The sequence below is a fragment of the Vulpes vulpes genome, unplaced genomic scaffold (genome assembly GCF_048418805.1).
Source record: "Vulpes vulpes isolate BD-2025 unplaced genomic scaffold, VulVul3 Bu000000756, whole genome shotgun sequence".
Taxonomy (NCBI): Eukaryota; Metazoa; Chordata; class Mammalia; order Carnivora; family Canidae; genus Vulpes; species Vulpes vulpes.
In genome coordinates this window covers 117,814-254,107 of record NW_027325687.1, presented here as the reverse complement: position 1 = coordinate 254,107, position 136,294 = coordinate 117,814, and the positions used below count along the sequence as shown (strand labels likewise).

The following is a 136,294-nucleotide window of genomic DNA, read 5'->3' as shown; positions in this document are numbered from 1 at the left end:
CCCTTTTTTTTCACCTTTCTTTCTTTTTCTTTCTCTTTTTCTTCTCTTTTTTCCTTTTTTTTCTTTTCTCTTTTTTCTTTTTCTCTTTTCTTTCCTTCTCTCTATTTTTCTCCTTTTGCCAATACAACTTGTTTTTGGCCACTCTGCACTGAGCAAAATGACTAGAAGGAAAACCTCACCTCAAAAGAAAGAATCAAAAAGAGTCCTCTCTCCCACAGAGTTACAAAATCTGGATTACAATTCAATGTCAGAAGGCCAATTCAGAAGCACTATTATACAGCTACTGGTGGCTCTAGAAAAAAGCATAAAGGACTCAAGAGACTTCATGACTGCAGAATTTAGATCCAATCAGGCAGAAATTAAAAATCAATTGAATGAGATGCAATCCAAACTAGAAGTCCTAATGACCAGGGTTAACGAGGTGGAAGAACGAGTGAGTGACATAGAAGACAAGTTGATGGCAAAGAGGGAAACTGAGGAAAAGAGAGAGAGAATTAAGAGACCATGAAGACAGATTAAGGGAAATAAACAACAGCCTGAGGAAGAAAAACCTACATTTAATTGGGGTTCCCGAGGGCACCGAAAGGGACAGAGGGCCAGAATATGTATTTGAACAAATCCTAGCAGAAAACTTTCCTAATCTGGGAAGGGAAACAGGCATTCAGAAACAGGAAATAGATAGATCCCCCCCCCCCCGCCGCGAAATCAATAAAAACCGTTCAACACCTCGACATCTAATAGTTAAGCTTGCAAATTCCAAAGATAAAGGGAAGATCCTTAAAGCAGCAAGAGACAAGAAATCCCTGGCCTTTATGGGGAGGAGGATTAGGGTAACAGCAGACCTCTCCACAGAGACCTGGCAGGCCAGAAAGGGCTGGCAGGATATCTTCAGGGTCCTAAATGAGAAGAACATGCAACCAAGAATACTTTATCCAGCAAGGCTCTCATTCAGAATGGAAGGAGAGATAAAGACCTTCCAAGGCAGGCAGGAACTTAAAGAATATGTGACCTCCAAACGAGCTCTGCAAGAAATTTTAAGGGGGACTCTTAAAATTCCCCTTTAAGAAGAAGTTCAGTGGAACAATCCACAAAAACAAGGACTGAATAGATATCATGATGACACTAAACTCATATCTGTCAATAGTAACTCTGAACATGAACGGGCTTAATGACCCCATCAAAAGGCGCAGGGTTTCAGACTGGATAAAAAAGCAGGACCCATCTATTTGCTGTCTACAAGAGACTCATTTTAGACAGAAGGACACCTACAACCTGAGAATAAAAGGTTGGAGAACCATTTACCATTTAAATGGTCCTCAAAAGAAAGCAGGGGTAGCCATCCTCATATCAGATAAATTAAAATTTACCCCGAAGACTATAGTGAGAGATGAAGAGGGACACTATCTCATACTCAAAGGATCTATCCAACAAGAGGACTTAACAATCCTCAATATATATGCCCCGAATTGGGGAGCTGCCAAATATTTAAACCAATTAATAACCAAACCGAAGAAATACTTTGATAATAATACACATATACTTGGTGACTTCAATCTAGCTCTCTCTATACTAGATAGGTCTTCTAAGCACAACATATCCAAAGAAACGAGAGCTTTAAATGACACACTGGACCAGATGGATTTCACAGATATCTACAGAACTTTACATCCAAACTCAACTGAATACACATTCTTCTCAAGTTGCACGTGGAACTTTCTCCAGAATAGACCACATACTGGGTCACAAATCAGGTCTGAACCGATACCAAAAGATCGAGATAGTCCCCTGTATATTCTCAGACCATAATGCCTTGAAATTAGAACTTAATCACAACAAGAAGTTTGGAAGGACCACAAACACGTGGAGGTTAAGGACCATCCTGCTAAAAGATGAAAAGGTCAACCAGGAAATTAAGGAAGAATTAAAAAGATTCATGGAAACTAATGAGAATGAAGATACAACCATTCAAAATCTTTGGGATGCAGCAAAAGCAGTCCTGAGGGGGAAATACATCGCAATACAAGCATCTATTCAAAAACTGGAAAGAACTCAAATGCAAAAGCTAACCTTACACATAAAGGAGCTTGAGAAAAAAACAGGAAATGGACCCTACGCCCAGCAGAAGAAGAGAGTCAATTAAAATTTGAGCAGGACTCAACGAAATCAAGACCAGAAGAACTGTGGAACAGATCAACAGACCCAGGAAATGGTTCTTTGAAAGAATTAATTGGATAGATAAACCATTAGCCAACCTTATTAAAAACAAGAGAGAGAAGACTCAAATTAATAAAATCATGAATGAGAAAGGAGAGATCACTATCAACACCAAGGAAATACAAACGATTTTAAAAACATACTATAAACAGCTCTACGCCAATAAATTAGGCAATCTAGAAGAAATGGACGTATTCTTGGAAAGCCACAAACTACCAAAACTGGAGCAGGAAGAAATCCAAAACCTGAACAGGCCAATAACCAGGGAGGAAATTGAAGCAGTCATCAAAAACCTCCCAAGACACAAGATTCCAGGGCCAGATGGCTTTCCAGGGGAATTCTACCAAATATTTAAAGAAGAAAACATACCTATTCTACTAAAGCTGTTTGGAAAGATAGAAAGAGATGGAGTACTTTCAAATTCGTTCTATGAGGCCAGCATCACCTTAATTCCAAAACCAGACAAAGACCCCACCAAAAAGGAGAATTACAGACCACTATCCCTGATGAACATGGATGCAAAAATTCTCAACAAGATACTAGCCAATAGGATCCAACAACACATTAAGAAAATTATTGACCATGACCAAGTAGGATTTATCCCCGGACACAAGGCTGGTTCAACACCCGTAGAACAATCAATGTGGTTCATAATATCAGCAAGAGAAAAACCAAGAACCATATGACCCTCTCATTAGATGCAGAGAAAGCATTTGACAAAATATAGCATCCATTCCTGATCAAAACCCTTCAGAGTGTTGGGAAAGAGGGAACTTTCCTCGACATCTTAAAAGCCATCTACAAAAAGCCCACAGCAAATATCATTCTCCATGGGGAAGCACTGGGAGCCTTTCCCCTAAGATCAGGAACAAGACAGGGATGTCCACTCTCACCACTGCTATTCAACAGAGTACTGGAAGTCCTTGCCTCAGCAATCAGACAACAAAAAGACATTAAAGGCATTCAAATTGGCAAAGAAGAAGTCAAACTCTCCCTCTTCGCTGATGACATGATACTCTACATAGAAAACCCAAAAGCCTCCACCCCAAGATTGCTAGAACTCATAGAGCAATTTGGTAGCTAGCGTGGCAGGATTCAAAATCAGTGCCCAGAAATCAATGGCATTTCTACACACGAACAATGAGACTGAAGAAAGAGAAATTAAGGAGTGAATCCCATTTACAATTGCACCCAAAAGCATAAGATACCTAGGAATAAACCTAACCAAAGACGTAAAGGATCTATACCCTAAAAACTACAGAACGCTTCTGAAAGGAATTGAGGAAGACACAAAGAGATGGAAAAATATTCCATGCTCATGGATTGGAAGAATTAATATTGTGAAAATGTCAATGTTACCCAGGGTAATTTACACGTTTAATGCAATACTTATCAAAATACCATGGACTTTCTTCAGAGAGTTAGAACAAATTATTTTAAGAATGTGTGGAATCAGAAAAGACCCCGAATAGCCAGGGGAATTTTAAAAAAGAAAACCATAGCTGGGGGCATCACAATGCCAGATTTCAGGTTGTAATACAAAGCTGTGGTCATCAAGACAGTGTGGGACTGGCACAAAAACAGACACATAGATCAATGGAACAGAATAGAGAACCCAGAAGTGGACCCTGAACTTTATGGTCAACTAATATTCGATAAAGGAGGAAAGACTATCCATTGGAAGAAAGACAGTTTCTTCATTAAATGGTGCTGGGAAAATTGGACATCCACATGCAGAAGAATGAAACTGAACCACTCCCTTGCACCATACACAAAGATCAACTCAAAATGGATGAGAGATTTAAATGTGAGACAAGATTCCATCAAAATCCTAGAGGAGAACACAGGCCACACCCTTTTTCAACTCGGCCACAGTAACTTCTTGCAAGATACATCCACGAAGGCAAAAGAAACAAAAGCAAAAATGAACTATTGGGACTTCATCAAGATAAGAAGCTTTTGCACAGCAAAGGATACAGTCAACAAAACTAAAAGACAACCTACAGAATGGGAGAAGATATTTGCAAATGTCGTATCAGATAAAGGGCTATTTTCCAAAATCTATAAAGAACTTATTAAACTCAACACCAAAGAAACAAACAATCCAATCACGAAATGGGCAAAAGACATGAAGAGATATCTCACAGACGAAGACATAGACATGGCCAACACGCACATGATAAAATGCTCTGCATCGCTTGCTATCAGGGAAATACAAATCAAAACCACAATGAGATACCACCTCACACCAGTGAGAATGGGGAAAATTAACATGGCAGAAAATCATAAATGTTGGAGAGGATGCGGAGTAAAGGGAATCCTCTTACACTGTTGGTGGGAATGTGAACAGGTGCAGCCACTCTGGAAAACTGTGTGGAGGTTCCTCAAAGAGTTAAAAATAGACCTGCCCTACGACCCAGCAATTGCACTATTGGGGATTTACCCCAAAGATTCAGACGCAATGAAAAGCCAGGACACCTGCACCCCGATGTTTCTAGCTGCAGTGTCCACAATAGCCAAACTGTGGAAGCAGCCTCGGTGTCCATCGAAAGATGAATGGATAAAGAAGATGTGGTTTATGTATCCAATGGAATATTACTCAGCCATTAGAAATGACAAGTACCCACTATTTGCTTCAACGTGGAAGGAACTGTAGGGTATTAGGCTGAGTGAAGTAAGTCAAACGTAGAAGGACAAACAGTGTATGTCCTCATTCATTTGGGGAATATAAATAATAGTGAAAGGGAATATAAAGGAAGGGAGAAGAAACGTGTGGGAAATATCAGAAAGGGAGACAGAACATAAAGACTCCTAACTCTGGGAAATGAACTAGGGGTGGTGGAAGGGGAGGAGGGCCGGGGGTGGGGGTGAATGGGTGACGGGCACTGAGGGAGACACTTGATGGGATGAGCACTGGGTGTTATTCTGTATGTTGTTAAATTGAACACCAATAAAAATTAATTTATTAAAAAAAAGAAAAAAAAGAAAAACATACAAACATGAGGTGAAAATGAGCTAAATTGCTCTATAGGCAGATTCAGAGTAAATTATTATATGAATTCTGCAATTTCCAAGATAATACACTTTTAAAATATGAAAAAAATCAGAATTTTAATCTCTGTACATTTATTCCATGTATCGGTTTGTTTGTTTGTTTATTTATTTCTTTGGAATGATGCATCTGTAGCAGTGGTGGGGACATTGGTAAACTCTCTAAAGCCTTTTTAAAATGTAGTCTGAACTCAGCAGCACCGAAAATTGCAAGTTTATTAGAAATGAAGAATTTCAGACCCACTCCAGACCCACTCCCATTATCATTTTCCCAGTATCTGCAGATCACTTAAATGAACAGTTAACTATAAGAAGCATTACTCTGAGGGTCTTAGTCTGGCCATAGTTGATGTTACTCTGAAATAGGGTAGAAACAAATAAATTAGCAAGTAGAGTTGAATTGATAGATCTTGGAGACAATTTTATTTAGAAATGAAGTAGAGGCAATTGTCATGATTTTATTTTTTTCAATGGGAACAATTGATAAAAGTGACAGTGTATTTTTGAAAATAATAATAATCCCAAAGAACAAAAATAGATAAACTTCGAGGGACAAAATACTCCTGTGAAGATATAATCCAGATATTTTAAAGCTGTTTCTGTAATGATAGCTGGACTCAAGATGTAAATTCCATGTAAAGATGAAGCTTCAGATTGTTGCCATTGTGACGCCCACTGATAATTTCCTGTTTTCTACCTGTCCTGAAGTATCTTACCAAATCCTTCCATTTGTGAGAACATCTTATTATTTTTGGGGAAAATGGAGTCAATATCTTCTGATTAAACATTCTCCAAACAGATGACACACTCTGTGCTGAAATTATCAGTGTTAAAGTAATCTTATTTTTCCTGAAACACCAGCTGTCCCTCAGGCCTACTTCAAAGTTGGCATCCCATCAATGAAGAGGCTGGGTCTTCTCAACTCTAAATGATCTAGGTATCATATTCCTCTTACCAGAGAAGATAACTTTAATGGTTTTAAAACAAAGAGCTACATATACTATTTTTAATTTCTTTTTTTAACACATACAAATGTTTCTATGTGTTTCCATTTTATAAGAGTTTATTTCCTTATTGGCTCACATTAACTAAACACCAATTTATCAAATCTTTACAGATCCCATCATTTAGCAGACAAGGTTGGCATTAGAGATACAGAGAGAAGAAATCAATAGTATGTGTCTCTGTCAGACTTATGACAGATAAAAAGTCATTGATTTTATTTAAATATGATGGCTCTGAGAAAGGTTCACAAGCTACTATTTGTGTATATCTAACATCTCTGGGGAAACAGAAATAGTTTTAAAGTATTTTAATATACATCATAGTCCATGGCTTGTGTTTTCTTATTTTCCTCAGTATTTTTCTGCCTCACGTTACCTTTTTTATTTTATTTTTTTTTTCCTGGCATAGAAATATAGTAGAGACTCTATAAACACTTCCTGAGTAACTGAAAACCAAATCATGTCCATATGCTCTATTAAGAATAGAAAAATAAAATTAATAAGATTATCTATTTGAGAATCATTATTTGTAAAATTAAAAGCATGTTGTTAAAAATGATCTTTATTTGCTGTATTACGTATTTAATAACAAACAGTGACTCAAGAAGGATCATTTACTATCTTAAATTTAGAATCTTGAAATAACCAATAAACAGTTGCATGAAAATGTGCTGTTTTATTTCAAGTAGACAACTCACCTCAATCTTACACCTGGTAGCGATTTCTTTTGTACCTAGTTTTTTAGCACTGTATTTTCTTTTTTTAAATTAAATCTTCCTTACTTTAAATTCATCAAACTGAGTCTCAAGTGGTTTTGAATAAAGAGAGGTTGATCACAGACATCTGAACAAAAACACAACCTTCTCTAAAAGCTACTCAGAGAGGAGAATTGAACACAAACACTACCTTTGCGAAAAGCTACACTCTGCCTTTAGGTAGAGAAAGTTTAAAGTAGCCTAAGTGTCCTGATTCAGGAATTACTCTCTGTACAGATTAATTCAAACTGAGTATCCTTTACTTCCATGGTATTCCTGGGAATCCTCATCTTCCTTCTTCCTCCACTCTACAGCACATCCTACTTGCCACCTCAAATATTCTCACCAAATCGATGCCGCATCAAAATCTGGACTACCAGTAGCTATAACTAAAGGAGTAAGATCCTCCATGGTTGAAATGAGGTGATGGAGAATAACCAAAGGCACGACGGACCTGATCCTTTTTCACCTCATCCATGTGAGACCTTCCATTCATGGCCTAGTTTGGGGCTTCCTCTTTTGCCACTCTGAGTTTGTCAGTGACACTGAATGGGCAGTGTGGATTAAAAAGAAGCACACTGTTGAAGCCATTGCTCAACCAAATGAACCAGAAACCTCTGTTTCTCAAACCAGAAAATGTAGGAAATTGAGTAGAAAGGTTGATGCGGAGCCCAGTTTAAAAATCTAATTGTGAATGCCAAATACTTAGCTTAATTTTAATTTATTACTGTTTGGCTTGGAGCCCACGCCACTCAGGGATATTTTAGGTGAATGGGTATTCTGACAATGGGGAATTAAGCAAAGTAATAGCTCTGACAGTTACAGTGAAGCATACTACTCCCCCCCCCCCAATTTACATTTTGTAACTTCCCTTAAAGGGATACCTTACTGAAATTTAGTAGGATCCCCAAGGATAACTGAAATTTGAGCTTCAGTACAGATAAAGGCCATGAAATGTTTCAATTGGTGTATGTGAGCTGATGTTAAAATTAATTCAGTACCTGTGTTGTAAAGGCATAAAATTTAATTAGCACTCTTTTATCTGTTTGTTGTAGAAATTCTTTCAGTAAATTTTGAATTTCCAGTGAAGTTTGGATCTCCAATTTAGTAAACTGCGGACCTTTGGTTTGGTTTTTGGGTTTATGTTTTGTTTTGTAGTTTCTGGATATACTTTGAGGGAATCCAGAATCTATACCCTGCTCACATAAGTTTCTTCCTCCAGAAAGTAACAAATCAGTGTCATAGAGTTAGAGGCTTTTCCATGGCAATATAACTTTATTGGGTTTAAGAACCCTCGCCTGAGATTGGTTTGGAATAGCCCCTTAGCTGTGTCATGAGGGCACTATGGATATTATTCCCTATATTCCAGACTATATGGATTTTTTTTGCAACACAGACAAAGGCACTTTTAAAAGTTACCGTGTGTTATTTGTTTTAGGAGTGTGGTCTTCTGTATGCTACACAGTGACTACTCTTGCTCCCCATCAGCAACCACTGATGGGTCCACATTCATTTACAGTCTTTCCTTTAAGTGCATCCTATAATGGCAACCAGTGCCAGGTTGAGACGCACAATCCATGGTCACAGGATGAAAGTCATTCCTTTGAGTTAGAGGCAGTTACGGCTTATGTTAGAATTAAGACAGAGGATTGTGCCTGAGACACCAGGATAGTTCCCAGACAACACACGTGAGCTACAGCCGTGTTAAGGAGGCCCCTAATTGCATACTCCTGTCCTTAATTGTCAATTAACAGAACCTGCCCGTGTTGGTCAGCTGAATCTGTCAGGGAGATGCTGCAGTGCTCGGCAGATGCAGCCTGGTGCAACACAGTTCACGGCACAAACCGTCCTTCAGCAGCTCACGTGAAAGCCTGCCAGTAGGCAGCAGAACCAAGTTACCAAAAAAGGCATTAGAAGAAGGAACCGGCCGCCGCCAGAGCCTGTGGTAGTGGTCCCTCGCCAGCCTCCGTGCAGAGCCAGTTGTTTCACTCGCCCATGGAAGTGGGATGTACCCGCACACTGGTGCCACCTCAACTTTGGGTAGGATATTAAGCCCGATTATGCCACATTCAATTCAAGTGGTTTTTAATTTTTTTATTTTCCTCACAGTCTTCAGCACATCCAACTTATTATTCCCATGGTACTACGATAGCTGGGGGTGCTTATGGGACCCCACAGAGGAGTTTGTACCTTCTAATCTCTGTTCAAAGAACATGTGTACCTGCTTCATCCTCTTCCCGTATGAGAAATGCATATGAGCTGTTCACACAGATAAACCTCTTGGTGCATTTAAAAAAGAAAAGGTGGAAAAAAGAAAAGAAAAGAAAAGAGAAGAAAAGAAAAGAAAAGAAAAGAAAAGGAAAGAAAAGAAAGGGTGTTTGAGTTTCCCTCTGAAGAAACGAAAAAGAAAAAAAGAAAAAGAAGCAGCAGGGTGTGGTGCGCCGTCCCCTCCCCCACGGGCCCAATCAGTACCTGCTGTGAAGGCGTTTGTGGCCTCTGACGTCCTGGAATCAGGATCCAGGGCAGGACGTCGAGCTTGAGCGCTGCACAGCGGCTGGCACGGACCCGGCCCACACCCGACAGGGGCAGCGCCACGTGGTTGAGGGCGTGGAGGGTCCGCGGCCGCCGTGCGCCAGGCCCCGGGGCCACCGCAGCTCCGCCCGGGCCGACTTCCCCTTCCCGAGGCCGCCTGCAGCTGGTCCAGGACGTTCCCCAGAGCTGGACGCCGTCCTGCAGCCTTTGTCCCCGGCTGCGGCGAGGCCTGTCCACGGGGTCTCCGGGCAGGGCCTGCAGGGCTCCCACGTGCTCGCGGCAGAGGCCTCGCCGCCTGGACGGAGGCCTGGGCCTCGCTGAAGAGCGGGTCGGCTTCCGTCACACACACGGGGACGCGCTCCTGGGCCTCGTCCGCGACGCGGCCCCGCTCCAGCTGGGGCCCACAGACGCCCCCACCACTCGGCTGGGTTCTCAGCCCTCCGCAGAGGACACAGGGGCGACACCCCGGCCGCACCCTCAGCGCTCCGCGGGGGGCATCCGCGTGACCTCATTGCGCACGGCGTACCGGACGTCAGGCGCACGTCACGCACGCACGTCACGCACGCTGGCCGCACGCAGCGCCCCTCCTCGGCGGTGTCCTAGACGTGAGCCGCCGCCTGTCCTGGGTCTCGTCGACACACGAGACGCTCCTGGCGGTCCGGGGGAGAGCGCCCGGGTCTGGGCCGTGGGCCGAAGACGCCAGATCTGGCGGGTCCTCGCGGCGTGTGTGTTCTCCTCAGGGAGGCCGCGCTGCTTGCGTGGGGAGGCCTGGGCAGGCAGAGCACATGCACCTGCCGGCCGGCTCCATGGCACAGGATGACGGGGCGGGTCCTGGATGTGGGGAGCCTCCTCCAGGGCTTCCAGCCAGATCTCCAGGGGCACCTCCCTGCCGTGACAGGACCGGCTCCCTCCATTGTCCAGGGATGTGCTGCACTGTGGGGTGACTGGGCCCCTAGTCAGACCCTCGACCAGTTGGGGCTGCCTGCCCAGATGCTTGGCCTCCACGACACGTTGGACAACTGACGCCCCGTCGAGCTTCCTCAGCTGGGGATGGGAGTGCTCCAAGGCGGCCGTCTTCACCGGGAACTAGTCAGCTCCCTCCAGGCCTACTACGTTTCTGCAAGGTACGTTCTCAAAGGATCATCATAAGGATGATTCCCGGGCTTGCTTCAGGGGCAGGTTCTCTTCCTTGGCAGGAGTGTGGTCAGGAGTCTGCATCATGATCATTTCATGATATATACAAATATTGAATCATTATGTGTGCACCTGAAAGCAACATGACGTTACATGTCATGGATACCTAAACAAAAAGTGATTTTTTACAAACAAACAAAAAAACCCCCACAAAACAGAGAGAGAGGATACAGTAAGGTTTATTACTCACATAATGAAGCCTTCTTAAAAAAAAAACAAAACAAAACAAAACAAAAAAACGGTTATCTCACGAGCAGGTCCAAAAGCAGAGCCTGGAGATAACAGATAAAAGAGACCAGTTAGGCTTTTCTTGAAATTAGGGGATCTGCTTGAGTGAATGTTCCCATGAATGGGCCTGGGATTTGCATGGTTGGAACTTCCTACTCGTGCCAAAGGAGGGAGCACCCAGCCTTTCTTATCAGCTTAGCCAGTTGTGGGGCAGATGACACAGGGCTTGAAAACTTTCAGCAGTTAAATGTCAAAGATGAAGTCAGAGTTTGTTAAGATGCCAGAAGACAATGGCCCTTAAGGGCCTTTGCAACCACTGCTTTCTCTCCCATGAATCATCTTTGATCCAGTGTAACAAAATGTGGGTGGTTTCTTGTATTCTGGACTTATGGTGTAAGCTGACGGCACCTTGTTTTAAGTACTTAACATTCTAAATTCAGAGACCCACCGGAAATTGGAATTGTTGAGAGGTGCCGGTTAGAGAAAGGACACACGTTAACCCTGCTCATTCATCCCTACCAATTACTATAGAATGAACATTGGAAAATAATACTATGGTTGACATGTTGCAGAGATTGCTGTTCATGGAAAGCCTTCCCACTTTGGGGACATGGAAGGGGGCTCTATGAATTTTATTTTGAAAGTTTGGTAAAGGCTTCAAGAAGAGGAAACAGTTTTCATTCTTTGTTTATACATGTGCTTGGAACAAGGATTGCTGAAATTCTCCTGTGCTAAATGAACAGAAGGAAGGAGAATTGGAAAGAGAAAAGAAAGAGAGGGGGGAGAGAATGTGTGTATCTGTGCGTATGGGTAAGCTGCAGACATGAGAAGGAGCAGAAACACCTTCTCCAAGGATACAGGGGGAGCATTCTGCAGGGTCCCACGGGACCTCGAAGGGCAAATACAATTGGGGGATATAGCCTTGCCATGACACCTACAGATTTGAGGAGTGAAGGGGCAAAAGGGACATTAAACATTAAAGGAATTCATCAGCTAAGGGTCAGCTGAGAGATGGGGCCAAACCCACAAATGTAAAAATGCCTAGGGGATTCATTTGAACAATGGGCTGAAGCCACAGCCTTCTCCATCACTTGCGTTGAGCTGAAGCAGTGATTTCCCAAGGAGGATGGTTTTGCTCCTCAGAAGATATTTGGCAAAGCCTGAAAACATTTTTGGTTGTCACAGTTCAAGAGTATTGTCTGGTATCCAATAGGTAGAGGACAAGAATGTGGTGAAACATCTTACAATGCACGAGAAATTATTCAGACCAAAATGTCAATAGTGCCAAGAATGAGAAATACTGAGATAGGAGAGAGGTTGGGAGACTAGAGCCCAAATCCCTGGGTCTAAAATCATTTTTAAAGTACCTTCTCTTTATCTTCTAATTCTAAAAATTCTAAGCAACGATAGGAGAAGGGGATCTTATCTTCTTTCTTCTCAACTTTACTTTTCTGTTTTTTTCTGTTGACAGTTTGAAAGTGGATGGATAGCACAAAAAGTTCAGGCAATTCTTTCTTTCTTTCTTTCTTTCTTTCTTTCTTTCTTTCTTTTTTCTTTCTTTTCTTCTTTCTTTCTTTCTTTCTTTCTTTTTTCTTTCTTTCTTTCTTTCTCTTTCTTTCTTCTTTCTTTCTTTCTTTCTTTCTTTCTTTCTTTTTTCTTTCTTTTCTTCTTTCTTTCTTTCTTTCTTTCTTTTTTCTTTCTTTCTTTCTTTTTCTTTCTTTCTTTCTTTTTCTTTCTTCTTTCTTTTTCTTTCTTCTTTCTTTCTTTCTTTCTTTCTTTCTTTCCTTCCTTCCTTCCTTCCTTCCTTCCTTCCTTCCTTCCTTCCTTCGTTTTTGCATATTTAACCCTTTCATATGTTTCCAAAGCAATTGTATTATTATGTTAAATAACAACTACAGTTTAAAGAAAGAAATCTGTCAAACCAATGGACCATGATAGAGACAGCTGAATCCATCCTGTACAATCGATCACCTGACCCATCTATCTTTATGTTGTGTAGGTGGCCAAAGAAAGATTAAACTTTCATAGGAAGGCCCATTTTGACATTGTGATAAAAAATCACCTAAATATGAAAAGTGTATTAATGTGCTTTTATTATTTTTGTTTTTTAAAGATTTTATTTATTTATTTATGAAAGATACAGAGAGAGAGCAAGAGAGAGGCAGAGACACAGGCAGAGAGAGAAGCAGGCCCCGTGCAGGGAGCCGGAGGTGAGACTCGATCCCGGGACTCCAGGATCAGGCCGTAGGCTGAAGGTGGTGCTAAACTGCTGAGCCACCAGGGCTGCCCCTAATGTGCATTTATTTATGTAATAAACTTGTCAGAAACAGAGAAATGATAAGCTGCCATTGTGAGGCAGCTTGAGGTGGGGGGGTGGCAGAGGCTGGTTTAGAGATAAAGTATTGGAGCTTGAAAGAGAGGATGGGGTTAGAGATAGAAGCATCGCTTACTTGGTGGGAAAGAATTATGCTTTCCCAATGTCTCCAATGAAGATGGTATAAGGAAGGACAGGAAGGTTGAGAATGTAGCTGTGGTAAGGGAACAATTTGCATGTTAAAAAACTGAATGTGGGCAGCCCGGGTGGCTCAGCAGTTTAGCGCCTGCCTTTGGCCCGGGGCGTGATCCTGGAGACCTGGGATCGAGTCCCATGTCAGGCTTCTGCATGGAGCCTGCTTCTCCCTCTGCCTGCGTCTCTGCCTCTCTCTCTCTCTCTCTCTCTGTGTGTCTCTCATGAATAAATAAATAAAATGTTAAAAAAAATAAAAAACTGAACGTTAGGTCTACATGCAAAAGGCAAAATGCAGAGCAAAAGTTTTACAACAATAGGAGTATATTTTTTCCATCATCAGAGTTTTTTTGTTGTTGTTTTTGTTTTTGTTTTTGGCAGGGAAGATAAGGGTAGCTTAAATTCGTACTATTATTTTATCCCTATTATATGATAGTTACATTTCTAAAACCTGAGTTTTTTTCTTCTTCAGGAGGAGTGGTTGCACAACTAGGTGTGGATTTGGTGTGTCAGCGGAGGAGGGGAGTTCAGGATCTTTCCATGTCGTCATCTGGAACCAGAGCTCTCTAAAGCCTCTGTGTTCCTTTGTTTAAACTAATAGGACTCCAACTTCCTTTAATAAAGGGAAATATAGATGTGACATCCACATTTTTAATTGGAAACTCTAGGTAATTCAGGATTCCAGAAATATTATCAGGGCAGGTAGTTGGACAGGGATTAAGTAAAGTCCAGGACTGGCACAGGTATTTACAGACATTCAGCTATCAGTAGGCTGACATGTCATTGGGGAAAAATTTTTAATTGGTCTGAGTTGCTCATATACTTGGGCTCTGCTTTTTCTTAAATATCTTTGTCTCTGCATAATAACTGTTCAATTCTCATGACTATGCTTTTGCCCTCGTGTTCTGGTTCCAACTCTTTCCTGAAGCTGGAGACCTGTCCTGATCGCCAACCCCCGAATAGCCCTTGCCAGTCCCTTACTCCAATACCACATTTCTGATCCTTAAAACTACCAGCCGAGTAGAGCTAGGTACATGTAGTGATTGGTAATAATGAATTCAAGCTTTCCAAGTGAGTAAGTGAGTGAGTGAGAGAGTGAGTGAGTGAGTGAGTGAGTGAGTGAGTAAGGGAAAACAAAACATGAAAGAAAACATTTGGTAAAGTTGTCAGTGATTCTTGACCCAAAACTAAGTCTTTTCTAGATCATAAGAGAACAAGTCAGCTTTCATCATTTTGATCCTGCATGCAAAAAACAGAAATGAAATATTTGCAGTGATGTGAGCTGGCTTTGAAATCAGCAAACCTTGGCTCACACCATTCACCAAATTGGCACATTCATTGGAAATGATGTTCAAAGCAGCTTACAGTAGGAATGGGAAAAGCAGCTTTTGCTTCTCTGCAAAAAAAAATATACAACAGAATTTCCTTTGGAATTCACATTCAAGCTTGACATCCTAAGCATGTAAATGTGCAGAAAGATGAAGGTATCCTATATTCGAATTTAATTAAATTAATTTATTTTTAGGCAACTAAGCTGCCTGAAACAGCAGGTGCTGATTATCTAATGAGAAGTGTACTTACCTCACATTTTACAATAGCCCATGGAGTGCCCAATTTCACTATGAAGTACTTCTGTGTAGAGATTCAAAAACAATTAAATCCATGTATTTCACGGTTTGGGGGTGGTTTACTAATAAGATGCCAATAGAGTACATATAGATCCACCTGCAAAAATGCGGCTGGTTTTTGGTGCAGGGGCTTCCCCCTACAGCCTTTTCCTCTCTCCAATTGTCATTAGTCTAGATCTTGCATAGACTCTTATAGTGCTGACCAGTCAAAAAAACAGGGCCTCAAGCTCTTTTCCATCCTCAAGCAAGACAGTTGGTGAAAAAACTGAGATAGTAGATTTTAATGAGAAGAAACCTAAAGACAGGAAAGCTGATGCTGGTAGCAGGGTCTCGAAGGGTAACCTAAAGGCTAAAATGCAGACAGAAGATGAAGCCCCATGGCAGCCAAAACCCTGTCCCAGTCAGAGGAGGGAGGCAGATTTTCTGGATCGGCTCTGTATTCCAGGAAGGCCATGTACAAGGGGAAATATTCAGCAGCCAAATCCAGAGTTGAAAAGCCAAAGGAGAAGTTTCTTGCTCCTGTCAGGGAACTAGTTGTTGGTTACAAGAATGGTGGTACCCAAGTGGTTAAACTTTGCAAAACGCCTGGGTATATTATTCTACTGAAGATGTGCCTGGAAAGCTGTTGAGCCACAGCAAGAAATCTCAGTCAGCATGTGTGCAAACTCTGAGCCAGCATCACTCCCGGCACCATTTTGGTCATCCTCACCCGAAGAGTCAAGAGGGTGGTTTTCCTCAAGCCACTGAGGAGTGACTTGCTGCTTGTAACCTGACCTCTGGCCCTCAATTGAGTTCTGTAGAGAACACACCAGAAATTTGTGAATGCCACTTCCAGCAAAATTGGTGTCAGCAGTGTGAAAATCCCAGGGCATCTCACTGATGCTTGCTTCAAGAAGCTGCACAAGCCCAGATGCCAGGAAGGTGAGGTCTCTGACACAGGGAAAGAGAAATAGGAGATTACAGAACAGCGCAAAGTTAATCAAATTCTGCTACAAATTAAAACTGTTCCTCAGCTTCAAGACTACCTCTGCTCTTCTGTTTTCTCTTACAAATGGAGTTTATCCTCACAACTTGATGTTCTAAATAACTCATCCATTTAAAAAGAATCATGATCTCAAAAAAAAAAAAAAAAGAAAGAAAAACATATGGGCAGTAGAACAGTAAAATTCTGGGATGCTCCTTCTATATCCATTCTCAAAAAAATATATACATTTAAAGATGAGAATTTTAAGTTAATACTATGGGGACAAACCTCAAGGGAAAAAATAGAGGCAGTTCACTACAGGACCATATTCCGCGTGTACCTAGTGTTCAGTGTCGGAAAGGGAATGTCATATCAATAACTTTATTTTAGTCTTTAACCTGCAATTAACAGAACAATGAAGTAGCACAGAAACTCCGCTTGCAGAACACATTCGTCGTGTTTAAAACTGTTATATAATTTCATAATTTGATGCATTTCTCTTGGGATCCTAACATTTGACAAAAAATGTCATTTAACAGATCATCTCTTACATAATATTTATTGTCCCTAAATTTGTTGGTGAATAATTGAGTTATATTTAAATAACTATTTGACCTCACATTTCTGTGGGTAACCCCTAAGAGTTATAATGCTAGTCTAACATTTCTACCCGAATATATGTTAGAGACAGTAACAAGTACAAATAGGGTTAAGCTCAGAAGAAAAATGCACAGAGAAAAATCACATGGAAGAAAATTAAAGACCACAAATACCAGGTGGGATGAATTCACCTTAGTGCAAATATTTTAGGACAAATTTAGAAATGGTCATACTTGACCAAAGGGTAAGTAAGGGTGAATCAGCACAGTGGGCCAGAGCGAATAAAAACAAATGTGATACAATGGCATGCGAATGGGGAAAAAACTGACCTGCTACCATTTTTGATCAGCCCACTCTTCACCAAAAGTAATAAATTCCATTGATCTGGAGAAGGAAGCTTAATATAATCAGTACATTTAAATACCAGGTCAATTTCTGCTTTCTACAACTAAGAAATAACGAAATAAATGAATGACCATAAAAATTATACTAAAATCATCCTTCATATTTATTAACTTAGGCTTACTAATTGCATAATCCTTTATTCCTATTTTAACTACATTAATGGTTTTTGGCATTCTCTTTTTTTCTTATATCAACTTTAAATTTTACATTCTTTTTAAAATTTAGATATTTATATTTTTTCAACTGTATAACTCATCAATTTCATATATTATTTTTGCTTTAATGTCTGCTGTGTTTTGGGAATTATATATGTATACATACTTATGAAAATATATTTGACATATATCGTTTTTTAAATTTTTTATTTATTTATTTGCGCAAGAGAGAGAGGAAGGCTGAAGCAGGCTGAGCAGGGGGCCCAACACCAGACTCAATACTAGGACCCCAGCTGGGACACTGAGATCATGACCTGAGCCAAAGGAGATGCTTAACTAAGCCACCCAGGCACCCCTAACATGCATATTTCTACATGCATATTTCTAATACATATTAGAGAAAGAAGCAAATAGAAACAAGATTAAGTTCATATTATAATTATAAGTAATTTATTTTTCCTTCTTACCCTATTTCTTGTCAATGTCAGGTTTTTAACCTGTAGGATAGTTTTTCTATTTTTAATTTATTTATGCATTTTCAATGCACTTATTCACTTATGTCTATCTTTATTTTTAAAAAATTTCTTCTATTTTATTCCAATAAGATCACTCAATTGTTAGTCACTTGCATTTATTTTAATACATGTATTTATAGTTATAAATTTCCTTGTAAATACTTTTTGTTGTATCTGTTAAATTTTGACGTGTAATAGGTTTTCTTCACTCAAGTCTAATGTGTTTCACAAATTTCTCTTTACACAAATTATGTTTGATAGATTTTTATTGTACAGACCATAAGCCATCTTTATAGCTATCCTCTGTGATTAACTGTTAAATATTTTTCTTAACTTTTACTCACTCTATCAATCTATCATTATATGAAAAAAATATTTTTTAAAAGATTTTATTTATTTATTCATAGACACAGAGAGAGGGGGGCAGAGATACAGGCAGAGGGAGAAGCAGGCTCCATGCAGGGAGCCTGATGTGGGACTCGATCCCAAGTCCTCAGGATCACACCCCAGGCTGCAGGTGGCGCCAAACTGCTGCACCACCAGGGCTGCCCTGAAAAAAAAAATTTTGATGGCATAGATGACTTTCTTCACCCAAATTCTATAAAGTTTTGCTTAATAATTGTGAGATAGCATTGCAAGATTAATATTTTTCATGTTATGAAAAATAATGAAAATGTTTTTCATTTTTTCATCATTATATCTTCTGGATCTTTTTTTTTTTTTTGGATTTTGTTTTTGTTTTCTGACCTGTCAGTCAGGTTTTAGTCAAGAAAAGACATTGCATTTGATATATTTAAAGATAGAAGAGTGTTGGAAACCACACAACTGGCATATCTTACATAGCCATTTATCTTGAAGAATTCTGGACTTATTTTTCTTATTCGACTACCTCATCCAAGATTATTTTCCAAGAGAGTCTTTATATGAGTTTAAAATTCCTGAGACTCTGTATGCTTAAATTCTTTTTTTTGTCTTCACTTTTAAACAGTAGTTGCATGGGATAAAAAATATATATATATCTTGACTAGAGTTTCTTTTCCTGCAGCACTGTGAAAATATTCTCCTGCTTACCCAACTATTGCTAATGAGAAAATTGATATAAATCTGTATCTTATTTCTTCATGGATGATTGGCTTTTTCTTTCAGGAAGATTTTATCTTTTAAATCTTTAGTTTTAATATAATGTGTCTATATGAAGAAAATTTAAAATCTATTTTGCATGGCAGCTTCGGAAACCTTTTGATCTGAATTCACTTTTCTTTAACTAGGAAAAACTCTGAGTCGAAGTTCCATGAGTCCATTTCCTTAAATATTTTCTTTCCTGCCATTCTTTTTTTTTTTTTTTTAAGTTTTTAAATATATTTATTTGAGAAAGAGAGGGAGAGAGCCCAGGAGCAGGGTGGAGATGCGGAGGCAGAAGGAGAAGTACACTCCCCACTGAGCAGGAAGCCACATGTGGGACTTAATCCTGAGACCACGACCTGAGCAGAACTCAGGCACTTCTCTTTCCTGCCACTTTTGCTTTTGTGTGGAGTCTCTTAATTTAGGTATCACAGCACTTCTGTTTTATCTTATCACCCATACTTTTTTTTAATGTTCTTTTAATATTTCTATTTTTTGTTGCTTCCCAGTGGTCTCTGAAAGATTTTAATCCAATATTCTAATGCTTACATTTATTTTGGGCCCATGCAGAGTATTCAATCCATCCACTAAATTTCTATTTCAGCCTCACTATTTCTCATAGACTTTATTTACAGTTGGCTTTTCTTTATGATTCCTTCTTTCTTAGCTTTACACATATGGTCCTTCATCTCTTTGACAATATTTTTTAGTCTAATTCCAAATTTTTTCTCTCTCTGTTTATTAACTTTGTTTCATCTGTTATAGTCTACTCAGTTTTTCCTTCTCTAAAACTGTGTAGTGCTCAAAGTTTGATTATTACACTTTGTGAGCAAATATTGTCTCAAATATTCCATCAGGTACCTTGGCTCTTAATTTAGACCCTGCTGGAGGAAGTGATGACTAAGAATATTGTGATTATATAATGTATCATCCAAGTCAAGATATTTTTGATGAGAAAGTGTGTTAAAATAATTTAAATCATACATTTTATTGAATAGTTATTTATTGGTGATATGTTTTATTTTACCATGGATCTTCAAAAGTTATTTTCAAAACTATTTTCAAAGATAAGGTTCTTTCTTATTTTTATTTTAAAAATAAAATATAACTGCCTACATTAAATTTTGAAAAATGGGTCATTTTTATTGTTTATTTGAACATTAATTTAAAAGTACCATAAGCAGAATTGCAGAATCATTATTCTTGAAGTGTGTATATTATATATATACTATATCTAATATATATATTTATACATCTATATATAAACTATGTATATATAAATATATATAAATGTCCTTAATACAATGGACTTGTTATTTATTTGGAATTTTATTTTAAAAATATGCTCTATTTTTGTAATTTATAAAACTCATATAATCTTCTTCAAACTTTTATTTTATGTTTAAAAAATTAAAAATAATTGTCTTCAATTGATTTTTCTCCTTCAGGTCATAATAGATTTTATTACAATATAATTGATTATTTTCCCTATGCTGCACTTTTCATATGACTGCCTATTCAGCTCATAATATTTTAAATTGAGTAAAGTCTTCCAACAGATGTTGAAATATCCAATAAGCTCAGAGGAAATAATACTAAGTGGAGAAGATTCTCAATTATAATTATTTTTACATTATAAAACGTGTAAATACTTTGTCCCATCATTTTTTGGTCTCCATTCTCAATAAAACTCTTCAAGAAATATTTTTATGAGTTAAAATTTATTAAATAAGTTTTTTTTTTATTTTTTAAGGAATTTTATTTATTTATTTAACAGAGAGAGAACAAGTAGGTAGAGCGGCAGGCAGAAAAAGAGAGAGAAGCAGGCTCTTCACTGAGGAGAGAGCCAGATGCAGGGCTCCATCTCAGGACCCTGGGATCATGACCTGAACCAAAGGCAGACACTTACCAACTGAGCTCCCAGGTAACCCTATAAAATAAGTTTTTAAAGTTTATTATTGTTTTGAATGTTTGGGCAAATATAGATGCTGGAAATTAGAATCCCATTCAAATGCATTCTTTTCCAGTACAGAATGCAAACATAACCAATAAATATAGGAGATACATAAAGAAATTATCCCACAACATGAAGTATTCCAAACCCCAATAATAAAATTTCAAGCTTATATTTGTAAACAGATCAACCTCTCATGGTACATATTTTTTTCTTATTTTTTAAAGGAATACATTTTAATATCTTTCATTTTGAAAGCTTTTCAATAATTACAATGCAAAACCACTTCCGAAATTTAATTGATAATAAGTAGCAAATAGAAATGACATTTACTGCCATGGCACAGACATTTTTGTAATAATAACAGCTTCATCACTTAATTTTTATTGTTTATTTGCTATAGCTGTGTATACATAGAAATGTTTGTAAATTTTAACAACAAGCTTATATTTAAATTGATAGAGTATTACAATTTGTATGACAAAATTATGAGCTTTGTGTGCATCACCACCAATTCCAAGCACAATTTTATTCCAACGCTTTTGTAATTCAGCAAGAATAATGTTTGTGACATGATGCTGTGCTCTCAGGAAATTAGTATTCTTACAACTGCGAGTAAAAATTTAATATTTAATGTTAAATCCCTAACTCAATATACCATTCAAATTTAATAACTTGGATTAAGACATCAAATAATCATTGTAATTAACTATTTTTCTCTATTTGAAACATCATATGATAGTATAAAATTGGTATCTTTTAAGTGTTTAAAATTCTTCTTTTACTAATGAAGCCAACTCATTGCCTACTATCCCTTCACTTTTTATAAATGCATAAAAAACTTGCAATAAAATATGAGCAGTTTAGAACAGCCGATTTGTTTTAAGTGTATCCATGTTTTACAGAATGATAGCTAAATTCAGATGTCTCACCTTCCATCATCGTATTAATGTAACTACTAAAGCTTGAAGTAAGTGCTAATGTTTTTTCAGCAGTTTTTTTGTTTGTTTTTGGTTTTGCATGTGGCTAATGACATAATCCTGATGACAGATATTAAATATCAACAAATACTTTTGCAAGTTACATGTTCACCCTCAACTTCCTTGAAAACTGCAAATGTAGTACAAAAATTGTTCTTATGCTTGCAACTTTGCTCTTTGAGCTCATTGCTGTGAAAGTGCTGCTTCTACTAGAATTGATCTGTTGGACTCAGGGACTGAACACAAGATAACTATACATGGGGGATCAAAGAAGACATTCTAAACAAATTATGACTTCTAGAGGAAATCCACTCCTTTTGTGATCATAATTTTTATTTTCAACATGTAAGAGAGAGGAAGTTGATTAACCAATCCAGTATTCTCATATATTGTTTTGTTGCTGCCCCTAACATTTTAAACATGTCTTCAAAAAGCAAGAAAGAAAGAAGAAAGAAAGAAAAGAAAAGAAAGTGAAAATCTCTTCCAAGAAATACATTCAGGAACTACTGCCAAGTCTCAAAGTGAATGGAAGAGAGAAAGTACTCTTTATTAGTTCTCTGGGATCTCAAAAGATGTGTCAAAATGCCTTAGTTCTGAAAACTGGATATTTGTGTTTTCTTATTCAACTTGATACTGCCCACTTTGAACTGCCCAGTAAGTGCTGGCACCACAGCCCTGTGTAATTCTTATTCCTTTCACTATAACCAACCATTTTTTTAAAGATTTTATTTATTTATTCATGAAAGACACAGAGAGAGAGCGAGGAAGAGACATAGGCAGAGGGAGAAGCAGGCTCCATGCAGGGAGCCCGATGGGGGACTCAATCCCCGGTCTCCAGGATCACGCCCTGGGCCAAAGGCAACACTTAACTGCTGAGCCACCAGGGTGTCCCTATAACCAACCATGTTTTAAAAATGATAGTTGAGGGGCACTTGGTGGTTCAGCTGGTTAAGCATCCAATTCTTGATTTCAGCTCAGGTCATAATCTCAGGGTCAGGAGATCAAGCCCTGGGAGACCAAGCTCTGTCACAGGCTGGTGTGGAGCCTGCTTAGGGTTTTCTCTCTCTCTCCTCCTTGGTCCCAAACCCCCACCAATCTCTTAAAAATATAATAATTGAAATCATAGAAATAATTGAATTATCCTTTAATTACCATAACATCATATCTTCTTTCTGAATTTTGCATACAGGGGCTTTGCACTATAAAAACCTCCCTATTGCATCCCCAATAAAATGAATTTCCCCTGATGATCAAAAGAAACATAAAAAATGTAGAAAGCAGCAATGCTTACAAACTTGTATCCTATGTATAGCTCACACCAGCATTCTCTTTATTATAATTAAATTATATTCGCCACTATATTTTCTTTTAAAATTATGTAATTATGTTAGGAGTAAGATATTTTTATTTATTTATTTATTTATTTATTTATTTATTTATTTAATATTTTATTTATTTTTTCATGAGAGACACAGAGAGGCAGAGACACAGGCAGAGGGAGAAGCAGGCTCCATGCAGGGAGCCCGATGTGGGACTCGATCCCAGATCTCCAGGATTAGGCTCTGGGTCCAAGGCGGCACTAAACTGCTAAACTACCCAGGCTGCCCAAGATATTTATTTTTTGATGAAAGTGCATTTAGAAAGAAATCATTAAAAATAGTCTAGTCCATGTAAAGCAGTTCTGAATCACTTTTCATCAATCTGAGTACTAATTCCTTAGTCAACCTTAATAAATCTTTCAAAGATGAATTTTTATTGACCAGAACTATATATAAAGAAAGCCCTAATAAACTACTCATGATTAATAAAAAAATTATAGCCCCCCCCATTAATTATCAAAATACATCTGGTACAGAAATTAATGAATGCGGAAGTAAACCATTTTTTCAGGCTTCAGAAAATTAAAAAAAACAAAAAACAAAAAACAAAAAACAAAAAACAAAACTAGCGTAGTATCTCAAAACCCTGGGAATGATTTTAACTTTAAAATAATATTTTATTTTAACCTAAGTTATTTGGCTAAGTACCTGTTTTCAGCTCCCCATAAGTTACAGAACTCATAAATGTCCAAAATAAGTTTTTTAAGCAATAACATACTGATTTTATCCTACTATTATTAAAGACCCATACAATTTCCTCAGGCAAGATATGCAAGAATATAGAGAGTTTAGGAGAATGGCTAGCACATATGCAATAAAAAATCATTTGACAGAGATAGAAATTTCAAGACAACTAGCTTTCAACCTTTGGAGTATTTTTTGTGCTCCAATTCACATATTCATTTATTGATTTATTGTATAAAAATGAACAAAACTGCAGAATGCTTTACTTTAAGGAGGGTTCATCTAAAACAATTTTTGACATTGACAAAAAAATTTTTTAAAGATTGAAACTGGGTGCCTGGTTAATCCTCCAACCCTTGATTTTGGTCAGGTCATGATCTCAGCGTTATGAAATTGAGACCCACATCAGTCTCTGCGCTGGATGTGGGGCCTGCTTGAGTCTCTTTCTCCTTCCCTCTCTGCCTCTACCTCTCTTCCCACACTCCCCCAACATCTCTAAAAAAATAATAAAAAAATATAAAAAAGATTGAAACTGAAGCAAACCAAGTATGACTAAGTTTCATAAACAAAAATCATCTAAACAGTGAGGTATAGCTAAATTAAATTATATGTAACTAATTGTTTTAGTCCCCTTGTTGAAGTATATGTCTCAAATTATCTTCTACTTTTTAGTGTCCTACTGGCATATAGATGAGATGGATAGATGTACAGAGTTTAAGTATCTTTTGATGCTTATAAATAATGTTATAGCATACCTGAAGGCACTGTTTACACTCTGTCAAGCATTCTACATAAAGAGGGTTTGTTCATTTTTGATAATGGCTATACTATTAGAAGTCAACGTGTGTTGCTGAGTGAAGATGACTGACTTCCCCCTAAAAGAGTGCATGTTTCATTTTTCCAATTGAGTTGATAAATTTGGAAATGTACGTCTATACTCTCTATCTTGTTTGTCCATATGACCAGTGACCTATGTGTCAGACTTCCTTATGGAAGTTAGAAAGGAGATACATGGCAATGGCAAAGAGCCAAACTAACCAGCCCATGAGGAGATCAAACCTGGGGTCTGGGCCTCATTAGCACCATGCTCAAAGCAAGCAAGTTAATCATTCACAGACTAATTGGGCCCAGATCATGTTAGTTCTCTTGTTTTTAAGTTTCTCCTAGCTTAGTATCATATACAAATAAGCAATTAATAAATGTTTTCCTATTACAAAGTGTTTAAATGCAATATTTAATATTAAATGTTTATAATTGTTGCTCTCAAACGTGTGTTTTTAACTTTGTACATGTTAGTAGACTAAAAATTATTTTAAATATTTAAATATAGACGTTTTTATTGTTTGCAAACTCCTGGACATGAAGGGTTTAAAGAAATTTACTATTAGTTTCATCAACAGATGTAGGGATAAATGACCATTACTATGAAGAATTGACAAAACATCATTCCCTACCCCATGGTATACCATTTCCCACTGGAAGTATTTTCAGGGCACACACAGGCCCCAAATCCTACACTAGCACTAGGAAGTTAGGAAACCTACACTATCACTAAGTATCTCACTTTATGATGGGAAAACTAACACGATTTAACAAAGAAGAAAGTTCATTTGGGGGAAGAAAAAGACTTTATGTGTTTAAATATATATGTAAGTATCTATTTTCAGGAAAATAATGAGAAAATCCATGAGGTGAGAAATGAAGAGTCTTAAAGGAAAGAATTAGAATAAGGCTCAAAATTTGTTATAAGTGTACAAGAGTTCTGGGTAAGGAAAGGTGATCTAGCAGGTTGGGAAGAGTATAGAGTAAGGATGGAAAAATTGTGTGAGGACTTTTTAACAGCAGGATAGTATAATATTAAATTTTAAACCAATGGTTTTCTGGTGTAATAATGCAAGTTCCAGTGAACCGAAGTTCAGAAAAAAAAAAATAATAAAAAGCTTCAGCCCAGCACCTTGGAACCTCAGCAGGTAATACATAGACACAGGCACTGCTCAAAACTTCTTCATGGTTGCATGGCAGCAGGGCCATCCATTAACCAGCAGCTCTGATTTGTTACTTTACTTCTTTTCTTGGCTCTTGATACTTGGTTCTCAAGACTACCCATAGATCCAGATATTCTGTACACTAATAGCCACCTAACAAATTCATTTTCTCCTTTGGTTATTTGACTAATACAGATTTGTCAAAAATATATGAAAAGCCACAAAAGAGCATAGGAAGCAGTAATTGTGCAACATTAGAAATTTGGAGCTGACTATCAAAATGTGAGCCCTTGGGAACTCAAAGATACTTCAAGACGACCAATGCTGACAAACCACCTGGTGTGGTATAACTCTGGTATGGTCCTGCCGGTCATTTGGGCCAGGACCATTGTGATTGGCTGTACCACACTGTGGTTTTTCAGTGCCTAGGCCATATCACTTGTTGGATACTTTACATATAACTGCTGAATAAGACATTAGATTTTTTTTTTAGCATGTGGGACAGAACTATCCTAAATGACAGAGTGTCTTGAACTACTTTATAGATTACCTGCATAAGGTAAGAAATTGGACTTATTTCATTCCATTCATCTAAGAAGAACATTTAATAGCATTTATATTTAAAACGAAATGATGCAATAGTACAGATGAACATGGCCTCACGTCAGTGACTATTAATAATTACAATTCAAATCTTCATATCTTCAATTATATATGGGTTTGTTTACATCAACTTGATGACCTCTTAAGAGCATTATATACCTTCATTACTGTCTCTTGTATATTTGCTCTGAGTCAGACTGAAGAAACAGAAAGCTTTAGGAATAGTAGCTATCCTCAATCACTCTACCCAACTGTCCTTATATTACTAAAAACAGTCATATTTGATTATTGATAGCAACAAGGAGAATGCCAGGCTGGCAGTGTCTGGGAAGAGGCTTCACAAATGTGAAACTAAGAATTCCTCACATATGTGAAACTAAGAATTCCTCTATTTTTTCTCCCCAAAGGTGTGCTTCCAGGGCAGAAAACTGCATCTAAAACTGGAATCAGCTGTGCTTGTCTTCACTTAGTTACTGGTTCATGAGTTCCTTGAGGCACTCCTTCTCCTTGGTACAATTGTTTGACAACTACAGAAAATAGTATGCTTTTGCCATACGTTTGCCTGCAAACATCGCATTCTCATAATTTCAAAAAATTCTGTAAAGTGAAAACATTTTCTTTCATTCAGAGCAGTTTTGTTTGGAGAGATCTATTAATATCCCTTTCAAAACTTTTCTCCTCAGTTTGAGAACATTATTTGGTAGTGAAGACCTTTTTTGCTTCTTCACTTTGAACTGGAAGTTTTGTTCTCTGATGATACTTGTTGGCTCGCAAAACCTGAAGAAAATCACAGGGAATCAAATAAAGCCCTCTTCCTTTGATGTCTACCCAAGAGCATGGAAAAACTATCACTTCTTTCACCTAAAATTCCTTTAATTTAGTCGCTCAACTGCTGAGAGATGACAAAGCATTCAGGCTCTAGAATAGAACCAAAAGTATAATAAAAAACCAAAAGAAGCATTTAGAGAAATAGTTTTTAAGATTTCACCACATTTATGAAATTAAAATTAAGTTTGTGTCTCAAAAACATAGTGCAATAAAGAACAGATATATATAGATGATGATAGATGATAGATAGATAGATAGATGATAGATAGATAGATAGATAGATAGATGATAGATAGATGATAGATGATAGATAGATAGATAGATAGATAGATAGATAGATAGATAATTCAGGCCAAAATACTTGGTATATTTTAACTTCTCCTGATAATTTCTGATTATAGTTTTACTTTTGTGTCATAAAATTAGAAATACAGTAATTTCCAACTTGTTTCAGTATATACATTCCATTTCTCCCGTAAGGACAAACATTCTTAATTCTTCCAAGTTTAAAGTATCTTAATTTAAATAATGATCAGGCCACTGGGTGGCTCAGTTGGTTGAGCATCCAACTCTTGGTTTTGGCTCAGGTTATGAGATCAAGTCCCAAATTGGGCTCCTTGCTCAGTGTGAAGTTGGCTTGCAATTCTCGCTCCCTCTCCTTCTGCCCCTCCCCTGCTTGAACTCTTTCTCTCTCTCTCTCTCCTTCTCTCTCTGTCTCTCTCTCAAATAAATATATAAATAATCAAAATGGTACTATAATAATTCATGTTTGTCTAGGTGGAGAGAGATTATATAATTTGTAATGCCAGAAATAAAGTGTACCAAATGATAACATCACCTCCTATGAATCCCATTTCTCATTTTCCTTTTGCAATAAGCCATTTTGCTTATGAATAAAAATAGTATTCACAAAATATTGTTTATGGTTATATGTGGCTCCCTTATTAATAATCAGGGCACTTAAATACAATGTTTTTTGAAACATCCTAGAGGAATCATGTTAAATTTGTAAAATATAGAGAAATATATTAATTTGTTGGGCTCTATGGTAGACACACCACTACTGTGTTCTACTATTATGCTTTTGCACCTGAGATTCTAGAATTTTTGAATAGGAAATCATTTTTTTCCTTCTAAATGGTTATTGAAAAGGACAAATAAACCAATGGTTGTAAAATTTTTGGCTAAGACATATTTCTTTATATAGTGTTATATTTAGTTAATTATTGTCCTTTCCATTACTAAAATGTAGATTTTATTGAAAGCAAATGAATTTTAAGGTTACATTAAATAACATATGTATGTTTGTGGACATTTTCCTTGCCATCATTGTAGAATGTTTTGGGTAGCACCATAACTAGCATGTACCTCAATGTTTCTCAAATTGTGATCCTTCCAACATGCCCATCTGACATACACAGACTTCCTTATACGTCAACAGTGTGGTATACATAGGATGTATATTTTTAGAAAGCGTTTTCAGACCTTGGAAAATGAAGAGTTTGTGAGCATTTGTCCTTAAATCCTCCTGCACTTAACAAATCTTTCTCAAAATACTGTTTACTTAATAACAACCAGAAATGGAATGGTAAAACTGTCTTTAAAGGCAATGTCTAATGTGGACCTTTTATATAGTCCAACAAAATTTTTATTTGGTTACACATACATATGTATGCACATTTTTGTTAATAACCAAATCAAAGCATTTATATGAACTAAAATTATTTTGATATTAAACATTGATTATATGTTATAAAATATGTATTATAAGGAAAAAATATTCTTTCAGTATAATTACACTTAATGCATAAACATATTTATAATAATCTTGGTTATTTTGGGCTTTGAAAAATAAAAAATAAGGTTTTTGTTGTTGTTATGAGTCAATGATGAATAGATTGAGTCTGTTATATAATGTTCCTGCTTTGACTGAATAAAGCACATACTGTAGAGTTTCCAGGTTCACTTCAGACAGAGTGATCATATACCAGCATATCCTTCCTACTGATTTCAACTAAAAACACTGGACAACAGAATATATAAAGCAACTATCACCAGACACTGAAAAGTAATTACAACAGAACCTCTCATAGGAAAATCAAAACTCAGAGAATGAGAATGAGATCTTCTGTAAATCTGCTATTTAACATAAACAATCAAAAGGCCAGGGGATCCCTGGGTGGCTCAGTGGTTTAGTGCCTGCCTTTGGTCCAGGGCATGATCCTGGAGTCCCGGGATTGAGTCCCACATCAGGCTCCCTGCATGGAGCCTGCTTCTCCCTCTGCCTCTCTCTCTCTCTCTCTCATAAATAAATAAAATCTTAAAAAACAACAACAACAACAACAAAAAAAAAAACTCAAAATGCTGACCATATTTCAAAATTTACTTTTTCAAAACTCTGGGTATTGAATGAATTTGGGGGGAAAAAAAAGAACAACAGAGGATCATTTACTCAAGAAAAGCTGCTTAACTTCAGGGCAAACAGCAGATTGCAGCCTTTTTTTAAAAGGTTTATTTATTTTAAAAAGAGAGAGAGCACCTGTGTGTGAGTGAGAGTGGGGACAGGGGAGGGGCAGAGAGAGAAGGAGAGAATCCTCAAGTGGACTCCTCCTCACTGAGTATGGAGCCTGATGCAGAGCTTGACATGGGACTTGACTTGGAGCTCCATCTCAAGACCCTGAGATCATGACCTGAGCCGAAATCAAGAGTCAGCTACTTAAACAACTAGGCCACCCAGGTTCCCAGAATTTGGGGCTTTTTAACTTTGCTTGTTCTCATCCTTCTTTCCCCAGCTTCATAGACTCTTCAGAGCCAGCAGTCTCATCACCATGGTAGCTGTTAATACAGCCTGGCCACCACCAAAAGAGAGAGTAAGAGACTGGAGATCTTAAAAATTCCCATCCTCAGAACTGTGTCACTGGTCAATAGGTCTTGCAGATCTCTGGAAAGGTGATCTTGCTGAATAGGAAAAACCATATCCCAAGAATTTGCTCCCCCCCAAATCACTTGTTTAATGCAGCCTCTTCTTGAGGTTTAGACTAGTTGGGGTAAACAAGAGTCTGACCAAAACTGTAGAAAGAAGATCTCTGGAATGAGATATCCATAAAGTACTTTGAAAGCTCCTATGTACACCTGGAAGACAAGACAGTTACAGGCATATGCAGGACTGTGGATAAGCCCACAAAAGAAGAAGACTCTAGTCTCTCATCCCTGGGTGACCTTGTAGCCCTGCCCAAATAAGAAGTTAAGAGTATGACAGAGTTGTAAACTTCCTGAACCCTGAGCTTTATATTCAACACACACACACACACACACACACACACAAACACACACACACACACACACACACACACACACACCACAGACTCTCAGGAAAGTTTGGAAGACTTACAGTTTCAAGGAATTTAAGGAAATCTCTGTACATGTATTAACTGACCAGAGTAAACTATGTAGATACTTCAGTGGATGCTGAATCATTCTTTTTGTTTACCCTATGGGCAGTTGTCTCTACAATTGAGATCATCCAATGGGTGGGTAAGTAAAAAATTTTGCCTCACTTTCTCTGCACTGATCTGTGATACTATCTTGGCCCCCAAAGGCCTTAGATCTATATTAACTCACTGACTAGGGTTTCTTATGAGAAAAATGTCCTAGTCTTCCTCCTTATGGTTCCAGGCAGAAGCTGTATGTTCTTCTATACCTGAAATAATGTCTCAGACCAAGTGAAAGTCCATACAGAAACTTCTGAAAAAAGGCCTGACCCTTTGCTTAACTGGTTAGATCCAGGATGTTAGAGGGTATAGTTGAGGTTATTAGTGTGGATAAGCTCCATTGTGCTCTTTGGATTCCTGTTGATATAAAACTTAACTAAAAAAAAAAACAAAAACAAAAACAAAAAAACTTAACTAAATACTATACAAGGAAAATTGAACAAATTTGGTCCTGGACCCTGTGAGTAAAATTAATCAGAGTGGCTGACAGGGGTGCACTCATGGGAAAATGCTTCTGGAGCCAAGAAAATATGGGAACCATGGATGAATATTGTTGCTAGATGATTCATCATAGGTCTCTCTTGTTCTGTATATCACACAAGAAGAAACACTAATAATCTTTATTCCAGATTATCTTTTCAATGATGTTTCGTAACAAATGGTCTTACAAGGTGGAGCTAGTAACTTCTGCTGGAGCAAAGAGAAAGTTTATATGCTGCTCAGCATAATAAGGATAATTCATCCATCTGGGTTGAAGGAGAGTCAGGTTCACCCCATACCATAAAAGATTTGGGTTCTGTAGCTGAGATTCAGTGTGTCATCTGCCTAGGCCCTCTCCATCACGTGTTTAGGAGAAAGGGAACCAACACAATACAATTCTCATGGGCCTTGCTGGACCATAGTGATAAAATCCTTTGTTTCTGACTCAGAAATCTATCCTCTATCAGCATCCATGAAATATATGAAGTAATTTTTTAGCTTGTAAATAAAGTAAAATATGACTTTCAAAGGTTCTTGGCAAAGAGATGAAACCTAGGAAATTAGTAAATTATTTTGATAAAATATTTAGCACATTTTCAAGAAAGATATACATTCATAATAAATTCAAACTAAAATCATCTAATTGAAACACAACAGAAAACTAGAAAGATGGCAGGCACCACTTACCCACTTAATCAATATTAACACAACCAATAATAAGTTCTGTTGATATTTTATTCCTCTTGATATGATTCAATGAAAAACACTCACCTCTTGGGTATTATTCCCCCAAAACCATAATCCCCAGTCTAATCCTCAGAAAACAGTCAAGTTGAGGGCCTTTCTACAAAACACATATCCATTCCTCCTCAAAATTTCCCATCATGATTGGAAAGACCAAGAAACTTTCACAGATTGGAGGAGACTAATGCATGGCTGCTAAATGCAACATGACATTCTGGATTGAATCCTGGAACAGAAAAAGGATGTGAGAGCTAAAACTGGTGAACTCTGAGTAAAGTCTACAATTTATTTATTTATTTTTAAAGGTTTTATTTATTTATTTATGAGAGACACAGAGGAAGAAGCAGAGATATATGCAGAGGGAGAAGCAGGCTCCCTGCGGGGAGTTTGATGTGAGACTCTATCCCAGGAACCCACGATCGCGAACTCAGCCAAAAGCAGACGCTCAACCACTGAGCTACCCAGGCGTCCCATCACCATAGCTTTGTCATAAGATGTTCCCAGTAGGGAAAAAACCGAGCAATTTCTGGAGATACTTTGAGTTGTTATAACTGAGGGTTGCTACTGTTGGAGGCCAAAGACACTGCTAAAATCCTACAATGCACAGAAGCAGCCAACAAGAAAGAATTATCTGAACTGAATTGGTGATATTGCTAAGTTTGGTAAATTCTCATGCAATGATGTTTTATTTATTCTGTACCTCTTAATGAAGACCATTGGAAATGGCTCTCTTTATGCTGACAAGGCCAGTGATATACCTTCACTCTCTTACCCAGAATTTCCAAAATTCTACATTCCTTTGTCATTATCTATCAAGAATAGTTCCACTCTATCCCATAGGACAACACATTGGATTATTGCATTAGTGATAATTTGATCATTGAACTAGGTGATGAGAAAGTAGCAAATGCTTTTGACATGTTATTAAGACAGGTGCAAATCAAAGGGTTGGTAGGAAACAAATTCCACAAGACCTCAGGAAGCTGTTATTTTAGTGAACCATTAGGAGTTCAGTGATCTAGGGCAAGTTGAGATATCCTTTGAAAATGAAGGATTACATCTTTCCTACTATGAACAGAGAAAAACAATGGCTAGTAGGCTTGTTTGGATTTTGAAGGAGACATATACCTTATTTGAACATTCAGTCCAATCCTCTTACTAAGTAACCCCCAAACCTACTGGTTTTGAGTGGTGTCTTGAATAAGAGAAAGATATGCAGCATATCCAGGCTGCCATGTGGTTTGCTCAGATATCTGGGTCATGTGAATCACAGCTCTCATGATGCTTCAGGTATATATGGGAGGTGGTGGCGTGTGGAGTCATTAGCAGACCTCCATGGGAATCATAGCAAAGAAGCTGAGGATTTCTGAATAATGCTCTGCCATCTTTTATAAATAACTCTTCTAATTTTGAAAAGTAGCTCAGATGCTACTAGGCCTTATTAAAGACTGAACACTTAACCGTGAGCCACCAGGTTCCCATGTGATCTGAGTTTCTCATAAGGAACTGAGTGATACCTGATTATAGAGCTTAACCACTTCTACCTTGAAAGGGATTGCATTTTGTTCTCACTGGAATAAGTATTTATTCTGTGTATGGAATTGCCTTCTCTGCCCACAATGAGTGGGCAATTGACTTACAAATGCTTTATACGCCATCATGTTTTTCCACACAGCATTGCTCGTGAATAAAGAACTTACCAAATAACAAATGAAGTGAGGCTTTTTAAAAATTCTGTAAATAATTTTGTAGTTCTGTAATACATTTTGTAATATAAATTGCAATCAGCCCTATATTTATGCAATTACTAAAACTTTTAAAAATATAAGCTAAAATGTACCTATTGTAAGCCCTCAAATGAGCTTTAACTTGATAATATACAAGGCTATTTGGCTATATATTTCTAACTTATACCAGGACCCAGAAATATAGATAAATCATAACCCCTGCTGCAAAGAAACTAATAGAAAAATGTATAGAAATTCCAGGAATTAAAAAAAAATATATGCAAAGTACTGAAAATAATAGCTTTCACAAAACATTTTACAGTTAATACTCTTCTATTATATGATTATGCCTTAAATGTCAAATACTATTTTAGGCACTTTAATGTATATTAGCTAGAAGAAAGAGCCTTCTGTCAATAAAACAACTTCAGACTGTCACATGAAACTAACTGCTTGGTCTCCAGAGCTAATATTATTGATCTCTGGATCTAATTTTATTATGTGATTTATAAACACTTACATATGGCTTATTATTTGCCAAGCACTGACTTCAGCTCCTTACAAATATTTACATTGATTTAATATAATTGTTAATTTGAATTATATCAAATTATCCTGATGATTCAGCTCATTAAATAACATAGGGACAACAACACTGTAGGATGGTGGGAAAAATGTGTACTAATTTAGCCTTTGGGGAGGGTCTCTGGTACATCATCAAATCATCCATCTTAGAGGTTGCCTCATACCTGTGTCCTATTAACTTCATTCACATCTTCCATTCCTTCTCCATTTCTTTGAAACACAAACATCAGGGACATATATATGGTGGTCTTTCCATTTTGAAAATTGGCACCTGAGATTTCTGAAGACAATTTTATATATCAAACTCTACTTTATTGATTCCCACCAGCATGATTCAATATAGGAGAAATACATAATTTGGAAATTCCTATTAAATACACATTTCAAAGATTATTTATTTGAGAAAGACAGAGCAGAGTGAATGAGAGGACACAAGTGGAGGGGAGGTATAGAGGGATAGGGAGAGGCAGGCTCCCCACTGAGTAAGGGAGCCCGATGGGAGGCTGGATCCAGGACCTTGGGGTCATGACCTGAGCCAAAGGCAGATGCTTAACTGACTGAGCTACCCAGGAGCCCCAGTGTCCTGATTTTGAAATGGGAATAATGAATTTCCTGCATGTTCATGGGGTCTTTCAAACTCCTATCCCCAAAAGGAGTTTTGATGTAAAAGTAGAAAAGATTTTAAAAGGCTTAGCGAAAGCTTCCATACATTATACCAGAAAAGAATGCAGAGTACACAGGAAGTAAATTTGTACACAGGTGCACATGCACACATACTTCCAAATTGTATTTTGATGGATAAGCCACTAAGAAATTGAACAATTATAAATATAAGCATAATTCTTGATGTATTTTATCTTTGCAATGTTTTCTCACTGTACTGTGTATTCTTACCATCCAGGAAAATCTTATTAATCAAGTAAAACTGTGTATATTGAGGGGCTCAGATCATGATCCCGAGGTCCTGGGATCAAGTCTCCTGCTGGTCTCCTTGCTCAGCGGGCAGTCGGCTCCTCCCTCTCCCTCTGCCCCTCTCCTTCACTCATGTGTCCTCTCTCTTTCTCGAAATAAATAAAATCTTAAAAAATAAAAATAAATAAAAATCAAGACACTTAGTTGACTTCAAAAAGAAATTAAAACTCATGGTGGAGGAATGGTATCAATCTTGAATGAATTAGTGTGACTGAGGGGACCATGAGACAGACTGGAAATGTTTCTCTTCTCTGTTCACAGAGAATGTTCACAGAATCATTTGTTCTATGGCCAGCACTGAACTTGCAGAAACAAAACAAAACAAAACAAAAAGAAAGTAAAATTGCAAAGTTCAGAGAATCTCAAGAACACCAAATTAAAATTCAAATGAGCGGATCCTAAAAGTTTGCTTTTTTTCCTCTGTATTTTTAAGATGAAACAAAACCCATATTTCTATCTAGTTCCCTTCCCTAGGGTGGCTTCTCCCTTTTCTTCAGAGGGTATTCATATCTATTACTGCCAGGTGCTGATAAAGTTTTGATTTTTCAAAAATTGAGATCTTTCATTCAGCAAATGGCATTGAACCTTACGAAGACCCTAGCAATAACCACTGTTGCTGCATGTTTTTTTTTTTTTAAGTTCTTAGGTTTTTATACCTTACTCATGAGCACAACACATGATATACTTCCTCCAGGTAAATCTGGATAAAAGAATAAATGTTTGATGTAAGAATTGAATTCAGTGTAAGCAGACACCAAGCAATTATATTACAGAAGAAGATAAGTATGGAAAAGTAAAAGCAGTATACACATAAAGCTAAAGTGATTTTACAAGGTAAATTAAATATATATTTGCATCACATTGACCTACATTACCCTTCCCTACAATCTGAAAGTCTAGTTTTTTAGTCAGGTGATATGGAAAAAATGACAAATGTTTTCCTGTTTTCAAAACCATCTAAATATTACACTAAAATTCCCTAATCACTATTCATTTTTCAAAAATACTAACAGTAAGAAGGTAAAAAAAAACTGTTCCATAAAAATGACAGGAAAATTGAGTTGATTTCATGTAATTGAGTAATTAGAAGATACAATTTTCTGAACAAGAAATTCACAATCATTATAGTAATCTGCTGATGGTTCTTCCTCTTTTCTCATTCTTAAATTTTGGGTGATTAGAAAATCTAAAGTAAGACAAAGGAAAATGATATTTTGAATACTCCAAACCAGATTTAAAGTTTGCATTCCAGGTACTAAATTTCTTGGATTTTGTCCTGCATTGAATTGCTTATTTCTGTCAAATTCAACATTAGAAGACAGAAATCCTGAAATCAGGGATCCCTGGGTGGCCCAGCGGTTTGGCGCCTGCCTTTAGCCCAGGGCGCGATCCTGAAGACCCGGGATCGAGTCCCACGTCGGGCTCCCGGTGCATGGAGCCTGCTTCTCCCTCTGCCTGTGTCACTGCTTCTCTCTCTCTCTCTCTCTCTCTCTCTGTGACTATCATAAATTTAAAAAAAAAAAAAAAAGAAAGAAATCCTGAAATCACCACTCCTACCAATTCTCTCCAACTGTTTCTAAGATTGCAAGAAAAAAATTTAGAATCCTTGGGGATGGAGAAAATGACAGGATTTGCTGATAGTAAAAGCACATAGCATGCAGCACACTTACACAAGAGTCTTGTTATAGTTTGAAATAGTCACAAATCTAAAATCTAAATATTAATTGAAGATAAAATGACATCATATACTTTAGGATATTTGTGCAGGGAAATATTGTAGATCAGTGAAGTTTTATAAATTTACCAGCTACATGAATTTATGACTAAACTCCAAAATGTGATGCTAGAAAAATAAGAGTTGGGGCACCTGGGTGACTCATTTGGTTAAGCATCTGCTTTGGGCTCAAATCACGATCCTGGAATCCAGGGATCAAGCCCAACATTGGGCTCCCTGCTCCTCTTTTCCCTCACCCTCTTGGTTGTACTCTATCTCTCTCTCTCACTCTTTCTCTTAAATAAATAAGTAAATAAAATCTTTATTTTACTTAATTTTTTTTTAAAAATATTTATTTATCTGAGAGAGAGAGCATGAGCAGGGAGGAGGGGCAGAGGGAACAGCAGACTCCTCACTGAGCAGGGATCCTGATGAGGGGCTCCATCCAGGACCCTGGATCATGACATGAGTCCAAGGCATACACTTAACTGACTGAGCCACTCAAGTGCCCATTAAATAAATAAACAAAAATATTTTTTAAAAGAGAAAGAAAACTAAAAGTTGCAGAAGTATACATACAGCATCAGAGTATTTTTATGAAATTCAAAGCCATGCAAATCAAAACTACATGCCTATTAATAATAATACATATAGAATAAAGTTAGCTTATGTAAATAGCCCAGATTCACAATAGTGATTACTAGAAAGATATGCAAAGGAATTGGGGAGAGGTATATGAAATGTTTCAGTTGCATTTGCGATTATTCTTTCTTTGGTTAGATTGGAGATATTATCATTTGTTATATATTTTTCATACAATAAAATAATGATTTTTTAAAAAATAGAAAATACAACAAAATTAGGTAAATTAAACATCTAAGAATGGGCAAACATATGCTAGGATGTGTCATGCCACTAACTTCTGGATCTTGACTAATGATGGACATGGACAAATGAAGGGTTCTTTTATATGGTAATTGAATATGAGAATCATGACAGCCAGCCAATATGACATTTTATACTTGTTACCATTCTTTAAACTACATTTTGTCTTTTATATTGTCTTACTTTAATTACCCACTGAATTGATTAGTCTCAGCCTCATTTATCAAAAAATATAAAGTAATATACAATATTCTTCCCTCATGGAAAATAAATTCACTAGCTTCTTGAAATCACAAAGTTTCACTATCCTTACAGCACTAAACTCTAATACCTTGAGGGGAGAGTCGTCCTCTTCATGGTCCAAGATGGTGGTTGTAATACAAATAATCACAACATATACTAGTACAAAGAGGGAAGAAGGGGAGTTGTTTTAAGGATATTTTCTAGAGTGTGCAAGCAGTGTTTCTACTTGTATAAGAAACTTGTCACTTGACGACTAGATCTTCAATGGAGCCTGGGAATTATCGTCCTTAAACCAGGCATATGGCACAGCACATTTGGGATCCATATATTAAAGGTAAGGTGAGAATGGGATATATAGTTGCATTCTCAGACATGAAAAAACATACATCCATATCTTCTGGTTATTTATTGCTCTATAATAATCTATTTCAAAATTACTGGATTAAAGCAACAATTCTTTATATTCAAGATCTATGAGGCAAGAGATTGAGTAGGGCTCATCTGAGTGATTTTTCTACTCCAGGAATCAACTGGAGTCACTCGGTGTACTCAGCTGGCCCCTAGGCTAGTCTGAAGAGTTCACAAAGGCTTTATTCATTTCTGAGCCTTGGGGAGCATGATCTGAAGATTGGGCTGAGTTGGTCCACTTCCCTTCTTCATGAAGCCTCATGATTTCTTTACATTATCTCTCCAGTGGGTAGGTGCTCTCTTACATGGTAGCTTAGACTACAAGAGTGAGTATTCTATGAGAAAGGAAGTAGAAGCTGCCAGACTCTTAATAATTAGGCCTTGAAGCTGGCACAACATCCCATCAGATGCAAGAGGGGAGATATGGGGTATTGATGCTATCTTAAATTAGAGGGATTATCAAAGAATGGGTGACCATCTAAAATCTGCAACTTCATCTAACAAAATTTTCAGTTTTCAGGGTTGTTTTATTTACCCGTAAAATCTGTATCATTTTTGGTTGAATTGGAAAAAAATCAGGTTTAAGAAATACCCTGGGAAGGCTTTTCTAGATACAGGTTACTGATAAAGAACCAAGTTATGGTTGTAACTACACTGTAGATTTTTCTTTTTTACAATTTAAATTGAAGTTCTGGAAGAAATTACCAACTTTTAATACTATATTTACAGTGTTAAAGTGGTTTTTTAAGTAATAATAATTTAGTCTCTTCCTTTGAGTTTGAGTGAAACATTCTAGCTTCATACCTTTCACAATATTTTCTGAACACTGCACAACTGCATGTTTGGGGTATATGTGTGTGTTTTCTATTTTAGGAAGAGATTAGGGTAAAGGAACAGGTAAGTGAGCCCACATTTGCTTGTTATTAATTAGAAAGAATTTGATATTTTCTTTTCTTCTAGAATGAAAATAAAATTTTAGACTTCTAATTTGGTGTCATACAAAAAAAAAATAGAGAAGACTTACCAGTGTCAACCAAAACCATTATAGCTCCATGGATACTTCATAAAGTATATATACTTATTACTTTATAAGTAATAAAATAAGAAAGAGGCCTTTTCTGGAAATTTTATTTGGATATCTTGAATTTATCTTTAAACTTTCAAATTTTTATTGGAGATCATATGTGCTTATAAAGGCTATTAGTCCCTTTTTCAAAAAACTTCATTTTGAAGTAATTTCAAACTTACCAAAAGGTTAAAAATATTACAAATAACTTCCATATCCTTTACCCAGTTTCTCCAAATACTAATGTCTTTATAAAACCATATTACAGTTATCAAGACCCAGGCAATTAACAATAATAAGATATTAACTAATCTATATGCCCTATTCAGATTTATTTTTTGTCCTATTTATGTCCTTTCTGTGGTCCAGGAGTCCATCAGGATCATATATTTTATTTAGTTGTCACCTCTCCTGAAAGTCCTCCAAATCTGTGGACAGTTTCTAGCCTTCTTGTCTTTCATGATTTCATGTCTTTCATGACTTTGATGCTTTGGAAGAATATTCACCAGTCATTTCGTGTATTGTCCCTCATTTGGGTTTGTCTGATATCTTCTCATGTTTATATTTAAGTTGCATTGTTTTGCGAAAGTGCCAAGTAGTTCTGTGCCTCTCCATTGCATGACATTAAGAGGTACATGGTATTTATAAGTCTCGTTATAAGGGGCACCTGGGTGGCTCAGTGATTTAGCATCTGCCTTTTGCTCAGATTGTGATCCCAGGGTCCTGGGATCAAGTCCCATATCCAGCTCCCTGCATGGAGCCTGCTTCTCCCTCTGCCTATGTCTCTGCCTCTCTGTGTTTCTCATGAATAAACAAAAATAGGATCTTTAAAAAAATGTATCTTGATATCATATACTAGTACAATAATTACTATTAGTTTATTATAATTATTTTCTCTTTATAATTAAAAAGCATTTTGTAGGGAAGCACTTCGATAGTGAAGCAGAAGAGTGAAGTTCTTGTCTCACTGAGGTAAAGACTGAATCTCGCAAAGGAGATGAGCAAAGAGACAGAGATTTACTAAGCGAGAATACAGAAAAAGCTCTCAGGAATGAGAGGGTTTCAACTAGGTTGCCGATGAGGGCTCTTCGCTCTTCATCTCTGGCCGTTTATTAGGACTTTACCAGGAAACTTGTTGGTGGAACTGGACATGGTGCTTATACATTGTGTGAGAGTTTTCATTTCTGTGACATCTATGATCTATAGATATGGGTTGCTAGGTCTGGTTAATCTTTATAGTGAAATTTCCTTTGAGGCTTGATTAGTTTTTGTGGTTATTTTTATTTTCTGTGGCTACAATGTAATTATCAGGAAAAACATTTTAACCCTACTAACTGGGATAGGTGGTCTAAATTTTCCTTATCTCTGTTTTTGTCCGATCTTCCTACCTGAAATTCCCTCAGAGTCTGGTTGAGGCCTCTATTCTTTCCCTGCCTAAAGTTTCATCCTTTCTCTATTCAATAGTATGCAGATACCCTGTTTCTCATTATACTTTTGCTCACAAATGTTGGCATTCATCAATAATTCTGCAAAAGTTATCCTATGGTAATGCCAAAATATGATTTTTATTTCCATTATTCTTTATATATGTATTAATTGGAAATACTACCAGTTAATCCTGGATTTTATTTTCCACTCTACTGTGGCTTTGTGAAAGCAGTTATTAACATTATTTAGAAAATAATCCTAAAGTTTCCATTTTTTCCCCACTCTGCTTTGGTTAGCTATTGTTAGCATTATTCTTATCTATGTGTTATTAAGGCCATTTTGTAGAGGAGTTTGTTTGTTTTTTTTGTTTGTTTGTTTTTGTTTTTTGTTTTGTTTTGTTTTACTTTCTTCTTTTTTTTTATAAGTTTGGTTTTTGTTGTTTTTTTTTTGTAGGGAAGTATTGAGAATATCCCCTCCCCCTTCTCCCTATCTGCCTATTCTTCTTCTCTAAAACTTTTTATTTTTCATAAACATCCTTTTTATTTTTCTACCTATTGCCCATTACTGTATCACCTCCGTTATGGTGAAGATATTAACTATAATATAAGGGCTTGGATATGAAACTATTTGAAGAAAAATAAACTAATTAACAGAACAGAAGAAAATAATATTTTACTTTGGTTTTATTTCCTGAGCTAGAAAATTGACACATTAAGGAAATGAGAGAAAGCTGCTTGAGCCAACAGAAACTATTAACAAACGCTGTTCTCTTTTGGTTCTATGGCCCCCAGAAAAACAGGTTGGAAGCAAAATTCAAACCAACGAGGAGACTAGTAGGAAAGGAATTAAGTAAACAAGTTCCACAGAGTAACTGTTCCCTAAAGGGTTTTTAAAACAGAAGAATTTTAACTGGATCTTGAAATAAATGTTCCTGACATTGTTTGAACAAAAGGAGAAGTGGCCCTCTGGCCACAGATCCAGTGATCTGAGGAGACTGGGATGTGTCACTTAGGAATTCCACAAACAAAAGCAAAGTGAGGCTGGGAAGGTTGTAAAGAGGAATGGCTGGGGTGATTGCTGAGGATCAAAGGATGGGGTAGTTGAAAAATGATTTCAATTTGAAAATTTAAAAAGACTTGTAAATTAAGTTTATTTTCATCTGAAGGATGGTCATGAAGTATATTACATGAGAGAATTGCCAGAGTCAAGCTCATCTCAAGAGAGAAAACAAATTTTTTTTTTTTGAAAACAAAATATTTTTAGAACTAATCCTTCTGGGTCTCCTGTTACCATAGATAGATGATAGGAACAATTTATTTTGTAATCTCTCTGATAAAGTTAAGTAGCTCAATAAACTGAGTCACAACTAAACCTTGGCCCTGTCCTTAACCTTTACATACCTCTAGTCCTTCATCTGCACAATCTAAATAACAAATGATTTGCACATTAACTAGTCCACGTCTGCAAAGTGCTCCAGACTCCAAAATAAAGCTGCCGTCTAATCCCAGAGATGGTGGCATGTGGGAAGTAACAACTGATGTCATCTATGGCTCAAGTGCCTTTGATCCTGTACAACTTGGTGGACCAGCTTGATCCCAACCTATGCAGGAGACCAAGGAGGAATAAAAGGAGGCTTTCTTGCTTTTAAACCATTGTGCACTCTAAATCAATTTTTCAGAACACTATATCCCACTCCTTAAGTATTTCATCATGCACTCCTTTAAAGTAATTCTCAAATTGTTCCTCCCTGAACATGTTGAGACGTCTTATCCAAAGAAAACAGTTTTGTGATTAAGAGTATTAGTAAGCCCTGAGCAAACTAATTTACATTTCTAAAAAGACTCAGATTTGTGACTTTGGTCATCAAACCTAACAAAAGCTATCTCACATACTCTTTTTTTTGTTTTTGTTTTTAATCTTGCATTTGGTAGGTATAATAGTGATTCCATTTTCATGGAAAATAAAAGTGAGGCACAGAAGCTAAGCAATTTGCCCCAGGTCATGCATGTAGAGAGTATAAAGGCCAGGATATGGATCCACAGGTATAATATAATCTAATTAATCCAATTAAGTTACAGCAGTTTTCTTTCGATATTTTTCATTTATACGTTAGATATTTTCTCTGCCATTTATGAAAGAAAAACACGTTTGTTTAACTCATTTCCCTTAAATATTTATCACTTGATCAAATGTGAATTCATAGTAAATTAACTTTGTAAAATCCAGGCTAAAATTGTTTCTCAATGGAAAAAGTAAAATGCTGCTTAATAAGTGGTTAAGCCTGAGCAATCTGGGAGGAGGGCCAGGACTGAGTGAGGAGAGAGGACAAAGGGGACAGGCATGCCATACCTGCTACCCAGAGAGAGCATAGCAGTAGTGTGAAAAGATATGGTTTGGGAGGGGATAGCTACAACGGCAATGAGCTGGAGTGATAAATGCCTGTACTTGCGATGTGATGTTTTCTTCACTTTTGACTCATGAATTATTCTATGCAGGATATTATTCTAAAATGCTTTTTCTGTAATTCTATTGAAACTGTATGTTCCATGGAAATCATGTGAAATCACACATTCACACACAAGCAAGGTATGTCAACCATCATCTCATCATGTAGAGGTAACCTCTATTAATGGTTTTGCCAACAAGCAATAAGAAAGGTTAATATACTGATTGGTGTCTACAACTTAGGAAATTCTCTAGGGCACGTGATAATATTCGCAAATATCATGGCAAATGTTAGTGGTAAAGTACAGAAAGACAAAGCAACAAGACCAATACTGACACAGGAACTTGAGAACTTAAAGTTTGGATCACCTAATAGTCTCTTATCAATGATACATTTACTAATTTTGATAATTGTGCCAAGAGAATGTCCTTGTTCATAGAAAGTGTCTGCTAAAATACTTAGTGGTAAAGGGGCATAAAGCCTCTAGCTTAATTCTTGAATAGTTCAGGAAAATGTATTATGTATATATACAAATATAGAGAGATGGTGAAAAAATAAGTGAGATAAAAATGTCAATAATTAGTGAACCTGGATAAAAGATATATGGGAGTTTTTGTACTATTCTTGTAACTTCTCTGTAAATTTGCATTATATCAAAATAAAAGATCAAAAAAAAATTTTTGGACCACCTGACCAGGTAATGAGATTTAGATCACTTCACTAAATAAGACACTGACTGACCCTAAAGTATGCGCAAGATGGCTGATGGAAAACGGATGTTGTAAATACCAACAACAACTATGTGACCAGCTACAGAAATGAGAACAAAGGAAGATGCATGCCCCTCTTTTACTTTGACAAGTATTTATTTGTATCTCTTTACCAATTTGTTCTCTCTCCTTGCCATTCCTATACTCTCTAATATAAGATGTGTGATTAGTGTTAAATTCGGTAATTCAGTATGACAGTTACACAGTACCAAATGGGGATTGGAACTAAAAAATAAGTAAAGCACCATCACTCAGAGTAAGAAAAATAATACATGGAACTACCGACAAACTGAAAAACTTAATAAACCTATAATCAAGTCATACTTTGTAAAGAATTGTGAGGTTACTGACTGAAATCAAATAGATTAAGATCCAATTCAGGTTTTGAGATGGTACCACCATCAAAAGAACCACTTGGCTGAACCAAGAGACTAACCTTCCTCCATCCTGTCCAAGACTTAAGACAGCTTTTGAGATGCCCCTACTTCGAAACTTCTGTTAACAGGAGGCAGGTTAAAAGATCTCTGCATTCTTCCAAAATAGCATATTTTCCAATGTCTTCTCATCTATGATTAAAAGAAATAATATCTTTCAGATGATGGAGTCAAAAGCCATAGAGAACCATGGATTTGGGAGTTAGTCCCAGGGAGCAGAACTGGAGTTTAACCAAGGAACGTTGCCCATCCTTAGGGTAGGGCTCTCATATTTTCAAAATGGGACTCTACAGAATTACTGTGTACTAGGGATGGCCCTGTGCCTCTGCTGTTCTTTCTGTAAAGGAGTCTTTATTGTGGTTTTCTGTATTTGTTCAACCCTTGTTTTTATGAGTGTGTGTGAAGGGAAATAGAAAAATTGTCTTTATACTTAATGAGTCTACAGATAAAGAGGATCCACATAGAGAGAATGTTATGATTATCACTATATCCTAAAACTGGGACCTTTGAGTTGGGTTAACCTTTGGGAAGGGGTTGAGTATATTTTATGTGTGTGGGAAGTAAAGCAAATATGTTTAATTAAGAGGGCAGCTGTAATAGATCGTATTAGTGTCAAAGTATCACCTCTCCTACTGAGCCTATCCTTACAGGATGTCAGGCTTAGCCAAGTAGCAGTTTGGGGCCAAGAAATACTAGTAAAAATGATGTGTATTATTTCTGGGAAGTTTTATAAAATGTCAAGTGGATCTGTCATTGCTCTTTCCATTGTGCCAAGACTATCCTAGATAGTGGCTATTCATCTAGCCTGGGTCCTTAAGTGGAGAGAAGTAGAGTAGAATGACAGGCAGTTGTTAGCCAATATGTAACAGCCATGAGAAGCAAACCTATATTGGTGTCTGCCACTGAGATTCTCGTAGAGTTTATTACTACTATGTAACTTAGCAAAATCTAACCACCACACTGAAAAATTACTGAGAGATAATCAATTTCTATTATAACAGGGAGTAAAGCTAGTACTCATGGTGATAATCATTGAGCTTGAAAGCAGATATGCTATTTGTCCACTAATTTAACAAACATTTATTGGAAATACAACCATGTTCTGGAAACTGTGTTATTAGCACTGTTTTTGGTGCCCAGGAATGCATGTGATCAAGCTTTACTTATTGTGAAATGTTGAAAATTAAAGATCTGGGACAAAAAGAAAAATAGTTTTGGAGGAATTATATACAAAAAATTATTGCTTACTTTTGGTCACCATATGCCTGTGTGAACCAAGTATGAAAGTATGTAAAGTATTCAAGAACAGAATTAAAAATCTGTCATTAAATCTGGTAGTTATTGGGGAGAAACATTCAAGATAAGGAGTTTACAGAACATCTGACGGAGAATACAAGAGTTTTTTTCTTCTAGTCTTTGAAATTCCATGGATCACATGAATATACTTGAGTTTAGTAAGTCCCAAGGAAACAGAGCCATGAATTTCCATCATCTAGCAAGCATTTTGGCTGCAGGTAAACCCAATGGCATCTCTAATTCTTGCACTAACAACCCTTTGAAAGAGGCAATAAGCAGAGAGGGCCCAAATGTGATGTAAGACACCTCACATGTGTAGAAATAATGACGGCAAATGCCTTAAGGAATGTGAGATAAGTGGACATCACAGCACAGATACCAGTTATTTTATTAAATTTAGTGAATCCTGAAGAGGAATATGTATATGGCCCAAATTCCATGTACTTGTATTAGTTCATTTACCTAGGAAAGTGATTTAAATGGCTAAAATATAAACTTACATAAGGCAACAAACCAAAATCTTTTGATTTTGGAAAAAGAATTGTTAAGAAAATAGGATTTTATAATAGGGATGATACTAAGGAAATTGTAGACAAAGCTACTAGGTAAGTTGCTGGGACTTCAATATAAACTGCAGAGACAAATTTTCTGTGTGGATTGAGATAGAGAACTGAGGGATTCTAGAAGAGAGGAGCCAATCTAATTGACTTAGAAAAACACTCATGTTTTTCAGAACAAAGAACTCTCTGAGAGGAATTTTACAAATTCCATTACTGTAAACAAAGTAGCATCAAGAAAAGAAATTCTCAAATTTAAAAAAAAAAATTGATAATTTATTCAATAATGTAGTTTGAGGAGTGTTTTTGAAGTTTTTTTCTATTTCAACTTTTCATTTTAAACTAATTTTAGACTTAAAGAAAAGTTACAGAAATTGGGAGTTGTCATATACCTCTTCCCCAGTTTCTCCTCAAGTGAACATCTTGCATTGTCATAGTCTAATTATGAAAACCAGGAAATTAGGGTCACCTGGATGGCTCAGTGGTTGAGCATCTGCCTTCAACTCAGGTCATGATTCCAAGTTCCCTGGATGGAGTCCTGCCTCGGGCTCCCTGAATGGAGCCTGCTTCTCCCTCTGTCTGTGTCCTGGCCTCTCTCTGTGTATCTCTCATGAATAAATAAGTAAAATCTTCAAAAAAAAAAAAAAACAACCATGTAATTAATACTGATATATTACCATCAACTAAAGTATGGAGTTTATTTTATGTTTATTTATTGTGAACCTATTTCCCCACTGATGTACTTCTTCTGCTCTAGAATTATGCTCTAGAATCATCTGCAGGATCTGATATTTTGTTTTGCTGCTATTTGCCCTTCATGTCCCCCAGTCTGCAAAGTTACACACTTTTCCCTTTGTTTAAGGACCTTCACATTTTAAAGAATGAGGTGAATTATTTTGTAGAATTTCCCTCCGTTTGGGTTTTTCTGATGCTTCCTCATGACAGAAGTTAATGTATGTATTATTTGGTAAAACTAGAATAAACATGATACTATGTGCCTCTCAGGCCATCATGTAATAGAAGTCATAATGTTACTGTTTCTCAGTACTGGTGATATTAATTTTGCTGATTTGGCTAAAGTGTTGACTGCAGGGTTTCTCCTCTAAAAAGCTACTATTTCTTTTTCCATGTAAACACTTTCTGGTGGCACCAGGGTGGCTCAGTGGTTGAGCAGCTGCCTTCGGCCCAGGGCATGATTCCAGGGTCTTGGGATCAAGTCCCACGTCGGGCACCCCATGGGGAACCTGCTTTCCCTCTGCCTTTGTCTCTGCCTCTCTCTCTCTGTGTCTCTCAAGAAATAATAAATAAATAAATAAATAAATAAATAAATAAATAAAATCTTAAAAAAAAAAAAACCTTCTGGAGAGATGTCCTTGGCACTATGTAAGGATACTGCTTCTCTTCAAATTTTTACCCTACACTTTTAGCATCAATAGACTGGTTTGCCACAGTCGTTGTGGTGTTTGTCTAATGGTGATTTTCTATTTTCTTCTCACCTCCTGCATTTATTAATTGAAATTCTTCTGTAAGGAAAAAATATTTCTTGTCCTCTATCTAATTATTCAATTAGTTGCTCATGTCAAAATAAACTCTTGGATATTTATTTTATTATGTGGGTTAAAAACCAATATAATTATCTTTTTTTTCTTCTCAAATTATTTCAGTTTTGGCCCTTCAAACTCCTTCCAGATGGCTCCTACATTTGTTTTAAACAAGCTCACATCTTTCATTAAGTACTTCCAAGATCTGGGTTGTAGGTGTGTTCACTGCTTGTGGGTGTCATTAATTATAGTGCTTTTGGCCACAACCAATAGAGGTAGGAATATATGTGTACACTGACATCTGTATTTCTAGATCTATCTATTTGTATAACTGTTAAAACAATGAGTTTATACTGATATCTGATTCCAGTCGAACATCTCAGTGTTTATTTAGCTTTTCCCCTTTCCTTATATTTAATATCTTTTTCCAAAGATGAGAATTCCAGCTCTCATTGCATGCAATCAATATATTTCCTTTTCATTTTTTTCTTTTAGTTCTAGTACACATGTTATATCATTACATAGTTTTGAAATTGTTAACCTATAACCTATAAAAAACACATTTACTAATTAGATAGGATCATTTGTGTAGTGCTCTTTTTTGCCTTTTTTGCCTTATGGTAAGCAATCAAAGTTACAATTATAAGTTATCAGGTTAGCTGTTTTTTCTGTACTATTTCAATATGATTATTTTATTCATTTGTAATTCAGTTTGGTTCACTTGTACATGTTTCCATGTGACATAAGTTTTCCTCACATAGTTTTTTGGGCTAAGTTTTGAGGAGATGAGATATCTATGAAGCATTACTGTACATCTAAGAATCAGAAATATACAAAAAGATATATTCAGGGTAGAGTTACTCTGTCCTTATCCCTGCTCACACTCCCTTCTCCTTTACAACCACTTCTCATCCACTTTCTAGAAATAAACCATGTCTTTACTTTTTGGTAAAAAAAGTATCATTTTTTATGTTTATTTCACACAAATGAGCAAGTATGTGTATATTTTCTCATATCCCCACATTTCTTATATGAAAGATAGTACACTATAGTTTCTTTTCTAATTTGGTTTTCTCATTTAAGAATATATCCTACAAATCACTCCATATTAATTCATACAAATCTTCCTTATTCTTTTGTGCATAGTCCTCCATTGTTTAGACCATATTTTATCTAATCTCTTTCCTGTATATGAGTATTAGTTATTTCCAATAGCTTGAAATTACAAATAATGCTGTAACGAATAACATTGTACACAAATGTATTCTTACTACTGGGGGTGTATCTTTAGTGTATGTTTTTAAATGTTTCTGGATTGAAGAGTAAGTGTGTAGGTAGTTTTGTTAAGTATTACCAGATTTTATCAAAAATGTATTTTACTAATTTTCTTTCCCATTAGCAAAATATGAGAGTTTGTTTCCCCACAGCCTCACTGAAAATTTCAATATTACGTAGTTAATTTTTGTACATTAGATACATGATAAGTAGGATCTCGGCATTTTTAAACTATTATTTCTCTAATTATGATAGAATATTTTAAGAACATTTTTTTCTATTTTTTTGTGATTCTTTTAGTTATTTCTTTTTTTTTTTCTCAGTTTCTATCAGGGTTTTGATCCTTTGTCTCTTTATTTTAAAAAGGACACTTTCCTTTGGTCGGTTTTAAATGTTGCAATTTTTCTCTACAAGTTAAGTCAGTTATATTTTTAAATACTGTTTTTTTTCAACCATTTTTATTTTATGTTGTCAAATGCAACAGTCTTTTCAATTAATGCCTTTGAATTTTATATCACACTCACTATGCCTTCCCTATGCAGAAACTAAAGAGAAATTCATGAATGTTTCTTTGTAGTAGATCCATGGCTTCATTCTTTACATTTAGATACCTAATCCATCCGTAGTAATCTCTTATATGATATGAGACAAATTTAATTTTAGCTTTTTCCATATGGCTACCTAGTTGTCTTATCACTATTTATTAACGAGTCAATCTTTACCCTGGTAAACTGATTTGCCAGTTTATCATATATTAAATTTCTATATGTATTTGCATCTAGTTTTGGACTTTCTATTTTATCTATTCTATCTATTCATCTCTATTTAGTTTTAAATTTTTTTCCTCATGCTGATCTTACACATTTCTTGTGAAATTTATGTCTTTATATTTAGTCTTCTTTGTTGCAATCTTAAATGTATATATGAAGACTGTTGACTTTATATGATAATTTTATATCCTGGTCAACTTACTCAATTCATTAATAGTTGAATTAGTTTTAGTATCGATTCTCTGGCGTTTCTATGTATTTTATCATATTAACTGAACATAGAGATCATTTTACTCCTTAAATTGCCCGTTTTTACAACTCTAACTGATTTCTCTTATTTAATTGTCCTGGCTAAGAATATTTCTACTACATTGCCAAATCATAGAGATATATATGAGATATTTAGTAGAGAAATATAATCATATTAAAAGAATATCTCTCCAGTCCCATTTTCTTTATCATTTTCATCATGAATGTATATTGAATCTGTCTAGAACTTTCTCAGTATTTAAGGAGATAATCATGTGATATTGAATTGAGCTAAGATGAAGGAAGCAATGAATGTAGATTAGTGAAAAGATAGGTTATAGAGGAAAATGGAGGGAAGATTGACAAATAGAAAGTCTGATAGAAACCAGTAAACCTGTGCATTATGTAAGTATGAAATGGTTTGTATCAGCACAAAGGACCCATTCTTAATACAGATAAATCTATAAGTTTTTTTTAAATGAGGATTATTTTTCTTCTGTGAATTTCTGTAAGCATAATGAAACAATATTTTATGATGAACTAAGAACCAGTGAAGCAGAGACATTTTTATTCCTCCTGTTGCCATAGAAACAATGAATACTTAGGAATACTTAGGAACAATTACACATGATAACCAACCTGTCATATAGTTTGTGTGACATTTTAGAAGACTCACAGATGCTATAGATTCTTTACTTTCTAAAATAATATCCTACATATTGTATTATTACAAAAAGAGATGATAAATATGTTGATGTTCAGGTAATTCAAGATCTATCTAGTTTTATCTACCAAAATCTATTAATCTAATTAAATGTTAGAATAAAATGGAATTTGGTTTTAAGTACTACCTTAGGTTTTAGGAAGTTTTTTTTTTTCATTTTTGTTTAACATGTTTGATAGTCTCATTTCTTATTAATCAAAAACTTCATAATCAAGGAGAAGCATTTTAGTCTACTTTTGAGCATGTTCCTTCTAGCTGCAGGATTTAATTTTAATTTCTGCTAAATTTGTCCAATAAACCCCTTTCAAAACAGAAATATATATACTTTCAAGAATTCTAATCTAGATATGACTTTTAATAATCCAAAATAAATTAAGATGTAAAATAGCTAAGAACTAGCTCTCATTAAACTAAAATGTCTATGTTTATCTAATATTTAGTCTTGGGAGTTAAATAGTATCTTATGATAAAATCATTATTCCAGTTTAATAGATTCTGTGAAATGTCATGTATGCCTTTGGATTATAAAAAATATAAGTTCTGAAAAGTTTCTAATAGAATGCCTCAATATAGGAAACTAGAATACAAATACGAAGTAAATTTTTCAAATGGGCTGGTTTAGACCTTCAGTAATAAATCAGTTAATAGTAGTGAAGTCATGAAATATTTAAAATACACACAGGTATTGGTTAATAAGCAGGTAGACTGTAAAATGTGGAATCAAAAATGTGAAATTAAAGTTCCCTTAAAAGGCTAGCCTTCAGATACTGTAATTTTGTTTCTCCAAGAATCATAAATATTAACAACCTTGGAAATAGTATTCAGGACTATTAAAAATAATACAATAACAACCAAAAGAATAAAATGTTACTTTCCTTACCAAATAAGAGTGGTATAAATTAGCTAAAAATTTTTAATCAGCTAAAATTTTGATTAAAATATAAAAAAAATTATAAGATCAATGACAAATCACAGACTTCAAATACTTTTCTCTTTTTTTCTTAAAGATTGTATTTATTTGAGAGAGAGAGAGAGAGAGACAGAGCACAAGCAGAGGGAGCAGGAGACAAAGGCAGAGAGAGAAGTAGGCTCCCCACAGAGCAGGAAGCACAATGTGGGGCTCAATTCTAGGACCCTGAAATCACAATCCGAACCTAAGGCAGACTTAGGTTCTGAGTGCCCCTTGAATAATTTTCTATTATCTCCAACATTTTCTACTTTTGAGAGCTGTAATTTCAAATTTTTAACTTCAACTCTTGGTATTATTATTATTATGTCACCAGGTCAAGATGCTGATAAATGACTAATGCCTTCTGCTGCACATGAAAAGTAATATAATGCAATGACATATCAAAGTAATTTTTTATTCCAAGCTAGAAATTTACAGTAAAAATTAAAGTTAACAATACATTAAAATGTCCAGTTCATTAGAATATATCACAGCCTCCGAATTATCTTTCTATAAAAATGTTTCAAAAAGGTACTATTACCAACCTTGTATCTTTATCTGAAATTTTAATAAAAACAACAAGAAGAAAGACAGGAGGGAAGAAAGGAAAGGAGAAGGAAGAGAAGAGACAGAGAGGAAGGAAAAGGAGAGACAGAAGGAAGGAAGGGAGGAAGGAAGGAAGGAAGGAAAGAAGGAAGGAAGGAATCTAAAGAAAGAAAGAAAAGAATGAAAGAAAGAAAGAATGAAAGAAAGAAAGAAAGAGAAAGAAAGAAAGGAAGAAAGAAGAAAGAAAGAAAGAAAGAAAGAAAGAAAGAAAGAAAGAAAGAAAGAAAGAAAGAAAAAGAAAAAGAGAAATTGTGTACTTTGACCACAAATAACTAGACCAGATGTCAGCCAGAAGTTGCTGTATCTTCAAATAAACCTAAACATTTGGATCACTTTCACAGCTGATGCAGGGTAAATTCCAGGAAACAGGCATACATCCAAAAGAGTGCTTCCCTCTACATCACACCTCATATAACATTCCAGATATCCCAAACATGGAACTATGGTAGTGGCTAACAATGCTAGAATACTTGGGTAGGAACATTTTTCACCATGATTACCATTTTTTTAGGTAGATGATTCTAAGGTAGATTATTTAGATTAGTATTTCTACTTTCTTTAACATATTCCCATGGGGAAATTAAAAAAACAATGATTCTGGTAATATGTTCACAAATACCTCTATCAGGATGTAGTTACTCTATAATTTTAAATTTTCCAAAATAAATTATGGGAGAGAAATTTCCCCGTGTCATTTCTGGCACAATAATGCATGGGAAATAATTCTGAACCTGTGACAACAGAATTTAAATCTGTGATTAATTTTGTTAATTTAAATAAGTAATAGGTAAACATAAAGTTAAGAATATTTCCATTCTTTTTTTTTCCCAGACTTTTCAATAAGTCTTCCTCTTTGGGTATCCTAAAAGAAGAAATTCAGATGTTTGCTCATTTTTTTTATTCAGAACAAACTTAGTTGGGAAATGTAAAATGTGTCTTAGCATTACAAACCAATTTGGTCACTGATTCCTCTTGAAGAGAGGGTAGGTAGTAGTGATTAAGAATGTGAGCACTGGAATGAGGATGTCTTAACTACTAGCTTGACTCTGCTTGACTCTTAATGAAGTTCATCAAACATCTATTTGAATAGTTCCCCTATTTCTATGATTGGATTATTGGTGTCCAAGGACTACAATGGGTGTAAGATCTGGAATCAGACTGTCCAGCTCTACACTGACCAGTTGTGTAACTTTGAGCAGTCTATGTGTTACATCCTTCATCAGTTAAAAAAAAAAAAAAAAAAAAAAAAAAAAAGGAAAGAGAAAGAGAAAGAAAGAGAAAAAAAGAAAAGAAAAGAAAGAAAGAAAGAAAGAAAGAAAGAAAGAAAGAAAGAAAGAAAAAAAATGTGTTTTATGTATGTACCTATCTTATAGGACTATTATGAAGACTGAATGAGATAATGTATGTAAATTTAGCACAGTACCTGGCATACTACAGGTATTTGCAACAAATAATTAATTTTATTACTGTTTGTCAAACTGACAATGAAAGATAGCTTTAATAGAAAGCCAAGTTAAGCTGTTAAAGTACTTTATGTAAGGTTGAAATTTAAAACTGCTCACAGAGAAGCTCTAGAAACTTTGGAAAACTCACAAAATAAAGAACCATCTTTATGATCCAGCCTATTTTGATTGAATTATTATTCCCATTGGAAGCCACTAATATCCACCAATGTCTTTGCAAAGTAGAGTAGCAATGGACAATAGTATATGGGCATCTGGCATTGCTCACCCACAGTCTCTAAGGTGGAAAACATTATGAAAAACTGAACTACTACAATAGGTACCTGCTCTGTTATGTGCTTACATTCTTTCTCATCACCACACCTGTATGGCTCTAACTCTATGGAATGGAAAGTTGTTGCCACCAGCATGAACCTTGAGCAGGGTTTTATGTTGCCACCTGACAGCTCCTGGAAATTCATGGGTGAAACTTGCCTTGGGTGAGAGCTTGTATGGTCTTATTAGGATTGTTTCTTTCTTTCTTTCTTTTCTTTTCTTTTTTTTTTTTTTTTAGATTTTATTTATTTATGCATGAGAGACACAGAAAGAGAGGCAGAGACCCAGGCAGAGAGAGAAGCAGGCTCCGATGTAGGACTTGTGTAGGACTTGATCCCCAGTCTCCAGGATCAGGCCTGGAGCCTAACGCAGACGCTCAACTGCTGAGCCACCCAGGTGTCCCAAGGATTATGTTTCTTTACAGACAGTCAAAACAAATTCTGCCTTTGTAAGCTAGTCATTGTGTCTGCTCCCCTTTGTCTACTGATTTGGTTGTTTTTCTATTATATATGTGAATGATGCATATATTTTAAGAAGGTATGTTTTTGTGTATTTGATACATGTTTTTTCAAATCTTTTCTTTGATGCCTTCTAATTATTTTTTTTGTTTTCAACCTCTCATTTTAATATATTCCTCATGATTATTATGATAATTAAAAGAAATAATATATATTATAAATGTAGGAATTATCACATAGAGAGAACTGTCATGTAGGTTGTAATTTTTACAAGAAAAATGAATATACTTGAATATATTAAAATTGCTAACTTATATGTAATTATCAAGTATTTTTATTTGACTAGTGATTATTTGATTATTAGGAATTCTTTGTATATTTAAAAATAGAGGCACATTTATATGCATACGTATTTATGTAGTTAAAGACATAAATTTGGTATATACAAATCTTTGTGTGTATATAAATATTCAAGTTCTCATGTACAGATATATTTTTCATTTTTATATTAGTAATTTTTCACATTCTTTAAAAAAAATTTAAGAGATTTACTTATTTATTTTAGAGAGGAGAGGAAGAGAGACCATGAGCAGGGGGAGGAGCTGAGGGAGAAAGAGAGAGAAAATCCACAAGCAGACTTCCCACTGAGTGTACAGTCCAACACAGGGCTTTATTCCAAGATCCTAAAGTCATGACCTATAGCTGAAATCAGGAGTGAACCACTTAACTGACTGAGCCACTTAACTGAGCCACTTAGGCACCCTGATTTTTCACATGCTTTCTACTGAAGAATAGAAATTTAGAAGTAAAATTTAATATCATGTGTATTTAATCAAGAACCAATATCATATCTATTTAATCAAATTATCCAAATTTGGATACTTTGTTCCTGCTAAATGTTCATATTTAAGTAAAAATGTCTATTAACAGATCATTTCTTCAAAGCAATTATTTCCAACAATAAGTTGTTTTTACCCAAACATGTTCAATATAAATGGAGAAATGTAAGAAAGTAATATATGAAGTTTTAGAAACAGAAGCCCATTGACGTTTAATACCATTGCAAAACATTTAAATCCATTATTTAAAGTACTCAAATGTTTTCAGGACTTTAGTGTATTTAGAGAATGAAGGTAAGAATTTTCCCATTGTAACAAGACAATATTATCCCTGTTAAATCATAATAATATATAATTCTGTAAACACCACTAATGAATCAAATATATCAGACAAATAATTTTAATTAATGCATATAAAAAAGCCAGCAACGTTATATACCAACAACCCTAATTCATGTATCTAATCACTTTCATATTGCATTATTAAACCACTACCTATCACATAATGTTTAAGAAGCCAAGTAATATCAATAATTGATTATAACTTTTAAATTACTCTGCTTTTAAAATTATCCATAGAATGGAGGTCAAGTTGAAATTGCTCTTATCCATCACTGGGTGTTGATGGATGCAAAATCTCCATTATATGTAAATTGAACCTAATGGGGCTAGAAGCAAACCTTTGGGTTCTGTTATATCTTGTGCAGGTAGAAATACAGTTGAACTACTTCAAAAAAATCTTAATTTCCTTTAGAGGATGAAATAGAAAACATTTCAAATTTTTTCTGGACAATTATTTCAAAGGGTTTTTAAGTATATATTCTCCCTTGAATATTTTTTCTTTATTTTTTAAAATAGTTTTAGGTTTAAAATAAAATTGGGAAGGAAGTACAGAGATTTCTGTACAGTCTCTGCCCCACATATTCAGAGCTTCCCTGATAGATCATCCCCACTCACAAGAATGGTGCATTTTAACCAACAATGAGCCTACACTAACACATCATAATCATCCAAAGTCCGTGGCTTACCTTAAAGTTCACTCTTAATATATATTCAATGGGTTTGGAAAGATATATAATGACATTTTTCCATCATTGCAATCACTGCCATAAAAATTCTCTCTGCCCTGCTTATTCATCTCTCCCCCAAACACACACCTTGGGCAACCACTAATCTTTTTGTTTCCATAATGTCACCTTTTCCAAAATGTCACATAGTTGGAATCATACAGCATGTAGCCATGACAGATTGGCTTTTCTCACTTAGTAATATACACTTAAGGTTCTCCATGTCTTTTATGCCTTGATAGCTCATTTCTTTTTAGCACTCAGTAATATCACACTGTTGGAATGCACCAGCTTATTTATTCAGTCATCTGCATTTTGGTTGCTTTCAAATTTTGAAAATTACAGATAAAAATGCTATAAACATCCATGTGCAGATATTTTTATGGACAAAATTTTCAACTTTTCTGGGTAAATACCAAGGAGCAAGATTACAGGGTCATATAGTAAGTTCAAACAAGAAATCATCACACTGTTTTCCAAGGTGGCTATATTATTAACATCCCCACCAGTAATTTATGAGAATTCTTGATTCTCCACATCCTCGCCAGTGTTGTCAGTGTTCTGGATTTTGGCCATTCAAATAGATGTGTAATAGTATCTCAGTGTTTTTTTTTTTCTTTAATTTGCAATTCCCTAATAACACACGATATGAAGCATTTTTCCAGATACTTACTTGCCATTACTACTTTTTGTTGTTGCTGTTGTTGCTAAAGTGTCTGTTAAAGTCTTAGGCCATTTTTTAATTGGAATACTTGCTTTCTTATTGTGAGTTTTAAGTGCTTTTCATATATTTTGGGCAATAATTCTTTATTGCATGTGTCTTTTGCAAATATTTTCTCCCAGTCTGTGGTTTGTCTTCTCATTCTCTTGACATTGTCTTTAGCAGATCAGAGGTTTTGATTTAAATAAGTCAAGCTTATCTATTATTTTTTTCATGAACTGTGCCCTTGTTATTATCCACAAAAAGTCATTACCATACCCAATGTCATTTAAGTTTTCTCCTGTGTTATATTTTGGTAGCCTTATAGTTTTACATTTCATATTTCAGTGTGTGATACGTTTTGATTTAACATTTGTGAAGGATGCATGGTATGCAGGTAGATTATTATTATTATTTTGCATCTGGATGTCCAGTTTTCCAGTACTACTATTAAGAAAACTGTCTTTGTTCTATCTTATGACCCTTGCTCCTTTGTCAAAGATTAGTTGACTACATGTACATGGATATACTTCTGGGCTCCCTGTTGTGTTCCATTCACCTTTTTATCTGTTTTTTTTTTTTTTTCTCACCAGTACAGTACTGTTTTGATTACTGTGGCTTTATAGTAAATTTTGAAGTCAACTAACATCAGTTCTCCAATTTTGTTCTTGTCTTTCAATATTGTATTGACTCTTCTGGGTCTGAATATTTTTCATAATAATTTCTCACTGTCACTATCTTCCCTGTAAAGTTCTTCACATTTTAAAGTCCTCCTTTTCCTTATTCACTTTCAGGTAAAAGAATAATTGATTTTTAAATATTCTACAGAATCTACCCATGATTCACATTCTAGTTATAAATTAAAATCAATTCTGACAAATAGCTCTGCAAGATCTCATTTCTCCTTGATTTATTTTGAAATGTCAGAGGTTTAATTGATCGACATATTCTACAACACTTTAAGGCTATAATTGTTAACTTTTCATAAGTTATTGTTCTTTTAAAAACTAAACTTTAAGACACCCCAAAAAAGTATACATGTTGACTAATGTCATGAGAAGAAGCATAATAGAGTTTACAAAACTGAGACATAAGAATTGTTCCTTACTGTATAACAGTTTCTGGCTGGTATTAGTTTCACATACTAAGTAGCACATGACTGAAGTATGTAAGTACAAACATCATTTATAAGACTATATTAATTTCCAGGGCCCCTGTGTTTCAGTTGGTTAAAAGTCCAACCCTTGGTTTCAGCTTAGGTCTTGATCTTGGGTCCTGCGATTGAGCCCCTGTGATGGGCTCTGCACTCAGCATGGAGCCTGCTTGTCCCTCTCCCACTGTTCTCCCTATGTTTTCTCTCTCTCTCAACTAAATAAAGTAATTAAGTTTTTACACACAAAAAAAGGTCTATATTAGTTTCCTGTTGCTTCAGTAACAAATTACCACAAGCCTAGTGGCTTGAAACAACACAAGGAAGTCCAAAATGTGTCTCACTGAGCTAAAATCAAGGTATTGGCAGGATTGTGTTCCTTGTGAGACTTCAAAGAAACTTTACCTCATTGCCTTTTCCCAGCTTCTAAAGGCCCTCCATACTCCTTGGCTCAGGTCCCTTGCTTCATCTTCAAAGTACTCCACTCCAAGCTTTGCCTCTGTCATCCCATCATCTGTCTCTGATTTTGACACCTTTGCCTTCCTTATATCAGGAATCATGATTACAATGGGCACACCGGATAACCCAGAATGATCTCCCTTTCTCAAAATCCTTAACTTAGTCACAAATGTAAACTCTTTTTTTTTTTTTTTGTCAAAATAAGGCAATATATTCATAAGTTTTGGGAATTCCTATCTTTTTTTTTTTTTTTTTTTTTGTCTTCACAGTGACCATGGGATATATGTACTTGGAGCTAAAAAAATAAAATCTAGGGTTGTTAACACTTTGAAGTTCTTAGTCTGTATGGTCAATCATTAAAGCTATCTTGATGGAGACATAGGGTGAGAAGTAGGGGGAATTTCAGCTTATAAGGTCTGGCAGAGGAGGAAGATCTGATGGAAGACCCAGTCAAAAGACTAGAATAGCATGATCTCAAAAGTCAACCAGATTTCTGGTTTTCCAACAGCCCCACGTGAGACACTGGGCAAGGTACTTAACCTTTCCAGTCATGAATTTCCTCATTCACGTCTTCTCCACAGAGTTGTTGTGAAGACTTCGATGGTATAATGCTGTAGAGCCTTTAGCTCAGTTCCTCAGTGCCTGCTGTCATGGTCATGGTCATTGTCACCACCTCCACGGTCATCCTTAGGGATAAAGTAGGATGCAGTCTTGGAAGTGTGGTTGCAGCACTCAGATCTCTGGCTTTCTTGTGAGGGGAAGAAATTCTCTTTTGCTGCCCAGGCCGTTTGCCCCCCCCCCCCCCCCCGTGTCCTTCCTTAGATTACAGGAACTTCTTGTGGGGGAATGATCGGGTATCCTGATTCCAGCTCAGCACCGTATTTATCAGTGACAAAGAGTACGAGAAAACTTCTTGCAATATGTACAAACTCAAAGCTACTTAAATAGCCATGTGGCCAAGTCAAGACTACTGTGTACACAATAATATAAAGATAAGAGATCTGCTCGATATAATTTTTAAACTTTATCTTCCTGTACTTTCCATATGAGTTTCTACTCCAAAAATAATGAGATATAGGGAATGTCCAGTACCAAATAAAAAGATTATGAAGACCACAGAGATGTATTTACCTTCCCTTTTATATGTAACTAATCCATTCAATTGTATGCTTTGAAAGGAGTAAACTGCCTAAAACAATTTATGTCAAAACCAATTTGGATGAAACAACATAAAAACAGAGGCAAATTTTTTCTTTAAAGGTCAGAATGTTTCTGTATTCCTATTCATAAGTATCCTTGATTTGTTGCTAAAAAACCAAAAATTGATAAATGTAGTGATGTAAGATGGATGTATCTTTCTTATGCAAGAAAGATAATAGCAAAGAGGCCAACAAATCAAGCCCTTGACTGAATCAACAGAGGCAAGTTAGCATACATATACACACTTCAATTTTATGAAAAATTATGAAAAAAATGTGCTTTCTACTTTAATTAGATTTTTAAATTAACCGATGACTTTTCTAGCCTGATCTTGTCAAATAATTTGGTCTCTAGGACTCATTACTGGCAAAACTGTAGTGAGGCAGGCAGGCTCATATACTAGTGAGAGAGTATAAACTGAGGAAAGATTTGTAGAAAACAAATTAACCTTTAAAATGTCAGTACATTTTAAACACTTCTAGGAATCTCTTCTAAGGAAATAATTCATTAAAATTTTGGGGAAAAATCTTTATGTAATAATGTTTAAAACTAATATTTTATATATAAAATACTGGAATAAATGATTATGGTGGAGGTCACACACACACACACACAATTATACAGCCACATGACAAAATTTTATGCACCTGTTGAATGTGTAATGGAATAGAAAAAAACTGTCTCAAACAATGTTAAAATGATAGAATAGATCACAACTCTGTATGTACAAAATTATTTCAATAGTGCTTGCTTCTCATATGTCTGGGTGGCTCAGTCAGGTGTCAAACTCTTGGTTTCAGCTCAGGTCATGATCTCAGGGTCATAAGATTAAGCCCCACGTTGGGCTCTGTGCTCAGAGAGAGATTCTCTCTCCCTCTCCCTCCTTGTCAGCCCCTCCCCTCGTTCATGCTCTCTCTCTCTCTCTCTCAAATAAATAAATAAAATCTTTAATAGTGCTCACTTTAGCAACACATAGTAAAATTGGAACAATACAAAGGAGATTAGCATAAACTCTGTGCAAGAATGACGCCCAAATTCATGAAGCATTCCAATTAAAAAAAAAAAAGAAAAGAAAATTATTTCAACAAACATAAGAATAAATAGGAAAAACTGCATCAAAATGTAGTATTGGATATCTGATTATTTTCTCCTACTTCTCTTCATAAGTTTTTTGTCTTTTGCAACTTTTATATGTATATATCTTTGAATTAGAAAAGAATTAAAATTGGGATCCCTGGGTGGCGCAGCGGTTTGGCGCCTGCCTTTGGCCCAGGGCGCGATCCTGGAGACCCGGGATCGAATCCCACATCAGGCTCCCAGCGCATGGAGCCTGCTTCTCCCTCTGCCTGTGTCTCTGCCTCTCTCTTTCTCTCTGTATGACTATCATAAATAAATAAAAAAAAATTAAAAAAAAAAAAGAAAAGAATTAAAATTTAACAATTGTTTCATAATAAAAAACTGAAAAACATTTATATCTTTATTGAAATGAATAATTAGATATTTTCCTTTTTTTTTCTTTTGAGACAGAGAGAGAACATAACACACAAGGAGAGAAGGGACAGAGTGTGGGAGAGAGAAAATCTTAAGCATACTCCACGCCTAGTGTGGAGCCCAAAGCAGGGCTCTATCTCAGGATCCTGAGGTCATAACCTGAGCTGAAATCATGAGTCAGAAAATTAACCAGCTGAGCCACCCAGCTGCCCCTAATCAGCTATTTCTCTAAATTATAATTTTACATTGAGAAGTTTGGGAGGGAGGCAGAGTTTCTGAAAAGTTATTCTGATTCTCTGTGGGACCTTGTCTTTATAAGCACAGTTAACATGTTCTAGAACAAAAAGAATGTATGTCAAAATATTGTGCCAAGGACAAGTAGTAAAAGTTAAGAACAGAAAAGTAGAATTAAGAGATATTCTAAGAGTTATACTTTCAATAATGAATACCTCAGTGTTCTCTTTTGTAAGATTAGAGATTTTGACTGATTAACCTCTGTGTTCTTTCAGTACCAACAGATTATGCTTTTATAATTTTCTCTCCAAAAATAATAATTTGCATCCAGATTTACCTTTGCACAAATATATCTCCCTTTATTGCTGGGGAGGATGTAAAATTTATATATATATGCATATATATTATATATATAAAGTATATATATATAAAATGATGATCTAATGAACTAATGGATGGATAATATATATATATATACAGGATATATATCCTAATGGATTATATATATATATATATATATATATATATATATATATATTCTCAGGACCATAACCTATTGCCCTGCCATCCACAGTTTGCTTGCAGATTTCTTGTTCTCAGCTTTCACAGGTTCTCAGTTTTATGGAAAGTGGAATTATTCTTTACAAATCACTTGTTTAGGCTTTGAAAACTTATCCTCTTGACTTCAAACCACATAATCTTATTCTTGCTGTTTTATTTTGTTTTGTTTTCTCTTAGACACTGGAGCATGTTTCCCTCCTTGTTTAAATTGCTTTGCATTAGGGTCATTAATTGGTGAATGTTGAGGGCTCAACATATGCTTCCCATAAAGTTGCCAGCTTCCTCCGGTGTTATATGACAGCCTTCTTGAAAGTTGAAGGACAAGGTGCTTGCATTTCATCTAAAAAAAAGACATAATTTGAACTAATGTAAATTTATAGTAGCCGAGATTACATTATAATAGAGAAGTCTGCAATGGTGGATGTAGGAAGAGTCATAAAGGACAAGTTGCAAGGGTGAAATATATTAATGTCGGTAACAGGATGTGAGAGCACACCATGTATACATCTGGGAAGCTTCAGAAGCCAGGGAGGGAAACCATCAGGAAACAGAGGCTGGTTAAATATCACATTGGTCTCAATAGGCAAATCAGATTAAAAACAATCTTGAAGTTTTGAGTAAAGTAAATAAAATCACACTCTGTAAAGCAAGAAGTGATTTTGTAACTGAGAGAAGCTTCCTGTAACTGCAAGTTTTATGTGAGGTCCCTCAATACTCTTTAGACAATTTTTTTTTCTGGACTTTTTATCAAGGTCTTTTCGGTTTTTGTTTTGTTTTGTTGTGTTTGTTTTGTTTTTTGTTGTTGTTGCTGTTGTTTTAGTAAGCACATGAACCCCAAAGATAGGATTCACAGGGAAGGTTGCAAACAGAAGCGAGGTTTTTTTGTTTTGTTTTGTTTTTTGGGGGTTTATTTATTTATTTATTTATTCATGAGAGCCTCAGAGAGGGGGCAGAGATATACACAGAGAGAGAAGCAGGCTTCATGTAGGGATCTCAATGTGGGACTTGATTCTAGGACCCCAGGGTCACACCCTGGGGCTAAGGCAGACTTTCAACCGCTGAGCCATCCAGGCATCCCAGAAGAGAGGTTTAAAATAAAAGTTACATATACTTAAAAATGAAGTGCCTTTACCTCCTTTCCTTGTTTCTATTAAAACAAAATTTTTCAATGAAAGAATGAAAGCTTGGAAGAGAAAGAAAATAGAACTGCATATGGGCAGGAAGAGATAAATCAAAGATGAAAAGTTAAAGAAGACATCAGGATAAAGAGATGGATATTCCATAGTAAAAGAAATCTGAGGGCTCATCTGGGAAATAATAAAGGGTCCCTGACTACACATAATAATGTTGCTGATTTTTTTCTACTAAATCCAAGAGAGTAGTAGCATAAATATCTATAAAAATAATTTCCATTGCCTAGCTTGTTCAAAAACTTTCATTTCCAAAGAAAAAGAAACAATTTATAGAGTTTGAATATAAGACATAATGAGCTTTTGCAATATATATTTATGTTTTTGTGTTGATGAAGATGATGAAGATATAGTCTTGCAACCCTGTATTAACATACACTACACATATAGGAAGAGTTAAGAACTACACTTTCTGATGGCATCATACAGGATGTTTGTTCAATGTAACAGTTATACTTGAGTAAATTTCAAAGCAAATTAATGATATCACATTTTTAAGCATCATGCAGGAACAATGGTCATTAATAATAAACAATCAAGTGCAAATACAAAATTAACAAATATTCTCCAATGAGGTCAGAAGAACCCACTATTGCATTTGGAAATTAAAATATAATGGGCTTGCCAGTCATAAAGTTCTAGGTTTGGTGAGGAGAGAAAAGTTCTCTTACTAATGAGCTATATGATTTCACAATGGAATATCAGGCAGTAGCTTGGATATGTGGCTAGGTATAGATAAATAGAATTTCCACATTTTTCTTGAGTAACTTGTAAAACTTTCAAAATAGTTGATATTGGCTTTTAGGTGAAAGGCCATTTTATTGATAGATGGTCTGATAATACTGGCAATTAAAATATTTGGGAACTACATAAAAATCCTTTACAAACATCTTTTGGCAACACAAACTACCTTACATATAGCTCTCAAAAATGAAAATGTTCCAATCCAAGGAGAAGATAATTTAAAAAGTCTGGAATACTGAGAAAATGTAAGTTATTGTAACTTTCTTTGTTTTAAAAGATTTTATTTATTTATTCATGAGGACACAGAGAGAGAGGCAGAGACACAGGCAGAGGGAGAAGCAGGCTCCATGCAGGGAGCCCAATGTGGGACTCGATCCCAGGCCTCCAGGATCATGCCCTGAGCTGATGGCAGACTCTCAACCTCTGAGCCACCCAGGAGTCCCAATAAATTACTGTAATTTTCCATCTCAAGTTCCTACTAAGAGATTTATGTAATATAAAGCTTTTTTTGGTTCTTTCTTTAATTATAACAATTGCATATCAGTCACATCATTTTATTTGTGATTTGGCAATACGTGCTACTTTTATTTGCCATGTTATGGCTTTACAAATTTCTTGCAAAATTTTATCTCATTTACTAGAGAAAATGAATCATGGTGTGGAGTAAAGATACCCAATTCATTTGTTAATGAATGAATGAATGGTGAATACATTCATTTTAAAAAATCAAGGAAGAAAAGAAAAGAGGAAGAAAGAAACAGAGAAATGGAGGAAGAAAGAAAGGGATGGGGAAAGGAAGTAAGGAAGGGAGGAAGAGAAAAGAAGAGTTGGCAAACAGAAAGAACAATAAAGAGCAAAGACTGAAGATTCCTGAAGAAGAATTTCTCCTTAAGACTGCAACATTACCTAAATTTCCAGCTTGTTGGCCTGCCCAGATTTTGGATTGTCAGAACCCATATCACATAAGTCAGTTCCTTAAAACAAATCTTTGTCTCTGCATGTGTAAGTGATAATAGATGATAGATAGATATAAAGGTAAGAAAAAAGAAGAGATAACAAATAGATATATAGATATGAATAAATAGAAATAAAAAGAAAGAAGAAAGATGATAGATGATAGATCAATTGATTGATCTCCCATTGATTCTATTATTCTTGAGATCTTGACAATACATATTTTATATTTAAAATAATAATTTAATAGTTTCCATTGAACTGCATATTATAAACTCAAAACTCTTAGAGGAGTCTTAAACCAATCAAGGTTGTTCTGATAACATTGGCCTTTTAATCCTGTTTTAGTGGGTTATACAGACGAACTCCCACCACCAAAATGTTTATTTCTAGGGATCTTCAGGTACCATAAAACTATAAGGATTGTGTGGGTAGAAAGAATGATCAAGTTAATCAGCTATAAGTAAGAAAAAATCAGAAAAACATAGGAGAATATAGAAGAATATCTTTTTATTATAAGTAATCAAATTAGTTTCCTCATTTGTAGCTAACAATCTCAGAGATCTTTGTAAAGAAGGATCTGTTTTAAAATAAGAACTATGGACAAGGTTAGCACCCTTTCAAAATGATCTTGTCTAAGAAAGAAATTTCTTTTATTAGTGTAATTATACCTAGCGAAAAAAGTCTTCTTAATTCCTTAATATTACATCATTGTAATCCTACAAGAGCCTTATAAGTCCTAAAATCTCTCATGAATTTTCCACACCAGTAATTTTTAATATTGGCAATGGCATGTTCCTCATCATAAATTCCCCTGTAGATTAGCTAAAATATTAGAAAATTATTCTTGTTGTAAGGTAATGTTAAAATATGTTTATATCAGAAACAATATAATGGTAATTTGCACATTAAGTGAAAAGTTTGTGTATAGGCATTTAAGTTTCCTGGAAGTCTCATCCTGAAGATCACTGAACTCTTCTATAACCACTAAATGAGCAATGTTCAAATATTTATAGCTATAATCCTAACTTCAGTACCCCAAACAATAGAAAACTAGACTAATCTAAACTCACAGGACTGCCACTGTCTAGTATGGGAAGGATTTTGAATTGGAAGAATGAAAACTTTTGAATCAACTCTATGATTTTGAGTTACCGTCCCAAACTAGCTTTTTCAGCAATGAACATGAAGAGGGCATCTGTGGTTTGAATATTTCCCCCAGGTAATCTGTGATCCAATATATTTGTGAACCGCTAGACTTGAAGCAGAAAGAGTACTCAGAAATATTGCAATAGTCTAAATGAAAAGTGCGAGGCTGAAATAAGTCCTATGGCAACAGGAATATACAAAAATTAGACATGATGGACAATAAAGCTAAGAGAGTGAGGGATACAAGATAGTAAATAATTAAATTTGGAGACAGAGAAATGGGAGGCATCTGGATGATTGTAGAAAGATTAACAAAAATAGGGAAAACAGAAGGTGGAGAAAGTAAACATGGAAAGGTAGTATATTCAGCTTTTATTGCTCATCAAGGAATCTGTGAATGATTAGAGTAAGCTGTATATTAAAGCAGCCAGAAAGATAGGTTAGGAATGCAGAAGAGAGATCTAAACCTGAAATACAGATGAGGGTTACCATTCTAAAGGTAGTGGAAGGAGGAGGAGGAGGAGGAGGAAGAAGTAGCAATAAAGGGAACTTGTAGAAAATATGTAGTCTTGTTTTCAATGGGTATGTTTATTTTTATATAAATATTATTATAATAAATTTATTAGTATGCAATCTGGTCTTTTTCCACTCAGCAAAAGGTTTTGGAGATTGTTCCATGTTGGTACATATATACTGACTTCAACATGAGTAAATATTTAAATGATAATGAAATTTCCAGAAGGATATACAACAAACTGAAAATGATGATTACCTCTAGGTAAGGGAGGTGATTAAGATTACGCATTGCGGTCAAAGAGACATTTAAATATTCTTGTAAATTTTATTTATTTAATATGGAGACTGAATTTGTGTATTGCCAATAAAATCAAGAATTCAGTTTTTTTTTTAAGTGAGGTTAGACTATTTCATTCAGATTTGTCATTCTCTGCTTGCATAATTCGTTGAATTCTCATGATGCTTTGGAAAATTAAATTATGTGCTGAAGTCTCTTGGAAGTCCAAGAAAATGCCAATGTTTTGTCCTAAAATAGCAATTTAATAAGATACATTTATTTCTACTGAATCGGTACTGAAACTGCTAGTGCATATGTATCAAAACCTTAAGTAAGTAATGCAGCTGCAAATGTCTACATTTGTAGATCATCTATCATCTTTATCAGGATATTTCTATCAGTCATTCTGACAAAAACAGCGTGCATTTTTAAAATAGCAAATCATTTAAAATATGTGAAAGTGCTTTCTCGAAATTCACTATCAGAGTACTTGTGAATTCTCTCAACAAAGTGAAAAAAATGAAACGATTATGATACATTTTCCTCCTTTTATCTTGAAGATTGACTCGTTTGTTCTCTACATTTTCCTTTTGGTAATATCCAGACAAACTCCCTCCAACATGTCAGAAGCCCTTTTCTCTCCTTTGTCCATATAACACTTGCAGAGAATTAACTCATTCCCATGACATTAACTTCTTTCCATTAAATGAATGCCACTCAGGTGTGATATCTCAAGTACAAGTGCAGCTGTCATCTCTCTCTCATACTTGACACATTGTAACCTCCCATAAACACCCCAAACACATTTCTTTATCTTTCCTTCCTCCCCCATCTTGCAAATCAGGGTCACTTCCAAAAGGACTTTCTCTTTGGCATCCTTATTTATTGATAGTTCCCCAAGGTCATTAAAGGTAGGAATGTTGAAGCAGAAGCTCCAAATTCAAATATCTGCCATAGCTAGACAGGAAACAGGAAGAAGACTGGATTCAGGCAACATAGAGTGATATTGACCAGTTATTTAAGGGTACACAGCCCAGTAGAGGCAGGAGCCTCTTCTTAAACTAGCATAGCCTATTGCCAACTTAGGGTTACAAATACCTAGTCCTGCCAATTAAAAAAAAATGGGCTCCTGGATGGCTCAGCCTGACTTTTGATTTTTGCTCAAATCATGATCTCAGGGTCCTGAGATTGAGCCCTGCTTCTGGATCTGTAATGGGTGTGAAGCCTGCTTAAGATTCTGTCTCTCCAAAAAAAAAAAAAAAAAAGATTCTGTCTCTCCCTCTCTTTCTGTCCCTCCCCCATTCTCACAGGTGCGCACCCATGCTCTCTCTCTCTCAAATAAATATGTCTTTAAAAATCTTATATTAAATGCTGGTAACAAATTTTATACTAAAACGACGGCAAAATAACAACAACAGTAATAAATCCAGAACAGTTGACAGCCTTTTATTATAGAGGATTTTGTCTGATATCTAAGGAAGCAAAGCTGTGCTTCCATTCTTATTAATTGGCTTCTGAGAGCCAGGAATTAGAGCACACACACACACACACACACACGAACAAACAAAAGAACAAAAAACAGGTTCTATCTTGCTTTAGTCTCTGAAGCAAGTGAAATCTTGAATATTACCTGTAAGTCACTGATTCCCTAAAAACAAACAACTCTATCACTGATTTTTACAGTACTGATATCTGAAAATATATCAAAGCCTTTTTGATACCTGAAAGGTCATCTGAGAAAATTGCTGTTTTCCCACCTAGAATAGAAAAACTGTAAGGTCAGTAATTCTGGTAATTGGGTATGCGAGAGTGTGTGTGTGTGTGTGTGTGTGTGTGTGTGTTGTATTTTTTATCTGATAACCCCGTGCTGCTAACACTTGGACTCCTTTATAAATGTTCTATCTGGGACACCCAGGTGGCTCAGTGGTTAAGCATCTGCCTTTAGCTCAGGTTGTAATCCAGGGGTCCTGGGATTAAGTCCTACATCAGGCTCCCAGAGTGGAGCCTGCTTCTCCCTCTGCCTGTGTCTCTGCTTCTCTCTCTCTGTGTTTCTCATGAATAAATAAATAAAGTTCTGAGTAAACTTTACTCTTTTCTAAGTGGCATTATTTCCAACCTAACCTTAACACTTAAGTCGCTATTCCTGCATCTACAATTTGATGTTTCTTCCCTCAAATTGTTTCTTGAACCAGTTTCAATCTTTAATTGTGGCAACTATTTTTACAACTCAGGCTTTAAGCCTCTTGCACTGCATGCACAGTTTCTAATGTTGGGCAAATCCTTTCAACACATCATACATGCAAAGTATAATCAAGTTATAATCAAGTTTATTTCCCTAATAAATTCCTTTCAATAAATCCCACACCAAAAAAAATCAGTTTCAAATTCCTTAGATGGATATTCAGAGATTTCTAAAAACAGGTATCTCTTTACTATCTCAAGTGGAGTAGTTTACAACACAGACTACCTTTTTAAGCCCAACCAGCTCTTCTTTCTCCTTCTCCACAGCAAAAAGTTCTCTCTCAGCTCCTTTGCTCATACTCCTTAGTTTCTTGAATAAGCTTTGCTCTGCACTCCCTTCCTCTGTGCCTTTGCATTTTTAATAAATTATAATTTTTGTTTTCAAATAGTATATATTGGCATGGGAAAAAGCACATGGCATATTGTCAAGTAAAAAATTATGAAGCATTATAAATAATTGGATATTATTTCTTAATGACAGAAGATGGCAAGAGAACAAGAGCACAGGGAGACTGTTTTTCAGATCCTCAAATATTTAGGCAAATTACATTTTATTTTCATTGTTCTTTTTTATTTATTGTAATTTTTGCTTTTTACATTAGTTATTTTATACCCAGAAAAAATAACCATATGCGCTTATATATGGTACCCAACCTTTAGGACCCAGCTCTAATAAATACTTTGCTTTGTCATCTCAGAATTCATCCATCCTCAGAGATTTCTCTTGGAATTCTTCATAGCATTTTCCATAAGAAACATTGATTCATCTTGTTGATAATGCATTAAAACTCAATTTTTTCAGTTCTTTGACCACTAAATTCCAATCCTCCTCCTCCAACTCACCTTTATTTGGACCCAGGATTAAGCGTTCCTTACCCAGAAAAGACTAGGGTATCTTACCCATATCTAATTTAAAATGAACATAATTAATAATAAAACAAAATTTCCAAGCAAATTAGGATTTTATTAGTCTTTTGAAATAAATATTTAAAATATAAAATTATTTCAAATTTAATTATTTGTTAGCTTGCACATTCTTGCCCATAAGTGAATAAGTGGTTGCATGTGGTGTACATATACACATGCTAAGCATGTTTTTAAACTATTGGATAATTCAGTACCAGCTTCCAGCACATATTCTCTTGGTCAGATCCATGACATTGTTATAGCCGTGATTCCTCAGCCACCATCCCAATTTCAAGCATATTTCTCATCCACCATTACTTTAGTTTTTCAATTTAAGTATTCTATCATCCCCACATCAACAATTCTTCAACCAAATTGAGCACTCCAAGCTATTATCCTTATAGTGTTTTCACTAGCCATCACCTACTTCACCACTTTTATTCCTTAACCAGTGCAAATTCCATGGTGTCTCAGGAAGTAGGAAGGCCCGAGGACAGGAACAGAGATGAAGGAACAGCCAGTCAGTGGAGGAGTCAGAACACACACCACATTTATTGATTCAGTTTGTTGTCTTATAAGGGCGTGTTTTATGGTGCGCTAAAACAGTTACAGTAGTGACAACAATGGTTACTGATCACACATTATGATAAGAAGCATTACAATAGTGAAAATACTTGAGATGCTGCAAGAATTACCTAAACTTGACATAAAGACACGAGGTCAGCAAATACTGTTGGAAAAATGGCACCAATAGACCTGCTCAACAGGAGTTGCCACAAATCTTCAATATATAAAAAATTGCAGTACGTGGGAAGCACAATAAAGCAAAGCACCATAACATGAGGTATACCCGTAATCCAGTGCCAGGAATGGATGAGAAAATAAATAGTAACCAAGTAAAATACTAATGTTTCCTATTACTTTGTTTTATTCTTTCAGTTACACGCATGTATAGCTTATCACTTTAGGGGATTTCTTCTTCTCATTAATTTATTCATTCATTCAACAAATATTTAGTAAGAACATATTTTTGTCTCAGAATGTCATTGGATTTTTGTAATACAAAGACAATTAAAACAATTTCTTTGCTCAGTGAACTAATGTAAACTACCCTAAATTTACTAGTGGATTTAATGAAGCCTTGTATACATGGCTGCATATCCAATAATATTTATATTAATTATTCAATTAAAAAGTGAAGAAAATCTTTCATAAGCCTCTAAGTAGATAATTGCGTATGGGGACGTCAGGCGCACGTCACGCACGCACGTCACGCACGCTGGCCGCACGCAGCGCCCCTCCTCGGCGGTGTCCTAGACGTGAGCCGCCGCCTGTCCTGGGTCTCGTCCACACACGAGACGCTCCTGGCGGTCCGGGGGAGAGCGCCCGGGTCTGGGCCGTGGGCCGAAGACGCCAGATCTGGCGGGTCCTCGCGGCGTGTGCGTTCTCCTCAGGGAGGCCGCGCTGCTTGCGTGGGGAGGCCTGGGCAGGCAGAGCACGTGCACCTGCCGGCCGGCTCCATGGCACAGGATGACGGGGCGGGTCCTGGATGTGGGGAGCCTCCTCCAGGGCTTCCAGCCAGATCTCCAGGGGCACCTCCCTGCCGTGACAGGACCGGCTCCCTCCATTGTCCAGGGATGCGCTGCACTGTGGGGTGACTGGGCCCCTAGTCAGACCCTCGACCAGTTGGGGCTGCCTGCCCAGATGCTTGGCCTCCACGACACGTTGGACAACTGACGCCCCGTCGAGCTTCCTCAGCTGGGGATGGGAGTGCTCCAAGGCGGCCGTCTTCACCGGGAACTAGTCAGCTCCCTCCAGGCCTACTACGTTTCTGCAAGGTACGTTCTCAAAGGATCATCATAAGGATGATTCCCGGGCTTGCTTCAGGGGCAGGTTCTCTTCCTTGGCAGGAGTGCGGTCAGGAGTCTGCATCATGATCATTTCATGATATATACAAATATTGAATCATTATGTGTGCACCTGAAAGCAACATGACGTTACATGTCATGGATACCTAAACAAAAAGTGATTTTTTACAAACAAACAAAAAAACCCCCACAAAACAGAGAGAAGGATACAGTAAGGTTTATTACTCACATAATGAAGCCTTCTTAAAAAAAAAAAAACTGTTATCTCACGAGCAGGTCCAAAAGCAGAGCCTGGAGATAACAGATAAAAGAGACCAGTTAGGCTTTTCTTGAAATTAGGGGATCTGCTTGAGTGAATGTTCCCTTGAATGTTCCTGGGATTTGCATGGTTGGAGTTTCCTACTCCTGCCAAAGGAGGGAGCACCCAGCCTTTCTTATCAGCTTAGCCAGTTGTGGGGCAGAAGACACAGGGCTTGAAAACTTTCAGCAGTTAAATGTCAAAGATGAAGTCAGAGTTTGTTAAGATGCCAGAAGACAATGGCACTTAAGGGCCTTTGCAACCACTGCTTTCTCTCCCGTGAATCATCTTTGATCCAGTGTAACAAAATGTGGGTGGTTTCTTGTATTCTGGACTTATGGTGTAAGCTGACGGGACCTTGTTTTAAGTACTTAACATTCTAAATTCAGAGACCCACCGGAAATTGGAATTGTTGAGAGGTGCCGGTTAGAGAAAGGACACACGTTAACCCTGCTCATTCATCCCTACCAATTACTATAGAATGAACATTGGAAAATAATACTATGGTTGACATGTTGCAGAGATTGCTGTTCATGGAAAGCCTTCCCACTTTGGGGACATGGAAGGGGGCTCTATGAATTTTATTTTGAAAGTTTGGTAAAGGCTTCAAGAAGAGGAAACAGTTTTCATTCTTTGTTTATACATGTGCTTGGAACAAGGATTCCTGAAAATCTCCTGTGCTAAATGAACAGAAGGAAGGAGAATTGGAAAGAGAAATGAAGAGAGGGGGGAGAGAATGTGTGTATCTGTGCGTATGGGTAAGCTGCAGACACGAGAAGGAGCAGAAACACCTTCTCCAAGGATACAGGGGGAGCATTCTGCAGGGTCCCACGGGACCTCGAAGGGCAAATACAATTGGGGGATATAGCCTTGCCATGACACCTACAGATTTGAGGAGTGAAGGGGCAAAAGGGACATTAAACATTAAAGGAATTCATCAGCTAAGGGTCAGCTGAGAGATGGGGCCAAACCCACAAATGTAAAAATGCCTAGGGGAGCTACACACAAATACTTTGTCATGGTTTGTTGGAGCTCATAGACAAGGGATATAATAATTATATCAAGCAAAGAAAAGACTACAATCCCACGCTAGTGAGTAAGAAAATATTGGAGTTCCCTTTCTTAACTCATGCCTCAGTACACAAAAGGAGGGAAGGGAAGTTTGGGAAAGACAGACCATAATTTTCTCTGCTTAACTCCATCTTTCATTAGCTCAAGGTAAGACTAATCTGTGCTACACAGTTGGGAAGGTGAGAGAGGAAATGTTACTGTTGAGTTTGAGAGTAAAGTTTTAAATTGTAGCAAGTCAGCCTTAAATGGGAAAGTGAGGTCCTTCCAGAAACCAAGGGAGATCAGAGAAGCTTTTGAATCTGGTTTCTCATTTTGTTTTGTTTTGTTTTAATGAACCTTTAGCAGGAAATTTTATCAACATAGTACCACATGAAGATAGTTACTAAAAAATAGAACTTCAAGAAATTATTCCAGATACAGTCACATAACTGAATCATTCTGGAGCTTTCGACCTCAGTATAGGTGTTCTATCCCTGTGGGGCTACCTCTGACCATCATTGGTATGTGTTTTGTACCCTTCACTGTGGATGGTTGAGAAAGTACAGTAAACAAGTGGAATTTGAAGGTCACTGTCCTCTGTTGTGTATGTGTGTGCATGTCATTCACATACAGAATTATCCAAATATGTTTATTATGGGAAATATGATCACCCTCCACCATGGGGTGGTTTATACTAAGAATAGTAGGCTATAGAATAAAAATTAAGAACATCAATATTTGTTAAAGAACTGTTCACACAGAAGTGAGAGGAAGCACATTTAAAAGTCGCAGGTGTGACCAGAATAACATGGAGACAAACTCAGAGGAGAAAGGGAAGAGTAAAGAGTGTAAAACCTACCAAAAAAGATTACCCTAAGATAAATACTAAGATGTTGCACTGATGGTAGCATTTCAGATATCCGAGTGTCTTAAGCTATTTCTGTGACATTTATGGAGAAGGAGTTTGAATAATAAATGGCTGTGGAGAAAAGTTGTTGAACACTAGCCATAGGAAAGTGGAAATCCCTATATATATATATATATCCTTTGCAATTGTCTTATAAACATTAACAGAAAACTAAACAAGTGGAAAATATTTCAACTACCTAATTTTAAAAATTATCTCAGCCGGAAAAATGGAAAAAAATGGCTATCTATATAAAAGATAGTTCCTACCTGTTTTGCAATTTATGACATCATTTCATTATGACAACTGTGAGAGCAATAATGCAATGCTGTCGGAGCCATTTTCCAGATTTGGGACCTGGGTGACTGACTGTACAACCTATGGAAGACATTTCTCTTTTCTAGATCTTAGTTTATGAATCTAGTCAATTTTGACTAAAGCTCTAGACTTTACACATTTTTATTTTACTCACATGTCCACAAATAATTTCTATTCACACGCAGTGTAGGAAAAATAAACCACCTGTGTTTCCAACACTCTTGTCCCACGTAAAAGCTGTGTAACTTTGGACAATTGACATATGCTCTCAGTGTCTCAGTTTCCTTGTTAAGTAAGTCAAAGGAATAATAATAGTCACTCTGTAATGTAATGAGGACAAATAAGATATTATATACAAAAACTTTCACAGAGTGTCTGGTAAAAGGTGATTTCTTAGTAAATGCTATCTATTATTATAATTGCTTGTAATTCTAAAATGGCCTATGTTACATTTGTGTAAATGTATGTCTATATGAGTTTATATGTGATAGGCATATAGTGTATAAAGAGAGATAAATATATCTATAGTCCTTTTTTAGAGTGTAGGAGCATATATTTCTTTTAATATATTTAACAACTTTGAACTTTATAAAATCATTTCCACAAAATCCATATGCGTAGGGATGAAACTTAAAACATAGAATTTCTAGCTCTCGAGGATTCCCACAAGAGGGGAAAAAGATTCTCTTCGTGACTGGAAAAATAGAAGCACTTTGAGACAAACATGTGCTTCAGACTATAATCCACTTTCCTTTCCTACCATGGCACAGACAGCATTATGAACCAGAAAATTGTTTGAGCAGCCACAGATAAGGAATTACAAATCTGGAGGTTCAAGAGTTGTATAAAGCAGATGTAAGGTTAATTTGCATGGTTTAGTTCCCTCCCAGATTTTTTTCAATATATTTCAATGGCTTAAAACTCTGAAAAACTGATAGGAAATAAAAAGGTTTCTATAGGCTCTCTGATTTCTTGCTGACTCAGCTGTCTGAAGGCAAAGCCAATTACTATGGCTTGCATTTTCTTGTGCAGAAACCAGAACATACTCATAGTTAAATAGAGTCATTAAATATTTAGGGGAGGGAGAAAAGTTTTATGAATTGAGATGATGACAACAAAAAACTATGTATGGGTATTTTCCTCTTAAACAACAAGAAAACACTTTTCTGAGAGTAACTTGAAAATCTCAAGCATGAAATATGATTTGATTTAATATCCATTTAATGATTTTTTTATATTTTATTTTTTTATTTTATTTTATTTTATTTTTAATTTTTTTAATTTTTATTTATTTATGATAGTCACAGAGAGAGAGAGAGAGAGAGAGAGGCAGAGACACAGGCAGAGGGAGAAGCAGGCTCCATGCACTGGGAGCCTGATGTGGGATTCGATCCCGGGTCTCCAGGATTGCGCCCTGGGCCAAAGGCAGGCACCAAACCACTGCGCCACGCAGGGATCCCCATTTAATGACTTTTTTAAATGTTGATTTTTTGGTTGGCATGTAAGAAGAAATATCCTCTGATATAAAGCTAAATTTTATCCTTGGCGTAATAAAAAAACCAATATGGTCTTCTGAACAAAGAACTAGCTGAACAATTGGGATTCTATTATTGGCCTCACCAGTGACTTACTTGCTCAGTGACCTCGGACATATCGCTTAAATGGCTTTGTGCCTCAAGGTTCCCAGCTGTAATATAGAGATTATAATGCCTGCACCTACTTCATGGGACTGTAGAACTATTTCAGTTGAGTTTGTTTAAAACCCCAAAGGTTTTTGAAACTATCAGAAATAACAGTTAAATTCAAACAAGGTTGTATTTCATTAATTTCTTTTTACTGTTTGATTTGGCTTTCTTGTAGTCTTATATAATCCTTTTTGTACTAAAATAAGTCACTAGGATGAAATTAATAGGTAAAGATTTTCATGGGATATTAAGGAACAATTTTAACAGTGAAGGGAAATTAAGAATACACTTCTGAGATCCACTGATATAACTTCTACTCCTTGGCATATTTAACTCATGATTCAAAAGAGAATTGTAATATGATCATGTAACTTGGAACTTCTCACTAAATCTATAATTGGCAATTTTCTTTTTTTTAATATTTTATTTATTTATTCATGAGAGACACAGAGAGAGAGAGAGAGAGGCAGAGACACAGGCAGAGGGAGAAGCAGGCTCCCTGCAGGGAGCCCAAGGTGGGACTCGATCCCGGGACTCCAGGATCACGCCCTGGGCCAAAGGCAGGTCCTAAACCAATGAGCCACCCAGGGATCCCCTCAATCGAGATTTTCTCATACTGTCTCTATAAATGCACTGATAATGCATCTTCATTTCTCCAAATCCAGAAGACCTATTAAAGCCCTGTTCAAATGCCATGTCCTTCTAGATTCCTTCCCTCTTTGTAACACTATGTGTCATCCAATAAGGAGTTCTGAATAGTAGGAGGACTTGAGTAAGAGAGATAGCTCATTTTTTATATTCCTGACGTTTCATGATTTCTTACAATTATAAATACATTTGCATACAAATATATATGTATACGTTTATTATTTATTCAAAATTATTCTTGAAAAGAACTTTGAAAAGTTCTTCTCGAACTCCAAACTAGAACTCACTACTCCAACCACAGAAATATCTTATTTGCTCTGTTCTCACAACACTTCTTAGAGTCTTAGACTTTTGCATTTTTACGAAAACTTAGAATCAAGGTACGGTCGACATTTCTCACCTGTAAGTGAAATAGTCTCAACTTAATAATCCTTCCTCCTGCCATATCCCTTAGTCTATTTGGTGTCATACTTTGGTTTTTATTCTTTGTTTTGTTTTTACATATTTAAGCTTTTTATCGTTGATTTAGCTTCTTTTGGTCTCCAATATCATGCTGAAGTGCTGTCTAGTGTTCCTATGTGCAAAAGTGTACAATGTGTCTTACAAAGAAAATACATGTGGTAAGCTGCATTCAGACAAGAGTTATAGTGCTATTTGCCATTAATTCAAAGTTAATCAATCAACAATATATATTAAAGAAAGTATTTTTAAAGAGAAACATAAAACAAAGTTATATATTGATCAGTTGATAAAGATGTTGTGATCAGTTCTCAGGAATATATCCCTGCATTATCCTTAGGAAAAGTGGTTCTGTATTTGCTATTTTGGCATGTGTGGTCACTTTATAGAATATAACTACCCACCAATAATAAGAAATGGCTGTGCCTATTTTGTTTGTGTACAAACACTGCCTTCAGCAATATTTTAAAATCTCCCTTCTAATTCCACAGTAGTGCCTGTCTTGTGCACATTTCCAATTTTATGGTCATTTCAATTATAAACAAAAATTTGGCCAACTTTAAAGCTTCAGTTTCATATTCGTTTTAATGCTTGCCTCCTTCTTTCCCACAAAACTAGCCAGATAGCTATCCCAAGAATGAAACTGAGGCATACATCTTTTACTTTTTGTTATCTTGATATTCTGAGCCGCCTTCCGTGCCAAAATGGAATAGGACATGTAGTTACTCATATGAATATTGCTGTAGTTTTCTTTTCTTCACCCTGCTGCTCTTGTTAAGACTAACTGGTCATTGATACTGTTTCTGTGCAGCATGCAAATGCTGGCTCTCTTTTCACATCCAATATTGCACTCTGCACTCTGCATGTGATTATATCATTGTACACCAAAACAAATAGCCACATGTCTTTCTTCCTCAAATCATGTCATTCTTTAGATCTGGTATATGTGATATTCTATTATTTCTTCTTTTAATAGCTACCGTAGTAATCATTAATGTTATTGTAGATTTTTGCTTTCCCTCTTTTTGGGAAAATGATAGTATTATTCTTTGCCACTCCACACATTATATGAAGTCATGTGCTTCTTAGAGTAGAAACCTCTAAGAAGTAGGACATAATTTGCAATGTCCCCTTTCACTACCACAGCAATCTACATCTCACTGCAGACAGTAGAATCGTCACCAAATTATATTCTTGATGGAGTATAATGTTGAGACAAACCTCCCAGTTGATAGTATCAAAAGTAAAGTGGTGCCTTAAAAAATAAAGTATGTGGCATTGGCTTATAAATTCTCCAGATTGTAAAAGACAACGTTAATCAGAAGTTAAAGACTGCATTGGTGAAATATTTGATAAAATTGTTTTTTGAAGTAATTTACAAGGAAGACTGGATAACTAAGAAATGTTTAGATCTAAAGATTGGCATTGGTAGTATGTTTCAGTTTGGGGTGATTTCTTTAAGAAACGTATTTTGAAAAAAAGAGGCAAACTGAAAAAAAGTGGCCAGTTTGCAAGTAGGAATAAAAAATAAAATAGAGATTTCAGAAACTCAGTGATTTCAAATGTTGAAAAAATTTACCGAATTAAGACCCCAATACAAAGAGATAACACTGAGAAAACATTTTGACTCAGAAAGGCAGATCAGTGTTCAGCCTTGGTAATTTTGGTCTAGCAACGACGATGTGATTTAGCTGAATGTGAAGTTCGTAAAAGATACACATGATTGGCTCCTCCAAGTCAATAAGAGCTGGCTCTAGCATCCCCCCTGTCTCTCATCTTCCAATAAGCTATCTTTGGCTTTCTCTCATAGTCATAGAAGGAGTTCCAGAAAATAGGCAGAAGTATTCAATAACACTTGAGGCCTAAATGCATAACTGATCCACTGTGATTTCCCTTATATTTTATTGCGCAGAGCGCATCACAAGGATGTGAAAAATCATGAATGTGGAAAATGATTCCAAATCATAAATGTGGAAAGTGATTCCAAACCATGATATGAGTTTCCATAAAGTCCTATTACAATGCATACACATTTGCTAAATCTAATAAATGTTACTTAAGGCTACTAATAGGAGAGAGAATTAAGAAAGAAATATTAAATGGTAATAGTTCTAGTTTTTATTTTTTGTGATATTTCAATTACAACAATATATATTCCATCTAAGCTGTGAAAGATGAAGAAATTTACAAAATTTCATTTTACCCATTAATCATCTGCCAACCATTAAACTTAGTCTTGTAAAAGTTGTTACATTTTTATTTTTAAAGACTGTTTTTAGATAGATTTGCTTTGGTAACAAATAGCTCCCAAACTTCAGTGGCATAAAACATTACTTTTAGTAATTTTAAGCACATTTACTTTTAGTCAGGAGCTATATGTTTGTATGCTTTATATGCCTTTCCATTACGGACTGTGATTAAAGGAACAATCTCTGCTTGGGACATCTCTGTTGGCAAAAAGACAAAGCAAGATAGCTGGTAGAAACTTAGAGTTACCTTTTCTACTCAAGTGTGTTAAGTCATATCTGCTCCCGATTAAATTGACAGCTTGTTATTGAAAATAGTAACAGTGACAATAATAATACAATAAAAAATGAACTTATTTCCTTAAACTAAAATATTATGGTGAATTTATATCAGATAGTCATAATAAGTAAGTATTTTAGGGAAGAGTAAGAGTGATAAGCTTATAGCAGACAATGGCTCATAGAAATCCTGAAATATTTCTGGAAAACATAAGGGAGGGAATCAATATTGGGGTAGGCCATTTTTTCCTCCTTAGAAATAGCTCTCAGATCTTTTCTTCTTTATCCTTGTCTCCAGTCTCTCGAAAGTCCTTCTTTTTGTACAGTAACCCTAGACGTATCTTAAAAGGACAACAGAAAGCAAGGACCCCGAGTTTACATCCACATAAACCTAAAACTCTTCATACATTTTTCAAACACCATGACACTATATAATCTCACATTACCTAAACTTCATCACTAGGAAATAAGGATTCCATTAATTTGCTATTCTAATTTGTGAAAGAAACATATTCCAATAGGTCTACAACTGAAGTTCCAAATTCAGCTGCAACCTTATGCATCTAAAGACTAAGGGGAGTTTTATTAGTTTCTTAGGGCCACTGTAACAAACTACTAAAAATTGGGTAGCTTAAAACAACAAAAATTTATTTTCTCCTAATTCAGAAGATTGGAAGTTCAAATTAAAGTGTTGACAAGATTGGTGGTGACCGGAGGTTCTCTCCTTGTTCCTGGTGGTTGCTGGCCATTCTTGAAATTACTTGACTTGTAGATATATCACTCCACTCTCTGCCTTTGTCTTTACATGGTGCTCTCCTTTTGGATTTGTTTATGAATCTCTTTCTTCTTATGAGAACACCAGTCATATTGGATTTAAGCTCCACCTTAATCCACTATGTTTTCATCTTAACTTGATTGTATCTACAAAGACACCACTTTCAAATAAAGTCACCTGCATGGGTTCTGAGTGGATATATATTTTGGGAGATTACTATTCAAGCCAGTATAGGAGGCTCAACCGAATCTATTCAGGATAAACTCAAAGACCCACATCAAGACCCATTTTAATCAAACTGCCAAAAGCCAAAACCAGAGAATCTTGTAGGTAACAAAAGAAAAATGACTTATCATATATAAGGGATCTTCACTAAAATTATAAGCAGATTTCTCACCAGAAATTTTGGAGGCCATAAGAAAGTGAGCTGATATATTCCAAGTTCTAAAAGAAGAAAAAGTATAAACCAAGAATAATATATCCAGCAAAATTGTACTTCAAAAATATCATAAATTAAGATTTTTGTCTTATAAAAATCTGAGGGAATTTGTTACCACTACACATGCTCTGCAAGAAATACTAGAGTCTTGAATGTCAAAAGGAAAATATAATAGATGGTAACTGAAAGATGTATGAAGAAACAAGGATTTCAGGAAATATAAATATATAAGCAATTACAAAAGCTATTATTACTGTAACAATAGTTGGTAACTTTACTTTCTGTTTTTTGTAGGAATAAGAAATGAAAACTTTTTAAAATACTATTATTAGTCTAAAAGTATCATTGGAAGTTTGGTTTGTAATTCCACATTTTGTTTTCTACATAATTTAAAAAAACTGGTGAATTAAAAAAATATCAACTTACGGTTTTGGATATACAGCATATAAAGATGTAATTTTGTGACATCAGCACCTGAAAGGAATAGGGATAGAGCTATAAAGGAGCAGAGCTTTCATATAGTATTGACAAATTCAAATTAGCATATTATTATAGTTTCAGGTATAATTTTAAATATAATCCTCATAGTATTCACAAAGAAAATAGCTTTAGAATACACACAAGAGGGGGTTAGACAGGACTTTAAATGTTTCACTAAAAGAATCAACTAAACATGAAAGAATATGGTAATGCAAGAAATTAGGGACAAAAAAGCTATAAGACATATTTGATGTAAATCAAATAGCAAAATGACAGAAGTCTTTATCAGTAATTACATTAAATATAAATTGATTAAATTCTCCAATCCAAACATAGAGAATGGCTGAATGGGTTAAAACATGGTTAAACTATCTGCTGTCTATAAGAGACTCACTTTAGATCCAAGACACGAACGTGTGGAAAGTGAAAAGATGGAAAAAACCCTTGCAAATAGTAACCAAAAGAGGAGAGGGTGGCTATAGTAACACTAGAAAAAATAAACTTTAAATGAAAAAAAGGTAATAAAAGTTAAGGGACATTATATATTAATGTTCATACGGCATGATACAAAATTATAAACATTTATATACCTAATAACAATCAAAATATATAAAGCAAGGTTGTCTTCCCTTGGTAATCTAATCTTTCTTCTTGGAAGAAGCCTTAAAGAAATAGTTTTGCAATAATAGTTTGATGCTTTAATACTTCACTCTCAATAATGATTAGAAAAATCAGAAGAGATTTCTCTGGAAAAGGAAGAAGGAAATAGAGGACTTGAACCACACAACTAAACCAGTTACATCTAACAAACATATATATAGAGTTCTCTACCCAACAACAATCATTCTTTTCAACTGTACATGGGATATTTTCCAGGAAATTGGAACCCTTGTGCACTGTTGATCAGAATGCAAATTTGCACAGCCATTGTAGATAAACAGGGAGGTGTGTGTGTGTGTGTGTATGTGTGTGTGTTTTAAGATTTTATTTATTTATTCATGACAGACACAGAGAGAGAGAGAGGCAGAGACACAGGCAGAGGGAGACGCAGGCTCCTTGCAGGGAGCCCGATGCAGGACTTGATCCCAGGACTCCGAGATCTTGCCCTGGACCGAAGGCAGGTACTAAACCACTGAGACACCCAGGGATCCCCTCAAGATGGTCAATTTTAATATATCATGTATATTTTACCACAATTTTAAACTGGAAAAAATGATTATTTACCGTTAAAGCAAAAATAATAACAATGTGGTGTGGAGTTTATAACATATGGGGAAATAAATGTGTGACAACAATAACAAATGGCCATGAGGATAGAAATGGAAGTATACTATTATAAGGTTCTCACACTTTACATGAAATGGTTTAATATTACTTGAAGTGTTGAAAAGTTAAACATATATACCATCAACCTGCAATCACTAAAATAAGTATTTATAGTTAATTGGTGAACAAAAGTGATATGTGAATTCATAAAAATATCCAATTAGTATAAATTAAAGAGAAGAAAAAGGCAACAAAGAACACATGGAAAAATGGAAACAAAAATAGTAAGATTTAAACCTTGAATGGTTAAACATAACACTACTGTGTTATCTGAGACATATACCTGAGAGGAAAAAAAAAGCAATACCTATACAAAGATTTATATGCAAATTGTTTGTAGTTTTATTCATAATATTCATAATATTATTATTCATAATATCTTAAAACTGAGGGGCACTTGGGTAGCTCAGCGGTTGAGCATCTGTCTTTGGGTGAGGTCATGATCCTGGGTTCTTGGGATCAAGTCCCACATCAGGGTCCCCCCAGGGAATCTGCTTCTCCCTCTGCTCATGTCTCTGCCTCTCTCTCTCTGTGTGTGTCTCTCATGAATAAATAAAATCTTAAAAAAAATAAGACACACACAAAAAAGCATATACTATAGGATCTAACTAAAGAAAATTTTAGAAAATTCAAACCAATAAAAGATGTCAGAAATAAAATCAGTTATTGCCTAGGAAAGGTTGGAGGTAGCTTGGTTGGGAACTGTGATTACCAAGGGAAGACACAAATTTTTGTAGGTTATGGAGATGGGTTCAATATCCTGATTGTATTAATTGTTTCACAGGTTTATATATTGTCACAACTTACCAAATTCTAACTATAAATTAGACTTTATTGTAGTTAATTACATCTCAAAAAATAAAACTAGCATAAAGGCTGAAACAGAGACATTAGCAATCCCATTTTAAACAACAAATATAAAGATTAAAAAATTACCTTTTATTATAAGACATAGTTTACATATGTTTTCTCTAACTAGAATTCCTATATGCAACATTCCAGAGAAGCTGTGTTAAAAGACACTGTGTTAAGAAGTAATGTCTAAAAATTTGTCAGTCTATACCATCTGTACCCATTGTATAAACATCTTTCTGTTAGATAACTTGAAGATTTATTATGGAAGCAGCAAATATAGTGCATGTTCACCAAAAATGTATCACATACTGTAGGAGAAGACACAGGCCATTGTATATCAACTAATTGGTCATGGAAAAACTATATATATTAAAAACAAAAAACTTCAACACATTAAGTCAATCATACTTTTGGAACAAGACACATTATTGGTTTCATTTTAAAATTTAGGAGATCCGTGGGTGTAAAATTCATACAATAGTGTTTCTTGTGATTCCTTTTAAAAATGCAAATATCTCCTAGGCCTGCAAATTTCCTGAAATTCAACACCTTCTGCTCTGTTGAAATACACAGATATGTTCATCTTTAATTAATAGCTCACTACAGACTGAAATTTAGTACCCTTCAATTATTATGGTTTGATTTAGAGAAACAATACTTAATTTTTTTTTTTATAGTCAAACTTATGGGCACCTGGGTAGCTCAGTCAGTTAAGCGACCTACTTTTGATCTCAGTTTAGGTTTTGATCTCAGGGTTGTGAGTTCCAGCCCTGTGTTGGGCTCCATGCTGGGTGTGGAGCCTACTTAAAAAGAAATAAAATAAAACAAAAATCAATCAATCAATAAACAGTCAAATGTATTATATTAGTGGTATATGTTATTAAAACTACCTCTCAGAATGCATGGGTTGGAAAGATAATGAAAATGTTTCCCAGTTTGGGAATTACCTCCTTGTCATACGTCAAAAAGTTATTAGAATTAATTATTAATATTAATATTAATCAATTAATATTTACTTCCATCACTTTGTTCATATCTGCATAAGTCCCTATATTGCAGATACCTTATGTAGCCTTAATCTATATCTATACCTGTATGTAACCAAGTGTGCTGGAAATCTGAGACAAAAGAATAGCTTAAAATGGATGAGCATATTTTAGTCTATATGAAATTTACTATCAATTGAGACGATAGGTCTTAATTGATTTTAGTTATGTGTGTATGGGGGAGAGTGTAGGTAAAGGAAACATTAATTGTATCTTTGCCTCAAATTCTGACTCAATAGAAACTTGAATTTTTCATTTTAAATGTTATTTGTTTAACTATGTTAAGTTTATTTTTACCTGAGAAACTTAGGAATCACAGAGACACAAAGATAGTAGTGATCCCATTCTAAATAGTGTGGATATAAAATCTTTTCCTTATGGTGCTAGTTTGTACAGCTCATTTCCATGCCCTGTTACTCACTAATGCTATTATAGTTAAATTGGAATCTTTCTAGTGACAATCACACTACATGAAATGTTTCCTTGTAATTATATTAGAAGAAGATATGTTGTGAAAACTGTTAGCTTGACTAGTTAAAACTTGTAAAATGTATGTTATTCTTGCACTTAGCTACATATTTTTGGAAGAAAAAAAAGTATATACAGTGTTCCTTGGCACCTGTGCGTATGTGTGCTCTCTCTAAAACAAACAAACAAACAAATAAATAAATAAATTATTTTTAAAAAAGAATCTCTGATTTGTAGCCAATTCCAGCAAAAATGTGGGTAACCTGGGGACCCACTACTTGTGATTGGTGTTTGAGGTGGGACAGTCTGAAGCTTTAATCATTGGGGTCTGCATACTGATCCTGGGTAGTTAGTAACGGAATTAAAATAAATTGTAGGACATGTAATTGGTATCTGCAGAAAATTGGAGAATTTCTTGGTGTAGAAAATCTACATATTTGGTGTCTAAAGTGTTGCCAAGAGAGAAACAATTTTCTTTTAAAGTCAAAATATACTCCCATAAACCTGGAATTCCCCAGAAAATACATTGTCTCTATAAGGATGAAATAGGAATTATGCCTCCCCTGCCCCACTATGGAAATGAAAAATGTCTGGATTCTTTATCATTGAGTGAGGGCAGAAAATAATTCTAAAATAAGCAGAATGCACTGTATTTATAACCAAGTGCCATTTTACATATATGCAAGTTTGTTTTGGACATAGATATTATTCTTTTTTCATGATGCCATAATGAGGTCATACATTATGGTTGCATATTTGTTTAAAAAGGTTGTAAGCTTCCAGAAGGTGGGGATAGTAGCGTTGAATTTCTCTCATTATCTTCCTGCTGCTGGGTCCAGAGCAAATGTGCAATAAATGACTTGGGTGAAGAACATGGATTATTTGTGCCAGAAGGAGCAGTAGTGTTTGGGGGAAAGGTCATGGCCGAATGCCCTTATGGATTTTGCTTATCTTGGGCAAGGGATGTTAGAATAATTGTAAAATATGGAGAAATTCCTTTTCACTCTGGAAATTTGGGTTATTTTGTGTGCAGAGACCGATATCCAGATGGCTGAGTTATAACTAGAAGAAAAACACTGAATGTGGTTGGGGACAGCCATTTCTCTTTCTTTTATGGGAAGAAATTATGGTTATTACCTGAGATTTCATAGCCATGAATAGAGTACTGATAGAAAGATTCTGAAGTATCTCAGATTTTTCTAGGTATTGTTCTAATCCAAAGAATCAAGGGTTCATAGGTAGTATGAATTAGGAAGCATACAGTTATAATGTTAAGGATTAAACAAACACAAAGACAATGACTCTGAATCCAGACTGCCTAGATTCATATACCAACTCAGCATTTTTTAAAGACTTTATTTATTTATTTATTTATTTATTTGACAGAGAGAGAGAGAGAGAGAGAGAGAGCACAAGCAGGAGGAGTGGTAGGCAGAGGCAGAAGGAGAGAGAGAGGGAGAAGCAGACTCCCTGCTGGACAAGGAGACTAATGCAGGGTTCCATCCCAAGACCCTGAGATCATGACCTGGGCTGAAGGCAGACGCTTAACCAACTGAGCCACTCAGGCACCCCTAGACACTCAGTTGCCCCCCAACTCAGCTTTAACTAGCTGTATAACTTGGAGATACTATTTCTTTGTCTGTACAATGGGGACACCCACAAATTTCACCTCATACAATCATTGACAATATAAGTGAGTTAATTTAGATAAAGTGTGTTTAGGTCATATCTTGACACAATATTACCATATTAATATTATCTCTCTGCTTTCTTACCTGGACACCAGTAAGCTGAGGGGAAGGGAATATACTATTCAACTCTACCTGTTCCACAGCTCTAAAGGCTGCAACATAATAATAACAATAAAAATGATAATAAAATTTATTAACATCTTGTATATCAGTCGCTGTAATTTTATATTTATTTCTTTCCCTTATTACAATGAGGATAGTAACATCAATATGTCCATCTTACAAAGAAACTTATCATTAAAGAAACTTATTACCTTGCTTAAAAACAAACAAATAATAAGCAATGATGTTAAATTCCGGCTTAGTCTAACTTCTGAGTACTCTTTTAAAACCAGTTATGCCATCTTAAAAGGAGAAGAATTTGATAAAACATGCATTGGATAGATGAAAGAACAAATGAATTTCAAAAAAAAACCCCATCATCTCTTTTCACAATAAATTTACTTTATGGATATGTTTAGTAATGATAATGACTTCACATTCATTTCAGCACTGGTAAATGTGTTTTTTTTCAGTATCTTTTAAAGGTACTACAGCAAAGTGGTCTCCATAAGGCAAAATAAAATGTGGTGCCCTGGTATCTGTTTCTTTAATTGAGCTTTTAAAATATATATCATTTGAATGAAATTATAATGATTTCATTAACCTATTTTGCCCTTTCTCAAATATAATGACTATAAATGTGATAGGAAATTACAACTGCCCATTGCTGGAAGAAAGCAATCAAGCTAGATTGACCAATATGATTATTACATGCCTGTCTGACAACTTTTTCCCCCTAGATACTGAAGCTGAAGTTGGCAGACCATATAAATATCTATTTGTCTATTTATGAAAAAATTAAATCAGGAAAACTCAGGATCAAAATTTTAATTAATCAGTTTTACAGAAGGAAATCTCAAATTTTTAGTTCTTAGGGATTTCCATTTTAATAGTAATTATAAAACATTCTGGCTTAGTTTGTTATACAGAGGTGATGGATATACATTCAGTGATTTTCAACGGGAAGCTTAAAATGCATTCCCAAATACCAAAATGTTTTACTGTGAAATAATTTTAAAATTTAGGAGAAAAAGAGACTATTAAGCTCTTAAAGGTGTTTAGGTTCATTTGCTAGATACCATATAAGCCAGATGCTATATGAGATATAAGGACTTGCGGATTTAGTAATTTTCTCATCTTTCAAATGTGAAGAAGTGTTGTTAGATATGCCGACATATAGATACCCAGAGGAAAAAAAGAAACAAAAAGCGATGTGGTACTGGAGAGGAGGAAAATAAAATAGCAGTCAAATAAAGAACAAAGATGCACTGCATTGTATAGGGGAATGCAACAAAATATTTTCTCTTTCTCCTTCCACCCCTTCTCACCTCACTCTCTCTCTCTCTCTCTCTCTTTCTCTATCTCTGTTTCTGTCTCTGTCATCTCTCTCTCTCTCTCTCTCTCTCTCTCTCTCTCTCACACACACACACACACACACACATTCACACTTACACTCTGGATTGTGACCTGTAGTTTAAAAAAAAAAAAAAAAAAGAAATCTAAAGTGTTTGGCTGCTGGCACAGTAGCCCCATTTATAGGTGTAGTCTTTTAGGAATAGAGATTACAGAGAATCATACATCAGAAAATGAAAAATTTTCTTTCCAAAAAATCATTGATCATTTTATTATATATATATAACTATTTAATTCACCCTACAGGCCATTTTTTCAAATAATTGCTACTTTTGCCCTTGCTTTCCAACATTATTTACTCATTTTATCCATTTGAGAAAAATCCTCCCCTTAATGAAATATATCTCAAAACAGCTAGCATAAAAGACAAAAGAGTAGTTAGAATATTGAGATTGGCTTATTTTTGTGGGTTGAAAGGATTTTCAACCCACAAAAAAGGGCTTGTTTTCAAATAGGTAGTCTCTACATACATACCTGTGAACAGGATCTAAATACCTCCTATTTAAATAATTTATTATTTGGTTAATAACTGAAAAAGAAATTACTTGTCTTCGTCCAGTAAAAAGTTATGCTCTGAATTAGTATGATGTCTTCTTGTTCAAACCACACATAAATACACAGAGACCTTGATTTTTGCTGAAGATGTGTCCTGAGATTTGATGTATAAACCCATAGTTTGCCCCCCTTTTGGTCTTTCCTGGCACTTGGAGTCCCCATCATATTTTAATATGCTTTATGTTCCAATTAGCAGTCCGCTTAAAAATCAGGTTGAAAATTTCTTGTTTATGGGAAGGGACTTTTGTTTTCTCTGTAACACCATTAAGAATTAGAACTGCTGTTTGAAATAGCAGGAATAGACAAAAAAATCCATTGATATAATATTGGACGACGTCTTTCCATAGAATGCTTATTACAAATGATAGAGAAACAGGCCTTACCAGGAAGTCCAGGTCATTTAACTTTCTCAAATTATAATTATAATTACCTGTATTTTGAGTGACAGGACCAGGTATCTAGAACCTCAGAGAAGATGCTGTTTTCTCTCTCTCTCTCTTTTTTTTCCCCATACCAACAAATTTAGGGGCAGTTTTGAAATAAGACATGTTAATTCTGGAAACGACAATATCACTCTCCAATTTTCTTACAATGCTGGTGCTTTCCTTCCCAGTGTCCAGTAAATTTCCTCAGATCCCTACACTGGGAATAATTAGAATACATATCTCTGTAATCCACATTCCAAGAAGCAAACTCAGAGCAAATCACAATTTTTCTTTTTGCAGAGTAACTTAGTTTATGTTTGTGAGGGAAAAAAAACAATAAGCATAAACTTACCTGTATCAACACATGATTGATTAATAACCTCAAACCCTTTCTGTTTATTTGTATTGGAAAATTGGGTATACGCTAACCATAATAATTTTTTTCTTGGTGAAATTCCAAACACTACTTTGAGTTATAAATAATTTTATGCAAGCAGATGTAGAACTTTTTTTCTTTCTTTCTTTAGTTAACTCTGAGTCTGGGGAGTTCTGCTCAGGAGTGAATTAGCAATTTTGCTTCCATCAGAACCACTTCTCTGCAGAGGTTTATTCTCCAAATAAACCTTTTTTTCCACTTAAAGTCTCCCTAGCAGCCACAAACCCTGTGGCTTCCAAATTTTGCACCTTCTAAGATTTTTCCACCAGCCTTCCTTTCCACTCTCATCTTCATCCCACACCTTTCTTTCATGAAATACCTTCCACTTAATTCACCAGACAATTGTAGAAAATTTTGGTGACCCGGAGTCACTGAAAGCCCAGAAACCAATATGTGGAACACAGGAACCTATATATATGCCTAGGACTTCAGAGTAAGGAGCTTAGGTGGTTCATCAATGAGGAATAGTTATATAAGAATACATATTAAATATACAGAGACAAAGATAAAAATAGAGGGCAGCCTGGGTGGCTCAGCGGTTTAGTGCCTCCTTCAGCCCAGGGTGTGATCCTGGAGACCCGGGAGGGAGTCGATGTCAGGCTCCCTGCCTGGAGCCTGCTTCTCCCTCTGCCTGTGTCTCTGCCTCTCTCTCTCTGTGTGTGTGTCTCATAAATACATAAATAAAATATTTAAAAGAGAGAGAGAGAGAATAGAGATATACTATAGAGATTTATGTACTATATATAAAGAAAAAGATATATGTGCCAGTAGGAATTTGTTTGAAAAGTGTAAATGGAAAAAAAAAAAAAAAAGAAAAGTGTAAATGGGCAAACTCTCCCTTAGTTTTTAAATTTTGTTTTGTTGTTGTTTAAAACAGTTTTAATTGTGCCCATTGTTCACAAGAGCGTGAAGAAATTGACACTCATGTTTAACAGCTGGTTTGAAAAAAAGTTCAAATTTTTCTGTAGTGTGATTTAGGAATATAAATACCAATGTATATTATAAATCAGAAAACTGTGCAAAATATCATATGTAACAATTAGACTTCTAGGCACTCCTCACAAGAAGAATTTACAGATATGTTCATGTTCACCTCAAGTATGCTTAATACAACATTTTTATAGTAGTGAAATGTTGACAGTGATGTAAATACCCAACACAGAGAAATTATTAAATTAATAGTACACATGTACACATATACACACATGTACTGGAAAAATATATAGCTATTAAAATGGCATTATAGAAGACTACTAAATGATTAAGAAACTGTTCATGATCTATAAGATGACAAAGGGTCCTTAAATTATATATATATATAACAAGATATACACACGTGTGCATATGCATATATGTATATATACAAAATTAAACCTGGAATGAAGCCCACAAAAATGTTAATAATTTATCCCTGAGGTATGATAGTTTTGTTTTGTTTTGTTTTTGGTGAGAATATTTAAATTCTAATGTCTTAGCAATTTTCAATTATGTAACAGTGTTGTTGTCTATAGTTACCATGTTTCACATTAGATGCTCAGACTTCTTTTATCTTGTAGCTGAAAGTTTGTACCCTTTAACTAAGTTCTCCCTCTTTTCCCTCTTACCAGAGATGGATCCATCTCTGGCAACTGCTTTTCTACTATCTGTTTCTATGAGTTTTGTGTTTCTGTGTTTTGGATTTTTTGTTTGTTTTTCTTTTTAGATTTCACACATACATAATATCATGCAGTATTTGTTTTTTTCTGTCTGGCTTATTTCAGTTAGCATAAGCCCTCAAGATCCATATTGTCTTCAATGCCAGAATTTCCTTCTTTCCCATGGCAGAATAATATTTCATCATGTGTTTATATATATGTATCACATCTTTTTTTAATCCATTTGTCCATTAAGTGACACATATTATTTCCATATCTTGCCTGTTGTAAATAATGCTATTTTCATTTCCTTTGGATATGTACCCCAAAGTAGGATTGCAGGATCATATGATAGTTCTATTTTTAACTTATTATGGAAAGTCCATACTGGTTTCCTTAGTGGCTATAGATAATTATATAGATAAATATATAAATTCTTTGTTGAGTGAATGAATGAATACAAAACTAATGGAATAATTTAATGAAAAGTAAATGTTCAGGGTTAATTATAGTTATATTGCCTGATCTGTGCATACCACCCTCTCCCCTTTATTCACTCCTGAATACAAAATTCTTCTATCACTCCATGTCTCTCATAGTGTTTAACACAATGCCAGAATGGTGTAAGGTGGAAAATCGAAGCCTATTTATAAGGTGGGATTCCCTCTATGTTAAGAAGTTCTGTGTATATGATACCTATGTGTTTTACACCAACAAACATGTTAAAAAGTAACATCTATTATCATAAATTGAATTCACTGCAGTTTTTACCACTTTTCCCTTAATACTCTTCTAATTATTATTTTTTATTTTTATGTTATAATTTCTCTGGTTAGCCCTTCTAGTGAATGATTTTGTCTTCTAGCACAGTATTTTTCTACCTAGTGGTGGTAAAGAAAGTTTTATTTCCTGATTTATCTTCAAATGCAGACCAATAATTACATAAAATACAATAAGAATTTTTAGAAAGAAATGTTAAAAAAAGACATGCCAAATAAAAACCCAAGCTTTTATATTTCATTCTAAATATAGGAATCCACTTCCATAAATAAGGAGTCCATAGGCAAAAGTGATGATAAGGGAGATTAATAACTATTTTTTCATGGAAATCTTGATAGATCTCTTTGAAACTCAGTGTTTTCACCTGCAACATGGGAATTAAGATAACTAGACTGAAGGATTATTAAAAACATCAAACAACTCACGTAAAATATCATGTAAGCAGGTTATCATGTATGCATGTTTGTGTATGTGACATCATTACGATTATTTATTTTCATTACTTGAGCCGTCTGATTCTCAAGCACTTCATAGTGTGTTCCCTGGTCTCCTCCACTCCTGGTTCCCTCAGGCAGAACATTATATATATTTTAACCAGAAGTTTCTTTTCTTTCCAAAAAGACCACTTTATTTTGACTCTGTTCTACTACTTCCCTTAGATGTTTGAAAACTGTTTTTAATATCTTCATCCTCAAGCTCATCAATTTCTGTTTTATACAGAGAGATTTCCTTTGTTATTTCTAAGTAGGATACTTTCTTGGTTTTGCTTTTTTAAGTGGCTTTTTATACTCCTATGCTGTCATATACTGTACTTCACCATATCCTTTTCAAGATTTCCCTTTTTCTTCCTTCAAAAATTTATCTTCCGGAAAGCATTCCTATCTGCTCATGCTTTCACATGAGTTAGTGAAATGTGAAATTTGTTCCCCAAAGTAATGTTCCAGTTCACTTTGACACAGGAAAATACAACAATAAACTGTAATTGTTCTCCTGTAAACAGGTACGTAACCCTCCGTTAAGCTGCTCCTGTGTGTGCAATGGAACTTGAAGTAGCGTGAGTAACCTGCTTGTGAGGAGACCACATAGAACTAAGACACACACACAAAAATGATCCCTGGAAGCTCTTTGTTCAGCCTTGCTCTACTTTCTAATAGTGGATTTTGCCTTCATTTCATTTGCTTTTCTTCTCCACGTTTTGTTTTGCACCACAGTCCTCTCTAAAGAGTGCAAGCCAGTAGTTCTCCTTGAGTCAGTCTCTCTGCATGGTCACATTCCACAGTGCCACTTTTGCATCTGGTAGCACATTTATGGTTTTGCTACTTTGATCTGTTTAATTGTACTTCCTACTGTTCTCTAGAGAACTCTCTTCGTATCTGTCTACAACCTGTGCTCCTCCTGTAAAAAGCAATGTCAGCTGCATTAAATAAAATTCATTTTTGAGTGTATATTAGAGTCCCAGTTTCACTTGTGTATTTTACTTTCCTGGAAGTACCTGAGAATCTCCTTGTAAAAAAGTCTCCAGGCCATATATACAGACAGAAGCTATAAAAGCAGGCTTGTCTCATTTCTCTGGCACCTTGCACTATACACCCTTCACACACAATCCCCCACCACTGCGTATGGGCTGCTGATGGGGTTGCTGGGAAATGTCTTCACATATTTCATCAGTGTTCAGACAGATGGTCTTAAACAGAAACTGTTTGTGTTGTTGTTTTCCTAATCAAACATTTGCTTCATAGAAATAAAATTAATATTCTTCCCACTTTCCTCTTAAAGCATGGTATCTCTTCAAATTCCTCAACCCAATAGCTTTTCTCCTTGCTACCGTTGTGCCTATCATATGTTTTATGCTATGCTTAGAAAATTCTTGAAATCAAGGTCCAGTTTCATTGTCTACAACTTTTAGTCTTTCAATTTTCAAAAATTACCAAGGCGAGATTCTGTTTGCAATTACTATTTTTAAATAGTGTAGTAAATCATATGTAAGATGTGCTTAAATATGTAAAACATTTCTTTAGAGTACTTACTTCCTTGAACTTAGTTCTTGAGCTGATCATTTCCAATAAATAAGCAAGTGCTTATTATTTTGTTGCCACCTTGCATCAGCTCAGACTCCTTCTTTCCTATTTCTGAAGTTCCTTTATAAATATTGCTACCATCATTTAGGGAGCACAAGTATCACCATTGTTTTTCTTTAGTGCCAACTTAAACTGCAACTTTTTTTTTCCTTTTACTCTCCATACTCTATCTCTGCACAACCTCAGATGTCTGTAGGAAGTGTCTTTGTTCTTGTCTGTTTTTCTCTTCTCTCACCATCCTATCTTTACAGACCTGTTATTTCCATTTGGATTACTGCTTCCATGTCCTCACCCTGACTTTCTCAGTCTATGTACTCCTTTAAAGATTTCTGCAGCTATTTTACTCTTTAAAGCTGTTGGCTTGATTCCTTCCCTGGGGAATTTTCTTTATATCATTTTTAAAAATATGAGCCACCACTTTGTGACAGCTGGAAAGGTGAACAGGAATTCTCTATTCTTGATTATTCCTCTTATATTTTTAAAAATTTCTTCTTCTCATAGGGACATTCTCAGCCTCCAAATACCTCTGCCAAATTTCTCAGCTGTTGAGAGATTAATTTCAGCTATTACCATAGCAGGATCAGAAAAACTAACATCTTTCACATTGCATTATAGAACCTCTATTTTCCCTTGTGTGTGTGTATGTATATGTATATGTATATATGTGTGTGTGTATATATATATATATATATATATATATATATATATATTTAAAAAAATCTATCAGCTCCTATCATTTTTCCAGGGATCTTTTTGGTAATACAACTATAAATGTGTGTATGTAAGTTAGCATCATTTGATCTCATATTGAAGATTGGCTTACACTTTGATTTTATTGCCAAGTATCTTGGAGTCAGAAAAACCTCAAACACTAGCCCCAGAGGGAAGGGTGGAAGTAAGCTCTGGTGGCAGTTTAATGAATGTTTACCCTTTTGAATCAAAGAGTAGTAATCCTTCCCCCCATTGATATTATCACTTACTATAGATAAGCATTTCCATTCTGTGTCTCTAATTTTCCTGCCCTCAGTCTTACCCACTGATTTATAGAATACATTATTTGCTACAATTATCATCCCATACAATGTTGCTTCTGACCAAGGCATTCACTTTACAACAAAAGAGTAAAGCAAAGGACTCATACCCAAGGGAATCACTCACCTTGTTGGGTGCCTCATTACCCAGAAGCAGTTGGTCCAGTTATATAGTGGAATGGCTTATAGAAAATACCTGGTAGAATTGAAGAAATGTTCTAAATTTTTTTTTATTTATGACCACAAATGTTTTTTTCTGTCTTAGAAAACAGATTGGAAACTCAATGGTTGAAAGTGAGAATGACTCCTTTCATTATAATCCCTCAGAACACCCTCAAAAATGATTTTGTCTCCCCTCCCTATAATTTACTGCTTTGATGGTTTACAGGTGTTCGTTTCCAAAGGCGGAATTGTTTTACAAGGGCACAGTGATGGTTTCAATGAACTCGAAATTAAAAACAAAACAAAACAAAAAAAACCTTACTCTTACTGAGTTTCTAATGCAACCAAATTAATAGGTAAAGGCCAACTGTTTGTAGTTACAATCTTAATAGTAAGGTGCAATATAATTTCTGCTACACAGTAGAAGCAGAGAGGATTATGTTTGTCCAACTCATGGGTTCTCAAGGCCACAGCAATCAAATATCAAACATAGCATGATATTTAAGGAGTCAAAGTTTGAATCACCTTACTAAGCAGAGTATCACAAACTTTTGAGGCACTGACTGAGTATAAATGGAACGTAGCGTGGAAAGTGAAAGAAACAAGTTTTAAATAGCAACTAAATACCAGTTGTTAAACAAAGACTAGACAAATAATCATATTGTCTTCATTGTTCTGTATCTTATCAGTTGCCTTTTTTAAAGCTTTTCTTTTCTCAGCACGCCATGACTACATTGGTCAGTAGAACTTGCGATTCTTGATCTCAGGATTGTGAGTTCAAGCTCCATACTGGGTATGGAGTATACAATAAATAAATAAACAAGTAAATAATATGAATTTAAAAAGTGAAGACTTTCTTTTTTTCTGCACAATTTTTATAAAGGGTTGAGGGAATGACTTATTAATCAGTCTTTACAGGTTATAGAAGGGGGTTTGTGATTACACTAGAAAAGAAATAAAGACTATCTAATGCTATATATAGTATAACATATGATGAGGATTTCAGGAAAAGAGCAAACACATTGTCACTTGCACATCATCTTTGTCAGTCACATGATCTTGTTGCCATTGTTTGGGAGATAAGCTTGAATAGAAGGCTGTGTACTGGCACTGAGGAAAAGGATTGTTGGTACTCAGAACCATTCTCACCACCTTCCGTGCTCTCTCCTATAGCTTAGAAGCATGTCTAGAAAACAAATTTCCCAGGGTGCTTTGTGGCAGGGCTTTGGTTTAGATTATAATAATATGAGTGACTGTTAGATCTGGAAGGCAGAAGTGAAACAGTTCTATTCTTCCTTTTGCATCAGAAAGCAAAAGCATGGATATGGTGAATGTGAGAATTTTTAGTGTCTGCTGGCCATTAAGAATCATTCTCTTCAGTGTTACAGCCTGCCCTGCAGCAACCAACAGCAGTGACTTCCCGTACCTTTTGAGCAGGGTTGGAAATAGGAACTTCATAATTCCCCCAAAGCTATCAACAAACCTGAGATCTATTGGTGGTATGCCCTGACCTTTTACTTCTCAGTCCTTTCAACAGATTTGTAAGCACTTAATTTGCTGTGCTAAACTCTAAATTGCTTGCAATATTTAAAGAGGTTTATGTTATCCTAATAGAACCATCAATGACAAAAGGTTATACATAAAGTGAATGAGGATTTATAAAGATTTATAAAATAATACTACATGGACTTCTATGCTCATTTAAATAACACTATGCATGTAACAAAATAATTTCTAGTAAATAAAGGGCTCTTAATATCAGTAATCAAATAATATCAATAAATAAAAGGCAAACATCTACAGAGAAATTAGACAAAAGTTGTTAAGAACCAGTACTTAAGAATGCGGTCATTGCTATCCCCTGCTAATTTCTTCTCTGAAAATCCAACTCAACAAAAATAGGCCAAAAAGCAAACCAAAAAAAAAAAAAAAAAAAAAAAAACCTCACAGAAAGAAACAACAACAAAACCAACAAAGGGGAATAGATAAAGCATCCATATAATGTTACTTTAAGAAAAGGGGTAATAAAAAAAAAAAAAGAAAAGGGGTAATAGGAAAACTTCCCAACAGAGAAAAAACATGGAAGAAAACCGAGACATTAAAGCAGATAAAATTTGAATCCAACACTCCCAACATTAACACAAAAATATTAAATATGTAATCACAACTTTTACAAAAAAAAAAAAAAACACTAAGCACACAGGAAAGAATGGCCAGTAAAGAGGAAGATAAATAGGAAGAAAAGAAACAGAACAGTAGGATACATAGAAAAGTGAAATGAGAAAAATTAACAAAAGGAAACTAAATTCAAATAAGTAGTGAACAAGTAGTAAAGAAAAGACAGGAACCAAATATATAACATGTGCAAAACTGAATATGTGAAGGAGAAAATGAAATAAACAAATGTTCCGTTGAGTTTATTAGGAAAGATCCATTTGGCTTCTTGGTGAAAAAGAGTATGTCACTTATAAAGGAAAGGAAACAAGACAGATAAATTGAAAATGAAGGTCCAGGTAATCACTTTGGCTGCAATATTCATTGATAGAAGATCAACACTTGCAAAGAGACTCAAGGAAAGAAAATATGATACAAGGATCTTATATCCAGCAAAGTCATCTTCCAAGTATAAAGTATATAGACAAAACAGTTTTTACCGTAAAATAGCAGGATACATTTTTCATACAAGCCTTTCTGGAAGAAAGGCTATAGTTAGGTAAGAAGTGAATGGAAAGATCCTGGCAAAAGACTATTAGGGAGAATTTATTTATTTACTTATTTTTAGAGATTTTATTTATTTATTTATTCATGAGAGACACAGAGAGAGAGACAGAGGGAGAAGCAGGCTCCGTGCAGGGAGCCTGATAAGGAACTGCAGGATAGTGCCCTGGGCGGAAGGCAGGCGCTAAACCGCTGAGTCACCCAGGGATCCTCCAGTGGAATGAATTTAATATATTCAACTAAAAATTGAAACCATAAAAACCAAGGCAGGAATAGGAATAATAGGATAGAATATAAATATTGGATATTCTGATAATATCAAATGAATAAAGGAAAACAAAATAATTTGGATATTAAAATAATTCTCCTTATTACCTTATGCACAATAGCTTGCAGCCAAAGGACATCTTTTAAAACGACAAATTCGGGCAGCCCCGATGGCACAGCGGTTTAGTGCAGCCTGCAGCTCGGAGTGTGATCCTGGAGACCTGGAATCGAGTCCCACGTCTGGCTCCCTGCGTGGAGCCTGCTTCTTCCTCTGCCTGTGTCTGTGCCTCTCTCTCTCTCTCTGTGTCCCTATGAATAAATAAATTTAAAAAATAAAATGATAAATTCAGGGACAAAAGCATAGATTTCATACAAAGATAAACACAAAAGGAAGATAATATTAAGTGACGGAGCAGAGGAAGGTATGAGGGAGGAAGAGAATGCAAGATTTTTTTCTCATAATGAATACAAAGGGGAGCCTAAATATTTTATTCAAAAGTCTCATTATAAAAATAATCACTTAAAAACTTACTAAATATTAGAGTAGTCATAATATATATGTATAATGTAGCTATATATGTAGATTATATATGTATAATATATCAGAAGATATATATTTATACTCAAACATAAGCACAAATATATACAAAATCTGATATAGCACATCACTTTAGAGTCACGGGAAAGAAGGAGGGAAAGGAGGAGGAGGAAAAAAGGGGGAAGAAGGAGGAAAGGGAGAGGAGAAAAATGGGGAAGAAGAGGAGAAAGAAAACAGATTAATTCCATAAATATTTTTTTTTTTATAATTGAGCTTTAATGAATAGTAGGAAACAATTCAGCATTGCTTCCACTCTCCAAGGGTAGGTTTTCTTTGTTATAAATATTGTTAAATGTTTCCCCAGGCAAGTGAAATATTTTAATGTAGAACTATAGACAAAATATAAATGAATATTGGAGGATATGTATCAATGATGAGTTTGAGAACTTGAAAATCTTTTACCTTAATATTGTCTCTCCGAATTAATTATTTAATGAATATTTTATTATTATCATAAAGAAAAAGAACTGTGTTGGAAAGGGACAGGGAAGGCAATTAGCTGTATGTGATTATTTAAAAAAGAGCAAGTGGTAGGAACATGTGAAGGTATCTTTTTATTTTGATTATTTTCACATATCTGGTTACAGAAACTATCATCTTTTCAGTGCTTCAAAATGCACTAGAATATTAGTTACTGTATACAGGCAGGATTATTTTTTTACTTGTTTGTCTTGTTTTTACAGTTTGCTGCCTTATTCCTAGCACCTAACACCATACCTGATCTGATATATGGTAGATGCTCATTGATAGTTGTTGAATGAGAGATCATTTTTGGAGAAGTGTTCTTGTATTAATTCTTGTTCGCAAAGCTAATGGAAAAGAAACTATCAGGTTAAAAACTGTTTGCTCCTAATAATTATTTTCATCAAATGAAAACACTTCCAGTCATGAGATCAACACAAGAAAGCATTTCATAGAATAAAACATGCAGCCATAAATATATGGAAAAGTTATAGTCATTGTTTATACACATACTAAAAAAATAACTCTATATTGAGTAGTATGTAACCTAAAATTAGAGAAAATAGCTGACATTTTGCTCAACGAATTATTACTTGCAATAGCCCCAATTGGGGAAACATCTATATTTTCTCATATTCTTAGGGCTTTTGACGTGTGTTGCTAAGTTGCCTATTCACCTATTGATATGTCTACAAGCACCTTACCACATATATTCCCGGAACAACTGTAAATTATTGTGCATTAAAAAATCATTTTCAGTTATGACAGCCTAGTGAACGATATCTGGTTATCAGTTGATCACAATTAACATTGGACTACATAAATGCAATTATTGATTACTTGTATTTCCTCCTTTGAAAGTTTCTAGGCATAACAGCTTTTTTCAGTTTCTCTATTACTATTTTTTCAAATGACCATTTTATCTCTTTTTTGTTTAAGGATATCAGATTTTTATTTCACTATTTTTTGGAAAATTATATTCTCTCACATTTTTTTTGCCTAAGTCTTTTGTTTTGAAATTTTATGATTTTTGACATGCAGAAATCTTATATTTATTTAAGCTAATCTTTATATATGGATATATATACACATATATATTCACACCCTTCAAAAATAATTTGTGCATATTATAATTCTTCAAAATATATCTTTGAGTAATATCTTATTTTAAAATATATTTTGAGACACATACATTATCTACATTTTGCAGTAGGAATTTAATCTCTCCAGCATCATTATTGAAACAAATTGATCCTCTACCTACAGGTGTCAACAGCTGAATATTTGCTTCACTTGCATTTCTTCTGAGGCCTTCTTTGGTGTTCCATTGATTCATTTTTTTGAGAATGTATAGTGCATTGCTCTTACTCATTTTTATTTTTCTGATGTTAGAGATAAAAATATTCAATTGTCATTTGTTAAATAAATCATTACATTCAATGGTTCAAAAATGTTTCAAACTAATTGAGAAGCTGTACATTTAGAATTGTTACTTCCACCCAATCCTCACTCATCTTGAGACCACTACATTACTATGTTTTTGTTATTATATTACTTTTTCTTCACACAAATAAAGCAAACAGGAATATGTACTTATATTTCTTCCTCTTACAAAAAGTTGACAATCTATAGAGAGTGTTCTTCAGGTAACGTAGCATTATAGCCTGCAATTTTTCTGTATCTGTGTGTTTAAACCGCAGTTTATTTAACTTGTTTTTATTTGTGGAAGCTTTAATAGTTTCTAGTCTTCTGCTGTTACAAATGATGTAACAGAGAAACACTTTACAAATGGACTTTATTATTGTGCAGATGTATCTTTACTATAAAACATGCAAGGTAGTACTCATATGTCAAAATTTTCATTACTTAGTCTAACGTATTCATGGTTTTACGTCAGAAAATTTGGAGAGCTGGTATTGGGAGGGCAACTCTTCTTTATCCTGAGAAAATCTGGCCTTAGCTGCGGCTAAGTTAGAGGAAAATAAAGCATGGAGAATTTACTACAGTTCTGAACTGCCTCTGCTTACAAATGATACATGGCACCTCTTATTATAATCTGTTGGCTGGAATCAAGAACATGCCCACCAACCCAACACTAAAGAAGTAGGTTGAGAAACATTTCAAAGTACATGGAAAATGCAAAATTACTTTCTGTACAATGGTTAAACCAAATAGAACCAAATAGTCCTTTGCTTATTTCTTCCCACACATTCTGCCAAACAGAAGCAAATCTCTATCCAGTAATTGTACCCAATGAGAATCTCATGTATTTTTCAAACTACTAGCATAAAACAGGCACACTCAAGAGGTAACTGGAAAAAGTCTAATGAGAGAGAGTTACACAAGGTGGTATTTATACAGGAGTTGGGATGATTAAGGGAAATGTAAAGAACGGTGAAGCGCCTGCCCTGAACATGAAGCAGCAGCAAGCAATCAATGCGTCTTTTACCCCTTAGACGTGAAGGGATAAAGAAGGGAACGGCTATCAGAACGCTCTTAGAAGTACAGTTGTGTAATGCATGACCAGAAGCTGTGGACAGTAGTAGAGAAATACACATGTTTAAAAACAAAACAATACAAAAACACCACCACCAACAATAAAAAACACACAAACCCTCAAACGAGCAGAGAGAAACACAGAGAAATAAGAAACCTGATATGTATCTCTCTTTCATCTTCCTCTAGCGTCCGATGTGTGCATTCCATGGGCTGATCACAACTAGCAGCAGAGGCAAGACAACCAGATTGATGAAGTCCATGGAGGTCAGCCTCTGCGACACAGCAGGATTGGGATGGGGGGAAGGTAAGTCTGGGATGAGCAAATAGGGAATATCCAGTTCATCACAAACCCTCAGGTAATGTCACATAGTTTCTTCATATGTTCAAATGTGGTTCCTTTGAGTCCGGAGCTCAATGGTCTAAAATGACAGGGCATCAGCTTTCATCTCTCCATAAATTCATGCAGAAAATGCATGGTAGATCAAAGGCAGGATTACTACATTCACTAACAGGCAAATATATCAAGCACTTGTCCACAGAAATTTTGGAATTCCTGCTGGGAAGACAGAGTGAAGCTGTTCTATCCTGGGGAGTTCTCCTTTGTCTCTAGCAAGAGTGCGAGGAGATACATAAAACAAGCAAATGTGATAATGTAGATTCTCTGTGTAATATAAGTGCCTGACATGAAGCTTTTTGTTGTTGATGGTGGTGTTGTATGAGCGGTTGACATTAGGTTTTTTTTATGGCCAGGAAATTTTTATTAAAAGACAGTCATCTTGAATAAATATATTATTAGTTCTGTGACCCAACTACTAGCAAAACAACCAGGCATGGAATTAGGCCACCCCCGCCATGAAGTTTCCTTTCGCAAAAAAGCCTTAGTTAACTGAGATACTTGACAGCTTGAGGGACCCTGCTTTTACATCCCCAACCCTAATTCCTGCTCTTATGCTTTAAATTAGCTGGTGAAAAGTGAACGCATGAAACTCTATAAACACTCCACACTTGAACCCTAATAAAGGCAGAACCCCAAGTTCAGGGTTGTCTGTCTCTCTGTCCGTCCCTTTCTCTCTCCATCTTCTATGTCTCTCACCCCCTTCTCTCTACCTTGCCTTTACTCTGTGCCTTTGGCATGCCATATTCCCTCCAGGACGTGTGAGTTATAAATCTTGTTCTTCGAAGTTCCTTGATGATTTCTTGCCGAAATGTGTCCTATAACCAAAATAAAAATCATATGAGCCAGTGCAGCCACAGTATTAGCAATCTTGAAGATTCACTACAAATCCAGAATAGGCAAAGGTATAGAAACATAAAATAAATGACTGATTGCTTATGGCTTGGAAGGTAGCTGGGATCATAAGGTGGTGAAAGCTAAAGGGTACTGGATTTTTTTTTAAGGTTTTACTATTTTAGAGTAGCTTAGGTTGCCAACAAGACTGAGAGGGAGGGAGAGATCCCATCTCTCCCCCTATATCCCACACACATTATCCCATTATCAACAATCAGCCTACTTTTTTTTTTTCTACCAAAACGGTAAGCTACTTTGACACATCATAATCACCTAAAGTCTATAGTTCACCTTAGGGTTCACTCTTGGTGTTATTCATCCTATGGGTTTGAATGAATATATAATGACATACATACATCATTATTATATCATACAGAGTATTTTCGCTGTTCTAAAAATCCTCTGTGCTCTACCTATTCATTTTTCCAACCACCCCGACCCCAGCTGACTACAGATACTTTTATTGTCTCCAGAGTTTTATCTTTTCCAGAATGTCACATATTTGGAATCATGTAGCCTTCTCTATTTGTTTCTATTTCTTACTAAAATGTTAATATATATGCTAATATACTAGTACTGAAAGTTCTTCATTGTCTTTTTGTGGCTTGATAGCTCATTTATTTTTAGTGCTAGATAAATATTTATTCATTCATTCATTCATCCATTCACTCATTCACTCTTCTACTCAAGGCCATGTTGGTTTTTTCCAACTTTTGGCAAATTAAACTGAAGCTGCTATAAACATACATGTGCCAGTTTTTGTGTGGGCACGATTTTCTATTTATTTGAGTAAATACCAAGGAGAATGTGGCTAGATTATATATTAAGAGTATGTTTAGTTTTGCGAGAAACTTTGAAATTGTCTTCCAAGTGCCTGTTCCACTTTTGATCCTCACCAATAGTGTGTGAAATTTCCTCTTGCTTCCTATCCTTACTAGGACCTGGTGTTGTCAGTGTTCTGGATTTTGGCCATTCTAGTAAGTGTGTGCAGGTATCTCCCTGTTATTTTCATTTTCACTTACCTGATAACATATATTGTGAAGCATTTTTTAATACGTGTATCTGCCATTTGTGTATTATCTTTGGTAAAGTATCAGTTAAGGTCTTTGGCTTATTTTTATTTATTATTATCATTATTTTTAAAGATTTATTTATTTTTATTTTACATAAAGAGAATGTGCAAGCAGGGGGAGGGACAAAGAAAGAGGGAGAGTGAGAATCCTTAAGCAGATTCCCCACTGTGCATGGAGCCAAATGGGAGGCTTGATTCCAGGACCCCAGATTATGACCCACGCCAAAATCAAGAGTCAGATGCTTAACCAACTGAGTCACCCAAGTGCCCCTAACCTATCTTTGGCTTATTTTAAAATCGAGCTGTTTGTTTTCCTATTATTGAGTTTTAAGACTTCTTGGCATATTTAAGGGGCCCCTGAATGCTCAGTCGATTAAGTGACCAATTCTTGGTTTGGCTCAAGTCATAATCACATAGGTAGTGAGGTAGAATGGGAGCCTGGCGTTCCTTCCCCACACTGAGCCCCACCTCAGGGTCTGAGCTCAGCAAGGAGTCTTCTTGAGGATTCTCTTCCTTTGCTCCTACCCCCACTCATGCTTCCCATGCATCTTCTTTCACTCTCTTTCTTTCTAAAATAAATAAATAAATCTTGTAAATAAAAAAGAGTTCTTTGTATATTTTGGATAATGGTTTTTTATCAGGTGCATTTTTTGGAAAAAAATATTACCCATTCTGTGGCTTATCTTCTAATTCTCTGGATATTGATTTTCATTGAGCAAAAGCTTTTAAATTTAATGAAATTCAGCTTATCTTTTTTTTTTTCATGGATCTTGCCTTTGGTGGTGTGGTAAAAAGACCTTATGATAGCCAAGGTAATCTAGGTTTTCTCATATACTCTCTTCATGGAGTTTTATACTGTTCTTTTTCACATGTAGGTGAGTTATTTTTTGTAAAGGGTACAAGATTTGTGTCTAGGCCCATGTTTTTGCAGATGATTGCCCAATTTTTCAGCATCATTTTTTGCAGAGACTATCTTTATTGTATTACCTTTTCTCCTTTGTCAAAGATCAGTTGACTGTATTTATGGAGATCTATTTCTGGGATCTCTGTTTTGGCCCATTACTCTATTTGTCTGTTCTTTTGTCAATGCCACACTGCCTTGATTACTATAGCTGAGTAGTAAGTCTTAAAACCAAGTAGCATCTGCCCTCCAACTCTGTTGTTCTCCCTCAATAGTGTGTTGGCTATTCTAGATATTTTGTCTCTCCATATAAATTTTAGAATTAATTTTTGATACATATAAAATAACCTGATGGGATTTTAATTGGTATTACATTGATAGCTCCCTCTATCCCCCCTTTATATATATATAAATATATATATATATATATATATATATATATATATTTTACATTTTCATAATATTGAATCATCTTGTCCATAAAAATAGAATATATCTCCATTTATTTAGTTTTTGTTTGTTTTTTTGTTCATCTAAGTATTTCATTTTTTTACTTATTTATTTGTTTATTTATTCAGAGAAAGAGAGAGAGAGAGAGAGGCAGAGACACAGGTAGAGGGAGAATCAGGCTCCATGCAGGGAGCCTGATGTGGCACTCGATGTCGGGTCTCCAGGATCAGGCCCTGGGCCGAAGGTGGTGCTAAACCACTGAGCCACCTGGGCTGCCCTAAGTATTTCAATTTTGAGACTGTTAATGTAAATGTTATTGTGGGTCTTTTTTTTCCAATTTTTTATGTAAATTACAGTTAACCATTCAATATTAGTTTCAGGTTCAGAACCTAGTGATTCATCACTTACATACAATACCCCATGCTCATCAAAAGTGGTCTCCTTAATACCCATCCCCCATGTAATGCATCCCCTGCTCACCTGGGAAGAGTGATCATCAGTTCCTTCTATGTAGCTAAGTGTCTTTTTCCTGGTTTGCCTCTCTTTTACCCCCTGTTCATCTGTTCTGCTTCTTAAGTTCCATATATGAGTGCAATCATAAGGCATTTATCTTACTTGACTGACTTACTTTGCTTAGCATAATACTCCATAGCTCCATCCACGTTGTTGCAAATGGAAAGATTTCATTCTTTTTATGGCTGAGTAATATCCCATTTATTTATATATACACATTTGCTTATCTATTCATCAGTCGATGGCATTTGGGCTCTTTCCATAATTTGGCTATTGTTGATAGTGTTGCTATAAACACTGGGGTGAATGTATCCCTTCGAATTAGTATTTTTATATCCTTTGGGTTAATACACAGTAGTGCAATTCCTTGATCATAAGGTAGTTCTATTTTTAACTTTTTCAGGAAATTCTGTACTATTTTTCAGAGTGGCTATACCGGTTTTCATTTCCACCAACAGTGTGAGAGGTTTCCCCTTAAAATACAACATCCATTCATAATAAAAACCCTCAGCAAAGTAGGGATAGAGGGAATCTATATCAATATCACAAAGGTCATATGTGAAAAACCCGCAGCTAATATCATTGTCTGTGGGGAAAACAGAGCTTTTCCTCTATGGTTAAAAACAAGACAGTGTGGTCCACTCTCACCCATTGTTATTTAACATAGCAGTGGAAGTCCTACCCTCAACAGTCAGACAGCAAAAAGAAATAAAACACATCCAAATTGGCAAGGGAGAAATCAAACTTTCACTATTTACAGATGACATCATACTCTATACGGAAAACCTAAAAGACTCTACCAAAAAGTTGCTAGAACTGGCACGCAAGTTCGGTACAGTCACAGGGTAGAAAATCAATATACAGATATCTGTTGCATTTCTATACATCAATAGTGAAACAGCAGAAAGAGGAATTAAAGAATTGATTCATTTACAGTTGCACTCAAATCCATAAGATATTTGGAGTAAACTCAACGAAAGAGGTGAAAGTCCTGTATTCTGAAAACTATAATATACTGATGAAAGAAACTAAAGAGGATGCAAAGAAATGGAAAAACATTCCATGCTCATGGATCAAAAGAACATATATTGTTAACATATCTATACTACTGAAAGCAATCTACATATTTAATACAATTCCTATCAAAATACCACCAGGATTTTTCACAGTGCTAGAACACACAATCCTAAAATTTGTATGGAACTAGAAGAGACCTTGAATAGCGAAAGCAATCTTGAAAAAGAAAAACAAAGCTGCAGGCATCACAATTCTGGACTTCAAGCTGTATTACAGAGCTGTAGTGATTAAGACAGTGTGGTACTGGCACAAAAACAGACCAAAATCAGTGGAACAGAGTAGAGAACCCGGAAATGGATTCTGACAACTATATGGTCAGCTGATCAACAAAGCAGGAAAGAATACCCACTGGAAAAAAAGTCACTTTAACAAAAAATAGTGCTGGGAAAACTGGACAGCAACATGCAGAAGAATGAAACTGGACCACTTTCTTACGTTCAAATGGATTAAAGATCTAAATGTGAGATCTGAAACCATCAAAATCCAAGAGGAGAACACAGGCAGCAACCTTTTTGACACCAATTGTAGCAACTTCTTATTACATATGTCTCCTGAAGGGAAAGAAAAACAAAAATAGACTATTGGGATTCATCAATGTAAAAAGCTTTTGCACAGTGAAGGAAACAATCAACAAAACTAAAAGGCAACCTTGTAGAATAGGAGAAGATATTTGTTAATGACATATCTGATAAAGGGTTAGTATCCAAAATCTATAAAGAACTTATCAAACTCAACACCCAAAAAATGAATCATCCAGTTAAGAAATGAGGAGAAGACATGAATGGACATTTTTCCAAAGAAGACATAGAGATGGCTAACAGACTCAACATCAATGAAAACATGCTCAACATCAATCATCAGGGAATTACAAATCAAAAGTACAAAAGATCTCATTTCACACCTGTCAGAATGGCTAAAATTAACAACATAGGAGACAAGTGTTGGCTAGGCATTGTGTTTTTAATTTCAAATTCCACTTGTTCATTGCTGGCATGTAGGAAATCAGTTGACCTTTGTATATTAACCTGTCATTCTGTAGCCTCGCTATACTCATTTAATAGTTCCAGAAATATTTTTGTTGAATTTTCAGACTTCTACATAGATAGGTGTGGAGTGAAGAGAAATTAAGAAAAATGGAGTGCTTTGGCATGTTTCAAAATGGTTTCTCTTCCCCTTCCCTGCTGTAAGCCCCAGGGAATTTTTTTAATAGTATTTATTGTGGGAATCTGATGGAGCTCCTAGAAGTGAGTCTAACAGTATTGTGGGAGTTTCTTCTATGACTAGATCCCCTTGGAGTTTTTAATCCCCAGAGTTGCTTGCTCTGAGACTCCAGAAATTCAAGTTTTCAAGTACAAGCACAGTTCAAATTTTCATCTCAGGCCTGGTTCCTACAGGTGTTTCCGCTTGTGAGTGTCTGCTCCAGGTAAGCTATGACTCCCTCCTGTTATTCATTCACCTTTCTATATATCCAATCTTGGGATCAGTGATTTTTCCTGTGTCTTCCCCCTCTTAAAGATCTGAGAAGAGTTGATTTTTAAGTCTATTCAGCTTGTTTACTTGTTGTTAGGACAGAGAGTTGACTTCTCAGCTTCCTATGTGCAGAACTGTAAATCACAGTTCCAGTAATGAAAATGTTCTAAAATCGTGGAGATGGTTGTACATATCTCTGAATAGGAAAAGACCAATGAATTGTACATTTTAAATGGGTGAATAGTGTGGTATGTGAGATATGGCTCAACAAAGTTGTTAAAAAATATTTGGATTCTAAACAATATAAATGTTTTGTATGCCTGTGTCCCTGAGGTGTTATACCAGTCTTTCTAGAGAATATGTGCAAACGTTGTGATTTATGGTGAACACCTGTTCTCCTGGGTTTCTGGAGCCTCAGAAACTGGTCTTGTAGGCAATGGCTATATACCTACGTGGTGGACCACCAATAAAAGCCTTGGTGTTGTAGGCTCAGGTGACCTCACTGGTAGACAATACTTCAAGCAGGTTTCCTCATCTTGTTGCTAGGGAAATTAACCATGTCCTCTACTGAGGGAGAACTTTCGGGAGCTTACATCTGGATTCCTTCAGACTTTGCCCCATGTACTATTTTCCTTTAATCATTTTGCTTTATAAAAAATCACTTTGCTTTTTGTCCATTTGCTGTAATAAGCCATAATTATGTGTACAAGAACTTCTGAGCCCTGTGGGTTCTAGCAAATCACTGAATCTGGTGATAGTCTTGGAAACCTCTGACATAGCTGCTTCGGGAAAGTCTTATGTAGAGATCAGCAGCCCTCTTCCTTATCTGGAACACGTAGGAGCAAAGATTGTAAAGATGTGAAAAGGGAGTGTGTAGAAAACTCATGCCTATCTTTAATCCTCACTTGAAAGTGACACAGAGATTGGGAATTATAGGGTTCCTCACTGCTGGACAGGGCATCTTGGCAACGTAAGGTAAAATATGAACTCTGGTGAGTGATGCTGCAGGCAGGCAGGTGCGCCGCTCCCTACACTTAGCCTCCCCCCGCCCCCTGCCCTCTCTCCCTTTGCTGCTGAGAGCGTTGGAGAATGTGCTGCAGCTGGTGCGTGGGCAGGTGCAGCCACCATCTGCTCTCGGAGTCCGCATGCGCACAAGCACCTCGCACCCAGGATCTGGCCCAGGCCCCACGGATCCCAGAACCTGCCGGGGACGTGGCTAACCCCGCCCCCTCGCGGTGGCGATTGGCTGAACCGTTCCTGAGGGCGAGGCGCGGTCAAGGCGGGCGAGGGTCTCCCCTGTGAAGTCGGGGCGAGACGTGTCCAAGGAGGTGAGACCGTGGGAGGGGTGTGGGCGGGGGTCGGGTCCTCCCTGCCCCAAGGGTCCTTGAGAAGCCAGTTGGTTTCTCCCGGCGCTTGTCTCCTCCCACCGCCTCCTCTCATTGGCCAGGCCCGGGAGGCGGGTGCGCTCCCATTGGCCGGGGGCTGTGTCTGTCCCTGCCAGGGTGGGGGCGGGGTCTCCGCCGCGCTGAGCTTGCCCTTGGGTCTGGCGCTGGGTAGAGCTGCTGCCGCCGCCGCCGCCGCCGCCGCCGCCGCCGGTGCCTCTGCTGCTGCTGCAGCTCGAGCATCCGGGAGCCGCCGCCGCCGGTGCCTCTGCTGCTGCTGCTGCTGCAGCTCGAGCATCCGGGAGCCGCCGCCGCCAGCGCTGCGTCCACCGCCGCCGCCTCCCCTGCCAGGACCCCGAGACACCCCGAGCGCGAGCGGCGGCTGCTGCTTGCCTGCGCCCCCTCTGCCCCCCCTCCCTTCCGTGACCTGCCCACCCCTGCAGCCCTCGCCTGCACCTTCTCCAACACCCCGGATTCCTGCACCACCTGCTCGGGCAGCCCCGGCGGGCTCTGGGACTTGCGGTGCGAGCCGAGGGGAAGGCGAGCTCCGACCCGGTGCCTGCCTGACGGGCTGTCGCGGCTGCACCACCACCAGCAGCAGCAGCAGCAGCAGGAGACACTCTTCCGCCCACCGCAACCCCATTCTGCGGGTGCGTCGCAGCTGCCGCTTCTGCTGCCTCCAGTCCGGGTCCGAGGGTTCGAGCACCGCAGCGGGGACCGAGGGTCCAGCCAGGAGGACGCCGGCGGCCCCTGCACTCTGGGGCCCCCGTCACCAGCATCTTCTCGCCCCCTCGTTCCTTCCCAGCCCCTTAGAGAAGGGACCGTGACCTGGAGACGCGGCGCCGTCCTCCGCTTCTACAGCGTCTGCGGGCTCCTCTACCAGGTCATCCCCGCCCCGCCGAGGGAGCATCAGCTTCACGCCCTTCCCCATCACGCCCACTGCACCCCGCATTTCCACTCTGCCCCTTCCAGTCCCCTAGTCCCCGGCGATGTGCACCCCCCCCCCCTACTCCCCGGTGCGGCAGGGGCGGCGGCAGTTGGCTCCAGCCCTCGGGTCTCCGGCCCTGGCTCAGCCTTGCGCTCCCAGCAGGCAGCCCCGTGCGCGGCCCCTTCCGCCTCTTCACCCACCTGAGCTGCCTCCATCCCTCACTCAGTCCCCGCCAGCAGCACCCCCCACCCCTCCCGCCTTCCGGCGGGCACTTGGCGCCTTCTCTGAACATCACACCCTCCCACCCACCCCCACCGGCCACCTCCCACATCACGCTCCTGACCCGCCCTCTCCACCCTCCTCCTCGCTCTCACCTCCCCCTTTCCGGGTCGCCTTGCTCTTTTCTCTGCTTCCCACCATCACATCCGTGTGTCTTTGAAAAGTGAGTGAGAGCCTGGGAGCGAGCTACGGAGACGGCGAGAACAGCAGCAGCGGCAGCGCCATGTGCACTGCAGTGACATCCCCGGGGGCAGGTGTGTCGTGAGACGTGTCATGCACCTCCGAAAGGAGAGGAGACTGTCTGGGATGTAAAAGAGCGAGAGAAAGGAAGAAGGAAAAGAAAAAGAAAAAGGGGGTAAGGAGAGAGAGAATAAATCAAGAAATAAACAAGGGAAAGGGGAAGGGAAAAGTTAAAAGACTCAAAGCTACTTTATCAACAAGCCTGTTTTTTAAAATTAATCAGCCTGTCTGGTTTTCTTTTCCTCTCTGTTCTTTTTTTTTGTTTTCCTTTTTTCTTTAAGCAAAGAAATCTACGCACCTAAGCAGTTACTTTACTGCGAAGGGATTTCCCCTCGGATTCCCGACCTCTCTATGGCTCTGCTCCTGCCGCTTCTTTCCGTCATTAATATTGTCCTTTCACGTGCAATGTACGAACCCCTGCGACCGCGGTGGGGGGAACCGCACAAAACGCTGTTATGATGCAAATCACTGGGTTTGGATGCAGAGCGGCTGGGGAACCGGGGTGCACTTTTCCTCAGATCCTCCCTCTTGCAGGAGGAGGAGGGGGCCCTGTGGAAGGGGAGGAGGACGCGGGTGATGAAGTGAATGGCCATGTGCGGAGTAGGAGGGCGTGGGGAGAGCGCACTTGGGGGGTGGTGAGGCGGGGGCGGCAGGCCAGGGCTGGGGGGGCCGGGCCGGGGGGAGGAAAGTTGTTGCTTTGAAGAGAGGAGTCATACAGGGATGCGGGAGTGAGATACAGGAAGGATGGATGGGAAATGATGGACTATAGGATTTTCAAAGCTAGGTGACTCTTGATTTCTTGCTAAATCTTTGCCCACCTCTAACCCCTCTGTCGTCATTTCTGTAGTTGTGGGAAGGATAAGTTGATCAAATGTATTTGTCCCTTGGTAAAATGAATCTGGAAGTAAGACACAAGTAGACCGCAGGCGTGCAAAACCCAATTGGCCTTTGGAGGATTTAAATGAGGTCAATGAACCGTCTTTCAGCAAGTCCTTGGAATGCATCCTGCCTCCTATCTTGCAGGATATGGACTGGGATGGATTTTATTTATGCATATTTATGATGTGAAGGAAAACAGAGTGGACAGAGTTTTTCTGAATTAACTAACTGACCTTGCGGAGGTATTTCTTACCATCTTTTTTGTGTTTTATGTTAAATGTAAATTCCAGATATGAAATGTGCCAGCATCCCCGAGAAAGCCGGCAGCCTTCTCCCTGCTTACGCTGCCTCCTCCCATTTCCCACCATTCGCACTCCCACCTTCTCACAAGTACCCCGGGAGGCTGACACATCACTTGGGTCTCTAATCCATGCTGAAACGTGTTCCTAGATGCCCTATTTCACCTCTCAGTAACTTGCATTTCTCAACTCTGCATGTGTGTGTGTGTGTGTGTGTGTGTGTGCGCGCGCGCGCGCGTGCTCTCTACGCAGGGTAGTGGGAGTGTGATGTGGGGAAATCAGTTAATTCGGTGATTGCGATGAAAACTCGACACCGCTGGATGTGTTTTCCCTGCCAATCTGTGCGTGCTGGCCCCGGCACGTCATTGCACACACTGCTGGGCTGGTGTGAGATTATTTATTATAGAGCATGTGGGCAAAGGACTGCACTTGGGGGTCGCCTCCTCTGCCTTCAACATTTCCCATGAATTGTGGATTCACTGCAGTGCAAAATAACTGTCTGCTGGTGTCTCATTCTCTCAGCCTGGAGGAGGATTTTCTCTCTCTCTACCCGGAGAGATTCCATCAGCTGCATTCTCTTTTATTAAAAACATGGGTCTCTTGTATTAAGTATGTAAGCCAATTATTTAAAAAGTGCTGCTTTTCACAGCAGATTAGAGGTGGTGGTGCAAGGGGTGTGGGCATGCCAGAGAAAATGCACCACTGCAACCCACAGCAGCACCAGCATCAGGTCCAAGTATATAAATAAATAAGCGTCCTCTACAGCAACCAGGGAGAAAGCACCAGCCCAACAGGGTCTGTGTACTTATGAGCATCTTAGATCAGGCCATGTTAAGACACCAAAGGACAGAAGAGGATTTAAAAGGAAAAAAAAAAAAAAAACTAGAGGGGGAGGGGGTGCAAAGCACCATTGGATTGTAGTCTCATGTTTATGGCTGCCTCACATTGATCAAACACTGCTCCACAGACACATCGCACTTTGTTGATATTGTCAGTTCCTGCTCAAACAAATTGCTCAGGCCTTCCTTGTTTTACTCTTGGCCAAAAACATTGCTTCAGGGTTGAGGTTGTTTCTCCCAGCATCCTACACTTTTATTAGGACTTGGTTAGGTTGTAAAATGAAAAGCTTTATTTCCTGGACACAGATTAAACACTTAGCAGGTCTTTCCTTTCCATGTGCAGAGAAAGAAGGGTGGCGGCGGAACTAGTGAGCAACTAACTGATTTTGGCTAGAGGGAGTCTGTTCTGCCTGCTGGTAGTTATGACTAGGCAAATGCTATAGGCAGCCTATAGCTTCTTATTTTTAGCTTTATCGGAACTATGGTGGTATCTGTGACTTAAGTAATACTGATCAATTAATTTAGCATTTCTATTATTATCCCCTTTCTTGCACTATGCCTTATTTTAGACAAGAAGACTCATTTGAACGTATCTTCTCTGTGTTTTATATTGTCACCAATATTTTACTCTTTCTGGGAAGCAAAATCAACCTTTTGGCTTGTTAATATGTAAAGTTAATGAGCCAGTGGTGAGAATCAAGTCAATGATAAAATAAGTTAAAAAAAATAGTACTATTCTAAAAATCTACCATTTTGTCTTCAGTGGATTCTTAGGAAATGAAAATGAATCATTAGAAGGAAATAAATATGTTTCTGACCAAAGCACAACTCGCAATGTATAGACTAGATAGACTAGACTAGATAACAAAAATTTGCTTCTGTGTTAGTTTATGGGGCATCCTTGTTTATTTTCCTCCATCACAGGTAGGGGAAAAATCTGGAATGAGGGTACAGAACAGTTTAGAGAAATGAATTTCTTTAGAAGGAGGCGTGCAAAAGCTTGCCACCTGGAACTAAAACCTCTCTTGGTTACAGAGCAGATCCAGTTCAATTGCTAACCCTGGCTGAAGCTGTGTCCCCTTTCCATGCCTGAGGGGGCACTGCAAAGATGGAGACTGTCTTGTTTAGCACAAGAAAACGGTCCTAGAAAGGGCAAAGAAGAAAGGACAAAAATACAACCAGAAAATAGACATACATAGAGATTTTGTTGAGAACTTTGTTTCCTTTTTAGATTTAGTCTTACAGAAAAACACATCCAACACAAATACTGGGATTTTAGTGTTTGGTTTTGTCTTGTTTTATTTTCCATGAGATATTTTGATGAATGATCTGTTATTTTAGAAAGACTTTCAAATTGAAGGTCAATTGGACATGCATAGTACTTGCCTCAGTGAATACACTGAACATAAACTTCCCCTTACATTTTTAGAAAGTGTATTATAAAGTACAAACACACCTACATACACTTAATAAAATACTGATAACTTAATGCTTCTCAAAAGCCTCTCTCTCCCATTCATTTCCTTCTATTTGTAATAGCCTTAGTCTTGTTGAGCTCATTTCTTATGTTGAATGCAAGAACCCTATTCCTCCCTTTCTTGATTAACAACTGAAACTTTAAAGAGTAGAATCTGTACATAAGAGCCAAAGACTATGATTTAAATGGTCAAACCCCAAACACTTAGTAATTAGGAAAATCTCCCTGCAAATATGGGGAGTCTCTGGGCAGATTTTCTATCAAGATATGGAAACTTACTTCATTGTCTTCACCATTTCTACAACTATTAGAACTGTGGGAGCATAACATGACCAAAGTAAGCATTGATTGAGAGGCCTCTTTCTGCTTTCTCCCCTGAAAGATCAGATACTTGAGAACTATTTGCCCCACGTTGAAATAGTGAGATGCCATTTTTTTTTTAATGAAAAAAATTACTTGAATTACTTAAGGAGCAAATGGAAGTACAAAAATGCTGGAAGAAATGTGAGTCATGCATTTTAAAGTGACGTAAAATCAATATCAAATAATATTAATTTTCTTTTTAAAATGAGAAATCTATGGGGTATCAGATGGTTGAGACAAGTAAGGTTTATTTATTATGAAGGATTTGGGGTACATTCATAATATAAATAGACCTATCGTATTGATGTTTTATTTGATAACACTGATGTGCGTTCCACGAGATTTATTGAGAAGGCGTCCTCATTTTAATAGGCTCATTGAATAACCTTGGCAAAACCACCCAATGTGTAACAGCTGGCTTAGTAGGCTGAGGAAGTGGTGAGAAATCACAAACTGAGGAAGCCAAACTCAAAAGCTGAAGTTAGAGTTCTTTGTGGAATTGGCAGGTATTGGTTTTTTGGTCCTCCTAGAACAGCTCTAGTGCCCAATGACTACTAAACTTAAGCTTCCTGAGGGCAAGCCCTGAGCCTTTGTCATCTGTGCAATCTTCTTATTCTCAATTTAGTAGATACATAATAAATAGTGTTGGCATGAATAGGTATGTCCTAATGGACTTAAGTAGCTGCATCTCTTCATAATATGTCAGCACTTAAACTTTTTTAAGTTGTTGGACCCTGGCTCACGGGTGCCAACGTGTCCAGGTGACTCTGACCCCAGACAGGCAGATGCAATTAGCAAGAGGGTTTATTGAACGTTTGTGCAAATGGGCTCTCTGCCTCCCAGGAGGAAGAGAGCCCAATTAGCAATTACAGGCATCTTTTAAAGGTAAAAGAAAAAAAAAAAAAAACCTCTTAAAGACAAAAGAACCTTGGCAGTAGCATAGCATTCAGGTTATCGATTTCTCAGGTCAACATGAACCTATTCAGGGACATTCCAATCAGGGAGTGGGGGGAAATGGTTTTCTTATCACAAACAGAATGCTTTTTGTTGCTAAAACTTCAGGAAGGCACCTGGATGGGCTGCCTCTGGATTAGGGCTGGTACTACTTAAAGGGGGGGGGGGGGTTTCTTCAGTATCTTTATAATTTGGGAGCTGTCAGGGATGGGATGTGATGTGAGGAAAAGGCAAGAGTTTGTTTTCTTTGCACTCAGTTATTTTCTCTTACCCTTTTTATGAGGGTTAAAAAGTATATTTTTGAATAAATTTTCTTAGGCTTTAACAATGATTAACGTTTCCCCTTAAAAACACACAAGCAAGATATACATTTCTGAATTTGTGATAGAGCTGAGCATCTATTCTGAATCTTCTTTTGTGCTTATGAAACTAAGTAATGAGACCCTTCCACTACACGAATAGACACAGGGCTGAAGTTGTAAAGGGATCTGCCTTAGAGAGGGCTGGCTACTAATTATTTACATTCTATTTTAGAGGTCTTTGAAGTAAATATTAAGACAGTCATTATTCAACATTTGATATAACTCTAAGTCAACAAATAGTTTTTACTTGAATCTTTAAATTATCTTTCAGCCACTTGAATGCTGAACAGGAAGCTCCAATTTAGCGATAAACAGTCATTCTGGGGGCTAGATGCAGAGGTCATTAGAGATTAGAAAATAAAAATATTTATTTTTAAATAAAATAAATATTTTATCCCATTGTTATTTTGTTTATTTTTAAATAAAATAAATATTTTATCCCACTGTTATTTTGTTTATTTTTAAATAAAATAAATATTTTATCCCACTGTTATTTTGTTTATTTTGTATTATTTTGTATTTTGCTTTGAGAAATAAAAAAATCTCAGAGCTAAGTATGATCAAGTAGTGCAAATCACTTCACATTAAGAAAGCAACAGTTCTTATTGGTCAAATTGATCCCCTAACAATTTTATGTTTTTGATGATGGCTTATTTACAGTAACGGCGCACTCATTGTTTATCTAAAGTCATCTTTGGGAATAGAGCAAGAAAGCACCTTTCCTGACAAGCATGTGCTGCCAACTGTTAAGTGTATAGCTGTTATATTGATTCAGTATGATTTATAAAAAACAATTAATTTGTTCTTATAGAGAAATATTTTTGGCTTCTTTGTTAAAAGTGTTTGCCTTTCAAAATGCAAGTGACTCCCTTAAGGTTTACTTAAACATCCAAACTCAAATTTATGGTGTGTAAAATACATTTTTACTCTCTTAATGAATTCATATTTGATGTTAGCTTGTCCTCTATCCCCTCTGGGGGAAAATGCCCATGACACCTACGTATCTTCCATTCATTCTCATACCTTATATGCCCCCTACTTTCCAATCTTAAGTAGTAGATTTAGGTTGAAATGAGAGATGGTTAGAATATTTGTGTTAAAAAGCAAACAAAAAATATACAATAAGCTTGTCTAATTGTCACTCCTTTGCTGCTCTCTATTTTCTCTTTTTTTTAATTTTTTATTTACTTATGATAGTCACAGAGAGAGAGAGAGAGAGAGAGAGAGAGAGAGAGAGAGGCAGAGACACAGGCAGAGGGAGAAGCAGGCTCCATGCACCGGGAGCCTGATGTGGGATTCGATCCCGGGTCTCCAGGATCGTGCCCTGGGCCAAAGGCAGGCGCCAAACCGCTGCGCCACCCAGGGATCCCTGCTCTCTATTTTCTATTTTGAAGTCTGAGTAACACAGTAACTCAGCTTCCTTTGCACTGTCCAGGAATATAATATCCCCCCAGTCCCGACCATACTCCTAACCTGAAAGACCTATTAAAAGTAATTAATGAGGAATGAAGAGTGGTTCAAGAAAGGGAGATTTGCTAAAGCCTATGTGCTGAATACATACAGTTTGGGTGATTTTCCTTTTGACCTCCACAATGCATACCCCAATGTTTTAGCAAGGATAAAACTCATATAATGTGCTTTTGCTTGTTTTTGTTATTGCTATTATTGCGTTTTGTGAGAGTTCAAACTCCTTACTTTCATAATGAAATGGCAAAAAGGAGAGGCAAGGAAGGTGAGTCAGCCAGCCAAACACACAGAAACACCTGGCAAAGCTGACTAAATTAGCATATGCTAGGGTGAGTATTTCCCTCTGTTGTTACATAATCCCTTTCTAATAGGAAATCTGTTCTCATACTTAACCCTTTCAGGAGGGTTGACATTCTCCCACTGTTATTTTGTTTATTTTGTATTATTTATTTTCTCATGAATTGTGTAAACCATCTATTGAGGGGCTTTTATGTCAAATTCTTCCCCCCCCCCCTTCAGTGTTTCTGTATACAAATGTTCCATTCTGTGCCCAACTTCAGGATTCAAGAATCAACTTTAATATAGCTTTCACTGAGAGGATCTAATTAGCATTTTGGGCCCTCTTTACTCATGTGCAGCTTCCTTTAGAAAATGTATTAGTTCTATGAGGTTCCCCTAAGGATTCATAATACTCTAGCTTGTTACATGTACTGTGGTATTCACTGTGCCTTAATTATGCACGTGGCCTCATTTCAAAGCCTTTTCAAGGATCATGTGGGATAGAACAGGAGTGTGGCTGTAAGTTCACCGTCATGTATTAATGTGTAGGTGGTATTCAGAGAAGGATGTTTCTGAAGGCAATTATATACCCATGACTCCAGTATAGCAAGCAGCTACATTCTACACTTACTAGTTACCCTGCCAAGGCAGAATGAAATTCACCATTGTGATACATAATACAGTATCTGTTATTTCTAAGTAGTTCTTTGGCCTGGGAATGAAATAAAATAATGAGTGAAAATGTGTATCCCTTATCTTGAATAGGGATTGTCCCTTTCACTCTCTCAAAACAAGAATCAAAAATTGTTCCTAAATCAATACTCTATTCCATAACTAGTCCGTTAACACATTTGCTGTGGTGGGATCTTCAAGTTACGCTGGTTATTATTTGAGGCTATAGATTTTTAGATAGTATTAATTGCCTTCAACTGCATGGGCTGCCAAATGTCAGTGCACTGTCAAATCTGAGACATGATTTTTTCGATTTTTGTTTTGGATGCAATTTGAACAACTGTGAAACTATATAGGGACATTGAACCCAACAGAGGAAGAGGAGAGAAAGAGAAAGAAAGACAGATGTTTTTTAAATAGGGACTTCATTTGTGGAGGGATGGTTATAAGAATTGGCTCATTTAGTACATGTCACCACTTATATGGAGGATATTTTCCTGCATTGCACGAGTTTGAAGGCATACTTATCTTAATTGTACCTTTTGACTTGCATTGGCCTATGTGTCATATCATCAGAAAACTTCAGTTTGACTTGTAAGTACACTTTTTTCTTTTATTTATGACTACTGCAATCAAAAGCATTTTGTATATACTAACTAACTTTGATATATACTAACAATTTTAACCAATTTTTGTTTTGAAGACGCGCAGAAATGGCACCTCGTAAGGGGAAGGAAAAGAAGGAAGAACAGGTCATCAGCCTTGGACCTCAAGTTGCTGAAGGAGAAAATGTGTTTGGTGTCTGCCACATATTTGCATCCTTCAATGACACTTTTGTCCATGTCACTGATCTTTCTGGCAAGGAAACCATCTGTCGTGTAACTGGTGGGATGAAGGTGAAGGCTGACCGAGATGAGTCTTCTCCCTACGCTGCCATGTTGGCTGCCCAGGATGTAGCCCAGAGGTGCAAGGAGCTGGGTATCACTGCTCTCCACATCAAACTCCGAGCCACAGGAGGAAATAGAACCAAGACCCCTGGACCTGGGGCCCAGTCAGCCCTCAGAGCCCTTGCCCGCTCAGGAATGAAGATTGGGCGGATTGAGGACGTCACCCCCATCCCCTCCGATAGCACCCGCAGGAAGGGGGGTCGCCGTGGTCGCCGTCTGTGAACAGGATTCTTCAAACTGAAAATAGTTTGAAAATAGTTTGAAAATAGTTTGAAAATAGTTTAACAGAAAATTGTTAATAAATTGCCTTTGTGTAAGCTAAAAAAAAAAAAAAAAAAAAAACTTTGAAACTTTGTAAGCACATTATTTGAGCCACATTATTATTTGAAAGCCACATTATTATTAATGATAGTTTAAAAAAATACTGGTCTCCAGTAACTCACTGGAGTTTTTTATTAAGAAAAATTTTGGCCAACATCTGATGTGTTTAAGTAGACAAAAGAATGCCATCTGCCCTTGATATTTGAAACATTTTATTTTGTCTGTGCTGTGATCTATATAACCCCTTTGTGTATTTTTATTATAGTATTTTGAATGTTTGGTATTTATCTGTCTGTTTGTTCTACTGGATTATAAACCCATAAAGTACAGGGTCTTATTCTTCATTTTATTTCAAGTGCTTAATCTAAGGTCTGGTCTGTGTCTTTTTTTTTTTTTTTTTTTTAATGTTTTCATTCTACTGATTGATTAGTTCTCTTCCAATCCATTTAATCCTGACACATCTCTTTACTTGGATCCAAATAATATTTAAGTATTTATGTTATAACTGCCAAAGTGCCAATACACTATTCTGAATAGAATAAATATTTGCAATGAATGTTTATTCGTATTTAAGGTACAGAGAGAGTACAAAAAAATGGCTACTAAGAAACACAAACAATTCTGAATAATGACATCCTTCACAAAACTATGAGACCATTGCTTTCAATTAGGGCAAGCAATTCGAATTTGCACTGAAAACATTCATCTCATAGCTTTGAATCTCCCTGATTTCTCCGGGCATCATAACCCCTTGTCTTTTTTTTTTTTTTTTTTCTTTACTTATTAAAGATTTCTATCTGTAGCCCTCCAAATATTCCTGATGATGGCTTTAGGTAAACATGAAACCAAATCATCTTACTGTTCTACTTAGAGTAACCAGTATTTCCGGATAAATGTATGAACAAAGAGGAATTACAAACTGACCTTGATCTGCCAGATTATCAGTGGGGACTGACCTGCTTTTGTTATTGCCAAAGCTGTGGAGTAGATGTTCTGGGAATCTTCTCTGAAGTATGGATTCAGGGTGCACTTCACTTAATTTGACTTGGGAAGATTACATCCATTTTATTTGAAAGGCCTTTTAAAGAAAATCCTAAATGTTTTGGGGTTTTTCTTGATACTTAGTCATACTTCTGCAATTGAAGACACATGTTTGCTGTGGTTGAATTTGATTTATTTCCCTTTTAGCATTTTGAAAGACCGTGGGTGGTAGGATGGGAATATTAACTGCTTTTTGAAGAGAATTTAAATATACTTACTGGGAGCTGAACACCAAGGGAAAAAAGACTTTCTACAATTCGTAGTGACTTTAATGCCACATAAAGTGTTTTAAGAATGCTTTTTCTTAAAAGTCCCAGGGAAATATAGCTTTTCTTTAAAGCCATAGAATTTTTCTTCAAATTTAGAAAATCAATTTCTTGATATCTTTTGGATTTTTAACTGTTTCATGACTTTGGGCATCTGAAAAGGTATTATTGACTAGGCTAACGTAAGATTTACCTGATGGGGGATCCCTGGGTGGCGCAGCAGTTTGGCGCCTGCCTTTGGCCCAGGGCGCGATCCTGGAGACCTGGGATCGAATCCCACATCGGGCTCCCGGGGCATGGAGCCTGCTTCTCCCTCTGCCTATGTCTCTGCCTCTCTCTCTCTCTCTCTGTGACTATCATAAATAAATAAAAAATTTAAAAAAAAAAAGATTTACCTGATGGAAGGTGCTGAAATCACTCTATCGTCATTGTGTAGAAATGCACATTCAGTAAATAAAAATATCCCAAGCAGATTAAACTAGTTCAATTTATTAAATGTTGTTACCACTTTATGGAGTTGATATTAAGAATTATATTCACCCATAGCTGCTGTACTTAGAATCTTCTTTATGTTAAACTGTGACTGTCAATGTGATGCAACAGCTGCAGAATAACCTTCTAATGTGGCTTCGGTTCGGCCCTTACTGACTGACTTTACAGAGCCTAGGGAATAAACAGGAAGGTAGATTCAGAAGCAGTTTTTGTTGACTGTTTCCCTGTTATGGTGAAAAAAATATTATAATATGTTACTGAATTTTTATTATATAGAGAATATTCTTGTAAATCCATTTTTAGAAGTGACATGATTTTTTAATGTGTAACCACTTAATATCAGAAACACTGGAAATGTGAGGAAGAGTTATACCTGTTTATTTCTCAAGAGTTTTAGTCATAATGACCCACTCAGAAAATGAATTTTTTTAATTTGATAGAAGGAAAGCATTTCAGGCCAAAGTTTTTGTCCAGAGTCACCAAATTAAAAACAATATCCGTTATATTCTTCAAAAGAATACTGAACAATGTCTTTATGGAAAGACCTGATGCTAACTAGCATGAAAATGAAGTGTGTTCAGTAAAAATTATATATTTTTAATATATAAAGTTATATATCTAGTTTTAATATAAAAAACATATCTTTAAAAGGCCAAGTAAAATTTACATATGATAGTTTCATGCCCATTGGCCTGCATTTTTTTCTTTAAACATAAAAATGCTATGGGTGAGGTAAGACTAATCGTATTCTGAAACTTCAATCCTCCCTATCCTTTCACTTCCGTGGAATAGCTAAGATGAAAGTATTGATACAGTGATAAGTTCATAGTTTTTTAGAGATCTAGTAGAGTTCAGTAAGGTCAGATTTATTTTAAACCTTCACTTCGCTTTACCGAATTTTATTGGCTCCACAAGTACAGACGACCAACAAAGCAGAACATCAAGTTATCCTTGAAGGACAGGACAGCCTGAAAGTGTATTTTGTAATACCACAACTTTGTTTGATGGATGGGTGTGGACAAGTTGGGAAGACAGTCTTCCTATCATTTAATGATGGTCTTATCACAAGCCAGTAGTAAACTTGATCAGGTGTTAGAGATAATTTCCTCTGAAAACTTTCATATCATCTTGGGGGACTGAACAGAGAATGGGAGTAACTTGTGACAGGGGAGGAGGCATGAATCACAGCCCTGATCCTTCAGGAGAACATACGCAGCAGCCATGCCAAACTACTGCTAGCGTGGAGGCACAGTAAAGACTCTGGCCTCGTGGTGGTAGGTTCCATATTCTGTACAGCGAGGAGATATCGCTGGACTAACTCAAACTCTGAATTTTGGAAGTGCCCTGCAGCAGCAAGACATAATGGTAGGAATGAAAAGGCCTCAGTTCTCATCTACACCATGCCACTATTTTAGAGACCTTGGGCGAGTTACTTTCTTTTGCTTTCTTCTTTTCTGTGTGAGGGGGAGGGAGAGGGAGAGAGGAAATCTTAAGTAGGCTCCATCTCCAGCGTTAGCCCAATGGGGGGCTTGATCTCACAACCCTGAAATCATGACCCCAGTCAAAATCGAGAGTCAGATGCTTAACTGACCGAGACACCCAGTAACCAAGCAAGTTACTTCTGCAGTTTCTTCTGTAGACTGAGAAACTGGAATCACACTCATTCTTTGGTCATGGGTTGTAGAAGAATATTATGGATGATTGAAGACTACAGAAATGGCATATCTCTTTTCACTTTCCACCTAAAAATAGTTTGTAACACAGTGTAACATTCACTGTGTAGTCTTAAAAAATACCTTTTACTAAAATTTAATTTTTGATATCTACCCGTGCATTATTCAGTTAAGATTTTACACTGTAAAGAGATTTTTATTCTGATACATATGTCTACATAAATTTCAGAGCTTTCTGTCTCTGTCAATGAGTTTTATGAATTAGTTTTGTAGTCATCAGCCTGAGCTTGGGTCATACATGCCTTTCTCATGAAATTACATCCGTAGATATCAACTTCAAAAATTAGTAAATTTTTGCTGTTAGTCCTTTATTTTATTTTTTTTCTCTTTAAATTTTTTACTTAAATTATAGGTAGTAATACAGCACAACATTGGTTTCAGAAGCAGAATTCAGTGATTCATCACTTTCATACAACACCAGCTCTCATTCCATTAGCCATTTTTATTATAAGAAAATAGACTGTTTCAATTTTAAATTGAATTTTGCTTTTGTGCATTATTCAATGTGTGCATGTGTAAATTTCTATAATCATTTTATTCTTCATAGGCTTTGGTTTTCTTAAGCATAACTTACTCATTCACTGTTTAATTTTTTTAAACCAATATCTACTTGCAGGCACTGTTTTAAATGTTAGATATACACAGTAACAAGGTGGAAAACGGTTTCCACCCTCATGGGGTTAATAGTCTAGTAGCTGAGACACTAGTTACACAAAAATATGTAACACCCTAGCTTATTTTCTAAAATAAAAAATCCATTTTTATAGTAATATGTTTTCAATAGTTACCTAATGTGGATGTATCAATGAAAATATGAAATCACTGATTTAAGAGCATTACTATAAGCCTCACTGAGCTTTTAACATTTTTTTTTTATTTAAGTTTGGCCTAAAGAGCTCTCATTTCCTCCAGTTGTTTATCCTGAAAACATTCTCAGTATGATTCCAGTTTCTTTCTTTTTTTTTATTAATACAACTTGAAAGAAGCTGACAAGTGAACAAGAAATATTCAAGCATGGTCTATTCTAACTGATTTGTTCAAGAGGATGATTCATTTAATTTCATAAAGGCTCAGTGGGCCAGAACAGTAGATGACCAGGTCAGCAGAGGGAATGTAGGGGAGAAGAGGTCTGTGAGAAGAATCTATGTAACAAGCAACAATATTTAGTTTTTTTAGAGCTGAAGTTCTGCTTGAGCAATTCTGATGTTACCAGTGACAGTCATTTAAAGAGCTGCTGATGCCTCAGGGAAAACATTTTTAAGGTGTCCTATCCAGAAACAATGCTCCTTATACTGTGTCATATATATTAAAACTCTGTCCCTTGCTTATATTACAATACTACATTGTGCCTGATTAAAACCTGTGCTACTAGTATATGGCTTCTCGAGACTGCCGATGAAATGTTGTTCTTGAAATATTTCCTCCTGCTCAAGCTGCCCTGAATATGGCTGAAATAAGAATCACCTGATAAATAAAGCTGGAGAATAGATGAGAATACCACTTAAAAACTTTAAAAATAAAATGAATTGTATATACAGTTGTGTGAAATGTTGGAATATGTAAAATAATGAGTGGGATACAAATATTCTCGATATCTTTATATTATTTCTTTTAGTATTTAACTTTGATTGATGACCTCAACATGCACATGAGGTCATATTCCTAACAGGTCATATGGTGTTTTTATATTATTATTTATTGTCCATCGGTGTCCCCGGGGTAGATGATATATATATCTTGTAGTAGATAGAGTAAAAAAAAAAAAAGATATATACTTTTGGAAATCATAATGGTGGTGGTCAAGCATGTACAGTTAGTCTACTTAGAGATTTACTTATCTGGATTACAGAATGCAGTGCCTTGCACAACTAAAAAACCTCAGCTTAACTGTTATCTTTAATTTTGCTTTTTCTTTTAAATGAAACGTTAAAATCAAAGCAATTGAAGTAAATGCTCTGTTGCAGGTAATAATTTGCAAGCATATAGTTTTATATTAAATGACTTATTTTTGAGAGTATATTCAGTTCTCTGAAGTAAGTCAGAGATGCATACATATTTTAAACTTTTATATAGAGAACTAGGTGGTGCTGTTCTGTCATCTTTGTGTCTCAGTGACTTCTTAAAACACTTTCATTCAATAAGTGCATTAGGTAAGATACAGTATTCTAGTAGCATTACTTTTTATTAACCAGCTAAGTTTATAGTGATCTTACATGTTTGTTTTCAGCAGTATTTTCATACAGCAGAAAAAACTTTCTTCTAAGCAGTTAACTTTTATCATACTGTACAACTTCCCTTTTTTTAACATTTAAGATAATATGAAATCTTTATGTTACTATGTGCTTTAAAAGGCTCTGTACCTGGCTTTTTCATTTTCCAAAATTCTTACTATTATTGAGTCAGAATTTAAAGTGGTAAAATTTTGTACAATTTGAGTTGATGTCATATCAAAAAGTCATAAAATACAGAAGCTCAAGGAAAACATTTTAATTATTTGAAATGCTAAAAATTGGGATCCCTGGGTGGCGCAGCGGTTTGGCGCCTGCCTTTGGCCCAGGGCGCGATCCTGGAGACCCGGGATCGAATCCCACATCAGGCTCCCGGTGCATGGGGCCTGCTTCTCCTTCCGCCTGTGTCTCTGCCTCTCTCTCTCTCTCTGTGACTATCATAAATTAAAAAAAAAAAAAAATTAAAAAAAAAAAAGAAATGCTAAAAATTGAATTAAGCTTTAACACAAAAGAAATAAGATAGATTTCCTTGAAAAGAAATTGTTTGCTTAATACACTTCTCTGTAAGAAAACTGACATAGGTAGGCTGTCAGTTAGTGTTTTCATGTTTCAGGATATCATTAACGAAAATAATCGAATCGAATCAAAAACAATCGAGTTGAAACGAAAATAATTGAGTTGAAACAAAAATAATCCAATCGAAATGAAAATCGAATCAAAACGAAAATAATCGAATGGAATAAAAAGAATACAATCAAAAGAAAAATAATCAAATCGAAATGAAAAAAATGGAATGGAATCGAATCGAATTGAAGAAAATCAAATCGCATCGAATCGATAAATATCGAATGGAATGGAATTGAATCGAAACGAAAATAATCGAATCAAAACGAAGATAATCGAATCGAATAAAAACATAATCGAAACGAAAATAAGCGAATCGAAACGAAAAAAATCGCATCAAAACGAAAATAATCGAATCGAAACCAAAATAATCAATCAAAATGAAAATAATCGAATCGAATCGAAAATAATCACATCAAAACGAAAATAAACGAATCGAATCAAAAAATTCGAATCGAAAAGAAACGAATTGAATCGAATCGAAAAAAATCAAATCGAATAGAAAATAATCGAATTGAAATGAAAAAAATCAAGTAGAAGCGAAAATAATCTAATCGAAACCAAACTAATTAAATGGAAATGAAAATAACCGAATCGAATCGAAAATAATCAAATCGAATCTAAAATAATCAAATCGAATCGGAAATAATGGAATCGAAACCAAAATAATCAAATCGATATGAAAATAATCGAATCGAAAATAATCAAATCGAAACCAAAATAATCGAATCGAAATGAAAAAAATCAAGTAGAAGCGAAAATAATTAAATCGAATCGAAAATAATCTAATCGAAATAAAAATAATCAAATCGAAACGAAAATAATCAAATAGAAACGAAAATAATTGAATCAAAAAGAAGCGAATTGAATTGAATCGAAAAAAATCAAATCGAATCGAAAATAATCAAAACGAAATGAGAAAAATCAAATCGAATCAAAAATAATTGAATCGAATCTAAAACAAATCTAACTGAAAATAATCAAATTGAATCGAAAAAATTCGAATAGAAAAGAAACGAATTGAATTGAATCGAAAAAAATCAAATCGAATAGAAAATAAATCGAAACGAAAATAATCAATTGAAATGAAAATAATCGAATCGAAACCAAAATATTCAAATCCACATGAAAATAATTGATCGAATCGAAAATAATCAAGTCGAATAGAAAATAATCGAATCGAAATGAAAATAATCAATCGAAACGAAAATCAAATCAAATTAAAAATAATCAAATCGAAACGAATATAATCTAATTGAATAGAAAATAATCAAATCGAAACGAAAATAACCGAATCGAAATTAAAATAATTGAATCGAAACGAAAATAAATAATCAAAACGACAATGATCGAATTGAAACGAAAAAAAATCAAATTGAAACACAAAAATAATCGAATCGAAAAGAAAAAAATCCAATCGAATAGCATCGAATCGAAAAAATCGATTCGAATTGAATCGAAAATATCGAATCGAAACGAAAATAAATGAATCAAAACAATAATGATTGAATCGAAACGAAAATAAATGAATCGAAACGAAAAAATCATGTAGAAGCGAAAAAAATCAAATCAAAAATAATCAAATCGAAAATAATCAAATAGAAATGAAAATAATCGAATCGAGATGAGAAAAGTCAAATCGAAATGAAAATAATCGAATCGAAACGAAAATAATCGAATCGAAAAGAAAATAAACGGATCGAATCGAAAAAATTCGAATTGAAAAGAAACGAATTGAATCGACATGAAAATAATCGAATCGGATAGAAAATAATCGAATCGAAACGTAAAAATTCGAATCAAAAAGAAACGAATTAAATCGACATGAAAATAATCAAATCGAATAGAAAATAATCGAATCGAAACAAAAATAATGAATCGAAACGAGAAAAATCGAATTGAAAAGAAAATAATCGAATCGAATCGAAAAAATTCGAATACAAAAGAAACAAATTGAATCGACATGAAAATAATCGAATCGAATAGAAAATAATCGAATCAAAACGAAAATAATCAATCGATACAAAAATAATCGAATTGAAACCAAAATAATCAAATCCACATGAAAATAATCGAATCGAATCAAAAATAATCAAATCGAAACTAAAATAATCAAATCGAATCGAAAATAATCAAATTGAATAGGAAATAATCGAATCGAAATGAAAAAAATCAAGTGGAAGTGAAAATAATCGAGTTGAAACCAAAATAATTAAATCGACATGAAAATAATCGAATCGAAATAATAAAATAGAAACGAAAATAATCGAGTCGCAACCAAAATAATCGAATCGACATGAAAATAATCGAATCGAAACGAAAATAATCGGATGGAATAAAAAGAATAGAATCTAAACAAAAATAATCAAATCGAAATAAAAAAAAGGAATCGAATCGAATCTAAGAAAATCAAATCTCATCGAATCAATAGAAACCGAATGGAATGGAATCGAATCGAATCGAAAAAAATCGAATCGAAATGAAAATAATCGAATCGAAATGAAGATAACCGAGTTGAATAAAAACATAATCGAAACGAAAATAATCGAATCGAAACAAAAAATCGCATCAAAACGAAAATAATCGAAACCAAAATAATCACACAACATGAAAATAATCGAATTGAATCGAAAATAATCACATCGAAACGAAAATAATCAGATAGAATCAAAAGTAATCAAATTGAAACCAAAATAATCGAATCAAATCAACAATAATCGAGTCGAATCGAAAATAATCGAATCGAAATGAAAATAATCGAATCGAATCGAAAATAATTGAATCGAAATGTAAATAATCAAATCGAAGTGAAAATAAACGAATCGATTTAAAAATTCGAATTGAAACGAAAATAATCGAATCGAATCAAAAACAATCGAGTTGAAACGAAAATAATTGAGTTGAAACAAAAATAATCCAATCGAAATGAAAATCGAATCAAAACGAAAATAATCGAATGGAATAAAAAGAATGCAGTCAAAAGAAAAATAATCAAATCGAAATGAAAAAAATGGAATGGAATCGAATCGAATTGAAGAAAATCAAATCGCATCGAATTGATAAATATCGAATGGAATGGAATTGAATCGAAACGAAAATAATCGAATCAAAATGAAGATAATCGAATCGAATAAAAACATAATCGAAACGAAAATAATCAATCGAAATGAAAATCAAATCGAAGCCAAAATAATCAAATCCACATGAAAAAAATCAAATCGAATCGAAAATAATCAAATCGAAACTAAAATCATATCGACATGAAAAAAATCAAATCGAATTGAAAATAATCAAATCGAAACTAAAATCAAATTGACATGAAAAAAATCAAATCGAATCAAAAATAATCAAATCGAAACAAAAATAATCAAATTGAATCAAAAATAATCAAATCGAATCGAAAATAATCAATCGAAACGAAAATAATAGAAACGAAACCAAAATAATCAAATCGACATGAAAATAATGGAATCGAATCGAAAGTAATCAAATAGTAACTAAAATAATCGAATAGAATAGAAAATGATGAAATCGAAACGAAAATAATCAATCGAAATGAAAATCAAATCGAAAACAAAATAATCAAATCGACATGAAAAAAATCAAATCGAATAGAAAATAATCGAATCAAAACAAAAATAATGAATCAAAACGAGAAAAATCGAATGGAAAAGAAAGTAATCGGATCGAATCGAAAAAATTCGAATTGAAAAGAAACGAATTGAATCGACATGAAAATAATCGAATCGAATAGAAAATAATCGAATTGAAACGAAAATAATCAAATAGAAATGAAAATAATCGAATCGAAAAGAAACAAATTGAATTGAATCGAAAAAATCAAATCGAATTGAAAATAATCAAATCGAAATGAGAAAAATCGAATCGAATCAAAAATAATTGAATCGAATCTAAAATAAACAAATCTAACTGAAAATAATCAAATCGAATCGAAAAAATTCGAATAGAAAAGAAACGAATTGAATCGACATGAAAATAATCGAATCAAATAGAAAATAATCAAATCGACACGAAGATAATCAATCGATACAAAAATAATCGAATCGAAACCAAAATAATCAAATCCACATGAAAATAATCGAATCGAATTGAAAATAATCAAATCGAAACTAAAATAATCGAATCGAATCGAAAATAATCAAATTGAATAGGAAATAATCGAATCGAAATGAAAAAAATCAAGTAGAAGCGAAAATAATCGAGTTGAAACCAAAATAACTAAATCGACATGAAAATAATCGAATCGAAATAATAAAATAGAAACGAAAATAATCGAATCAAATCGATAATAACCGAATCGAAATGAAAATTATCGAGTCGCAACCAAAATAATCGAATCGACATGAAAATAATCGAATCGAAATGAAAATAATCGGATGGAATAAAAAGAATAGAATCTAAACAAAAATAATCAAATCGAAATGAAAAAAATGGAATCGAATCGAATCGAATCTAAGAAAATCAAATCACATCGAATCGATAGAAATCGAATGGAATGGAATCAAATCGAATCGAAAAAAATCGAATCGAAACGAAAATAATCGAATCGAAATGAAGATAATCGAATCGAATCGAAAATAATTGAATCGAAACGTAAATAATCAAATCGAAGTGAAAATAAACGAATCGATTTAAAAATTCGAATTGAAACGAAAATAATCGAATCGAATCAAAAACAATCGAGTTGAAACGAAAATAATTGAGTTGAAACAAAAATAATCCAATCGAAATGAAAATCGAATCAAAACGAAAATAATCGAATGGAATAAAAAGAATACAGTCAAAAGAAAAATAATCAAATCGAAATGAAAAAAATGGAATGGAATCGAATCGAATTGAAGAAAATCAAATCGCATCGAATCGATAAATATCGAATGGAATGGAATTGAATCGAAACGAAAATAATCGAATCAAAACGAAGATAATCGAATCGAATAAAAACATAATCGAAACGAAAATAAGCGAATCGAAACGAAAAAAATCGCATCAAAACGAAAATAATCGAATCGAAACCAAAATAATCAATCAAAATGAAAATAATCGAATCGAATCGAAAATAATCACATCAAAACGAAAATAAACGAATCGAATCAAAAAATTCGAATCGAAAAGAAACGAATTGAATCGAATCGAAAAAAATCAAATCGAATAGAAAATAATCGAATTGAAATGAAAAAAATCAAGTAGAAGCGAAAATAATCTAATCGAAACCAAAATAATTAAATGGAAATGAAAATAACCGAATCGAATCGAAAATAATTAAATCGAATCGAAAATAATCAAATCGAATCGGAAATAATGGAATCGAAACCAAAATAATCAAATCGATATGAAAATAATCGAATCGAAAATAATCAAATCGAAACCAAAATAATCGAATCGAAATGAAAAAAATCAAGTAGAAGCGAAAATAATTAAATCGAATCGAAAATAATCTAATCGAAATAAAAATAATCAAATCGAAACGAAAATAATCAAATAGAAACGAAAATAATTGAATCAAAAAGAAGCGAATTGAATTGAATCGAAAAAAATCAAATCGAATCGAAAATAATCAAATCGAAATGAGAAAAATCAAATCGAATCAAAAATAATTGAATCGAATCTAAAACAAATCTAACTGAAAATAATCAAATTGAATCGAAAAAATTCGAATAGAAAAGAAACGAATTGAATCGAATCGAAAAAAATCAAATCGAATAGAAAATAATCAAATCGAAACGAAAATAATCAATTGAAATGAAAATAATCGAATCGAAACCAAAATATTCAAATCCACATGAAAATAATTGATCGAATCGAAAATAATCAAGTCGAATAGAAAATAATCGAATCGAAATGAAAATAATCAATCGAAACGAAAATCGAATCAAATTAAAAATAATCAAATCGAAACGAATATAATCTAATTGAATAGAAAATAATCAAATCGAAACGAAAATAACCGAATCGAAATTAAAATAATTGAATCGAAACGAAAATAAATAATCAAAACGACAATGATCGAATTGAAACGAAAAAAAATCAAATTGAAACACAAAAATAATCGAATCGAAAAGAAAAAAATCCAATCGAATAGCATCGAATCGAAAAAATCGATTCGAATTGAATCGAAAATATCGAATCGAAACGAAAATAAATGAATCAAAACAATAATGATTGAATCGAAACGAAAATAAATGAATCGAAACGAAAAAATCATGTAGAAGCGAAAAATATCAAATCAAAAATAATCAAATCGAAAATAATCAAATAGAAATGAAAATAATCGAATCGAGATGAGAAAAGTCAAATCGAAATGAAAATAATCGAATCGAAACGAAAATAATCGAATCGAAAAGAAAATAAACGGATCGAATCGAAAAAATTCGAATTGAAAAGAAACGAATTGAATCGACATGAAAATAATCGAATCGGATAGAAAATAATTGAATCGAAACAAAAATAATGAATCGAAACGAGAAAAATCGAATTGAAAAGAAAATAATCGAATCGAAAAAATTCGAATACAAAAGAAACAAATTGAATCGACATGAAAATAATCGAATCGAATAGAAAATAATCGAATCAAAACGAAAATAATCAATCGATACAAAAATAATCGAATTGAAACCAAAATAATCAAATCCACATGAAAATAATCGAATCGAATCAAAAATAATCAAATCGAAACTAAAATAATCAAATCGAATCGAAAATAATCAAATTGAATAGGAAATAATCGAATCGAAATGAAAAAAATCAAGTAGAAGCGAAAATAATCGAGTTGAAACCAAAATAATTAAATCGACATGAAAATAATCGAATCGAAATAATAAAATAGAAACGAAAATAATCGAGTCGCAACCAAAATAATCGAATCGACATGAAAATAATCGAATCGAAACGAAAATAATCGGATGGAATAAAAAGAATAGAATCTAAACAAAAATAATCAAATCGAAATAAAAAAAAGGAATCAAATCGAATCTAAGAAAATCAAATCTCATCGAATCAATAGAAACCGAATGGAATGGAATCGAATGGAATCGAAAAAAATCGAATCGAAATGAAAATAATCGAATCGAAATGAAGATAATCGAGTTGAATAAAAACATAATCGAAACGAAAATAATCAAATAGAAACGAAAATAATTGAATCAAAAAGAAGCGAATTGAATTGAATCGAAAAAAATCAAATCGAATCGAAAATAATCAAATCGAAATGAGAAAAATCAAATCGAATCAAAAATAATTGAATCGAATCTAAAACAAATCTAACTGAAAATAATCAAATTGAATCGAAAAAATTCGAATAGAAAAGAAACGAATTGAATCGAATCGAAAAAAATCAAATCGAATAGAAAATAATCAAATCGAAACGAAAATAATCAATTGAAATGAAAATAATCGAATCGAAACCAAAATATTCAAATCCACATGAAAATAATTGATCGAATCGAAAATAATCAAGTCGAATAGAAAATAATCGAATCGAAATGAAAATAATCAATCGAAACGAAAATCGAATCAAATTAAAAATAATCAAATCGAAACGAATATAATCTAATTGAACAGAAAATAATCAAATCGAAACGAAAATAACCGAATCGAAATTAAAATAATTGAATCGAAACGAAAATAAATAATCAAAACGACAATGATCGAATTGAAACGAAAAAAAATCAAATTGAAACACAAAAATAATCGAATCGAAAAGAAAAAAATCCAATCGAATAGCATCGAATCGAAAAAATCGATTCGAATTGAATCGAAAATATCGAATCGAAACGAAAATAAATGAATCAAAACAATAATGATTGAATCGAAACGAAAATAAATGAATCGAAACGAAAAAATCATGTAGAAGCGAAAAAAATCAAATCAAAAATAATCAAATCGAAAATAATCAAATAGAAATGAAAATAATCGAATCGAGATGAGAAAAGTCAAATCGAAATGAAAATAATCGAATCGAAACGAAAATAATCGAATCGAAAAGAAAATAAACTGATCGAATCGAAAAAATTCGAATTGAAAAGAAACGAATTGAATCGACATGAAAATAATCGAATCGGATAGAAAATAATCGAATCGAAACGTAAAAATTCGAATCGAAAAGAAACGAATTAAATCGACATGAAAATAATCAAATCGAATAGAAAATAATCGAATCGAAACAAAAATAATGAATCGAAACGAGAAAAATCGAATTGAAAAGAAAATAATCGAATCGAATCGAAAAAATTCGAATACAAAAGAAACAAATTGAATCGACATGAAAATAATCGAATCGAATAGAAAATAATCGAATCAAAACGAAAATAATCAATCGATACAAAAATAATCGAATTGAAACCAAAATAATCAAATCCACAAGAAAATAATCGAATCGAATCAAAAATAATCAAATCGAAACTAAAATAATCAAATCGAATCGAAAATAATCAAATTGAATAGGAAATAATCGAATCGAAATGAAAAAAATCAAGTGGAAGCGAAAATAATCGAGTTGAACCCAAAATCATTAAATCGACATGAAAATAATCGAATCGAAATAATAAAATAGAAACGAAAATAATCGAGTCGCAACCAAAATAATCGAATCGACATGAAAATAATCGAATCGAAACGAAAATAATCGGATGGAATAAAAAGAATAGAATCTAAACAAAAATAATCAAATCGAAATAAAAAAAAGGAATCGAATCGAATCTAAGAAAATCAAATCTCATCGAATCAATAGAAACCGAATGGAATGGAATCGAATCGAATCGAAAAAAATCGAATCGAAATGAAAATAATCGAATCGAAATGAAGATAATCGAGTTGAATAAAAACATAATCGAAACGAAAATAATCGAATCGAAACAAAAAATCGCATCAAAACGAA

At 35.6% G+C, this 136,294-nt stretch overlaps 1 protein-coding gene, 1 long non-coding RNA gene and 1 other non-coding gene across 6 annotated transcripts; 2 read left to right on the top strand and 1 right to left on the bottom strand.

Moving 5' to 3' along the window:
* The first annotated feature begins 61,250 nt into the window (after positions 1 to 61,250).
* On the top strand, positions 61,251 to 61,355 carry LOC140596626 (U6 spliceosomal RNA). The gene has a single exon (XR_011998522.1). It is a non-coding gene; the product is annotated as a U6 spliceosomal RNA (small nuclear RNA).
* Positions 61,356 to 70,597: 9,242 nt separating this feature from the next.
* LOC140596621 (uncharacterized) lies at positions 70,598 to 112,152 on the bottom strand. 2 transcript variants are annotated; one of them, XR_011998512.1, is made up of 6 exons: positions 112,014 to 112,152; positions 102,713 to 103,770; positions 99,108 to 99,308; positions 81,959 to 82,006; positions 72,658 to 72,719; positions 70,598 to 72,540 (listed from the first exon to the last, which is right to left on the bottom strand). It is a non-coding gene; the product is annotated as an uncharacterized lncRNA (long non-coding RNA). The 2 variants fall into 2 exon arrangements; XR_011998511.1 differs by lacking the exons at positions 70,598 to 72,540; positions 72,658 to 72,719; positions 81,959 to 82,006; positions 99,108 to 99,308 and having other exon boundaries at positions 100,129 to 103,770.
* Positions 110,516 to 121,300, top strand: LOC140596620 (small ribosomal subunit protein uS11). Of its 3 annotated transcripts, XM_072745130.1 has the most exons (3): positions 112,003 to 112,273; positions 112,440 to 112,565; positions 120,453 to 121,300. In XM_072745130.1, the coding sequence occupies exons 2-3, from the start codon at positions 112,510 to 112,512 to the stop codon at positions 120,916 to 120,918; spliced, it is 522 nt and encodes a 173-aa protein (XP_072601231.1). In that variant the 5' UTR covers positions 112,003 to 112,273; positions 112,440 to 112,509; the 3' UTR covers positions 120,919 to 121,300. The 3 variants fall into 3 exon arrangements, with proteins under 3 accessions (XP_072601234.1, XP_072601231.1, XP_072601233.1); XM_072745133.1 differs by lacking the exons at positions 112,003 to 112,273; positions 112,440 to 112,565 and adding an exon at positions 110,516 to 110,657; XM_072745132.1 differs by lacking the exon at positions 112,440 to 112,565 and having other exon boundaries at positions 112,022 to 112,273.
* The last annotated feature ends 14,994 nt before the right edge of the window (positions 121,301 to 136,294 follow it).

Excerpts from the sequence above, each read along its gene's own strand:
- LOC140596620 (XM_072745130.1), top strand. The coding sequence starts at position 112,510 with ATGGCTCTGCTCCTGCCGCTTCTTTCCGTCATTAATATTGTCCTTTCA. Across the intron at positions 112,566-120,452 it reads ATTGTCCTTTCACGTGCAAT|ACGCGCAGAAATGGCACCTC; the intron begins GTACGAACCCCT and ends TTTGTTTTGAAG.